General features: G+C 39.7%; 7 protein-coding genes across 12 annotated transcripts; 2 read left to right on the plus strand and 5 right to left on the minus strand.

The window, feature by feature from the left end:
* Window positions 1-3,318: 3,318 nt before the first annotated feature.
* Window positions 3,319-8,949, minus strand: slc5a7a (solute carrier family 5 member 7a). Its single transcript, XM_076077900.1, has 8 exons — window positions 8,730-8,949; window positions 8,311-8,424; window positions 7,794-7,949; window positions 7,532-7,680; window positions 7,060-7,203; window positions 6,530-6,683; window positions 5,601-5,818; window positions 3,319-5,497 (listed from the first exon to the last, which is right to left on the minus strand). Exons 1-8 carry the CDS (start codon window positions 8,911-8,913, stop codon window positions 4,832-4,834), a joined length of 1,785 nt encoding a protein of 594 aa, XP_075934015.1. The 5' UTR covers window positions 8,914-8,949; the 3' UTR covers window positions 3,319-4,831.
* Window positions 8,950-11,634: 2,685 nt separating this feature from the next.
* arl6 (ARF like GTPase 6) lies at window positions 11,635-16,617 on the minus strand. Its single transcript, XM_076077967.1, has 8 exons — window positions 16,470-16,617; window positions 15,520-15,655; window positions 15,306-15,367; window positions 15,057-15,125; window positions 14,871-14,965; window positions 14,520-14,649; window positions 14,371-14,426; window positions 11,635-13,503 (listed from the first exon to the last, which is right to left on the minus strand). Exons 2-8 carry the CDS (start codon window positions 15,637-15,639, stop codon window positions 13,478-13,480), a joined length of 558 nt encoding a protein of 185 aa, XP_075934082.1. The 5' UTR covers window positions 15,640-15,655; window positions 16,470-16,617; the 3' UTR covers window positions 11,635-13,477.
* A 1,316-nt stretch (window positions 16,618-17,933) lies between these two features.
* LOC142933578 (ephrin type-A receptor 6-like) lies at window positions 17,934-68,048 on the minus strand. 3 transcript variants are annotated; one of them, XM_076077716.1, is made up of 20 exons: window positions 67,970-68,048; window positions 61,445-61,509; window positions 50,620-50,748; window positions 49,817-49,966; window positions 49,554-49,715; window positions 49,205-49,433; window positions 39,794-39,949; window positions 38,541-38,891; window positions 29,669-29,793; window positions 28,748-28,910; window positions 27,211-27,316; window positions 23,372-23,442; window positions 21,309-21,434; window positions 20,260-20,445; window positions 20,082-20,143; window positions 19,738-19,947; window positions 19,501-19,650; window positions 19,210-19,403; window positions 18,389-18,538; window positions 17,934-18,048 (listed from the first exon to the last, which is right to left on the minus strand). In XM_076077716.1, the coding sequence occupies exons 1-20, from the start codon at window positions 68,046-68,048 to the stop codon at window positions 17,934-17,936; spliced, it is 2,979 nt and encodes a 992-aa protein (XP_075933831.1). The 3 variants fall into 3 exon arrangements, with proteins under 3 accessions (XP_075933831.1, XP_075933830.1, XP_075933832.1); XM_076077715.1 differs by having other exon boundaries at window positions 23,348-23,442; XM_076077717.1 differs by lacking the exons at window positions 61,445-61,509; window positions 67,970-68,048 and having other exon boundaries at window positions 20,082-20,189; window positions 20,231-20,445; window positions 50,620-50,745.
* Window positions 68,049-90,656: 22,608 nt separating this feature from the next.
* Window positions 90,657-96,211, minus strand: nsun3 (NOP2/Sun RNA methyltransferase 3). The gene is made up of 6 exons (XM_076077926.1): window positions 94,774-96,211; window positions 93,869-93,972; window positions 93,286-93,779; window positions 92,827-92,981; window positions 92,324-92,442; window positions 90,657-91,393 (listed from the first exon to the last, which is right to left on the minus strand). The coding sequence occupies exons 1-6, from the start codon at window positions 94,945-94,947 to the stop codon at window positions 91,057-91,059; spliced, it is 1,383 nt and encodes a 460-aa protein (XP_075934041.1). The 5' UTR covers window positions 94,948-96,211; the 3' UTR covers window positions 90,657-91,056.
* Window positions 96,212-96,343: 132 nt separating this feature from the next.
* On the minus strand, window positions 96,344-99,492 carry LOC142933716 (ATP synthase F(0) complex subunit C3, mitochondrial-like). Of its 4 annotated transcripts, none has more exons than XM_076077929.1 (5): window positions 99,434-99,492; window positions 99,049-99,142; window positions 97,942-98,013; window positions 97,059-97,258; window positions 96,344-96,728 (listed from the first exon to the last, which is right to left on the minus strand). In XM_076077929.1, exons 2-5 carry the CDS (start codon window positions 99,085-99,087, stop codon window positions 96,614-96,616), a joined length of 426 nt encoding a protein of 141 aa, XP_075934044.1. In that variant the 5' UTR covers window positions 99,088-99,142; window positions 99,434-99,492; the 3' UTR covers window positions 96,344-96,613. The 4 variants fall into 4 exon arrangements, with proteins under 4 accessions (XP_075934044.1, XP_075934046.1, XP_075934042.1 ...); XM_076077931.1 differs by having other exon boundaries at window positions 99,049-99,139; window positions 99,434-99,461; XM_076077927.1 differs by having other exon boundaries at window positions 99,399-99,454.
* A 2,804-nt stretch (window positions 99,493-102,296) lies between these two features.
* Window positions 102,297-104,403, plus strand: rrad (Ras-related associated with diabetes). Its single transcript, XM_076078028.1, has 4 exons — window positions 102,297-102,669; window positions 103,333-103,406; window positions 103,516-103,720; window positions 104,126-104,403. The coding sequence occupies exons 1-4, from the start codon at window positions 102,297-102,299 to the stop codon at window positions 104,401-104,403; spliced, it is 930 nt and encodes a 309-aa protein (XP_075934143.1).
* Window positions 104,404-105,957: 1,554 nt separating this feature from the next.
* cdh16 (cadherin 16, KSP-cadherin) lies at window positions 105,958-131,115 on the plus strand. Its single transcript, XM_076077701.1, has 17 exons — window positions 105,958-106,008; window positions 106,123-106,221; window positions 108,132-108,266; window positions 108,557-108,686; window positions 109,476-109,634; window positions 111,137-111,333; window positions 115,210-115,335; window positions 116,163-116,313; window positions 117,283-117,495; window positions 118,517-118,593; window positions 121,313-121,504; window positions 123,740-123,981; window positions 124,065-124,195; window positions 124,602-124,841; window positions 129,035-129,151; window positions 130,747-130,863; window positions 131,015-131,115. Exons 1-17 carry the CDS (start codon window positions 105,973-105,975, stop codon window positions 131,113-131,115), a joined length of 2,463 nt encoding a protein of 820 aa, XP_075933816.1. The 5' UTR covers window positions 105,958-105,972.
* Window positions 131,116-144,179: the final 13,064 nt, after the last annotated feature.

The raw sequence follows: 144,179 nt of genomic DNA on the forward strand, positions 1-144,179 counted from the left end.
CCATACATGCAGGTCCAACGGCACGATTAGATTCCTATTGATCGACTGAAGCTGACGGCTCTCCACCACTTGTAAAAACTCTAGTCTCGGGAAGATCTGAGTAACTGTTTGACTCACAGCTCTAATTCCGTATCAGTGAAGCTGATTCATGGCTCTGACTCATTAAGAATCAGTGTGGTTTGCTGATTGCAGAGCAGTCATCCCACTGCTATGTTGAGCGCCAGGCGGTTCTACCTGCAGTCGGCCCGAGTGGAACAAAGCTGGTTCTATAATTAGGTTCTCCTGGCTGATTCGATTAGAGCAGCCGCTTCATTCATTTCGCTAAAGATGCTCCTCAGCTGCTTGGAGGGACTAATGGAGGAGATGGAGAGATATATGGGAAACAATTAGACATGATATTATGTTTGTGCATGCGTCTGTACGTTTGTATTAACAAAAGCTGCATGTTTGTGCCAGTAAGTTGACAACTGTTTTCCCTCCACATTTACGTTGATGCACAACACACAATACTTTGTTTATCCTTCTCAAACATACATCACTTCTTTTTCTTCTCCATCCCTCACCCTCTTCCGATGTTTCAATTAGCTGCCTTGCAATGAGATTACAGGAGACATTACTTAAGAGGGACATGAATAGTGTCCTGCCTCAGCCACAGATGAGATATGAGCTGCCCGTTGCCACGCCATCTGGACAAGAGACAGTCTGATCCAGAAACCATGTCCTACGCTCTACATCATGTTCAAATGACACAATTATTATAATAAACTCAAAATGTGTTTTCATAATATTACCTCACTTTGGATGTTTGACCTTCTCTGTGCAGAATGATGGCTGTATGGATCTGCAGTTAAACCTTTGAAATGAATAATACATTTTTGTGGAAAAACTGAAAAAAAGACTTTATTCAAAGATAAAACATATATATATATATATATATATATATATATATATATATATATATATATATATATATTATGTCAAGCGTTCTTGGCAATAATAAATATGAACCCCGCTTTCCAGCCTGCGTTTCAGTGTTTTTCACACTGCAACAGTTCTGACAGGATGGTGGTTGCGAGCGGAGGCTGTTTGGAGCTTCTGTCAGATAAAAGCTCTCTGAGGTTGGAGGCACTGCCCCGACTCAAGTGCAGGTTTGTTTTGCACAAAGTTGGGCAACCTGTGAGAGACGGATTCAAAAAAGAAAATCGAAGCAGCAGAAGTTGATGAATCTTGATTTTTATTTGCCGGTATGAGCCAAGCTCCAAAACATTCCTATGCATCTCAGTAGTGTCTTTCATTGGACCATCCCTGTCAGGTACATACCTTTCCCCTCACCCCCCAGTTATACTAGTTAAACTATTAAACTGTTCTCATGAGGAGTAAACTGATCTTCATGTCTAAACTTGGTGGAGTGCCCCTTTAAACTAAAAAATACAACATGAGTTCCTATTTACTCACCTGCTCTGCCGTGATCTGTGTGTCTTGTTGTACTGTGTAGTGCTTATTTAATGAATCCAAATTTTACGTTAATACATGAAGTTGCTGACTCTTGTTACACTGTTGATGCTATTGTGTCCACCTCATTTATGTAAGGTGGTAGCTAGTGATGCTTGTTAAATAAAATTGACCAAACAATATCAGTGGTGAGGCTATTAAGCACAAATCTGGGTCTAATTCCAGGCGTTTCAAAGTTGAACAAATAACATTCAATATCACAAATAACATTTCCAGCCAGCAGTGCGATACCTGGACAGTCTCCTTGCTTTGAGTCCTCTCTTTAAAGTTATGCCTGACTCCAGAGAGCAGATGTCTATCTGAATGCACCGTCTGCTCCCTGTAATCTCATCTCCTCGTGTCCACGTTGAGGGAAAGTGCTCTCTAGTCGGACCTCGATTCCCAGTATTCCCTTTTATCTCTCGCGGTTCGTCTGGGAAAATAAGCCAGACAGCTGCAGCAGATAAAATGAAGGAAGTTAGTAAAAACGGTTCAACTTCACATTCTCAAATATGTTGTGCGTCAAGCGGCCGGAGCCTAAAGTAGCTTCCTCCAGACCAAGACGGAAGGTAATGCAGCTGAACGGTACAAGAGGGTTGTTTCCAGTTTGTGTGACCAGTGGATTAAGTCCCCCTTAAGTTTTTAATAAATGGAACAGCAACAACAACGTCATTCAGAGCTCTTACTGTGTGGGCAAAATGAAGTCAAATAGAGCTTTCATAGAAGAGAAGAGAAGAAAAACAAATGCCTATTGGACATTATGTCAAAAGCAGGACAAAAATATGCCCGGTATAACATCAATGACTCCTGCAAAGACATCATAGGAGGTTCTAAAGATATCCAGTAGTAATGAATAAATCTGTTTTGGTTCACATCCAGATGGACTCTAGAAGAAAGCAAAAAACCATCCCCCAACACTCTCCTACTCGCCCGCAAAGCCTTAAATAAATGGATTGACTTTTGGACAAGCGTCAGTTTTCCTTCATAATTGTTAATTATCATGAGTGCTTTCTGAGGCACTTTCTATGAATGGAGATGGGACACTCTCTCTCTCTCTCTCTCCCCTCCACCCTCTGTTCTATTTTATGTGATTGGCCTTGGTTCTCAAGGACGTCAAAAAGGACGATGGAGGGAGGAAGTGCGGTGGATGGGTGGGGCTCCTGCGTCATTCCTGCGCATCAGAGTTGGTGGATTTTATGGCGACGGGCGCCAGTAAGCTACACCTCCCTCTAACCCCCACCGGAGTCCATCTTCCCCAACTGACCACCAGCAGCCACACCCACCCCCGGGTGGCTCCTCCCCGAGTCCCAGATGAGAGAGAGTACAGCACTTAAGGTAATGTAAATAACCAGAGAGCGAGAGCTATTTTAAGATGCTGTCTTTCACTGTGGCCATGAAGGGGGACAAAGATGCTAGCCAAGCGATTGTAATTTCAGTCACGTTTTGGGACATGTTCTCTTTCTCCGGTCTACCATCCAGCTAGCTGAGGGGCCCGACAGACAAGAAAGAGCCTGGACCGGCTGCAAATTCAACCTGAGCCTTTATCTGAGGGAGGATGTTCTTTAAATTATATTTTAAAGTAACAGACAGAAGCTGTGAAGTCTGAGACACCACAATTAAGCATCATAAACACAAATAGATTAATAAAACAGGAAAGCTGAAAAAGATATATTTCTGCGACACAAAAACTGTTACTTCCATGACTTTTCTGATCCTCAATCTGACCTCTTCAGGCCTCTAAAGTTATTGACATACAACAATCCGACAGTGGAGACTCACTCTTTGGTTGAACCCAAGTCAACATAGCTTTGTTTTAAGAAATCATATGTCCCTGAACCTCGTGGATCATGATATTCTCCACGTTTCAGCATCATCTCCAATAAAGAAAAAAAACACATATACTAAAATCTAATTGCAATATTCTCAAAGTGTATTTTTAGTAGTCAAGAAACAACAAATGTGAAATACCAATTTTATCTTGTTCCAAAAGTAGAATTTATATATTTTCCTGAAATTATTTCTTCTTTTATTTTATGTTTCATCTCTTATGACATCAAAAATAAATAAACATTTAGACAGCATCCTTTCTTTCTTGTGTGAATCATTTGAACCAGCATGATTTGTTTTCTTATATATCATTTGTTTCTCTCCATATTTTATAATTATATTTATATTCATACAAACATACACATCACAGAGAAAATAATCTGCCGTTAACCACAAATAAAAAGAACAGATTTGTGAAGCAGAACCTGCCGCCACATTGTTCTGCAACAGTTACTGTTTGACTTTGCAAAATCACAAACTAAAACAACAACACTAACACCAGTAGAAGTACACTACTTGATATACTTAGATCTTTTTCTAGAGGTTACATTCATATTCAAGTCTTTGTTCGCTGCAGTCTGACCAGAGTCCAGTCACAACTGTTTCATGAGCTTCATTAAGGCAGTTGAATACAAGATCATTTTAAACACTAATTTACACCGATTCCTATGATTAAAACTGCTTCTACACCTGACATTAAAGAGAATATTAGCTAACTACGGTCACTACTGCTTGTATATTTTCTACTCAGCACAGTACATGGATTGTTTCTTTCTTGATTCACAGTCATGATATGTTTACAGTAATAATGAAGAGACATGATTGCCTCTCAAAACTGTGTCAAACTAAATCAGTTTTGGGTGTTGGTTACTATGTCGGATGTATTTCACGTCATGACATTACAGTCCGTTTAACATAAATTGATTGGCTTGTTATGACATATTAAAGTTATATAATATCCTGTTTTCCATAATTTGTCGATCTATTTTTACTTCAACTCTCTCTCACAATCAGCTTTTATAATAGTTGCTGTACAGGTCAACTACCTGCCATCTGTTCATCAAATATTTCACCACTTCTCCCCGGTAGAAACTCTGTGCAGCATCTCTTATCTCCACTCAGCTGTAGTTTGATCTGCTTTTTCTTTAGTGATAAAAAAACAAAATCAATCAAATTAAGACCGTTTTCTTTAACTATATCTCCAAAGCAGTTCAAAAGAGGATGAGTATGCATTACACCCAACTATATATAAGAGCTATATGAGTGAATGGTTGATGTACTTCACAGAAAAGAGAACGTCATGTCCGGACAATCAGCAAGCTGCTACACTATATATTCTGTCATGTGGCCGTTATCCAATCACCACATGCTGGATGTGGTTCTTTTGTAGTCCCATCGGAGGACGTTTGCTTCTTGTCTCGTACTTCTTCTTGGACAATTTGACAGAGTAACCAGTTCTCTGACAGTTCCCTCGCATGTTCAGCGTATTTTTTTTAAACGCATCCTGAGTTTGTCATTCTTCATCATGGTGGGAGGATTCAGAGCTGGACTCCTCCTCCACTGTTTCCTTCGGCAGCGTGTCGCGGCGTGTGAAGGCGGCCGCCAAGGTCACGCTCAGCCGCGGTTTGACGGGCGTCATCTCCGACAGCCCGATGTTGTTGCCACGAGTCACGAGCGTCGTCCTATCCATAATCTCTCCGCTGTGCTTGGACACCACTGCGTCGAGGAAGTCGTATTTGTGTGAAATCCTGCCGCTCTCAAACAGGTACTTTGCCAGGTAGGAGAAAGCGACGTTACCCAGGAAGGAGGCGAGCATGGACATGGTCTTGAAGGGGAACTTCTGGATGACAACTTCCTCCATTTCCCCAGTTATGTGGTGTATCCTCTGCTCGGTGGTCCAGCCAGGGTAGTAAATGAAAGGAGGCAGCTGCAGGTAGGGTTCTCCTCCGCCTATACGCAGCACCATGCCGAACAGGTAGGCGGCCACGGAGCCGTACGTGTTGGTGCCTTTGACAAAGAGCACGCTGATCAGCTGGGGGAAGATGATGACGTAAACCAGGTCTGAGCTCAGGTACCAGAGGCCGTAAACTGTCCCAGTCACCAGCGCCATCAACGTGGCAAGGCCGCCGAATACAAAGATGGTAATACGCATCACCCACACGATCTCACGGTCAGACGCCTGAGGAGACAGAGACGAGCCGGGGACAGGATTGTGACGTGTGCCAAGCAGCCACAAAGAAGCCGGAAAAAAAATATGGATGTTGTATAAACTTTGTACTCACCGACTGTCTAAAGGCGAGCTGGTAGATGTTCCTCGCAAACATGGAGCTGGCTGACAGGATGGAGGAGTCTGCAGACGACATGACAGCTGCAGACACTGCACCCAAGCCGAAGAAAGAGACGAACGGCGGGCAAAGGTGTTGGAGCACGATGGGTAGAATCATGTCCGCTTGGTCCTTCTCTTTAGGAGGAATAGCACCATAACTTGTCTGGTTCCAGTCTGAGTAAGGGAGAGAATGAATGACATAACCAATATGGCCAGTATACTTGAACTGTATCACAATTTGTTTTATAAATAACCTCATGGCCTCCAGAGAAACACAACTTTTCCAAATTCCTCAGAAATGAAGGTAATTTGCAATTAAACATTCATAATACTGAAACTGTATGCCATAGCTTACTCACTATACAGTATGAACATTTCAAAGCTGGAACAAAACATGCATAATCACAACAAAATGAAATATGATAGCATTGCAACATTTGTTTTCCACAATTTTAGGCTCATTAAACCAGAGACTGAAACTGCTGATGATGGGAATAAGCTTAACAAATAAAATATTACTGTCTGCAGAAGTTTTAAAACCATCTTCTCGTTAAACATTTTCAGTGGCAGCTCACGTTTGTTATTTCCATGTTAAAACAAGACAAAACAAAGTTGTGTGTTCAGATGTTCACCAAGGAATCTGACGCCTAAAAATCTGGAGATCAAACCTCTAATTTGGTCCCTTGCCTCCCTCTAATGTAATATTTACACAGCCAGCATGGTTATTAACTGGATTGCTGCTTCATTATGGATGAGGTGAACCAGCTGCTATTTACCAGGCTCTCTCAGATCTATGGGCAACATGGACCCATCCAGAGCCTTTCCCCTGAAAACAAACACACACACAGACTGTACATTTGCAGGCTCATGTGTGAGCTCTCTAACCTGTGGAGGCCCCGATGGCCCCGATGAGAACGGAGGGCACAGCCATGACGAGGCACCCGAAAGCAGCCAGGAAGGAGAGGACCTGGGCGTAGTTGGCCGAGGAGGCAGACAGGACTCTCTGGAAATACACTTGCCAGGGTATTCCTCCAAGCATCTGCAGCACATTTAGAGACCAGTGAATAACATTCGCAGAACTAAAGCCTGACACAGTTATGACAATTGCATTCACTTTGCCTCAAAAGGCTTTATAATCTGTACAGCATGAGACATCCTCTATCCTTAGTGCCTCGATTTGAATAAGGACCATAAGGACAGTTCTGCAGAAAGGTGTAATGAGAGTGCATGAAACTCCTTCACTAAATTATTTGATAACAAGCTGTAGTATTTTCACTTCATAAAGTCTTCAAATAGTCCTGGCATGCTGATATTTTTTCATCAATGAAATCAGTTGTAGACCTTTAGACCCAGTGCTGGTCACAGTGGACTAAATGCTGATGAGGTGAGGGATGGATAAGGCGTGGGGACTGTACCAGCAGGCAGAAGTTGTCGATCCAGACCCAGGTGTCGCCCTTCTGGATGCTGCCTCTCCAGGGCGACTGGTACACCTGCTTCACTGCAGTAACGGTAATGTCCGACACCGCAGGGTTGGTCAAAGCAAACGGGACACTGATCCACTGTAGACGTCCAGAAACAAGTTAAAACAGTTACAAAAAAAACAAATAGGTTTAATGGTTATTATAACTTTAGCAATTTATTATCCCACCTTAGCTTTTCTTATCATTTTTAGACAATGTGTCACAAATAAATCTTTGCAGTAACATTTCATGTCAGTGTGTTCCTTTGGAGCAGCATCTGTGACTATTCATGTGCGTAATTTGTCATATTTTAAGTCAAGGTCAAAGTATGTTTGGTGCGACAAACACAGTAAATCTACTAAAGAGGGTTATTTAATTACACTAGTTGCTATCATCTATCTTTAACTTGTGCTCAACATGAACCTACCAGGCCAATAAAGATACAGAAGAGCTGCACGACATCAGTGTAGGCCACAGAGTAAAGTCCTCCAACCAGGGTGTAAAAGATCGCAATGAGCGCTGAGATAACCACTGACATCTTAATGTTGATGTCCACGATGACACTCAGAGTAGCACCTAAGGTCACGAGCAAATGTTATGGCATACAGATATATATGGAGAAGACCTCACTTTGATCTTATTGGCCACCAGAATAATTTGTTTCGTTGTAGATGGGAACATGAACTCACCAAGGGCGGATAAGATGGCCGCGGACCAGAAGATCTCTCCCATGAGTGCAGGTATGAAGAGGAGGCCACCCATGCGTTTCCCATATATCTGCTGGAACGGGTCCAACATGGTGACGTAACCTCGTGAGCGCATGGGTTTAGCAAAAAAAAGACCCCCTGGGACAAAGAGTAGACACATTGAATTGTGGCACCTTCAAATGTACCTCTATATAAACAAGCATGGTTTAAATCTGCAGTTTTACATTTTTTTACTTGTTCAAATAGACTGATACTTGAACCAACAGGTTTAAGACTTAACAAGGAATTTAAATTTAGAAGGATGAACACAGGACCACTGGAGATGGTTTGATTAGCACCCAAACCATCCATTTCAAGGTATGTGGTCAAAAAGTCAAAAATATGAATGTGTGGGCTGCATTTCACTGTTAATAGGTAGAAACAAGGACACAGAATCCCTACGTTATGCTCCTGATCACACATAATATCAACCTGTATTTTATTGTTTTAATCCACTCACCCACAACAAGACTGAGGGCATATCCAAAGGGAGCTTGAGCCCAAGCCAAGCCATAATCAGGCAGATACACATACTCAGCTGTGCCATTTATATATCCTCCTCCAACCCATGTCGCTAAAAAAATCACACACACACACACACACACACACACATACATACAACATGTTATCACCAGAGGGGGAAAAAACACATTAAACAATTACATCTGGCATTTGTGTTAATAGACAATCTAGAGAAGGTTTTTAAAATATTGGCAGTAAAAAAAGAAAGAAAAAGGACAGGAATTATCTAACTTCAACATGTTAAAAAAGAAAAGATTCAACTTGTCAAAACAGAGCTAAGTGATAATTTAGATGTGTTTTATTGTGATAATAGCTACTAAAAGCCAAGTATTACTGAATAATATAGACAAAATTCACCTGTCATGGTAAATCCACCGACAAATAATCCAATGTCTCTCCCTCCGACCATGATGGTTTCGCTGCGGTCGGTGCCCTCCGCCTCCCCGGAGTGTTTGTTCTTCCATGCCGCCCAGATGCCCACGAACAGGATCAGTAGATAGAAGATCGCGATAGCCACAAGCCCCTCTACATGGATGGTCATTGTCGCACCGGTCTTCCGCTAGGAACGGGAGGGCATGGAGACCTGCTTGGCGCACGGAGGAGCGAGGATCAGATATTAAGTATGAGTATAAAGAACAATAATTTGGCATTTAGTTTTCTGCAACATTTGACCTTTTTGGTTCGTGTGAAATCCATAGAAAGTTTACATTTTTGCAGGTTTTAGTCGGATTAGAGGGTCAACTGAACAAACACGTATTGACTTGTTGAAACAGAATATTAGAATAAGAATAGTTCAAAAGACAGAATTCCCTCTGCTGATTAACTTGATTTCATGGGTGCTTGTGGCCCTGAATGCTGTCTTTTCCAGGAATTTGACTTTCAACGCAGTGTAGGTCATTTGTGGTGCTCGTCAATCTACATCAACACAATAAGTAAAGTAAAAATATATCGTAAAGACTCGATTTTACTCGTTTTCGATTCCTTCAGGCAAAGACTCAAAGACAGTTCAGCTACATTAGATACATCCTATATATATAAATTCACACAAATGTGATATTATTCCCAACATCAATATAAATGGATCAAACAAATATGTGAGAAATGTTGTACAAATAATCACAATGTGTCTTCTATTTCGTGTCTGTGCTTTTGGATCAAACATGTTTTCTCTTCTCCGTCTCCTTCTACCCGGAAACATGCGCGTAAAATTAAAATTACGCACAGCATTCGCTTCAGAAATATAACCAGGCCAAGTTCGAGACAGCCGTATTCAAATTATATTGTAGATAATGATCTGTCACCTAAAGATCCCCACTTTGGCCGTGCTTAAATTAATAAGAAATCGTCATTTTTAAATACTATTTGATAAACAAGCCTAAACAGTTTACAAAAGCTTGAAAAACGCATGCAAAACTTACCTCAAGTATTTCTAGAGTCATGTGATGGGGCACCTGAGGCAGAAAACAGCGAGCAGAACTATTAAGAGCCTCGGAACAGTTAAATGAATCGTTGGTGGAGGACTCCCGGGTGACTTACTGAGGCTTATAAGGGGGCATGTGCCGTCAGACGACTGATACACACGTCAGAGAAACCAAACGTCCCTCTTAATGAGCACCTTGCAATAGAACCACGTCACAGTGTACTGGCCGATCTGACTGGACGAGGGTGGGAGAGATCCCTTTGCTCAATAACAGGGGATTGCTTTTTTTTTTTTTTAAACCACTGAATCACTGAATGGCAAGACATGAATTTTAATGCTGCATTTTTACACATTAAATAATCAATATTTTGTGGATGAGCAGATGGAATGTGCTTCATACTTAATGTGGCTCGTGCTCCTTGAAACTCTGTGCGTAACAGCCGCTTAATTGCGCAGCCATACTTCATGTGGCCTTTTATCCGCTGTCACTCGCTCCTCAGCCGGCATTTTACCTTACAACCGCAATTAACTTTGGTCCACAGGAACAGTTTTTTTTTTTTTGGCGCGACTGAGGATGAGAAACCGCTCTGAAGCCCTCTTTGCTTTGCACAGAAGAAAACTGTGGAGCGGTACATTTATCTAAACAATAATTACTTAAGTAGACTATTCCTGTCACTTTCCCTTCATCAATGAACTGTGTCTACTTAATGGCCGTCTCTGCCTTGAGTCGTTTAATGTGCTGCTCTTGTCAAAACTGACAGACATCCAATTAGGATGGATCCTGAAGAGCAGTAGGAGAGATTTAATGATACAGCGAGTCTCACTTAAAAAAAACTGTGGTGCACGCACGCGCACACATATGCGCGCGCGCGCACGCACACACACACGCACACACACAAAGTAGACTACAGACACGTGCTGACTGAGGTGTTTGCTCATAAAGAGAAAGGGTGACAAGTATATTTGAACTGCTAGACGCACACAGCGACCCCCGTTTCAGCACCATGGACAGAGGCCAAAAAATATGCCTCAGGTGTACATTGCTAGAAAACGTTTGAATTGATGAGACTGCATCAACTGTATGTCCTTATTTCTTTCTATATTCATATCAGTATGATTTCTCTTTATTTCATTAGCTGATGCAATGTTTCATTCCGATGTCTCGTCTGTAAAGAAAAGCAGATTGAATCACTCTGTGAACCAAATCTGCTCGACTAAATAAAGGTTTTTATTCTTTTGTTGCTCGGCCTGGCAGGTGTTTTCCTTTCCGTTCTAATATTGTGTCTTGTAAATTTAGGTAACAATAATGAAAACGTTATTTGATTCAGCTTAAAAGGCTCAAAAGCATTGTAGATTCTTTTGTGGGGCATTCAAACAAACAAATAGCATAACAAATAAAAGCAATTTGTTTTTTAACATTGATTTGAATGTGATTTTGCTTGACGTCTGACAAGTGATTCTGTGCGATACCGGTGCCAAAATCCAAAACTTCCGGAAGACAGCTGGTTTCTAACTGCATGTTTGACAGATGGCTGCCACATGACCGGGACACTCTGGCGTTTGTAGCTCAATGATGCTAAATACATACACGTGTCAACATAAAGATATAACATGACACACAATTTACAACCTGCTGCAAAGAAGCACAACAGAAATCCTCTTGTGTAACTTGTAAAAATGAATGCTTATGTTTTAACCAAATAACTTCTGCAGGGCTCAAGGGCTGGAGGTTTAATGAGCAGCTGTTGCTGGCAGCGCTCAAGATGTTAGTAAGAGAGCACAAGAGAGACACAGAGAAAGGTGCCACCAAAGTGACATTACTTCTAAAATCATGAAACAATATTCATTCTCCAGCATTTATTCTTTAAAAAATAAACGCATACAATGTAATAAACAAAATACACACAGCTCATTTGATAATAATCTACAACATCTCTGATGCTCAATGGGTCTAAATGTTTTAAAATCTTCACTTGTATATTTTGAAATATACAATGTATTTCAAAATCAATGTGTCCTGAAAGCCATCATGAGTAGAATTTGAATATTTTGGACCTTGGCGTCCCCCTGTGGTAGTCTAAACAGGGATACTGATATGTGTGGGCGGGCGGTCGGGGGCGTTTGTAGTTTCTGCAATTTGTGATACTAAAAACAAGGTTTACAGATGAGACAGTTATGGACACGATACCACAGAATATATCAAATAAAATATTATTATTTTAGATCATACATTTTTGTCAGTTGTTCCTTCTTGCATTGAAATGACCCCAAAACAGGGAAACACCTCTCACTTGCTATACACACTCTGATCTGTACAGATTATTTTTGAATGCAAGCTTTCAGTCAGAGACTAAAGAAGAAGATCAAAGGCTTGCCTTAAAAACTGTGTGCAGAGTGAGCAGAGGATCTTTTCTTTTTAGCGGTCTGCCTTTGAATCACTGAAGTACAGAGTCAATTGTAGGACGCAGTTTGTTGGATTACATTTGTTTTCGTTTGAGCACTGAAATAAGGCAAAGATAAAAACACTGGTTATGAAATAGCTTTGTAAAGACTAGTTTTGAGTTTTAAGCAAACTAATTTACTTCATGACAAAAAAAGCTTAGCCACAAGTTACAATATGCCCAACAAAATCTACAGGGTCCTGGAAAACATGTAATCCTAATCATTCAGCAAACATGAGCAGAGAAGCATGAACTATTAGCTGCAGCAAAAATATAGCAAATCTTGATTTTAATGCGACAGTGAGATGGCCCAATATGCAAGTTTGAAAAAGGCGATGTGCACTGGAATGCATGAACATTTTGGTATCGTCGAACTGTTGTGAAACTTCAAACAAAACACAAATAATAATGTATCTACAGAGGCCCTGAGAGACCGAAGGAAAAAAGAAAAGAAATGGAGCATTTGGCATTAACCTTAACATTAACCTTATTTAGGTTGTTTTATATGTAGTAGCCCATTACAAACAGACTGACGTACCGTAACTTATTACGAAAGCATTTTTAGAATGATATCTGATGCATGGAGGCTTGAGGCTGTCACCTGCTCTCAAGCAGTGGCCATAAAATTGCAGATGAGAGCATTTATCCTCCGCTGTAAGTGTGCAGTGGAAACGGATATGATCACAACACACAAGGCCGAACATATCTAACGGTGAGCAAAATACCTCACTGGTATAATGTGGTGCTAGTCTGAACCAATCAGCTGTGAAACATGTTTTCTCTTCAGCGAAGCTGGCATATACCATTTGTCGGACACAGGACAGTTGAGGGGCTAAAACACACAAAATAAAACACCCAACAACACGTCTTTTCTAAAAGACATCCTGAGTATTCATGCTCCCTAAAATGAAGACAGCAACAATCACAATAATTTACATAAATCCAGCTCATGATTCTTGTGAGCCGGTTACACAAAGATATTGAGAAATGGAAGGGATAAATATCAAACATTTTTTAACATTTTACTGCCCCTGTGGACAGCTGTATTTAGCTGTAAGTTACTACTGGTACCAGGAGGAACAACTTATGTACTAGTTTTTCCGAATGAAACCACACTCCACCAGGAACCATCTAAACACCAGAGTAAAAACTATCCCATGGTACCTCTGAAAACAGGGTCCACCCATCTTACATAAAAGACTTCTATGGAGGCTGCTTCTTCCGGCGCGTCCATCCTCATGCCCTCACGTTCTCATTGTTTTGATTTGATCTGGAAAAATGTGAGAAATGCTTTTAATCCGCTAAATAGAGAGCACAATATGTTAAAAAAAAAAAAAAAAAAAAAAAACTATACAAAGTTATTATTTCATTTCAAGTTTTCTATAGATATTGCGATAATATGAACGTGGATTCTTTTGGCCATATTAATAATCATGTAGTGTACTGTTCAGAATAGCCTTGTGGTTCACCCAGCTACTTCAGGACTAAAGTCCTAATAACAAAGTAAATACATTCTAAATACATTCTTTTACAGCTATACAAGGACACAAGAAATAACACAACACTTATAAAACACACAGTACTCACTGCATAATTTGATCTATGGAAGGATTTGAATGAGGGCGTTAAAAATAATAAAAAGAAAAGAAAATAATGTTGAGGTCGTGGAACAGACTACACTTTGCTTCTGATCTTTCAGGCAGATATACATTAAAACAAACTTTACCGTAATGTGGAGTAAAAACAAAGACATATTCAAATGGTACCCATTAGTAGGATTAACTGGTTTGTTACTGCTTGAAATGAGGATGAAAAATAATCAAATTTGTAAAAGGAAACAAAGTAAAAGCTATACAGAACACAATAAAACAAATTTAACATTTTTTGTTTATCTAAAAATGACGCGTACATAAAATATTGTGTACCTTGCCATCATTATATCCAAGTAAAATTCAGATGCTAGCTCAAGAGCTTTGCTCAAGTTATTCTGTTCCTATACACAAAATTCAACATTTCTTATATGGAACTGTTTTTTAATACAAACGGTATATAATGTCGGTAAAAGGTGAGTTGATATACATGTACTCTACAGTTACACGGCCACTCCCACTTTCATTCATATGAACTCTCATCATACCTTGTAACCAGTCCACTCCCTCCTGTAAACCTTCTCCTTTCAGAGCATCGGTGGCACTGAAACATATCAACACATCATATTAAAAAATGCAAAACACCGTGACATCCTGGCATACTAGAATGGAAATAAGTGTGCTTGAATGTTCATACCAGATGTGCCAGGGTTTGTCTTTCATGTTCTCCAAACAGAGCAGCTGCGAGACCTTGACAGAAGACAGAGCATCCCTGACATCCATCTTGTTAGCAAAGAACAGGATGGGGATCCTCCTGTGCTTAATATCTGTAGTGAGCGTGAGAGGGTGATGTAGGAAAGTAGTAAGGTCATTAAGTTCTACTAATGAGGAACAATATTGTGCAACCCAAAAAAACCTTTTCAAAAAGTGGATTTGGCAAAAACTAAATGTTTGCTCATTTAAAAAAAAAAAGAAAAAGACAACAGTAAAACACTATTTAGAATTTAAACGCAAGTTCAAAAATCATCCTAAATGTACATGAACATACCAGAGTGGTTTAGTAATGTGTCCAGTTCTTCCTTGGCTACTACCATCCTCAGTTTGTCTGCACTATCAATGACAAATATGATAGCCTGGCCTTCCCTGAGAAGTACAATGAGATCACAGAAATGAATATGCATAGCATATCAAACGGCAAATAGGACTGGTGCTTTTGTAGCACTGGCACACTCACTTGTAGTAGTGCTCCCAAAGGTTTCTGTATCTGCCTTGACCAGACATGTCAAACACTGTGAAGGAAAGACTACAAAAACAGAAGAGAGAAAACTTTTTTTATAGGGTTTTTAAAAAAACGTCATATATCCGAATAGCGCCAAGATTATATGAATTTACTTTAGACAGACATATGCAACTATTAGAAGATGACTTCACATTTCTTGAGCTGCAGATTGTGTTAACTTAAGTTGTTGATTTGAACAGCTACCTGGATGTCTTGAACTTCTCTATGCTGAAGCCAATGGTTGGGACGATGTCTTGCGCCTGAGCCTGGAGGACGAATGCAGCATGTTGTAAATAAATATACACGAATATCACATGAGTGACAGTGAATAACATTTTTTGTCAAAAACTCACTTATACCGTAGTCCTAAATGTGTAACATCACTATAAAGACGTTGTAAAACATTGGGTAGACTTACATTAGAGGGCTTTAGTTGGTTGATGATTGTGGTTTTTCCACTGTTGTCCAAACCAAGACACAGCACGTTCACCTCCTTCTTCAACCCCAGCCATCCGGCCAACTTGTCAAACAGCCCCATCGGCTGCCTGTCTGATCTACAAGAAAGAGGCCATAAACACTCTAAAAGCTAGATGGTAACAGAATCCTTTGCAGTTCAGTTGTTATCATCGGCAGTTACCAGACGCTGCCCCTCCACACTGATTTTAAGTCTGACTTCTTGCTCTCGGTAAAAGGTGCGTCTGCGCTGACTTCAACCTGGTGTGCAGTTATCAGTGAATTTACTCTTGTTTTGATTGGGAAACGAATTGCCCTTTCTATTGCGTTACCTTTTTTAATGGTAACTAACGTTTTCCCTGAGACCATTTAGCTAGCATAGTTAATTAGCATAACATCGACCCTTCCCTAGCAAAACATTTAACGTAAACTAAATGTTTACGTGAAGAGAAGTTCGTGTTTTTTTAGCTACAGAGCAACGGCTCATTGCACCCATCAACACATAACCTTAGCTAACCGTTAGCTTAAGCTGTTCGTGTTCAGAGGTCTCTAACGTAATTAGTTAACATTCGCTAACAGCTATTTAACTAGTTAATCTCTTGTTGTTACTGTTGCTAGCTAGCCTTAGCTAACGTTTAGCCGCTGGGATAACGTTAATCACTTCAGCTTGCTAGGTTTATATGGGGAGTAACTTTAACTATCTAGCTAACACTGGGCAATTTGTTTGCAGTATGTTGTATCTCCAATTTTACAAGACAGTCCCAACATGATAAAGCATAAAGTAAGCTAACGCGTAACATGTTTGAAACCTAACTTAGCTAGCCTAGCTTGACGTTACAGCGTTAGCTACAGTTGGAGCTAACACGATAGCTTGCATTATCCTTTTCCAAACTGTTTTGTAGTGCAAGATTGTACCTTTTATTTAGCGTTGAGATCTTGCTTTCACGATTAACTTCACGCTCCCTTAAGCTAGCTCATTAAATGACCTGGGTCAAACCAGTATTTCATTAATTTCTCTTCTACTCTCTCATGCTCTCAAGCCAACAGACGCTACACTGAGTTATTTACACTGTGTTGCTGGGAAACCAGTGCGCTGACTCAAGCCTGCCCCCTGCAGGCCAAACAAGAGTGCCTCCTACCTTGTAACGTCACTGTTAAAAAAGCGGAGTTTATGAAATGAAAATAGACTGTTTTTACCCTTTTCTGCTTTCGTTTTATCCCTGCAATTTCATTTACAGTTTATTTATGTGAGTTCCTATAGAGAATTATTGTAAAAAAAGGGACAATAACTTGAAAAACTTATGCCTTTTGTAAAAAAAAGGGGGAAAAAAAGCAGTATAGCATGTCAAATCTAAACAATACACATTTTGCCACTTTCCTTAGCGCTGTAAGGTCTGTATGTCTTTCATTTATAACCTACCATAAGCACCCATTTGACAAACTCACCTGACAATTCTTCATGTCCAGAAAACATGTCAGTTTCTTGAGTGACATTTAAGAGGACACTGTTGCATGCATGTGTTTGAGACAGGGTGCATCCATGGATACGTGTGTGTGTGTGTGTGTGTGTGTGTGTGTGTGTGTATGTGTGTGTGTGTGTGTGTGTGTGTGTGTGTGTGTGTGTTTGTTAATCTGCTCAAGCAATTAACAGGTAGATGTTGAAGCTTGTGCTGGTTAAAGTTTTAAAATAGGGTTGTTTATTAAGGAACAAACATATTGAATAAAACATACAATTTTCACAAGACTTTTTGTACAAGACATACTGCATTATCATGAGGATAGAACATATATTTCTACAAAATCTTTGACATTCAGCGGTCTTCAGTTCAAAAAACATGATTGTATTTACCATTCTGTCAATCTTTATTCCTGGTGAATTGTTTCATTATCCAGCTGGAAAGGTTGTTATTGAAATCGCATACTGTACCATTCATTACCATATACCCTCCATTCTATCCACTTCTTCTCTGGTCATGAGGTAACTGACTTGAGACCATTCAAAGTCAATAGAAACCATTGGATTGTCACTTGGAAAGAGAAGAGGTATTGGTGAACACTTGAATAGACACTAGAGTAAAGAATCTCAGAATTCAAGTGAATGCTAGCAGTTGCTGAAATAATTAAGAGACGGCATTTGGCCAACACTGACAGAGGTTGGTTGTTGTGGAGGCTGTAGTGACGATGATCCATAAGATGATGAGTGTGTATTACCTAGACCACATGTGTGTCTAGCAGCGGCCCGCTCTCACATGAGCAGCGCGTGGTAGCTGTTACACCTAACAGTCTGGTGTTTGTCCGATTAATTGAATGACGATGCCAAGGAAGTCTGGTCTGCTTCCGGCTCAGTGAGAACACACAGTCTGTCTTTGTGTGACAGTCTCATACTTGAAAGCCACTCTGTTGGATGTGGTGAAGCTGCAGGCGAAGTGACTGTATGCTGCTTATGATTCTCCTCTGGTGGCCAATCAAACAGATCCCGATACGCCTGATGTCACTGAAGGGGAGAAGATTGAATAAATAGTTACACAAGAACAGCCAACCTATTTGTACATCATGACAAACATGCAATAAAGTTAATAATCTGCACATTGGGAAAACTTGATAATATGAGCAATAACCATATTTAGAATAGAATGACAAAATACTGTAATACTGGTATTAGCAGTAATAATATAGTTTTACATACAGACGCATACTGTACAGATCATTTCTTGCTTGATGATGGAATCACAAGTACAATTCCACATTTTTTTTCTGCTCCTTTGATGCTTTGTTTCCTTTTAGAGCACTCCTTTCTACTATAGCTGCACTCTGTTTAATTTGGCTTCACTCACTCTATACTCATTGTTGAAATGGAATCCAGTGTTGTGTATCCTGCTGCAAGGAAGTTGTTCTTATACTGGCTCATTTTGATGGAGTCCAGCCAGTCGCCGATAGAGATGAAAAGAGGGTAGTCTGGCATGTCCTCTGGCGAGTCAGGGAAACTGACATGACAAACGGAAAGTTAAGGAATACAAAGAGACAAGTTAACATCTAGTTGAGCTGAATAATAAATATTCTTTAAATTACCATGTCAGTGGTTTAGACCTACAAACTGTGTAGACCCTATATTATCACTTATCATTTCCCAATACATACCTGAACCTGCCTTACAGGTAAGTAATCAGTCACAGTCATTATTACAACTGTATTGATTTTGACCCTGAATTATTATTGTCCGGTGATATCGCTGTACCACATTTACAAAATCCTTTTCAAAATTTCCCCGCTTGCTTGATGTTTGTCCCCTGGGTTTGATATTCTTACAGATAACACGTGAATACGATGCTTTGGGAGCTCTAACATTACATTTTGAAGCATCTCACAAGCACCTGAACGCACCTACAAGTGTTTTTCAGTCTCATATTTGAATTGCATTACCAAGCATTGATAAAATCTAAGCTAAATAAATATTTACCAACCATATGGCAAACAAGTTTTAAGTCTGTGCAAGGTGATTATCATTCCCTACTGAAATTGCACGAAATGAGAATAAAAGAGTACAGTATGCTTAGATATTTTCATAACGTTTACACATCTTATAGTTAGTGGACTAAACAAAGCAAAACCACCAGTATGGTCCTTTCACCAAGTGTCTGTATGTATTGATAGTTACCTCTGCACATCATTCACCAGAGTGAGCAGACCACTGGGATTAACTATGAGTTTGTCCAGAAAAGAGAGCACATTGTTGAAGCGTGGGCGCTGGTTAGACTCCTTCTGCCAGCAGTGCAACATCAGCTGGTGCAGTGTCACAGGGCAGCCCATTGGTGCTGGTAGACGGTAGCCTTCGTCAATTGATAAAATGACCTGTGATGAACATCAATAAGTTAATGACAAGTAGTTTTTTTGTGTGCGTTGATTATGCTTTAGTGGTTATGGAGTTTTAATATGATCGGTAGCTTACATCTTGATTGGACATCTCCCAGTAGGGCCTCTCACCATATGACATCACTTCCCACATGACAATACCGTAGCTCCACACATCGCTGACTGTGGAAAATTTTCCATAAGCGATAGACTCTGGTGCCGTCCAGCGTATTGGTATCTTTCCTCCCTGACACAAAAACAATAACACAGAACAAGCCACTGTAATAAATGTCAGATTGTAATATCCTGCAGTAACTGTTAGATCCACACTCACTGTCGCGGTGTAGGCTGCTTCAGTGTCATCTTCAAGGACTCTGGACATGCCAAAATCAGACACCTTACACACCAAGCTTTCATCCACCAAGATGTTGCGAGCAGCTAGGTCTCTGTGAACGTAACCCATATCTGAAAGATAGGTCATGCCCACTACGATGCCGCGCAGCATGCCGACTAGCTGGAGCACTGTAAACTGCCCATCACGTGTCTGGAGTGGTTGTGAGAGAGAAAGAAAGAAAGAAAGAAAGAAAGAGAAATAGAGAGAGAGGACAAATGTGACGTACGGGGGACAACAATTACTCAGGAAATGTGTGCACATCTGTGACCATGTATTCCTCTCACCCGGAGGAAAGAATCAAGCGCTCCATTTCCCATGTACTCAACGACTATCATTACTGGTCTGCCTGAGGAAAAGGTAAACGACAGGATTTTAGTGACAAAAAGTGAAGACTAAAGTAAAACTGATGCTGAAGAGGAGAACAAAAACACACAGCCAGAGAGATACACATAGAAAGCTTACTCCTAGTGACCACTCCTTCCAGCCTGATGATGTTGGGGTTGTCAAACTGTCCCATGATTGAAGCCTCACGTAAGAAGTCTCGCCTCTGTTGTTCCATATAGCCGCCTTTAAGTGTCTTTATTGCCGCAGCGATGTCCATCCTTCCAGGTATGCGCAACCGACCACAACAGACTTCTCCAAATTCACCTGTCAGAACAACCCAATACATAAAAGGGTGCACTGTCATATATCACAAGACTTTACTGGAACTCAATGAAATAATGAAAACAATACATATATTCAGTAACTGCTTCCCACATAATTTATTATTATTTTGTGTTCTTTGTAAAGTATACATGTATGCTTTTGCTTTCATGGAATCAGGTGAAATAAACATTGTGGTTAACTGATTAAAACTTGTAATTGAAACAAGAGAGAAATGTGGAAACACTAGCAATCAGCAGTTGCTTTTCCATTTACACATCTGTACACACTGCCTCCACCAGATGGGGCCCATGTTACAGAAACTAGACAGATGGAAGGCACCTTCATAATTACTCATGGGCTAAATAGCAGACACAATCTGTTCGATTTAATGAACCATCGAACATTCACAGTCAGCAGCGCTGGCTTTGCTCCCCTAAAGTACAATACTATAAACTACTTTAACATCAGCTTGCTAAGAGTGCCTGTAAAAGTTTTAAATTCAAACTTTATGAGCTTTAACATTTCTTATAAAATAAAAATATTACTCAACATTAAATGTGACCATTTCTCTATTGCAGGTGCTAGTCAACGGTCGTTGAGACATTTTCTTTACAATATTAATATGTAACCCTGAATATGAATCTAAAAAATAACCAGATTAAGATAATGGCACACTCGAAATAACCTTTTTTTCTGGTTACCAGTCATGTATTATACAAATTTATGTTTTCCTCTTGTACACAGTTGACACCTGTGCTGAGCCTGCCAGCAAACACATACAACACACTACAACATATGAGTTAATGCCTGTATACATTTGTGTACGTAGAGTATTATGTGTACCATATATGTATCTGTTTTACCTGCACCAATCACCCTCTCGATGCATATGTATGAGGGGTCGATCTCTTTGGCAAATTCCTCCACAGCCTGAGTGGGGTCTTCATACGTGTCTGGATCCACATAGGTCTTTATTCCAGAGAATGGGACTGGAAGAGGGAAATAAATGACAATTTCAATATTTTTACATTGGAACATGGAACATTGACACACACACACACACACCTCAAATACACTGATAATCTGCAGACATTTCCATGGTGAACACTCACGTTTATAGATGCTTGTTGGCACTATTAGCTCTTCTTACAGTTTAATAGTAATGGAAACATGGTACACATGCAGATCAGACTTGTTGATTTGTGCATCCCTTAGTATATATGAAAGATCAACATAATAACATGAGCACCTGTGCAACCTGATCGTATATAGTAAAACCCCAAACTCTCAATAGTTTTCCACCACAGGTTCCCTCACCAGATATTAAAATACTTTTCTGAAACATGCAGCACCCTTACCCATTATCTTACCCATTCATTTTTTGTGCATTTTGTGAACCACTGTCGTCATTTTCTTAATTTATTTAAAATGTAGAATACATCTTTCATTTGAACATTTAGCCTGCATAAATACCTTTTCTTTGGACTGCAGTATATTCTGATATATTGGAGCATATAATGTAAGTTTTGTTGAGGCTGTGGGAGAGATGTTGACTCTTGTTTCAGCTGTATGAGACCGTCATTAATGGTGTATTCGCTTCTATTATACTGTAATGTTTTTCTGCTATTTCGTCATGGGATGGAGAAAAACATCCCAAAAAAAAAGCGGAAAAAATGCCCCAGAGCAGCATATAAAGACATTGCAGGCAGCCAGGCTTCAGTATCCTCCTCACTAGCTGAGGCTGGGGATATTGCTGCAGTGAGCACTGTGCACGATGACTGGCACAAATGATAACTTGAAGCAGCCCCTGGTACACCTCGAGCAGATGAGCTGGGGACTAAATGTACTTTATAGCTCTGTCAGCTCATATTGTAGATTGTTGAAGGCTTCGTCTGAGAAAGATTCCAGTTTGGCGTCTACACTCTCCTCTGTCTCCAGGGTGTCTAAGCTCAGCTCCGTGGTAGAACAAGCCTTTTCTTACAGTTTGTTGAGGCTGCTGGCTTCCCCTGCCTGGTGATACCTCCGCAGCACACAACAGCAAAGAACAGAACAACAAAACAAGTCTGTGAGAGGCAAGGACTATAACTATTCAAATTATTATCATAATATTTATGTATTGGCAAGGCTGTTATCATTCTTTATCATGTTCTGCAAGTAAAACTAGACGACTGATGATATGCAAAATTAAAATAGCAAAAACGTATAGATAATTCTGCAGCAAAAGTCTGTCCAACTTTCTGCACACTGGAGGAAAAGGAGAAAGCCCGAAGAGACACACAAAAAGTAGTGCACACATAGACAGGCCTTGAGTAAAATTGTGTGTGTGTGTGGGGGGGGGGGGGGGGGGGGGGGGGGGGGGGGATTTGTCAGCTTGTTACAATATTTTCATTCAGAATCCTTCATGTTTTTCTTGGATCGATTACAAATCACCAAATCAGGAGCACAGATGATAGACCGATTGGATTTTTCTAAGGAGCCACATTTGTGTCCCAGCAGGCCTCAGATCGAATCCTACAAGAGCTCTCACTCAACTCTCTTCGTAAATCACAGGACACCATTTCGTTCCCCAAGAACGATATGCCTCCCCCGTGGTGCCAATCAATAACCCTGTTTTTATCTGCAATTGACGAACCACACTGGGGTCAATCCTGTAATTCCTAAAACGGAGCAGCGGTTACCCAGTTTTGTCACAATCCAATAATGGGTGTATGAGATACTGTGAGAGGTGGATCATGATGAAGACTGCAATAAAAGAAATTGCAACTCCGAGGCAAACTGTGATCGCTCTTTGTCTAACTTGTGTCTAAACAAAAGCCCTGGGAGTTGAAGCATACACACTCTGTTGAAGAATACATGCTCACCGATGTGAAAACCCAGACAAGCAATTTTGAAACACACACACAATAAGAAACATTATATACAGTACCATGTCCACCGTGGTAGCGAGTCCTCCTCTTCTCCTCTGACTTCATCCTGGCTTTAATGTACCCCTGACACCTGTACAGGTGAACCAGTCGGCCACAGAGTAAGAATCACCTCGTAAAACATCCCTGTACATCCCATTTTTGTTCCTCACCCTCCTTTCTCTTTTTGCTAGCAAACCCTCTCCGTGTTTTCTATACAACACAGTTCATTATTTGACATTACAGCAGAAGGCACAGGTAACATTGGTTGGTGTATCATTTGGTCACTTAATTTTTCTTTCAGAAATGGGTATTTAAAAACAAACCGTCCTGAGGGTGTTATAAGCAGAGCGAAGTTTGAGGTCATTCATATTTTTTCATGGAGCTGTGTGCCCTCTTCTCCAACATGCCTGTTGATGTGCAGAATAATTAATCGAAACGACAGGTTTGATGTGCACATAAGCACGGAGATTCTGTTATCTTACAAAAGTCCGATGCTGTATGGTACCATCCTCATCGGCGCTCTTTCCTTCTGACCACATCCGGTCTCAGAATATGAAAAAAAACAGGCCTATTTTAATTTCTGTTTGGTGATTTAATTTTTTGTTATACAAAATAGAAAATCAAACTTTCAATTTTGCTCATCCCTTTTTGACCATGAAAAAGACAAACGCCTCGTATTTTAATTTTTGTATTTTGAAATTAAAATCAAATAACTACACATTTTTTAATACCCGTTCCTGAAACGGAAATCAAATGACCAAAAGATACACGGACCGATGTCGAACAGATTCACTGCCCTTGTGACAAAAGGTGGAAAATGAACATTTGTTCAGACAGCAGAATCTGTCAGCAGTCTTTTGGTTTTCCAAGACGTTTCTGGTGGAAAAAAAGAGAGTAATTTTCCTGTTTTCAATAACCCATTCTTTTTGGGCAATTTTTTGTTCTTGCCTTTATGTAGTTCTTTTGATTTTCTTCCATTTCCTAGCTTTTATCCTATTCACAGTCCCACAAATTCAAGGCTTTCAAGGCTCAGTCTCCACAGAGAGGGAGTGTCAGGACAAAAGTAGCAATCAAGCCATAGTAGTCAACAAAAAGAACAATTTGCATCCTCCATGCACAAACCGTAAAATGATCATACCATTTTAATTTTACTGATACTTTGCATCGTCTTACTTTAGAGGAGATTATTTATATGAAAATAGTTGATAAGCCAGATGAAGAAAACAACCTTTAGTGATAGTTGAACCTGCAGGCCAAAGAGAAATTAAGAGATAAAGCAGGTATTGTCAAGTGTCATTCACATGCTGTAGTCTTTGTGGCTCTGTATTGTGGCCCATTCTTGGCACCTGAGAATGTTGAAACAATACACGAAAACCATCCACATCTGTGTAGTACACTTAAATAAGGTTAAGGTCTTTAATGACATACAATTAAACACGGTGGTAGAACTTCAGTTTTAGTACTACTGGATCTCAGTGCTGAATTCGACATGATCAACCACAACATGTAAATAGACCAACTGGAAATCTGGGTGGGAATTTATGACACAGTACTAAACTGGTTTAAATTATACTTAAAGGACAGGGACTACTTTGTGTGTAATTACACATCTGAGCGGACAAATGTGACATGCAGAGTTCCCCAAGGCTCCATTTTGGGGCCTCCTCTGTTTAACATCTATATGCTTCCTCTGGCTCAGATTATCGACACACACTCTAAATTACATAACTATATCACCAGGGGACTATGGTCCAATATAAGGACGAGTTAGTGCACTGGACAAATCAATGATTGGATGTGCCAGAATTGTCTTCCATGAAACAAAGACAACACGAGAATGTTAAAAACCACAAACCAAGCCAGAGATCTTCATGTAGTCGTGAACTCAGAACTGAATTTCAACAGCCACATTAAGACAATTACAAAGTCAAGGATGAAATGACTTATGTCTCAGCAGGATTTGGAAAGAACTTGTCCATGCATTTATCTTCATTAGGTCTCCCTAAAAAATCGATTAGACAGTTGCAACTGATTCAGAACGCTGCTACTCGAGTCCTCACTAAGATCAAGAAAGTGGATCACATCACTCCAGTTCTGAGGTCTTAACATTGGCTTTCTGTCTGTCAAAGAATTGATTTCAAAATGCTAGCATCCAGACCGCTCAGGTTGTTTGGGACGGGTCTGCTTTCTGTCCCCAGAGTCAACACTAAACATGGTGAAGCAGCATTCAGTTTCTATGCTCCATATATCTGACACAAACTCACAGAAAAGTACAGTCCAGCTGCAACACTCACTTCTTTTAAAACAAGGCTGAAGACTCCTGTTTGCCACTGCCTTTTATTATATAATGAATTATTCATTTCCTCTTACTCTGAACTGTAACTGTCATTCTTATTCTCATAGCTTGTTTTAATTTTCTATTCTATTGACTCTTCAATGACTTCTTTCATTTCATTTGAATGTCCTTTTGTGGTGTATTTCTTTTGCACTTTGTCTTGACGCTTTTGATGTTTTATGTAAGCACTTTGAATTGCCTTGTTGCTGAAATGTGCTATATAAATAAATTTGCCTTGCCATAAAGGTTTCTGACAGATATCTGGTCAGCTGTGATGTGGGCAAACGTATATTGGCGTGTATTCGTATCCAATGCTGTACAAATATATTTCAGGACTGTTCAAATTTAGAGGTATATGCTACGGACAAACAAAAGGGCCAGAACCCAGAAGTAGCAGCAGTGGATATCTGAGATTTTCTAAGAAACACAGCCCTTTCCCAAAATGCATTCATTGAACACATTCAACATGTGTTAAAATATGGGCTGCACTTCAGGACACGTCTGTGGAAACTTATCTTATTAGATATCATGCAATACCCACTCATAGGAATCGATTCGTTCTTAAGAGGCACATATTGTAGTGATATCCGATAATTTGTCTCATTCAACAATTTCCCTCTACTTCAATTTTTAGTTTTATGTTGTACAAGTAATGTACAGATAGTCTTCCTTTCCCAACAGAGGAAAAAAACTTGTATTGCTTGAGAATAATTGAAATGCCTTAATCTGAGGGAGACTTTAAATAAGATTGGGAAACATTTCTGTTAATGAACCTCTTTCCTCAAATTGAGCAGAACCTGTATGGCAAGTTAGTGGCATTGATTATGCCCACAAATCCCACAAACAGGCACCTCGTCATCAATGGAAGGCTTCCATCAAGTTGAAACAAGCAGTTTACGACAAGTTTGTGCAGTTGAGAGTTTTATGAATCTGACTTGGAACACTTGTACGAGCAAGCTTTAGGTTTAGGATAAGAATACAAAAATGTTCTTGCATTTGGCCAATTGTCTATCATTTATCGTCTGGGAAGTGCCTGAATCTATTTCTTTCTGGAAAGTGAGACACATTGTGCAGACATTTTCAGCATTTTAAGTTTTCCAATTGTGTGATCTAAGATTATCGCTTCAGCTTGCTTCATAATTAGATAAAAATCCAGACAAATTACCTACAGATTCGGGGCCATTTTTCATTGTTGATTAATAAGTGCCTCTAATGGTAAAACCCTGTGAACCAGAGGCGAAGTGAAGACAACGGTCTGAGCGAACCTGTGGAAGTTAATGGAATGGAGCAAACTGCTGGTACTTGCATTACATGCTGAGTAATTAGGCAGAAAATTGGTTCAGCCATTTGGAAAATAAGAGTGTCTGCTTGGTGGCAAAAAGAGAGTCCATTAACAGACTTCGGGTTGTACCGTCACACTGGAGATCATGAAAAGGGAAGAAGAGAGGTGTCTGCGAGTGTGTGTATGTCTGTGTGTGGTGTTAACAGTAAGCCAGCACCAGAGAGAAACAGGGGGTGTCTTACCGTCCAGTGATGAGGAGGAAGAGGGTGAGGATGACCAGCAGGGAGAAGCCTCCTACAGACGCTGTGACGACCACCAGAACCTGACCTTGATCAGCAATATCAGGATCTGAGGAAAGTGAGAACAAAGCAAAGCAAAGCCAGGCCAGTCAGTACGTGTTACTATAACCAGCTCTCTCCCAGTGTTAAAACCACAGAACTGACACAATACTTGGTGATATGAAGGTGTTGCAATTTAATGAAAACAATGGTAAAAATATATATTTATTTTCTGTGTTGCTTGATTTAAATGGGAATATTCCCTCCTGTCCTCTTTTATTTCCATGGCGGTGTGTCTATTTATTTATATATAACAAAAACTGAGCGGCAGCGTGAGACAGAGGCTGGAAATATTTCCTAATGTTTCCCCAAATGGACTGACATCTCAGTGATACTTGTTGAAATAAACACATTCATTTAGTAATCTAAAGTGCCATTTATTTTACATTTAACTGAGTTTAATTTTTTGACATTGTTGGACTTCTCCAACAGTTAATATGAAACTAAGGTAAGTAGGAAAACAGTCAAGAAACACAAAAATCACTGCACTCTGTGACATAATGCTATGTGAGAGCAAGCATTGCATGGGTTGAATAAGGTGAGAGAGAATACGGCATATTTGTAGAAGCACAATCCGAGTATATAAATGCACTGGCATATGGAAGTATGAGAATATGAAGTTGGACATCTACATATTCATCACCTAAAGTGTGCATTTTGTAGGAGGATGTGAATTCCTGCATATTTCAGGATTAGAATCAGCAGAGCGTAATGTGTGCATCAGGAACTTACAGAGCTTATAAACATTTAAATAAATGGCTCATGCCTGAAGAAGCACTGATGAGTTTCACTGATCCATAGCAGAGAATGACCATAAAACGTATCCCAAGGATTTATAAGGTTGTTGATCAACACCGATGACTTCACATCTCTGGCTTTAAACCTCCTTTCTTCTCCAGTGCATTGTATTAAAACAAAACCTTTATCCATTGGAATTTCAACACAAATCTAACTGACCGGATGACTGAATATCAGTGCTTTTGTCACGGGGCATGATGAGGACTCAGACGCAGACAGTCAGGTGTAGTGCAAAAAGGTTTTTTAATGAACCAAAAAAACAGGGAATCCAGGGACAAGACAAAAGACGAGGGGGAAAATCCGCAGGAAAAGGCAGACTGGAAAACCGGGAACAGGACGAGCAAAACGGGCGGGTTGGACGGGAAACAAACACAATGATCTGGCCGTGAGTGAGTGAAAGACAGGGGTTTAAATAGTGAACTAGGCAGAGTGAACAGGTGAGACTAATGAGCTGATGAGGTGAGTGTGACTGGCAGGTGCACTGAATGAACTGATTAGGTGAGTGAGGAGCTACAGAAAGAAACAAAGACACAGAACACACAGGGCAAAGCCTGATCGTGACAGCCTTTCCTTCCTAGAACACAGCCATTGCAAACACAAACAAAGGCGCAATTCCTACATGCTCTCTCCCCCACAGGCGTACCCTCAGCTGCAGTGGCAAACTCAAAGTTGGGGCTGTACGCTGTGTAGCCAGCAGCAGTGCGGACACGAACATGAAAGACATAGACAGTTGAGGGTCTGAGGCCCGTCACAACCACGCTGGGGGTTTTGGTCCGCGTTGATGAGTAGCTCAGCTGCTCTTGCTCCTAAAAAAAACAAAAAACAGAAACAGATTGCCAGAGATGATAAATAAAAGCAAGTTTTGGCAGGACAGATAAACATGTGTTTGCATAAACCCATTATCACATCAACATTTGAACCAAACACATTTTCATCCTATTAACTATCAGAGCAGATGGTAAAAAAAAAGCAGAGATAGCATTGCATTAAAGATGCTCTGCACTTACACTTTCTGCACGCTCAAAATGATAATTGTTCTGTGAGCATTGATTGTTTGTGTGTTGCGTGATGTGTACTCTATATGTAATCACAATTAGGGTTCATTTGAGTCCAAACCACTGTTAACACAGCAATTAACACATATGTTACATAAACATGGCCTAAAACAAAATAATCTAACTATTTTAGATTAGATTAGAAGACTGTATTAATCCCCAGTGGGGAAACTCATTTGCCACCAAAAACTAATGCAAACAACAATAGACACAGTCCACAGTGCAAAACAGACAAAAACACATTACAAAGAATAACTAACACCAGAAAATGCCATATGAAACATGATTGACATCAGAAAGATGCTAAATCTAAAAACCACATCTACAGGTGTTCATTAAATCAAAACAAAAATCGAACTGCTGCTGGAACGAAAGACATTCTGAGTCATTCAGTAGAACACTGAGGCATCCTGGTTCTCTCACTAAATGAGCTTCTGAGTCCATTAAAAACACAGTGTGATGGATGGCCTTCAAAATAAACAATTATTTAGTACAATCAAAGATTTTACCTTCTCAAAGTATTTAACTTCGTAGTCCACTATGTCTGAGGGCAGCTGTTCCACTTCTGACCAGGAGAGGGCAATGCTGTTTTGAGACGACCAGTCTTTCCTGACTACACCCACCAAAGCAAGACCTGAGGATGCAGTCAGAGTTCAAGGATTTCATCTGTGATTACAAAATAATGAACTTATTAGACTTAGTGACTAACGTATGTACTAAGGATCATGTGCCAAAGAGTAATTGGTATAAGGATTGGGAAAAAACACAAGCAAGACAAATGGCAAGTTTGCAGCAGGACTGAGCCACTCAGTCACCTGTCCAAGAAGCCCAAGGGAATGAAGAAATGAGTGATCTCAGCTATTGCTCGAGCCACTGAAGTAAACTCTAAAGTGAATCCACCGAGCTCAGAGACTCGACTGTAAAACGCATTTTAAAAGTATCTTCAGCAATCACGAAAGAACTATATCAATACTGAACAGAAAAAGTTTCAAAACTCCACACTGGAAAGGAAATCTGAAACACTGCCTGAGAAAAACACATGCTGCATATGTTACTTCTCCAGTTTACAGAAGAAAATCTCAAGAAAAAACACTTTTGAGAAATTAAAAAACCTCATTGCAGTTTGCAAGATAATTGTGTATTACAGGAGTACCCAAAAGGAAAGGAGGGCCAAGGAGCAACTATTTTACTGTCCAGCTTCATTGTGATGTGCGGCCTGAGAGAATCATTTTTGTTAACCAAACCACTGTTTTTCATGTTTGTCATTATTGTTGAATTTGGGGTCATATTTTGCTAAAGGCAGCTGAGGAGACACAAAATAACCCAGCAGAGATTCAAATATTTACCATCAATTATTCATAAAGCCTTCGCTTGAACAGAATATGATCTGGCAAACTAACAGACCCAGTCGCTCTGTTGTGGAGCGTGCTGTTTTAGAGATCATTGTCGGAATACAAATTCAATCCCAAACTGATGTCTTAAACTGTCTTAATTAATGCTCAGAGAAGCAGATGACCGAATAAACACAGAAGGCCAAAGGCTGGATGGGGCACTTCAGAAAGGTGAGTGTCTCAGAAGACTTGAGTGTGACTTTCACATCTTGTCACGAGGCCAAGATTTCTTCGCAGCAGCTCTGTCCAGACACGATGCTTCACAGTCCAGCAGCTCAATGACAACTGTGTCACATTAATCAAAATGTTACACTTCTGCATCACACATGTACCACACATGGACAGGATCCCAATCACTGGACTGTGCTGTCTATTAAACAGTTTGTAGAGTCACATCACACGTCTGCCATGTCAGCCATGCTATTCCAGATAACACGTGTCCTCTCTATCCTGGTGGCAGGTGATGCCTGAGCTGCACAGAGACGCCTGGAGATGTTGTGGGAATATCTCAAGCCTCTGAGTGTGGCCGCCCGCTGCAGTTATTAATAGCAAACAGCAGACACACCAACAAAAATAAACACTGTGTATTGACAGCACACTCGGTGCAAAAGTGCACAGGCAAGGACAAACTCCAGTGAGTTGTGATTGTCATCCATACCATACCTGAATGTTTTAGCTCAATACTGATCAGTTTAGAGTCATTATTACAAAGTGCATTATAATAAACATGAGTTCCTTCAAACAAATCTTTCAACAAGTTGTCAAATGTGAAATATTTTATTTTACTTATATTTATATTTATTTTTTAACATTTTATGTAGTCATATCTATTAATTTGATGTTCTCTGTAATTTTGTAAAATTGTAAAATTGTATAGGTGGAGGCTTCAAATAAGCCCAGTTGGCTTTTTTCCTCTTCCTGCACTGTGATATTAATTTATCTCTGTTATGTTTGTTTATTTTTATTTTATTGTTTGAATTGTGCAAAATAAATAAACTAAACTAAACTAAATATGACAGGTAGCTGGAAGTATTTCAGATTTAGCAATGGATATTTTATTGTTTATATCTGATTGATGTGTGAACACATGGCCAATACAATGTGAACACTGTAATCCTTAACAAAACTAATTACATTTGCACAGTAGGGCTGCATCAAATAATTATTTTCACTGATTCATCTGCTGATTATTTTCTCTGTTAATCGATTATTGTATGGTTTAGAAAATGTCAGATACTGGTAAAAAAAATGATTTGTGTTCTCTATTTAACAGCACAAAGCAGAAACATATTCAACTGACTATCTCATACAGCAAAGATATGGAGCAATAACTCTTTCTCTGTAATATTTAGCTTATTTTACTTAAAGAATTACTAATGAGTAATTGATTTTCAAAATAGAAGGATTAATTGTCCGTCGACCGTTTTAACTATAACTTCAGCTTTAGCACACAGTACTGACAGAAATATCTGTTGTTATCCACTGTAAAAATGGAAGTGTATGCAAGCAAAGGCACGCACAAAACCTGAGGCGAAGTTATCTGAAGAGGAACAGCTACACAATACATATCGCTGTACGACCAGCAGAGATGTCTAAATCTGTCCAAAGTCACGTTTTGTCACTCTTCAGTTTGTAATAAATAAACAAAAGTTCCACATAGATCACAAGTATGTTTGTTATGACTTGCTAGTTTTACAAGCATTTAAAACCATGAAAGGATTCCTTGCATAGAATCCTCAAAATCATGCATTAACTGCATTAAATGCATCATGCATTTAAATCAATAAATGAAAGTGTAACTATATGGGCTTGTGATATTAATTAATCAGTCAAAACATATTAAAGCAAGAATGGTGTGCATGAATTTCATGTTTTAATCGGAAATGGTGATGTTTTTCAGTTGGCACCAGTGAAACCAGATAAATATGCATAACCCACTTATGGGATAAAAATGTCCATGAGAATCACATTACTAGGGATTTCTTTTTGCAGCATATGGTATAATGTTATGTATCTATCACCATGCATGTATGTGTGTGTGTGTGTGTGTGTGTGTGTGTGTGTGTGTGTGTGTGTGTGTGTGTGTGTGTGTGTGCACTTGAGCAGTGGGGTTTTCTGTGCATGGATATTTTTGTGAGAAACTCTCTAAAAACCCTCTGAACTCTTACGCAAGAAGCTATTTTAGGTGCAGGATAAATCAATCTGTTGGTTAGAAACCTAATGCTATGTATGAGCGGCTCAAAGAAATCAATACAGTTTGATCACGATTCACACGTCAAAAGCCGATTGAGAACGAATGAACTCTATAGATGGTTTATTGGCAACATCTGAAAATAGGTTAACCCTCATCTATAGATGAAGAAAGGGGGGAGGGGTAGAAGACAGAAAGAGTTAACAGGGAGAGCTGTAAAGAAATCCCACGAGGTTGCATCCCCCCAGCATCTGAGTATATAAATAGACGTCAGCCTTATTCCCACAGCAAAGGAGATGAAAACGGAAAGGGAATCCACTGGGGGAAAGGGGAAGAGAACAAAGTAAAACAGAGAAAATCTCCTGAATCAGGACACTGCAAAACATTGGGAAATGTTCACACATGGATTCAGCATGTGTGACCTTTGCTTGACTCTTGTTATTGTTTTGTAAAGGAAAAAATGTTGATGAAAAATAGATTAGACTTGAGTATAAACCTCTCCTCAGGACCCTTTTACCCAAATGTTTTAACTTGTCACCAGCCCATAGAAAGACATGCATACAGCACACCAGTCACATTAACATTTACACTATATATGTACATTTAGACATCGTGTTCTAATAGTGTGAAACACTTATACGCTTGTAAGGGTTATAAAAAGCAAATGTTCACGTACAAGAACTATCTAGAAATCCTGGTTCTTAATCTCAAAACATTGCTGAAAGACAAACACGATAAACCAGCCCAACAATGTTATGCACTGTTAAATATAGTAAAAATATGCTCAGAACACACTTTGGGAATCCTCCTGAAAGGTTGCAACTGTCGGTCTTGGCCTTGTACTGGCATTGACGGCTTGTGGTTTCTAGATTGTTGTATAAGAAGAAAGATGAGGGTAATCCATTAGGAAAACAGCCCTAATTGATTGACAGTGCCAACAGTGCCAGACAGCGCAAAAACACACATTTATGCCATGGAGAGGCATAGATGTTAAAAGAAAGTGCCAACAGCATGCTCTAAGGTGCTCTACCGTTTGACAATCCTAAAATGATGTCATGGTGATGAAGTCACTGTTCATGTGAAGCTGTAATCAAACTATGTACCACAGGAGAAATGCACACACATAAACGTGAAGTGACAACTCACTGATCGTTCAAACCTTTGCTATTGTCAAATATTACCAACAATGAGTCAGCTGTTTTTTACTATTACTAATAACTCGATCTGATTTTAAAGACTAGTATGATCTGTAGTAGCAGTAGCAGAGCAATAGAGCCTCGAATTAACTGGAAGACAATGAGCACAACTCCGTAGAGATTTCACCATTTAAACCGGCAGCTATTCGATTTAGATTATCTCAGAATCAATGCATCATTAAATCATTTTGCGAATGATTTGATTCGATGTAATTCAATTAATTTAGATTCTTCCAGGCTTCACAAATATAAAACGTGTGCCACAACCAAAACACATGAAAACTCCACAAGTGTAATCTTTTTTTTCCAAACTTTCAAAGGCTCAACAGCGGAATTTTCAGCCTCTACTAGTCTAGGACCCAATCTTTTATCGTACATGAGCATTACTTTTAACACGGAGTGAGTCTATCTTTGTGGTCGTCTCTCTGCTCCTGTCACAGGAGCACATTGTTCCTCTGTGCAGCAAACACCTCAGACATGTTTGCACAAATTTCTCTCTGCCTCGTCACAGAATGCTGCAGTGAACTTTGTGGGAGGAATCGTCGGTGAGAAACGCTCCGCTGAGCAATAACTACAGTGTTTTTGAGTGGAGTGCAGTTCGCTGTTCGTAAACACAGCGATCATCCTGCTCACACTGCTCTGCTTTGCTGCCTTGAGAGGCTTTAGGACAACAGCTGCTGACCTTCATCAGCTTCAACAAGCCTCCTGCTTTACAGAGTGAAATAAAGTGTGGAGGAGAGTGCTCACAAAGAGGCATGCCAGATGATTAAATGTGTCTTCTGAGAATCTGTGACTAAATACATATTGCTCAGCTCTCACTGCTACGAAACTGAATGATAACTCCAGTGTATCATATCGTCAACAAAGGCAATAAACACTCCACTCTGTTCAAAGATAGAGCGATCATACATATTGCTAAACTGGGCATTATAACTTATCAAGGTTAGACAAGCACACAGGCATTAGGGAAGAGAAGGTTTAGCATAATTAAAAGAATAATGAGACATTAATATGCAATTTACAAACAGATAGCATGCCAACAGAAAATAAATGGTGCCCCCTCCTTCACACACACAAAAAAAAATCTGTTAATTGCTATTTCTGCTTTTGATTGGTTATCATTCCATCATTGACATAATATCACAATCAATTACGTGAATCATCTTTCAGCAACTGCGTTAATTGGCAATGAGCCTGTCCATCCAAAGTCCATCCAAACAAAAGTTTAGACAGATTTACAACAAGCCTCTGTCCCAGCTCAACGAGCATCTACCTCATCTGAACTTATAGTACGTTTTTGAGTGCTTGACGAATGCTTTGCATTTAACAACCATCTAATATTGGTCTGTTATTACATGGCCTTATCAAGAGGCTTCTTGAAAGATTTTCCTCTATGTACAGCTAAAATATATATACATTTTAAATACCACATGCATGCTACCTGTTCAATTACATGTGTGGGAGATAAGCACGTGTGATGCTGTGAATTACCGGTGGACTTATGTAAACATTTCAGTCCAATGAACTACAAAAAAATGATCCCTGTGTGTGGGAGAAAGAAAAACGAGAGTGAGCACAGGGAAGAGCTGGGAATGACTAACAGACCATGTGCAAGGCTGTAGGTGGTACACATGGGTGAAGCAAATGTGTGTGCGAATGTCATATGTGTATGGATTTGTTTGCCTGCTTGTTTGCATGCTTGGCTGTGTGTGCATTCAGTGTGTCTACCTAGGAGAGGCAGTTTGACAAGTTAATCCATTCTAAACGTCCTAATGAAAACATCCCCACAGGGTTCTTCTCATCCTCGAGAGAGATTATTTTGCATTACAACTTCCTCTCATCAGTCGAGCTGCTTTTGCCAGAGAGATGCGTGTGAAGTGACACAAACACACCTGGCATCCATGGTATGATGACAGCCTATCAGCAAAACATTTCTAAAAATCAAACTTTGAATATTGATTCGTTTTCACTGTATACTATACAGCCACAATAAATGACTGTTGAAGTAAATTGACTGAATTGTTGAATTAACTTCTCTTGAATGACGGCGATATAATCATGAAGACCTTAGCAACCATACACTCCATATTACCTGAGAAACTGAGAGGAGCAGAAACCCAAATATACTAAATCCTGCAAAGAAGAGCCAATAAACACAAAAGGGTTGATAACTTGATAGAAAGAAAATGGTTGTATTTTTTTATTTAACAAAGTCTGGTGCTGGTCCACCACTTTGGTCCAGACTGAAATATAACTACTCAATTGACTGCCATGACATTTGGTATGTCCATTCATGTCACCCCTCAGGATGAATCTTACCCACTTTGGTGATCCCCTGACTTTTCCTCTAACGCCGCCATCAGGTCAACATTTTATTTTGGCCAATAATTCTATTTACTTCTAAATAACTGCAAACTAAAAACTGCAAAACATTCAACCATAGCTATATTTTATGCATTGCGCTAATTAGCAAAAGTTAGCATGCTAACATGCTAAACTAAAATAGTGAACATGGTTATTAAAATTAAACTTGCTAAATACCAGAATGCATCGACAGAACTCCAAGTCTTGTTTAAATAGCACACAGCACCATTCTGATCAAGGTACCACAAAACTGAGACTGAGAATTCAGACCAGATGAGACTTTGTTCCTGCCATCTATTGTACACCTAATTGGACAAACAGCCATCTGTAAGCCTACAGATTGGCTGTAATTGTAGACTAAACTTTCAGCTTGTTGTCTCAGAAACACAAATAGTGGAAAATAAGATAAACTGTTGTATGATATGTATGTTTTTTTGCACTTCCTTTCAGTCTGCAGAACACAAATGACAAACTGCAACAATCTTACTGCTACAATCATGGCAGCCTATTATCACACACAAAGACGATTTTTTAGTCTGTCTTGTTATCATCAGAAATAGAAAATGTGCACATACATCCCAGTACAATTTATTAATCCACTCCCTTTCCTTCTTTCATTTCAACCTTCTCCATCAATCATGCCATCAATATTCTTGCCCTTAAAATATCAGGTTCAGGATCCAGCCGTCACTAGAACATTCAGGTCTCTTATTTTTCCCAATTCAAGCCAAAGAAAGTGCTTCCTTGAGGACATCTATCAGTAGTTGATCTCAGGTCAGCCGGATATTGCTAATTAGGACTATAGGTTCAGGTCATAATGGCTCCGTCAGCTATTCAAGGGTCAGAGTTGTGCTTCACTTTTTGACACATTAAGCTGGACGGAAAGACAAAGACTGTGGAAAAAGACACAGGGTTTTCAGGAGGGGGAAAGGCAAATCTAGCTGCAGAATAAATAAACGTTCCTGCTACTACAGCATAAATATCTCAATCTGCTCCCATGCAAACACAGTATTTATGAGCTAAAAATCTGATATTATGTAACTACAGCATCTGCATATACAGTATGTCAAGCATAAGCATGCATATTTAACCTATATTAATATTTTAGAGCAAAATATGGCTAGTTGAATGTTAACTCTCAACAATCTGTCCACCAGAAGGTCAACAAATGGAATACATAAACTGCAGATGTCTTGTAAACAAAACATTTCATTTTTTAGGAACAATTAAGTCAATAGCGTTCTATAGCTACTATGCACCAAAGTTGCTGAATTCAACTCAAAGCCTTGAGATACAGTTTAATTGATCAAACACAGAGGACAGTCATATTACCAGTAATCACAAGTAAGAGACTAAGCATTCAACCTAAACTAGCCCCACACATCCAGTCCACATTTAATCCGACAAATGCCCAAAAAGGTAAAATGTGGACTATTTTTCCACATCCTGTTATAAATCAATTTAGTATTTTTGGGCAACACCTTGTTAATGCTCATGTGAGTTAGGTAGTTAGGTGTACCAGGTATTTTTGTATTGCAGCAAGATAAACCTGTGAAGAAGTAACCTGCTCGTTTGTAAACTATTTTTTATCGGTTTTGCTTGGCTCCCTGCCATCCCACCGGCTGAATGGTCCACTGGGAAAATTCCCACCTTTCCAGACGGCCATTTTGCCCGTGCCAGCAGGATTAACATGATGAATGTGTCGCAATCTTTTGTAGCCTACCATGTACTATTTCAGCCCTGCAAACTGTTTTTAAATCGATTTCAATTATTAAAGAATTCATGGCCACAACTAACAACTGTTTTCATTATTAGTCTTTTAAATATGTTTTAAAGTTATACTTGAATCAGAAAATAATGTTAAAATAAGACCGTGGAGCCCATTGTGAGGTCTCTGATTTGCTGTTTTGCGCTACCACCGGTCCAGAACCCAAGGTGTTTCAATCACAGTGATGAGAAACAGAAATGCTTGGCATTATTGCTTAGTAAATGACTGTCTAAAATGTTTGCAATTAATCGTCTGTTGATGGATTAATCCATTAATTAGCTCTCTGTATAATCTGTTTACTCATGAAATCAGTAATAAATTGTAAATCTTATCCAAGTCAAGAATATCAACATAATTTAATTCTGTGTGAGGTACATTTGCTTGTCATCATTGCCACCGCTGGATTTGAAGACAGTGCATCAAACAGAACTGCAAAGTAGCACTGAAGTGAACAAAAGCTCTGCAACTCACCAGCTTGGTGTGTATTGACGGTAACATTCGCCAGCGAGCGTGCAGACACCCCCAGCCCAGAAACGCCGTTTGCCGCCTCTACATGGAAGGTGTAGTTAGCGTGCGTCGCAAAATCTAGTATTGCCACAGAGGTACCAGTCAGACTAAGCGGCCGTGGGATGAACCGCAGGTCTGGCTCACATGGCTCACACTGTGTCACACCACTGTCGCCGTCTCTTCCATCACAGCGCTGGCACAGGATGTTGTATGTGATGTCCTTCCTGCCTCCTGTGTCGCTGGGAGGCATCCACTGCAAGAAGAGAGCCGTGTCATTGATCAATGAGACCAGGTTCCTGGGAGCCGAAGGAGGCCCTGGAGGGAAAGAAAAGGCAATCAGAGAGAGATTACGCATTGATAACGCACTGATCACTTTATCAGGTATTGTGCAAATATAGCATAACGCATGTAGAGGGGTTTGGTTATTGCCTGATTGAATAGAGTCAATCAAAACACATGATCTATGATCAATGGTGCCATTTTAGATTCTTTAGACCTCTTGGGAGATCCACTAAGTGTGTCTACGGTTTAACAAAGAATTATGAAATAAGCAGCAATAACACCGTACTTGTGGAATACTACTGTGCAAAAATGCAGGTTTGTATGCAAGAGTCAGTATTAAGTATAACAGCAAATACACCACTCATCCGACCTAAAGTGAATGAAGCTTAATTGGGCACATGATCACCAAAATCTGTCAATTAAAGGACCTTAAGCAGCAAGAATGTGAATCTGTCATGTGATGTGTGTGCGATGTGCGTATAAGTGTGTGTGGGTAGATGGTTGGTTTTCAACCTATTTTGCAGTATTTTATTCTAACAGCCTGTGTATCAATTTCTTGGATAGTACACAGATCTGATGTTTTTCCAATTTTCAAAACTCTGCAATGTCTGGTTTGGCAAAGTGACCAGAACTGAAGTTTGTTCGAGTGAGTGAGTGAGTGTGTCTTTAGTGTTTAATTCCAGCATGCTACTTGTCAATTACATGGATGCTACTCTCAGAATGTTTTACGTCTATAAATGAGGTACATCATAATTGATTTTTTTCAAAATTTAAATATGGAGGCTTATAGTTCTAAATTTAGCTCAATCATCTTGCTAACATAAAAAAGTACAAATGGATTGGGGAGGGATGGGATGACCAAAATAAATTACAGACAAACAGGAACTAAGAATGACCGAGCTGAAAAAGAGAGTTTTAGTAACTGCTTTACTGACTTGTACAAGCCATGGTGGAGGAGTCTTTGATAGCTCTGTAGAAGCCTTTGTCGCAGTGACAGATGGTGGCGGCCTGGTCATGGCTGGAGCTATGTGGAGGACACTTGGAGCATTCAGTGTTCCCAGCATATGCTTTGAAGAAGCCAGGCTTACAAGCTGGAGAAAAAGAGAGGGGCAGGAAGACGCCAGTCACACAAGTTCAATGTTCATCTTGCAATTGCATTTGCATCAACACACACACATTTAATTACATGTCCAGCTGCTTCTCTCCTCACCTGTGGTCTGACATACTATTGGAGATGCACCGATACTGATATCGGTCCATTCAAATAGCTTGATTGGGTATCGGTGACAATGGGCCGATCTAGTATCGGATACCATTATTTTGATAAATAACAATTCAGTTAATTTCGATCTATATGTTTACTTGTGACATTGTGTTTCACAAAGTTAGGAAAGCTTTGTTTAAGTCAAGCCTGATGCCTGTTGCTGTACACATAAAACAATGATCCCTGTCACTTCAACACAGTGGAATTATTAATTAAACACTGGTATCGGATCACAGTATCGGCCAATAGCCAAAGCCCGGGTATCGTTATCGGGACTGAAACATTTAGATCAGTGGATCTAGGTACAATGGATCACTGTTATCTTATCCGCCCCATGCTTAAGGTGCTGTTCATTGTCCAGTCTAACAAACGGCAAACCCCTGTAAGGCCCCATTTCTCCCACAGCACCGCATCTTCTTTATTTTTCCATTGTGGTCTAGGCATTTCCGTTAACGTTAGGTGTTTTAGTTGTTGTATAAAAATAGGCTGAACAGGAAAAGGTTGCTTATGTCAGGCTCCCTGTTACGATCCAAAAGTCGTCAAGAATGTCAGAAACATTACCTAAAAAAAGTGTCCAGTGAAAGGCAATGGACTAGAGCTGGTGACAATACTACGAAAGGCCCGTCCTCGCCTCAGCCTCCAGATACTGTATTCACCAAGTTGTGGAAAATACTCTGGAGCCCCACAAAGGAAAGTTGGTATTGTTTGTCTGGCATGTTTAAAAAAAGCTATTAACATACAAATAATGTATTATGAAAATGCAATTATAGTCTGCTTTCAGACTAAAACCTCCATCCACTTAACTGGTCCATTCTACTGACCTAAGTATTCTGCAGTTTTCTGCCCTTACCCCGGTTTACTTTCCGACCTCATTACTTCCTCCAGTTCTGTCCTGTTTGACCTTGCCATTTATTTTTTTCCCATCTATTCAACCAACTCTCCTTTCCTTATCTCTCCAATTTTCTTTAACTGTTTTGCTCTGCCACACATCTCACCCTTTCTTGATTTTTTTATTTCCATTTTTCTTCCAATATTTTTCCTTTTCCCATCCATCCTCCTGCTGTCCTCTGCTTCACTCTTTCCCTCAAGGCTTATCAGAAGATGACAAAACCATTGCAGATTGCCTCCTTCTCCCCAGACTTATCTCAGCAGACACAAATAAAACACTAACAGTGTGATTATATAATATTCTGGGAATCTGGAGATCATTTTTGCAGAGTGATTTGTATGAGAATATATGTGTGGGTAGGGTAACAATTTCAAAATGATCAAATAAATATGCCAGATATAAGACGGTGTAATGAAATTCAATCAAGACTTCATGGCAGACAGCCAGAGGGATTTTATAATTTCAGCATTCTAATAATTTCCCCACAATACCTACAAGTAGGGAGCCACATTTGTTTACTTTCTTCCTCACATCATCAGAGACAAAGACCATATAACATAAGTCTGTTGTTGTATGATGCATTATCACCACGATAATCCTTCTGTTGATACAAGCGCTTTCTATTATACAGAGATAAGTTTCATACTATACGTCGCATGAGCGATGTCCAGGCGCTACCCAGTATCTGGGTACTCCTTGTAAGAAATGATTGTTCTTGCATTGACTATCCTGGTAAATTGAAAGTAAATTAAATGAAATTGCTCCTTCTACTTATATTCATGTAGTAATGGAGATTAAAATTCAGTAGTTTTAGGTACACTAAATCCCTCAGATTATAAAGCGGACCAACTGATGCAGTATCTCTAGCATCTACATGTTTGTCAGCTTGGGAGACCTGTGGGAGAGTACAGGTTGAATGAGGATAAGACTTCCTACCTCAGGCTAGACTGTTGTTACGTGAGTCTACCCGAGGCTAGAAACTTGTTAGAGTGCCATCACCAGCTCAGTTGTTCATTCAGTAGATAATACAATTCACTCCCAATTCACTGTGTAGAGACCACCTGTAGAAGAGCAGCCTGTCACACCAGCCTGGAATATACTATGTTGAGAAAAGACAAGTCTTGAATACGTCTCCCCTTCTTCCCCATCAGAGGTCCATCAGAGATTGATCTTGTTGAGCTTTGACCATCAAAATATTTCACCAATGATGCATAGTGAGTGGAATGAATCTCATCTCTTAGCAATCTAAAACTATATCATGTTATCGCTGTCAATATAACTGTAACCCCTCGACTGTCCATGGAAAATACCATGTTTTGATTGGCTTTCACGTGTTCATGAATTATAAAGATACCTGAAGCTAAAAAAATATGTAAAAATTGCCATCCTCTTTTCTTTTTGTTTGACAGAAAGATTTATGAATGCTTCTTTATGAATGCTTCTTTTCACCGCAGTACACCAGTAAGTTTAACCACCAATTCTGGCTTCACCTCACCACCAGATTTAGAGCTACAACTAAAAATTATCTGTTGTAGATGAATCTGTTGATAATTATTTGTATTCATTTGGTGTATGAAATGTTAAGTTCTGAATGCCTGAGCTGCTGACATCTTAAAATTGCCCATTTGGTCCAACAAACAGTACAAAACTAAAAAAAATATTCAACTTAAATCAAGCAAATCCACACATTTGAGAGGATGACACCAGCAAATATTTGACATTTTTGATTGTAACATTTCAACAATTATTGGATTATCAAAGTAATTTCCAATTGATTTTCTGTTGCATGACTAATCGATTAATGGACTAATTGTTGATCCATTTGAATTTGCTTTCTTTACAGCTAATTTGTAGTCTGTCTATTTTACATATATATCTTAAAACTTGGTGGAAAAAGGTCATTACAGTATTAAATCAAGCAAAGTTCAGTGGTTTTGACTGAGAGGACGAATGAGAGATGACAAGCAAGGTAGAGTGAAAATGAAATAGGCAAGAAGTAAAGAGATACAAGGAAAAAACAATCTGCATAAACAGGTGGACATAATTGAGTATAAATATATGTAAAATGGATGAGATGAAATACTGACACACAGACAGATATCCTCGCCAAAATCGCATTGCTGCTTAGCTCCTAATGGGAAGAGTAATGTGTCACCCAGCTTCCAATTTTTGAGGCACCTCAGTCACTTGGATATTACTTTCCTCCTATGTTGAGCTCCTGCCAAAGGCAACAAACACACAAGATTCATTTGAATTTCCAGCTGCTCCATGCTCTACGGTGTTCGCTGGCAAGATCACCACCAAAAAGCAATTACAATACTCATAGCACTATTTCTATCAAAAAGTTTGAAAACACCCCCCCCCCCCCCCCAACATGTGTGCACACACACCGGCACATAATGAGATCCAATTTGTACCCTATCAGCTGTTTGGCTTTTCGTCATGGAACACATTCTTATTCAAGGAGCAATATTGGCACAAAATAGGTATTCCTACTCAGAGCAAATACTGCTGTCGACAGATAACATACAACAATGAAGCAGACAGAGGTACGTTTTCACCAGTTAATAGCGTCAGGGCCGAAACCAATGATTCTTTTTTTTAATTATCAATTATTCTGCAAATTATTTTGTTGATTAATCAATTAATCATTTGGAGTATTACATGTCAGAAAATAGTAAAACATGTACATTTTAATTTTTACACTGCCCGAGGAGATGTCGTTTTTCATTTATTCATTTATTCAACAGTCCAAAAATTCCAAAGATGTTAAATTTACTTTCGTATAAAGACAAAGAAAATCAGCAAAGCCTCACATTTGAAAAGCAGGGAAAAGTGAATGTTTGGCACTTTTGCTTGAAACATTACTAAAATGATTAATGGAATTAATAAAGACATGTTTTTCGTTTTAAATGAATCAACTAATTGACTAGTTGTAGCTGCTTTAAATAACTTCATTGTCTTTTTTTGACGAGATTGATGTTGCCAGTCTTGATGATACATGATAACTTTTTTTACATTAAGATATGAGATAAGATATACTTTATTGTCCTGCAAGGAAATTTGTCTTGGGCTCCAATGTGAAAACCTGAGTCACATTCCATGTATTCGTACCCATACATGGCCAATAAAGCTGATTCTGATTCTGATTCTGAAGCCGCTGCATCACACAAAACACTTGCCAGCATCACAATCCACATGCACGCATACCACACAGATCCAAAAATACACTCATGCATAAACATGCTTAAATACACATACCGTCAATAGTTACTTTAACTTGCAATTATTATTTTGCCCACTTGGAGGCAGTGCAACAAGCTCTACGTTATATTATCAACTCTACACACAGCTCTGTATTGGTCTCCACCAACTAGACTACTAAGGGGAGTATGTGGCTCTTTAGCTGCTAAATGCTCCGCTACTTTTACCAGTCCGCTAACTTTGTCTGAGTGGTGATGGCAGTATATAGTGGGTTTCTAGAGTGTTTTCGCCTAAAGCAGCTGTCTGCCTGCTAAAAACATTGCTAATAAGAGCAGTGAGTGAATCAGAACAGTAAAGTTGCAGACTGGAAAACAAAAACAATGACCTACAAGATGCTGTGAAGCTTTGTCGAGCTAAGGCGGAACTGCAGAGTAATTCTCTCTGGGTTCATCACAACAGGTGATCGCTTTTAAATTGCACAGTATTTTGATCCTTAAAATTTTTTGATCAGAGCAGCTTAAAAAATACCCTTTTCTAAACACCTTGCAGTGATTAAACTTTGGCATATAGGTCAACAGTAGCACTTAAGAATGTGAGAAATTTGAGTTTAAATAGATATCCTACAGGGGGCAAAGGAAGTTCACCAACTGCACATTTGCAGGAATTAAAGACATGCCAACCAAGAGATTTTGAGTTGTTTGGGTGTGTAGAATTGGAAGTTTTCTCTTGGCTTTACGTTGTCAGAAACAGATGGAGCCAGAGACTATGTTTACCCTGGACTCTCAGCTTTGATATGCAGATGGGAAGTTCACAGAGAATGAGTGATGCTCTAGTCTGGCTGAGCTGCGTTAGAGGCGAGAGTAAACACAGTCCTTACTGGACAGAGGAGGAGCAGTGGCTCAGATACAGCTAAGAGAATGTATTGATTTCATCATTTCCTATTCCACTTTACCTGAATTCAAGGTCACTAGGTTGTACTTTCCCTGCCTGATTAATCCTGTGTCTTGAGACAGCAGAGGTCATCAGTGAGCAAGCTACGTTTTGGCGATTTCTGACACGGATGGGTGAAAAGGACAAAGAGAAAAGGGAAAACACTAATGGACTTTGTAGTGTGTGATTCTGAAAATCATTCATCTTTACAGTAAGAAGAGAAACTGATATGTGTTTATATTGACTTCATAAAAAGTACAGGAGGTGTTAGCTGCCAAACTGATCAACTAAAAAGGTTTTGCTCAAACCAAAATATTTGAATATAGAAGATGTTTTAGTTATTGCATAATGAGTTAGCTTAGTGGTAGGTTTTTGGTTTTGTCTACATATTCATTCTGATTCAAATGAAATTCAAAAAGACGTCTCTATTAGCTTCCCCCACAATTCACTGCCTCCTGTTGAATATAATTGTGTGATGAAAGGACGTGGAACAAATAGCGTTAGCACCATGATGTTGTCTTATCTAGGTCATGATATAACCAGCCTATCTCTGAGTAATCCTCTTGTGGCTGAGACTGAATGAAAGGAATAGAATAATAAAACACTCGATTGAGATGTCAAAACAGTCTGGCAGAATGCTATTGGGGTGGAAAGCAGGGTTTGATAAGCGCTGATGCCTTTGTTTAGGCAGCTGGGAGGGAAAGATGGACGTGTTCGCGCAGAGCTCTGCTTATATTTGAGAGCGCTGGGGTTTTCCCTATTCTCTCTCACACTCTCTCGCTCTCTCTCTCCCTCTTTTGCTCTTTCCCCATGCTGCCTCTCAGACAGCTTTGATCACAGTACCCTTTGAAGCAGTGTTCCAAAATGAAAACGAGGAGAAAGCAGAAGTCACCGCAAGTTCATGCCTAAACTTCCTGAACTACTTGCAAAGTGCACATCTTCATTACAGCACAAGCTCTGCAGGAACTATGCAAAATATTCATTCAAGCCATAAATCATTAATTGCAAGGCCATAATGCTTTGCTACTATCGATCACCTCTTCTAAGCTAATGCTAATGAGTTCAAAGATGCAGTTTGAGAATGGCACAGCAGATCAAACTCTATAGAACCCGACTGTAACCAATAGAGCAGTATCTCTGGCTTCCTTTACCCAAGCACAGTATTTCAGAGAAGGGTGAATCGAAAAAGGAACAACCATTTTGGGAAATATGCTTGTTTTCTTTTTAGACATAGTGAGACAATAAGTTCATGTCCAGTGCAGAGATAACTTTGGGAAATGTTTAGCAGACTCAAAGACTGGACCGCAGAGGAAACTGCTGGTCTAGCTTCGTCAAAATTGAATACTGTTGGCCTCATAACAGTTTTTATGTGTTATTTACTTGTTGTATTTTGCAGATATGCTGTACATGCAGTAAGTATATGTGTAAGTGAGTAATGCATTACCATAACAGAGACTGTAATGTAGTGACTGGCTACATCAATCACATAGGTAATTGTGTACAACTCACTAATTCATCTTAATTAATACCAGTATGGCCGTTGCATGTGATGACATGCCCTCTGAACTAAACTTTAGGTGCATTTACTCAGGTCAGCTCATGGTGTCTGCCGAAACTGATTTCTAAACCACACATTATATATCTGTATAACTCACCTCATTAAAATCATTTTCATGTAAGTAAACTTGAGGCCAGGGATTGCCTGCCTTGACTGAATAAATATACAGTATATGGATGCGGAAACACAGACGTCATGGACGATACCTGATCAATAAAGTCAGTATCACCGTAGATACTGATCCGGCATATTGGATCGAGCATCCCTAGTATGTACTGTACGTATATTCACATACAGTATTATTGTGTAGCATTAAATTCTTGGGATTATATTACAATTATTTTACTGCTGACAAAACAAATTGTGTGACTGATGACTGTGATAGGAGCTGTGTACTGTTAGTCATTATAAATTATCCAGCTAGCTTTACGAGGTTAAAATCAAGACTAGAGTGGCAATACTACTTGCCGTCTTGGAGATAACGAATACCAAGAGTATTTGTGAAAAATATTTGTGTTGGACAATCATCCTCAAATCTCCTTGAAATCAGTTCCAGTTGGGCAACAGGATGATATATGCTGTGAGACGATAACGATCTGTCAACTGTCGGACTTTTTGCTGTAGCGTTATTACTTTGATAGCTGTCCTTTATATCTCTGGTTGTATTCGACCATTGTGGACTGTGTTGCAAATCAACAGCAGAACTGGTTTATTGGCAATATTAGATCTGTACATGAGTTTTAAACAAACGTTACTATCTGGTTGTTTAATCCATGAGCAGTCTCTAAATAGGTTTTAATTAATATATATATATATATATATATATATATATATTTCAATATTGCAACATAAAATCTCCTACAGTCAACTTGAGGTGTCTGACAACTTAGCTTTGTCAGTTCAAAGAACGTGCAGTACATATGAGTGAATAAATAGACAAGCATACATTGTTTTCCAAGTGTCCAGTGGGATCCTGCTACATGAGTTACCGAGCCGTTCATTGTAGCGGCTGTCAAGATCCCCTAGAGTCTAGGGGATAGACACTGTTGCAGCTACAGTACAATCGAAAGCAACTACTGTCAAAGGGGAGGAACAGGGAGAATATAGATGCAGGACATATACGAGGGACACCATGAGAGTGCTGCTCCTAAGCTGCCGTCTCATCAGTAATCTCTCCTGACAGGCTTCTGTGTTGTTTAACTACATCTCTGAGATGATTGAGAACAAGCGAGACAAAGGATAAATATGAAGCACGGAAAAGAGCAGGAGAATTACCCCCCGCAGAGCGAATGAAGGAGATACAACAGCCTGCCCTACATATCAACTGTGCTAATGACTGTTGGAGTTCTCGCTGTAATAACCTGAGTAACCATATCACCACAGGGGTACATGAATTTCACCCCAACCAGCTGAGACTTCTGTAAGTCGGCAAAATGTAGCAAGTAACAGGAGGTGCACTTAAATTGTAATCATGGAGTGTGGCTCCATTTACCTGCCTTAATTACAACAGCAAGTCTGAGCTTCGTAAATTAAAGAGCGGGTTGGGGGAGTTTAAAAAAAGACTATAGGTGCAAGCTAAATTAGCTGTGAAACTAACAAATGAAGGCAATTAGCCAGCTAGCCCCCAGTCTGTCTGCACAGTCTAATTGGGAAACCAGGCCAAAGACTATCTGGAACAACTCAACAGTTTCTTTAACATTTTCTTAATCCGTTTTGCTGACGAAAGGCCATATTTTGATAATGCTGATACAACTAATTAGAGAAGAGGCATCCTAAAAAAAGCCTTTCACATAAACTTTGTGGTATTTATCAAAGTTGTTAGATTGTTAGAGTGTTTATGTAAATGCTATGTGGGTGAATGTTTGCATTTATCTACCACACCATGATATGTATCAAGACAACAACTGACATATAAACAGCAGAAAGCCAAAACAGCTTTATATTTAAAAAAAAGACTTTCCCATTTGTACCAAATAATTGAAATAGTCCAGAAGGTTCCTCGTGAGAGCCATTTTGAAATGTCAAATGAAAATACTCGGTGACATACACTAATCTCTTCTTATCCACATTGTTTAGGGTCTCATAGCAGAAAAGGATGGTGATGAGACACAGCAGCAAGAGTGAGAATTAAAAGGGAGAAATGAAAACAGAGCAAATAAAAGGACACGGAGGGAGAAAGGAGGGCATGTAAGTGAAGCAAAACAGAGTGGACAAGAGAGGAGAGAAAATGATGAGAGGCAGGGGGTGGAGCTGTGAAGAGATGACGAACGATTGAGAGGATCAGACAAGGATGCAGGATCTTAAAATGAGAGGAGGGAATAGCAGTTATGTAAACTCAAACTGCTGCAGATGACTGGGGAGGCCCTGGAGATCTGTTTTTGCGATGCCTTCTCATCTCGTCTCCCCATTTTCTCTCTCACCATTTGATTCCTTCTCTGTATTTCCAGCTTTAGTTCACTGTTGTGCTCTAAAATGAGTAGAAACCCAAACACACTCCTTACCCCGGCAGTGGCCATCCATCTCCTCGTGGCCAATACTACAGACACAGCGGCCCAGGGGTACCAGCCAGTCTCCATCAGCACCACAGTACAATTTGGGTGTGTCCCTCTCTTCTGCATTCTCCACACATGCGCCCCTTACTTCCACCAGAGAGGATGAGTCCATATGTGGCACCGTGTCAGGAAATGCTGCCAGGTTCCTTAAAGTCGACGGGCAGCGTTTGTAGAACACCTTATAAGAAAGGGAAAAACAGGAAGTTGAAGTACTGCCAGTCTTGTGAAAGAAATAGAATTGACAAGTTCATAACTGCATTTCATGCAAACATAAGTTGCACCGCCTCTGTTCACTGACCTTGACAGACACGAGGGCAATACAAGCTCCCACATCCTGGAAGGCCAAGTAGAAGCCCCTCCGTGTCACCGGTCCCACCTCCCTGACCTCGGTATTGAGGCGGAGAACCCGATCTCCAAGATCTGTCTGTGTAAAACTCTCATCTGCTGCTATGGTGTCCACCTTGAAGCCAACAACAAACACCTTATTAGCAAAGTTGTTACTGAATCATACCAGTAGCACAACGGGGAACTTTTTTCCATGATGCGGCTCCCATAACCAACCTTGGCATAGTCAGTAGGCCTGAACCGTGTCCCTGCAGAGAGCGGTTCTTCTGTCTGCAGGTAAAAGAGGTTGAAGGTTTCCTTACAGGTGCCAGACACCCAAGGAATGGAGTTGCAGTCTCTCAGTGTGAAACGCAGCTCCACATATACCTGAGTTAAAATATAGATTAATTAATAAATCATCCCAAGCTCATTTAACATCTCAAATATAGGCCTATTAAACATTTTGCCGTCAGCTCTACCTATTGCTTGACCAATGGTAGGCTTTTTGTTTACATGTTAGACAAAAATCAGTTCGGTGCAAGCATCAGAACAATTAATGAATCAATAGAAAGTAATTAAAATAGTAAAAAAAAAGACAGCACAAAACTACAAACAAGTAATAGTAAAAAGAGTAAAATACAACCCACGAAAAAATGTATTAGTCAATCAAAAATCTCACAAGACAACAGTAGCACAACCAGGCTACTGCTGTCTTGTCTTGTCACTTGTCTTCTCACTAACAGTAGTTAGTGATACAGCTCAGTTTCAGACATAATGAGTGACAATCCAGTCGATGTGCAAAGAAGAAATACTCCATCTTTGATCTATCATGCACTGTTCTGTATTGACTTCAATGGAATCTTCTCTATCAGAGTGAAATCATGTGTTTTTTTTATTTTTACATCTGTCTGCCATTTTTCCCCTGACACTTTGCGGTTGGAGACAATGTCACAATCAGGCTCTGAATCAAGACTACTTCATTGGATTCAAATTTCTTGCCAAGTAAAATGTGTCTTAGGGAAGTGATATGTGGTCCAGACCTTCTGTGCAACCTGCCGCTGGATCCATCCAGACCGTAGCCAGTTGTTCTGGTTTGGTTCCATTACGTGGCAAACCTGGAAGGTGTGAATGGCTCTGTTCTGCTCATCCATCTCTGTGATAGCATCCCACTGTAACAATACAGGAAGCAAATATTAATACATTTTTTAAAAAGTATTTAGTGAGTAACATTATTGCGCACAATCTGAAAAATTGATAGATGCCATTATCATGTGTCATTTGGGTGAACTGATCCTAAGATAACTGTAATCTGTTGATTGGTGTGAGTGACTACAATTGGCTGTTATTCTGTATGTATTATATTAGTTTGTAAAGGGCTCAAGATTAGTAGAAAATGTATTAGTATTGACCCTACTGTATGTTTGGAGCTTACAATTCATGCACCATGAATGACCTGCTTTTAGATCCGTTCCATAAGAAACCACCTATTGCATGTAGTGAAACTTAATTTCTATGAAAACATGACGTTTGAAAGACACCGAGTTGGTTCCACCAATGTTTTCAAGCTGTTGCATCAGCCAGACGCTCTCATTTGTCTGCTCCGCTTTAACGGTGTGATGATCGGAGCTTCAAAAGCCCTCACGTGTATTGACAGAACTTCTTTCTCACAACTCCTGTGGCAACAACTGGGCAGCTGAGATTGTGTCAGTTACACAGCTGGACATAATTATATCTGAAGAGCATGAGATCCATGGGAGACCTTGTGTGCGCTTTCAATTTGTTAACATGCTGTAATTTTTCCTTGTTTCCCAGGAAACCAAGGGGAATTAATTTCCTAAGCTATGGTTGAACCAACCATTGCAACATTTCAAATCAGTGCTTGTTTTGGTTATGTCTCTACAGTATTTACAGTAATATTAATAGAACACTCACTCTCGCTCACTCTTTACATTGTAATCAGGTCAGCTGCAGTGACAAGTTTGAAACCATCACTATCATCACTTATCAGAGACTGGATTCTCCAAAGGATGCAGCGCAGGGGGGGGGGGTCCTTTTTCCTCTCCTCTTAGTTAACAAGGTCACTCAAACGCTCCATTGAACAAGTGATGGTGCACAATGTATCATGGTATACTGAGGGTTGTAAGGCCACATGAGTGAGCAAAAGAAGGCTCTTGACCACATTTGGAGAAATCCTCACTATGGGGCATCATGTCAGCCTATCACAATGGTTTTGGTCTGGAAATGCTGCCTTTCCAGGATCCATCCCCTAAATTTGGACAGAGCTACTGAATAGATTTTACATTAAAGGGGTGTCACTATCCAGTAAAAGACTTCCGCATAGGATGTGACCTTTGCTTTTACAAAAACAATTCCTGCTAGATATACTGAAATAACAAAAAAGTAAAAATTGAATTAGATTATAATGTTGACATGTATCAAGACTACTTCTTTTTATTCTAGCGTATATTTAGTCATATTTTAGTGAGGGATCTACTAGAGTTTCAAATGTCTATCTTTAATTAAAATCTACTATTTTTTAGATTTACATATTACTTACTTGATTTGGAATCTACTTTGTTTTTCCAAATGTTCCAAATTCTAAGCACTTTTGCACATTTTTTTCACTGCCTATGCAGCCCTGTGATGTATCAAATAGAAACTTTCAAAATCAAAACCCTGGTTTGTCTCTCTTTTTGGTTATCTTTCTGCGAGTCTAATACTTTTTCCCTGCAACCCCAAAAGAGAAGACATATTTTTTAAGGCACAGCTCAGCCCTTGTGAACCACAAAGTTACACAACCGCAGCATCCGACGTATACTTGGACGTGGGCATTCAGATTCTAGATCTCACCAACCAGTCTCACCAAGGCGCAAAAGACCACATCACAGGAAAGGTTTAAAACTCAGTTTATTATCATATAAATACGCTGAAAATCCAAAGGTGAAATATCTGTGCTCGTAGTGGTTAAGGCGGGAGGGAAACAATCCGTGTTATAGAGGCTGGGAAGAAGAGAGAGCAGTCCAAGGCCAAAGGTCAGCTGTGCTGCAGGTTGCTTGCTTACTCAGAGTCCATTGTCAACTTTACACCTCACTCGGTCGTTCTCACTGAGCCACCACCATGGACAAGCCTGGCAACACTTCAGCCTTATGGAAGCGCAACTCTGCATTCACACTGCACCTTGAGGGGACCCTGGCATGCACACAGAGAAACATAGAAGAATATGAGCCACTTTTGATATTCAAATATTCACTTAGACCTCACATACATACCATGCCAGTAGCTACACAGAGAAAAACGTTTTGCTGCATGTGGAATAAGTATACTCTGTCTATCAAGCAAATTGTAGGCTGTGCACTTCGATGTCCCTTGGTCTCTAACCTAGGGTAGGTCACTCTCTATCCACTTGCTAACTTCAGCTTCAAATTACATTACAGACACTAGTTTGTAGCCACATGCTATAGCTAGTTTCAAATTACAGCAGAAGCAACTATCTTGAAGCTAACTACTTGCTAATGGTAGCTTCAAAAACACAAAAAGCAACTATTTTATTGACAGAATAGCTTCAAATTACACTACAGGCAAATATTTTAAAGCCACTTGCTAACGTTACCTTCAATCTAAACTAGAAGAAACTATATTATAACCATTTGCTCGTTAATTGTTAGCTTTAAATTACAATACGAAAACTGGAAAGACTACAATATTTAACCAACTACTTAATTTTATATTCTTACCTTGAAGTTCAGTCTGTACATTCCTCTTCGTTTGACATGCAGAGAGGGTTCAGAAAGTAACGGTCAAGGAAGCTCATGCTAGAGGCTCGTGTTAGTTTATACATACTCCTCCCCAACAGAGTACATTTTGAAAAGTTCATTGTTTTGTTGGGTGGGTGCATGTTGCCTAAAAAGACGGGCTCGGATTGCATAAATACAAGAAATGTACAATGTCAAGTGTTTTGAACAAATGCAGGTTAATTCAAAACTAAATATAGACTATACATATAAAGAGAGAAATTATATTTTTATTGTTAATATCACAGATTATGTGATTCAACTTTTGCATTTACTCATATTTTTTTGTCCTATTCTTCTCCAAGATAAAGATGACCGAAGCCTTCTCCAAGATTTAAGACGGACTTTCACTTGCCACTACGCTGATACCTACATTGTGAAATTCTGTATTCGTGATTTCTACAAAACGGGATGTTCAATAGGAGAAAATCATCCAAAGCTTCTGTGTTGAATGTGATATGTATACTTTTTCATATTAGAACACACCAACCAACACACACACACACACACACACACACACACACAGAAACACACACCTACAGACACACTGCACAGTCCTCAATTATGTTATATCTTAAAGGTGTTGCACAAAGAGAGACCCAAGGAAGGCAGATGACAGGCAGAGTTGCGTTGTAAAGGAAATTAAAACAATTGAGGTAGAGTGTTTTCAAATATAAATTATTCAATAACACCTTAACCTTGACTTGAGCGTACAGTGCAAAAGCAATTAATCTAATATTAATTAAGCTATCTAAATTAGCTCTATAGACACCCAGTGGCTAATGATTAATCAATCATAATCACTTCCTCTTTCATTCGGAACTCCAGCCAGACAATAATACTGTGCCCGTGCCTTTATGATAAGTGGACTCTGAGGTAGTAATCATGCATATATCATTGCTGTTGGAACTGGAGGAGCAACTTCTTGGTATTTGATCATGATATATTTAATTATATAATCAACATTTAATTCAACTAATTTGTTTTATGGTCACAGCAAGCAGAAACTGTTCTAATGTTCGTATGGGCCAAAAATGTGAACGTATCTTTTTCAGCGCTGTGGTGGTGCTTCGAGCTAAATGCTCATATTAGCATGCTAACATGCTTACAATAATAATGCTAGCATGTTAGTGTGTACTATCTTAGTTTAGCTTGTTAGCATGCTAACATTTTCTAATTAGCAAATTACAGCTGAGGCTGATGGGAATGTCTATAGTTTTTCAGGTATTTGGTCATAAACCAAAGTATTGGATCGGCTGAAACTTTGACCTGATGATGGACCGACATGAAAGGTCAGCGGTTCAATGTTTTTACATATCCTCATCTGGCCGACTGTGCTAGAGGTCAGAAGATCGCCAGAGTCATTAGAATGTATTCTCAAGGGAACTTGGATATTCACAGGTAATCCCATGGCTAAATCAGAAAGCTGTTGAAATATTTCCAGCGGGACCAAAGTGGTTGACCGACTGACAGACCGACATTGCCATCACAGCCGCTAGCATGGCTGAAAATTCAAACGCTCATCTGTGTTCACCAAAGTGAGGATCAGTCTTGTGTTGTACCGTGAGGGCTGTGCAGTGAATTGTCACATGCCAGTCAGCCTGTTATTTCTGAGGTTTTCTGCTAGTGTGTGAAAGAGGAAATGCTTTAGAAGTCACAAGTCACAGAAAGGAATTTGACTTTAAGCTTTAAGACTCACACACTCGAGAGGAGTTTCTTCAACATATGCACTCTATATTTAGTCATTTCAGTGCCCTCCTTACAGTGCAGAAACAGAAACGTTGCATCTTTACAGAAAACAGGCTTTCTGGTTTGCATAAGATCAGCATTAAGTAATTGAAGTTCCATTATGCATACAAACAAGAGAAAATGGTAATTTGTCACTCTGTGTGCCTCTGTGTTCTAAAATGCCCCCTTGGGATGTGGCATGGTTCAGAGCAGAGAAAACAAATGCAAACCCAGAGTTTGAAAGATGAGCTGCAGCCCACGCTCTCTGAGGCGATCAGATATGCACCTACTAATCACTCTGCCTATTAGCCCCGAGCTTAGCAGACTGTAGCAGACAGATACCAGGTTTTGAGTACAAGGTGTGGAACTAATTAATGTATTAAACTAACATTAATATTGCAATATGGGAGTGCAATACCAGGTTCTCTGAAACTGACCTGCTCACTGTTACTTAGTGTGGAGGCGTCCCCTGTGATGAAATACTGAAAACCTTGATTAATGCAAAAAACAATTTTGGGTCTAATTTGTTAGTTTGGCATCGTGACCCTTGAGTTTGTTAAAATGTCCCCACTTGATCCAAAAAGCAATTAAGACACCTCATATTAACACAACGGCACTTACACTACAATTAGACCTGCCCCATATGAAGTGTCCTCTTGACTTTTGCTTGTTTAGGACTCCACGTCCAAAGAGATTTTAACAAAGTTTGCAACACAGAAATAAATGACGACGTTGTCTGCATACAGACGATGATTTAGAAGAGAGAGTGGGAGAATCATGGAAGATCATTATTCGATCTGTGTGTTGTCGCCTGTCTGTCTGTCTTGAATTTGCCATTCGACCCTCATCTACCTGCATGCATGTATTTTATTGTTGTTTAGCTGTGTCTGACTGATTTATATATTTCACATACTCTGCATGCTTTTATGTTTTGTGCCTCTGACATGGATTTTTTTTAGTGTCTAACATATATCTATTTTTACATAGTTATCCCTCATTTTATTTGCTTTATGTGTGTTGACTTTGAGGGCGTCTGTGTTGCATGTCTTGTTAGTACTTGACAATGTATAAGAGTCTCCTGAATGATGATACTACGTATATTAATATTCTCACTTTTTTCATTGTTTGTGCACGCATTGTAAAGCGTCAATATTGTATAACCTTTCAAATGTAATCTTATAATCTGTTTTTAGCTTTATTTTGTAACATCTGCCTCTTGGGACTACAGATGAAAAATAGCCTTTTGGCTAACTCTGGCGCATTTACAGAAATGTTTTTATTAATGTGCACTGTCCCTATCAAACTATCAACTGTCCCACTGTACTATCAAATAAACCAATAAAATAAAATTCCTTCATCGATGATCATTTACTTGAAGAGTTTCAGTCCATCTTCAGACGTAAAGTGGAAAGACACATAGCAGCTGCTCAGTTCCATACGGCAGCTGTGTTAATATAGTGGAGCGGTGCTGAGTGGATTAGCACTTGTGGCTGCAGTGATAGGTCTTATACGTTAAGAGTGGAAGATGCTAATCATGTATGCATGTAGAAAAACATAGAGTTCTCTTGTGTAGCTGATTTAATTTTTTTACACTTGTACTAATGTAACTATATTTTTCTTTCTGATTTGAACATGCATGGTGACAGAAGGTTCTATGAACCGATCAGCTTGTTTGATGCAGGACTGCACAACATATTGCGATTTGTGTTTCAGCTGCTCTTTGAGCCTCTGCAACCTCATTTGCATGCGCTGTGCAAATTTAACACTAATAAAAAATTAAATCCTTTTTGAATCCCTTTTGTCATGTTACCACAGGAGACACACTGTATGGCCATATTAAATGTGATGATCAGCCGACAGTGCCTCTAACTTAATTGACTTAATTGAATATCTCCTACAAATCTAAAAATAAGTTTTCAATGTAGGATTATGATGTCACTTTACTTTGACTATCATTTGCCTTTTGAAAATTGGTCATGAAATGGAAATACCACTATAATTAATCTGTGTTTCTGTTACTTATTTTTAGTTGATTTATTTGTGCCTGTGACGGCTTAAACACAATTGATTAAAAACCAGTATAAAAAATGACGATGCACAATGTTTGACCTGGATGCTGTTGAACACAGTGCAGCCTGCTTTCTCTCATTTCTCCTCTGCGTACAGTTTTTGTCCCCAGGACTCAATGCTGGACAGAACGGCTGAAACCTGTGCATGTAAGTCCCAATATGCCGTTTCCACCTCCCGTTGTGGCTTCAGGGAGGATTCCTACCTCTCAAGAAAAGTAGCATTCTGCATCCTGCTTTGAAAATTGATGATAACAGCTTGTATCAGCCCCCTCATTGACTTCACAGAGACACAAACGAGCCTTCTTCATGTCATTCAGAAGCAGTTGTCAAGCCCTATCATTGTGTAGAGATATTCAGACATTAAAAACTTGTGGTGAATTTCTAACTGTACGTGTTACGATGTGTTTTTTTGGACCATGGCTCCTGGCAGCTTAAGGTCTGCACTCAGCTCCTGACAGAAAACTTTGACAGCCACTGAAGTCGGTCAATGTAAAGTTGTGCTGCAGGTTGTTCATCACTGAAAAGAGGCTTAGATGAAACATGTTCCTCACAGATAAATAGATCGTCTTCTAAATCAGTGATATAGAGACCAGGCTAACTAACAGAAGCCTGTCCCTTCACTAGCGGTGAGGTCACGTGGATCAACCGACTTCAATCAACTTCATTAATAATGAAACAGAAAGAAATTGAATGTAAGTGTCAGTTTATAAAGCCAATATTCAATTAGGTGGTTAAGTTTTTCATTTAGCGTCATCGTGAAATATGTCTTGACCGTTTATTTCTCTGAGAACTTTGCTGGAAGTAGCGCTATAGAAAGTGTGACCAGAACTTTAGATTTATTTCTAAGTTCAACACAAGTCTGCTGTAGTACGTTTTACTTTTGCCTCACACAACGACTGCTCTTCCCACCTTTAGTTGCCTTTCCTCGCCTACTCATGGCTTGTGTGTGTTATTGAACGACACTGTGAATGTTGGCAGTGGGTGAACTGTGAGAAAAGAGAGAGCAAGAGAAAGGGAGCAAAAGAGGTGCCATTTAAAGTGAAGATGTAATGCTAATTCAGTGCTTTAAATGCCGAACAATACTTAGACCCTTCAGTGGAGCTTTTGCATTTGGCCTCAACCTATAAACTACAGTATAGGATCATTTTAATAATTCATACTCACATACTGACACTGGCCAATTACTTTTCGCAATATCACAGAATATGTGAGAAACAGGTTGTGAATACCAACCAAAAATAATACATACATCTGATCATTTATCATCATTATGTGTGGATTTGGATCATCAGTGTTTAAGCTCTAATCACAAAAGCAGTGGACCAAGTTTGTAAAGATGGAAACCCCTAATATTGCCTGTCTCATAGTCAAAAGGACACATTCATCCTTTAAGGCCATATGATTGAAGAAAAGCCCTTAAAGTTCTAATCTTTTTAGTGAAGATGGGTTTATTGACCTTTAATATTTTAAAATTGTATTTGTACAGCCCAATATCATACATTTGCCTCAGCGGACTTTACAATCTCTGCAACATACGACATCTTCTTTCCTTGGACCCTCGCATGGGTCATATACAAATTATAGAGCATGACTTTTCGTGGGTAGAGCTACAAACAGTGCATGAGAACAGCCCGGAGAGAGCTGTCTGGGCAGACACATTGACCATCACTGTCACATCAGCCACTTTTAGCTTGCACAGAAAGCTAAATCTCTCAGTAAACTTTTACCTTGGAAGGAGTTCTCATGGTTACCTGGTTAAACCAATACTACAAAAGCTAGTGTTTCCTCAGCTTAGGATATGATTGACCAGTGAGTCACTTAAAGCCACTTTCAGATGAACTCACTACCAAAAATATTATGGTATTAGTAAAAAGAAAAGAAATCCCATTTTAGGTGAAATTCTACTGTGAGAATCATCGTTTCATAAGTGTTAAAAAAGACATCAGGATGTTACACACACACACACACACCTGTACCTACATTGCACACAGATACTGTCGTGTTACCAACAATGGTGGAGGCTGAGAGGTATGAGGTTTAGATTAAAATAAGACAATTTGTCATTGTCAGACTAAGGGGAAAAGACACAGAGAGGTCTTATGAAAATATCATTAAATCTCTGTAGTAGTAATGAATTATTGATTCGATGTGAATCTGGGTGGTGGCGTCGTGTTTGTGTTCAACCAATTAATGACATTGTTGCTCCCCATAGCAAAAACCTGTGTAGGCAATGTGCAAGGGAGGAGAAGCTGTTGCAATATTGATATTTGGCCCTGAAAATATCTCAGTATTTTGTTACTGGTTTTGCTCCAAAGGATTTATTACACTTTTAATAATAGCCTGAAAGCACAAACAGTCTCGCCACCACCTCGTGTCCCAAATTAGACACAACATCATGGACAAATTATTGTTGTTGCTGGTGGTTGCAGTCGCAGCTGAAATATTTGTAAGAATGAAATCTACAGCATTTTCCCTTCAGGCTTAGCCATGTAAGACTGATATGCTACAATTAAATTAGTTTAATATCTAGACGTTCTAAAGGCTTGATCAACTCTGTATTCATTGCATATAAACATTGTTGTGTGTGTTTAATAAAAAACACCAGCGGAGAAACCCAGAGACTATTAAATCAAGATGTTTGTGTTTTAGGAGATTTATTCTGCCTTTGCGTTTCAGAAATGGTCTCTAAAAGTCTAGTTTGTGTATTCTTATATATATTTTAATTGTGCATTGTTTGTGAAAAGAGTTGATGTAAGGGGGAGCACAGGAAAAATAACTTGATGTTTAAATAGCAATATCCTACCAGTAACATTATGCCAGTATTGTTTAAATTGCTGAACCCATCTGCATTAATAATCATGTTAAAAGCTGTAATAAGGCAGGACCTGCTACGTGCTGTCTGAAGGGTTCATGATGTCAAGCTCAAACTGGTTGTCACTAAAAACATCACAAGAAACTTGTGGAAATCCCGCCTTTTAGGTCTGGAGTGTTTACATGCACACAGTTGATATAAATCCATTTTGTCCTTAATCATATGCAGGATATGATGTTTGTATTGGACATAGAGTAACCCAGTTTTCCATGTCCCTGATCATGCCTTAGTAACTTTATACAAGTGTCTAATCACTCTCTACCGTCTACGGAGGATTTGGAAAAACCGCCTCCGGAAATGGCAGCTCCATTTGCTTTCACTGTTAAATTAAATTAAATATCCATCTACAAACTCGGATACAAATCTTGCAGTATATTAGTGCAGTAAAGTCTCATTCATCCGGTCGTTTGCTCACTTCTTTCCAAACACATACATCTACTCTAAAACCTTATTATTTAGAACACTTCTGCATAAACGGTCTCAGACTTGCGCAGGCGTGCTACTTGTACTCGGAAGTCCAAAGTGTATTAAATAGTGAAGTGCTGAGCTAGCTTTGCTGTTGTTGAACTGGCCATCTACTTCGATTCATCACAAATTTTCTCAGTTTTTTGATCGTTCGTTCACCATGGAGGCATGCGAGAAAAACAAGAATTCATGGAAACACAGGGTGAGTAATTGATATGCAAATGCTCATTTTGGGAGAGAAGCATTCCTTTAAACAGCTTTTCATTCAAATGAAGCAAAGCTTAAGTCTTTCAGCTCTCTGCTGTGTTATGCTTGGTGCTTCCTTGTGTCGGTGAGGTCAGGGCCTAGACGGCAAACATCAATGCTAATCTACGGTCACATAATAATCCATTCCACGTGCCTCGGCTGATTGAGATGATGCCCATGTTGAAGGAAAGCATTAAAAGACTGTTGAAACATTTAATTGAAACTCGGACATCTTCAAAATAGTTCACTTTTCAACCACATGGTTTTAACCATATAGACATTTTTGACCAACAAATCACCAAATGGATGGCACATTGGTCTGATTACTGTCAGGAAGGTTGCCATGTAAAATATGTAACCAGCTGGTTATGTTTTTAATGAGACCCAAGGTCCTTTCTTCTGCTTGTATCTGACTTAAGCACAACATTTTAACAACATTGACTACTCAGGCTGAAGGGCTCAGTTTTGGAAAGAAAGGGTTGTAGATCCGGTTAGGACAGTTTGGAAGTTCAGGTCTAAAATATTCTCAACTTAATGAGTACATTTGGTACATCAAACCTTTTCATTTAATTTGTGTGTAAATTATTCAATTTGCTAACTTGTTTTACTGGTTATATTCAAGTTTGTATCGATGTATATAGAGTAAGTTTGTTCAAAAGCCCCAAACTGCTTAAGAAATGCTAATGTCACTCACCCCATTGACAGGATAGGTCTTCCAGTCCAGCTCTCCTAGCACTGTCGTAGTGTCCAACAGAACCACTAGAGAGAGAGAGAGAGAGAGAGAGAGAGAGCGGGGCAAAATAAAGTCATGTAAAATGGTGATGAAAAGTTGGAAGAACGACAGTTTAAGCACAAAGAGTGACAGGAGAGAGCAGAGAGGGGAAGAGAGAGAGAGCGAGAGAGGTTGGACAGTGAATTTGAAAAAGAAGAGAAATGGAGGTGACAAAATGGGAAGAGAGCAGACAATAGTTATCAAGCTGTCAATGAGGAGCTGACAGAGCAGTAAAGCCCTTATCAGATCCAACCACCTATGAACAACAGCTCTTAGGAAAGTCCAGGACAACACCAACACTAACACAGATCCGCCCTCCATCTGGAAGTCTGGGTGATTAGTACTCTGCCTCTCAGAGGTCAGGAGTGTTCTGTCTTCATGACATCAAAGATAAGTCAGAGATGAATAAAGGGAAAGATAAAGGACAAATACAGCAAACCTTTATGAACAGTATCATATTCTTCAGAGAACTGAAGTTCCCGCTTGAGCCAATTGATATCATCCTGTCACGTGATATAACAGCCCGAGATTGTGTAATTTTGAATCATAAAGCTTCTCTTGGCGGCAACTGCCCTGTGTAGCTGGTTGAGATTAGACGTTAGGGTCAGGATGGCTCATTCTTCGGGGCATAGTACTTGAACAAATCGGGATTCCGGTACCTTGCACGAGCATAAAAGCCTGGCCAATCGTAGCATTTGAATGCTACGCAGGGTTTATCTTGCCAAGATAAGAAGGGGGTTTCATAATTATGCCCTAAAAAGTACGCCCATATTGGATGATTCCTCACAATTTAGGTCCAGTTCCAATTATCAGTGCCAATGCTGGAAGTAGTGTAGGCTATATACAGCAAGGCAATAAAGCACAGTGTGGAGGTGAATGGACGTATGGCAAGTCTTTCATTCAGGAGACCAGAGGGGTTTTTTTTCCGTCACAGACCTTCATTTAGCATTTGATGTTTTATTAATTGTTATGATCGTGCCCTAAACTAAACCACGTGGCAGAAGGTAAAACAAGACAAGACATATATTATAATAAGGCACGCTCACGCTCACTTCAACCATACTTGCATTTTGGGTTAAGCGTGTGTTCACACCAGTCTGCCTTATGTCGACTTTAGACTGAACAATATCCGCCCAACAATGGCAGACTTGGGGTATCGCTTATTTTATCCAGTGAATGTGCATTAGTGGAAAATAAAAGACTCGGCGACTGGGACACTTCCAACCAAAAGGCCTAGTTTTGCAACTTATACGACGTCACCTCTGATTGGTCCAGGTCCAACGTTTACGTCCGATATGTCTTGAATGTATCGCTCTGATAGCCAATCTGAATTTTAAAAACTATAATCTAATCTCAGCATCAGTGTTTGGTGGTGTTTTTGTTTGATCATGTTAACAACTTTGTTTCTTTGCGTGCAACCGTGAGCACATTGTCCACATACAAGTGTGACAATCTAGAGCTGTCTGCACTCTGGTCACGGCTCAGGCATGAGGAGAGCCATTATCTGGCCCTTGCTGAACCCCCTGAGCCAATTTCATATGATGAATGTGCAATTTCCTTTGTCTCCACACAGCCAGTTAATTACAATCTCTATCGATAAAGTGCGTCCCACTTCAGCGGTCGACACTACAGACCAAAGAGTCACATCTTCAGACGACCTGTCACTCCCGACATTGCCAAATCTGGATTAATTCAATGCCGTTGCACTGTTTTAAGAACAAGTCAGCTCACCAGAGAAGACACAATTTGATGAGACTAAATGAACCCCTTCAGTATTTACAGAGACTTCATTAAGCCTTGATCCCCTGCTGGTAATTAAGGGCAGAAGTATAATAAGATGGCCTCGTTTCTGTTTAAAAGGAGGACGTGGAGAGAGGGAGGGAGACAGACTGCAAGACAGACAAAGAAAGAGAGATATTGATTTCTGACAAAATTACAAAAACAATCTTTCATAATCATGAGAAATGTTCCATAGCATGTTTGACAGTGGCAAACTTTTCCCACCAACTCCCTTCACTGTCTGTCCGTCCCTCTCATACACACACCCAAACACAAGGTAATGTAGTCATAACATAATTGAATTCCTGCAACTGTAGGAGCCAGGAAATAATAGATGACCCAAGACCATAGTGCTGAATTTGATACACATATTTTCTCACTCAAAGCGCACACACACACACACACACACGTATGCCGACGAGTATTTATCAGGAGGACAAATCACATTACTCTTGTCTGGGTATTGTGTCTGGAAGCATAATAATCCGCAACCTTTCTATAGGACCATAGGAAGAGTCACATTTTTGAATATGGGCACAAATAATCTATATAGCAGTAAATCGCAACAGTTTCTCTTTTGATATCTCGTCGATATCTACGCTTGCTGAGTGAGGTGTTCAGTACAAATGAATCCTAAAGATGAGCTGAGTGTATTCAGTTGCTAAAAGCTCACTGAAAACCACCACAATCACAACGTGGTAACTCTCCTGTAGGTGGTTGTTGAGCTATTAATCTTAATAACTTGCATAGGCCTAGTTTTGAACCAAACTGAACAAAAAAATGTGTACCAGAAACAGACTAAACATACGTAGTACCTGACACTGAACAGAAACAAAGTCACTGTTAACGTCACAATGACTCCAGTGTCCCTACAGAAAACCACAACTTGACTCTTTTAAGATTTATTTTTGTGTGCAGATTAAACAAACAAGATATGATATGATTATTAGTGAGCTTTAGAGGGGCTGGTGGCCAGATGTTTTAGCTACTGAGAGAATCAGCTGTTTACCCCTTCTTCCAGTTTTTATGCTAAGCTAAGATAACATCTCTTGGCTGCAGCTTCATATTTACCATATGACATCAATTTTCTCAGTTAACTCTCAGTATAACAAACAAATAAATGTTGTTCCTTAAGTGTCAAACTATTCCTTTAAGGAAGGGTTTCATCTTCTTTGTTTGGTCTATTATTTTACCTTCACATTGTGGTAGATTTCTTTGACTTATGATTCCCACCACTCTTAGTAAATACAAACATTTTGTTGTGCAGTGGCACTACATGTGTGATTTCTCTATAAAAACAAGCCTCACCACCTGTACATTCAGATCTCTTCACTACACAGCCTTTATTGAGCAGTTGTTTTCTGAAAATTGCTGCGTGTGTCTGTGGGTGACATCTGACTAAAGTTGGGAAAAGTTTCCTATATATCTTCCCTGCAAGTGGCTCATGAAGACTCAAGAACTAGGCATTAAGTTAGAATCCTAAATTATTGAAGTATTTGGCTGAGGATATTCAAGCAGACAAGCACTTGGCTGAGATCCCTCAGAGAGACAGACATTTCTATATTTTTTTCAGTTTCCAGGATGTGGTTTCAGAAAGCCATTGGGAGAGCAAGAATCATTATTTTCTATATGAGATGGTAATAAAAGTCGACAGCAGCATCTAATTCAGATGATGCTGCATGCATCCTTGTATTTAAAGAGGAAGACATCAATGCTACTGATGTGTCGGGATGAACTGTTGCAGTGATGCCAGAAATACATACTACATAACAAAGAAATGTTTAAGTGTTTAGTCGATAAGTGATTAGCTGTTTAGCAAAAATGGCAGTTTAGGTAATGGATTCATGTGTGAGCCATTTATCGAGAGAAAATACCAAGTATTTGCTGTTGACAGCCTCTACAGATTTGCTTGTGAACTGAATGCCTTTCAGACAAACTCCTCCCCCAAACAGCAGGTGTCCAATCATAGCTCAGGAACTGTAACTAGGAGTTTACACTCCAATCAACGAGATAGCCTTGTGCCAGACACAGTGATTACTGTAATATACAGTGATTACTGTAATATACTGCAATATGACCAATAAATACCTTGTTATATAAAAACATCTCATTTCTGTCACTTTCTCACAGTCTGAGGGGACATACACAAACAAGATTTTCTTTTTTTAAATTAGAGTCATCATATACACATACATGAAATTTAACTTCTGCATTTAACCCATCCCTAGCTTATTGGGAGCAGTGGGCTACTGAGAAGCGCCTGGGGTTCAGTGTCTTGCTCAGGGACACTTCGGCACAGGACATGTAGCAGCCAAGGATGGAACCGCCGACCATGCGGTTCCATCCAGACAACCCTCTCTACCCATTGAGCCAAGTGGTTGACATTCATTAACAAACTCACACACACATACACACACACGTATACATTTGATTTCACTATATTTTAAACTCCTCACGTTGCCGTTTTTTTAAAGTTTCCCCTGTGTGCATCCCCTCCCCTTCAAGCCTGTCACCACCACAGGCAGACAGGCATCCTGTTGGGAAAACTGAGCACACACACACACACACACACACACACACATGCACACTCACACCAAACACACACAGGCACAAGACACAGAAAAATTAAGTGAAGGAGACTTTGACATTTGGCTAGTGAAAGGGTTCCTGTTGTCTTTGAAAATGTGTATCCTAAACATTAAACATTCAGGAAGGAATATTAAACTGACCTCTGCAAATGTGCAAAGTGGAAGATGTCAAGAACAGATTCCATTATGATAATGTATGATATGAGTACGGCTGAGGGGAAATGAAATGATTATGTCCTGTTTCTCATATACATGCAACTGCACACTGCCCATGTGACAGAAATCTGTTATATTTTCATCCAAGAATGTATGGACCCATAGGAGACAGAGCGGCAGAAATAGGCAACTCATAAGCATCAGTATAGCTGGCAGAGTATGCCAGAGGCTGACATTTACAGTCTGTGGTGCCTATAGCAATGTTTCTGTGCATTCAGACTTTGCAGGTGAAGTATAATGTCAGAGCCTCATCCATAATTTGGCTGATTTAGCTCAGAGTCTGTAACAGCTCACAGAACCTATAGGTCTGATTTATTTTGCTTTTTGATGCTGTAAATGTGTTTCTCAGTGTGTGTTCATTGGAATCCAAAGCAATTGATTACATTTTTAAGATGAGGTTTGATTCGGTTGAAAACCTTCTGAAACATGAGTTCCACTGACATGTTTAGACTTTTAATATGTGCTCTAAATTTCACAGTATCGGTAGGACTGCAGATATAGCCACTGAAAAAGGCCACGGAATTCACACACACATAAATGGGTTTTAAATGGGTTTTTTTGTATAAAATACAGCAAAGTTAATATATTTTCAGATCGAATGGCTTGAAAAACTTGCAAGAGAACATCGATATGTTCAGTGTTTTAAAGATTTGTGTCGTATGACACACGGTATCAATGATTGGATTAGATTAGATCTAGAACCAAGACTGCCATCTTGGTTAAGGCAACACATTTAGAGGCTGAACAATGTATAAATGTGTTGTTGTTTTTTTGACACATTCAAAATAAGATTGATATATTTTGAGAGAAAAGTAACTACCACATGATAATCACTGGCTAAAATGTGTGTTGTAATCTATATATTATCAATGAGTTGGAGTAGAGACAGATCAACTGAGCTCTTGCTAAAAACAAGCGACTGACATATTTTAGTTAATGTTCATGTCTAGGCTGTACATCTTTAGATGTGCAGTATTTGTAAAATCCAGAGTCAAATGAATCTATTTTGAGACAGACTAACTGTACAGTATTAATACTGCCATGTTAAGTCTTTCAGAGATGTGTGTTGTAGCCAACACAGTATCAGTGATCAGGACAACAGTTCAATTTACTGAAACCAAGACTGACATCTTTTGGTTTAGCCAACATTAGGAAGCTCTGCATGAATACATGTGTTTTTGATACATTCAGAGCCAGACTGATATATTTTAAGAGACATTATCATTACTGCCATGTTCAGTCCTTCAAAGCGGTGTTGTGTAAGCTATCAGTGGTTAGGGCAGATGAGTCTACTTAAACAAAGGCTGGCATATTGGTTCAGCTCAGAAAGGTCCATTTAGATTGTCATGCTGTGCATGCATGTTTCAATGTGTTTTCTGTTGTTGTTGTTGTTGTTGTTGTTGTTGTTGTTGTTGTTGTCTGACATTTAAAGCTAAAACTAAGGGACTTACTCAGTTTGGTTCAACCAACAAATTGACATTGGAGGGATATAGAAAAACACCTGAAGAAAAACACATTAGTCAGTCAGGTGTCATTTTATTATCTAATGTACAAAATAGAATCACCTGTGAAAAGATTACACCACTACTCTTCATGGCACCAAAGACCAGTGAAGGTATGTCAAATATGCTTAGTGTGTTGAAAGTATTTAACAAGTGAGACAAATGTTCTGGTTGCAGACAGTTTTAAGAAAGCATTGCAAAACATCAAGTTACTTTGGGTTTTGCGGGTGAACGTGCGTGTGTGAGCAGAGGATCCGTTCTGTTTGGGCAAAAAAAAAAAAATGCTTTAAAATGGTTCAAATATTTAAATTGGTGCATCCACGCTTGCTCCAAGTCTGTGGTTCGACGCTCTTTGTACTCACCTTGGTTTGTGGTTCCCGGGTCCGACAGGATACTTCTAAACAAGAACAAAAACACAAAGTATTTCCCACCGGAGCACATCGTTGAGTCAGACACAAATGCGCTCTGAACTAAAACGCTGCACAGACTCCTAAATAGATCCCCAAGATGAAGAGGGAAGGAGGTTTCATGTAAGAGGCAACTGAAATCTCCCCGCGGTATCCAGACTCGGAAGGTGACTCTCGGATCCACACGAGTTCTTATTTAATTATTTGTCAGCCATCCCGAACCCCTCCATGTGGACGCAAGCGACCAGACGACAAAAACAGCCAGCCATACCGTACGAAAAACCCGACGGCTTGAGCTGTTGCAAGTTAATACAATACATAGAAGAGTATTTGTCTGGAAACACGGGCAGGTCGGCAGGTGCAGACTATCCCAAACTGTCCAAAAGCGAACTTCCTGCATGTGCGTTTGTGGTAAAGTCAGTCAGTTTGTCTTTAATGCCTTGAATTTCATGTTTTTATCCCAAAACGAGAGAGAGAGACGGGGAGAGAAAAGGGGAAAATCCCGGACTTCCTGCCGCACTTTCAGCCAGTGCGCACTCAGTGTCTCTGTAACACTGCGTGCATATCTCTCTCTCTCTCTCTCTCTCTCTCTCTCTCTCTCTCTCTGTCTTCTAGAGGACGAATGCTCTTGCGCAAGCCAATTTTTTTTTACCTCAAGTCCGTGCATGCAAATCTAACTTGGTCTTTGTGGTATTTCTCACTTGACAGACGCTGAGGAGATGGGAGGAAATATGAAGCCATTATTGAAGTCGGTGTATCCCATCTGTGCCATGATGTAGGTTACCTGCATTGGACTATGTTGTAGGAATAGTAATGTGTCTAGGCCAGTTTCTATTTATGGTGGCAGGGGAGGAAGGCGAGCAGACAAATAGAGTACAAGTTGATATGGGACCTGGTGGGTTGAAGGCGCACACACCTACACACAAACACACACACACACACACACCTACACACACATACATTCATTCATTTACATGGTCCTGCAAGTCACTTCATTGTTGTTAGTGAAAATTTAAAGCAATAATCTGCTGCCCGTTCATGTAGCGTAACGTAATGTTCCTAATGCTCGCCAACATGAATTGGTGCAGCACAACAGTGGTTCATTAATATTATGCCGTTTCTGAAGACTGTCATATTACTTTTATATTGCTGTTGTTTTTTTGCAGGAATATATTGCACACAAAGTGATGAATAATACACAGGATTCCCATTTTAATCCTTTAAAGTGCTGACATTACGTATTGCGTTATGGTTGATACTTCTCGAGGGTACCTGCTCATTATGACGAACCTTGACATTGTAATTGAGCTTTAGTAAAAGCATGTCCTGAAGATTTTCATCTTTGCTTCAACCTATCCTGACTAATGGCCTGTGAGCTTTAATCTGTAACACAATAGTGAAGATGATTGTTAATAGTCCACAGGGAGAAGGTGTAATGACCCTTTTGCTTTCAGAATCACAGCTCTGCTCTTGGAGGAAAAAGGTGCTGCTCGGACTGATGGGTTAAATCAGTCACTCTTTAACTGTTTGAGTGATATTCATATTGACAATGGAATTGCAGCATTTAGGTAGGGCAAACAATTCAACAATGTTAAGCATGAGGTTGCTGACTAGAAATGCTATCTCCTGTATGTTGTTTATGGGCTTGAACAGAAAAGAAATGTTGCAGATACTGTACACAGCGAGTGTGGATGTCTGGGTTGCTTGCCCTGTGCAGACACCAAGTGAGTTACCAAGATGATTGCTAAACCTAACTTTGTTTCCTTTTTGGGCTGCAACAGTTTTAACGTTAATGTCATAGTGAACCATTTCCTGGAGGCCAAACTAGCATGTCTACCAAGTTGGTGCTGGCCTTCGGAAATGGGCAAAGTAGCCATTTTAACTTCTGAGTTGGCTTAATTTCTCAGCAACGGAGGTTGCCACTTGCCTTTAACCCAGGTTGTGAAAAATATAGTCATCTTTGAGTATATCGCAAATGTTAATTTTCAAAAATGACTTTTCATTGCCTCCCTGAGTAAAGTTTTCTCAGACAGTCTTTTTTGGAAGCTTGGAAACCTGTCTGTTTGTTGATACAATGTAAAATAAGATAACAGTGTACACTCCTCAGTGTACACTGAGAATACCACCGCATTTCAGCACCATGGACAGCAGAGGAGTTTGCCTCTGGGATATTGTTTTTTGATGGGCTTGGTTGAAAAAATAAAGTCTTAGTCTGTTCAGACATTCACCTACATTATAAGTACTTGTTTGCAATCTGCTTAGCACAGACGTATTAGTCAACTAGAAATGTGTTTTCCCCTACTTCCAAATATTTAATTTGATCTAAATTAAAGTGTTCTGCTTTTGCTGCTTCAGGTTCCGGGGCAGTTTCCATTCCCCATCAATCTTTCCACTCTGCTAAAATTGGCAGGATATGATGAAGACAAAAAGTGGGAATAGATTTTGGAATGTATCCTTACAGCATTATTTTGTTTAAAATTCCCAGTACAAGACCATATAACAACTGAAAATGACCATATTTTACCCATTTATTTGGTTGGAAAACTTTTGGAACGATTGACTGTACTCACTATAAGCTGACCACAAGTCCCCCCTTGTTTTATGTATTTACGTTTTCATAAATGTTCCTCTCCGCTGTCTCTCTTAGACCTACAGTTTTTGATTTTACCTCGTGTCTGTGTCAGCTACTGAGTCTCTGTTTATTAACCCTAAACACACATTTGGCTCCTTCTGCCTTTTGTATTAGCGGTGTTGTTTAGCGTTTAGCTTTCACAAAGTGAACATACAGCCATTACACTTATAGACAAAATGGGCTGCAGTACATTCAACTTTTACAATATGGCTCTGGACAAAAGCTTCTGTCAAATGAATGAATGCAAGTAAATAACATGTAGCTCTTGGCTGCAGAGTAGGTCATTTCCGAACATCCAGTAATGGTCAGTACTGGAAAATGTGTTTTTAGAAATGCAAATCCTCTTGGAAGGCCGTTGTCTATACTCTAATGTATCCATCTAAGATCTATAATGCAAACGGGTGTCTTTGGATCCCTGCTGAGGGGAGAAGGTTAACAGGGATAGTGCTCAGCAGCTGCATTATGTGTGGACTACCCACCAATTCGTTTAATGACTAATGGTGAGTAAAGGGCTTCAGCTTTCAATCAAGGTCTAGAATTACAGTATATTTGTCATGTCAAAGAGCTGTGGCAATAGAAAAACATAAAGGTGAAAAATGAATACGGGAATCATTTCATGAATTAAACTTTGTTTGAATCTTCTAATTTTATAATTAAGTTTATTTTACTCGAATTTTCCTGTTTGTGTCAATAAATACAGTTGCCACAATACATTACAGTAAAGGAGCAGACAACAATAAACTATAATGAATAGCTGCATGCTGTGGGCTTGAATAGATTATTTGCATGAACAGGAAAAATTTCATTTGAGAATATAAACTTGTAGGCCAAGTCATAATCGTTAGATTTGATTATATAATTTATCAAAATGTGTTTGTACATTATTTGTGAGATAAACTGTACACAGTTAAATCTTTACGCTGCAGTCATTTATACATGTAACTACAAATCAATTTAATGTACAGACTGCAAAGGCTCGTGCCCTGATCACAACCTGCAATGTCTCAGCACTGCTGGATACATTTTTCCCCCTCCTCTCGTACACCTATGAACTGAATGACTGACACATCTTGTTACTCCAAATGTTGAAACACAGATTCTGCCTTGCGTAATGATGATTCGAGACTGATTCATCGTTTACACTTTACAGAGTTTACACAAGCCATTACAGATGCCACTGTTGTTCTAACTCTTCACTTTAGATGGAAATAATCACAACATTTCCCACGTACACAAGTGTGTGAAAAGTAATAGGTTTCTATATGCAGCATGGAGCATCAGGAGAACAAAACTGTAGGCAGAGGTATGCAAACTAACAGCAGGGCGTCCGACCACGTCTGAGAGTATAAGTGTTTAGCTGTTCCAAATGGCCTCAATCAAAGGTGGGGCGAAAAGCCTGCTGTCATGGAGAGGGACAAGACATGATAAGTCAAACAAGGAAAACAGTGCACATTTACTCCTTCCTGGAGAATTCATGATGCTGCACATTGTCAGTTTTCCGAAAGTTACAGAAATTGTTTGAGGATGATGCAAGCAGAAAGATCAGTATGTTAAGATACCATTAAAAACCTTTTACAATTCAGTCTGTGGGAAACATGATATTTGTACCAAATCGTCAAGATATTTCACTCTGGATCAAAGTGATGGACCAGGTTTCAGACCGACATTGCCATCCATAGCAATGCTGCTAGCACGGCTACAAACTGAGCATAGCACAGTGAATACAATTGCAGATAAAACAGAAAGCTTTTAAGGGTAAAGCTGGGCTTTGGAACTGTTGTTTAAGTAGAATTAGCTCAACGTAAACTTCACTCAAGCATCAGAAAAGAGAGAAAATATTGAAACCGTGTAATGAACCTTTAACGTCGCAAAGTGAGCAGAGTGGAAGTGAACAGAGAATATCTACTAGTGAGAAGTCTTTAAAGATGTTGGGACAGAATGACCTGTGAAGGAATAAACCCTCATTATGTTCTGGATAGGGATTATCACTCTTCAGCTGCAGACTGAAATTCCTGCAATCCATCTACTCTTATACATCTCCTCTGCTGCACCACACATTGTGCTGCCTGATTATTCCTGATCTGGTGTGCCTGTCAGTCGACGTCTTTATTTGTCCTCTACATTTAGAGCAACCATACCTCATCTCCCACTCTGCGCCTTTTGCCTTCTTTTTGTCCTGTCACACTCTTAAACCTCTCTCCTATCTGTGTGTCTTTCTCTCTCTCCTCAGCCTTCAACCTTGTTGTTCATTATTTCGGCCTCCCCCAACACCTCTTCTGTTTTTTCGTCCCTCTCTCCTCTTCCTCTCCACCAACAACCCATTCCTCTCCTTCAGATCTTCTGTTGTAGCATCAAGCCACCTACCCACGCACCATTTTCACTCCGTCCATCTCACTCTGGTATGTGTGACCTCTCTCTCTCTCTCGTCGTTCTCTCTTCCCTCCCCCCATCTCTCTCTTTGTGAATATTTCATGATTTGGTGGCACAGTGCTGAGGTGAGGAGCTTTCTCTGCATGAGCTTTCACAGCACAAATATTTACTCTCTGAGTTGGGTTTAGTTCAGTGTTAGGACAGACTAACTGTGTGTGTGTGCCTGTGTGCCTGTGTGTGTGTGCCTGTGTGCCTGTGTGTGTGTGTGTGTGTGTGTGTGTGTGTGTGTGTGTGTGTGTGTGTGTGTGTGTGTGTGTGTGTGTGTGTGTGTGTGTGTGTGTGTTTGCCTTATAAGTAACAGTGATTACTTGTGGCATGGGCCCCAGAGGGGAAAGGAGGTCTTTGGTCTCTTCCTACATTGATGTTACTGCTCCATTGCACACTCTCTGAAGTCTTCTTGGATAGACAGACAGATAGATAGACAGATAGATAGATAGATAGATAGATAGATAGATAGATAGATAGATAGATAGATAGATAGATAGATAGATAGATAGATAGATAGATAGATAGATAAGTAAGACAAACGAGATGAAATGGAGGGCAACCACACAGAAAATGTGGGAAAGAGAGCGGGAGATCTCACGGTTCCTGTGCATTGACAAATGTCTGTTCTGTTTTGGCTGGCGAGAATGGAGCTCGATTGCAGGTCTGGAAGAACATCAAAACACAATTAAGGGCTGACATGGAACTGGTCATGCAGAAGAGTGAGGACAGGGAAGAAGAAGAAGAAGAAGCAGCAGCAGCAGCGAAGAGGAAGGAGGAGGAGAGCTCGGTAAAGAGAGAAGGATGAGGAAGTGAGATATTCGGGAAGCAGACAGAGAAAGACAGAGACACATAATTGTATTTTATTGACTATGATTAGAGAAAAAGTGGGAAGGGAATTGATAGAAAATCAGAAAGACGGTACAGTCATTTAAAAGGTGTGTATGTGTGTGTGAATGGGAGGGAATAGGTTCAGTTAAGCTTGTTGCTGACTGTCCCTGTTCATCACATGAATAATCATTTCTTGTGTACAGGAATTATAACGCATTTAGAGAGGCTAATATCATTTTCAATAAGTGATTCTGAAATGTACAACGCATGAATTTGTATGAAGTGTGCAGGCATGGACTCCTTTATGTATATCAAAGTGTGTGTTATTGTTGGTATTTCTTGCTACCTTTCTTCAATTCCAGCCAAAGTAATAAAATATACACTTTCCCTTCCTTTGTTTTGAATATATATCATTTTAGGGTGTAATCTCCATTTTATTGTGACTCAACAGTATCTGAGAGATTTCCATAGGCATTCATTCTTCCCAGAATGCATCATAATTGATATGCTTGAAAGATCTGGATTTGAACTTTCAAGTAGCTGTATTGTAAAACTCAGAGCCTTATCTATCTAAAGGCACAACAGCCTTACAAGCTGTGAAGTCAGCAGGAAGAATCCTAACGCTAACATTACAGTCCAGTGGACTAAGCCCACCTCTACTGTGGCTATTAACCACAACGTCACTGCTATTAAATGGAACAGTGAGCATTGAACGAGAAAATGGGCCTTATGAAAATGAAGTTGTGTGTATGTTAAGTTTAACATCCATTCTAGGCTCGTTCTGCCCTTTTGCAAGCGTGTAGTGTTTGATTGATCAACTTTATTTCCCTCAGGGAGAAATTTCCTTTTAGTCAAAATCAAAAAAGGTCACAATTAACATTTTGGTAATGTGTTTTTTTCTTATTCCCCAGGAGTAATTGCTATAACTGTGAAAATAAATAAAGGGTACCAAATAGATACACACAAATACAGATAACATTAAAATCTCTTCCAAGACATGCAAAACAGGGCGCTCTGCATGAGTCACCATCATCATCACATTGCCCAAAAATAAATTTCACAAAGTCTGAGCTTAAAGGTGTAAACGAGGTTTGTCATACTTTGAGTTTGACCTTACTAATATAGTCATTGTAAAGAGTATCACCTGTCCACATAGCAGTAAATCCTCTCTGTCTTCCTTCAAGTCAAAGGACGTTTTGGGTATTCAACCCTACATCTCCAGTGCAAAGAGAAGGTGACATATCAAACATCTAGAGGACATCACATACACCGCGGCCCTCCCCCGCCCGCTGCCCACTGAGCTGAATTCCTTTGTTCTAGAGCTGAGAAAGGCTTTCAGCCGATGCGTGACCACATTTGAACACCTGTGAACACCTGTTGTTATAAGATCGATCTCAATGGCAGGAGGGGAAGCCCATATTTGTGGTTTAGGAATTGGACTGAAGCTGTGTCTAAGAGGCCCAGTGGGATGTTGGATCCTCTGAGTGATTAAGGGATGTAAGAGGCTTCATGCCCTTCAAAAGTGTTTTATAACTACATGCCTGCACACAATGTTATTTGAGAGAACTAATGATAATGCTGTATGAATCCACAATAACATACATGATAATGATTTTAACAAAACTGCATTCAAACCCATGAAAGTAGTGGTCTATGTTGAATTGTTGTATCAAATGCAGTTTTCTTGGATCAGCAGCCTGTACAACGATGCACGTCTGTTTATTCAAGCCCAAAGCTCACCGGGAAAAACAATATAAAACTTTGACAGTTCCCATACCAGCTCTTTTTTTTCTCTTTTTCAGCAACGTGACCTGATGAGGATTAAGCTCAGGCCCAGTTTGATAAGATGAGTCAGTGACACCCAAGTATCACTCCTCCAGGAGGGATTTAAAAGAGGTGGCACCAGGCTGCTGCCCTCTCGCTCACCACAAAGACAGCCAGCACAGCAAACTCTCAGGAAGCTAGATCTTCCCACGAAGTGTTCAAGCTAGGGACTTTACAACTTAATAACATAAATATTGTTCTCAGACTTTGTGATGCAAGCCTGATAATGCATGATTGGTATTTGTATGTTGCATTTATTAAGCTTTGTTTATACAGACAATCATTGTCTCCAGAGGATGAACCTTACCCTTATGACTTACTTTTACTGTTGCTAGTGCCATCATGAGGTTGACATTTGTGATTTTTATTGAAATATCTTGACAACCATTGTATGTTGCCATGAAAATTAGCATAGACATTCACATCCACCTCAAGCTCATCGGTAAAACTTTAGTGATCCCTAAATGTTTCCTTTTAAGGAATCATCAGGTCAAAATTCTAATTTGTCCAATACTTTAGTTTATAACTAAATACCTGCAAAATTAATGATATTTACATCAGCTGCACTTTGTGTTTACTGCTAATTACCAAATGGTAGCATGCTAACAAGCACATGTAAAGACGGTGAACATTATACCTGCAACATCTGCATGTTAGCATGCAGCTAGCATTAGCATTTAGTTCAAAGCACCGCTGTGCCAAAGTATATTCTCACGGAGGCTCTTACACTTGTTCCTTATAAAACACGTTTTACTCACTTTCATCACATTCTCTTCATTTCTGTCCGTTTGCACTTCACTTAATCTTCGAACTTATGGCTCATTGATCGCATTAAATGTTGGAGGCTCATTTGACCCACTGTGTCTTCCTACTTCCTGCCAGCTACTTCATCTCCACTAGATCTTCCACCTCATTACCTTTCAGTTAACATTATTAACCTTACTTGTCCTTAAATTGTCTTCAACAAGTGCCGCACGTGTCTGAATGAGAATCTTTATCAAAATTATAAAGACATTTAATCATATTCAATCGTTTATTTAGTATGTTAACCACTGGATGCCATTAACTTCAATTCTGCATTTTAAAAAAAAGTCCTCTTTTACATTCTCTCTTTATTTTGAAGACTTTGATCTTTTCATCTTGGATTCATTTTAAATCTGTCTGGTATATCTATTAATTGCCTGAAATGTAAACGTAAGATAACAAATTAAGTTATCATATTAAATGCTAATACGCATTGTATTTGACTAATTACAGTATATATGGTAATGCACAAACTACAGCTAAAATTGGTTCAGCTTTGTTTTTGCCGCAAAGTAAATCTTTGGTAATTTTTTGGTCACACCAGATTTCTCATTCCCTTTTAGTCTGAGGGGCTTTCCCTGCCTTTTACCAAATGCATGCTGGGAAAGGCTCCATTACACCCCCGACACTGAATGCACTAAGCAGGTACGATAAGAAAAATGGATGTATGGATGATGTGGAATGCTGAAGTGAATCTATTAAAGCTTAATTTGGATCTTAAAGCCCATTCATAATTGAAATGGCCTCTAATTTCCTTGGACAGGCAAGTGGACGAAACATGACTGGGGAAAAGGGGTGAAGGAAGCTGAAGTGTTATGGAGAAGAATTGAGTTGACCTTTTAATTAAGAGAGGAACAGATGGTAAAGGAAATACGATAATTTGTCACAAGTGGATATGTGAGTTTTTTGTATTGTTTACACAAGCTGATGACTCAGTTTCATCACACTTTGTTACATTTTGTTCCTGAGCTCATTTGAGCTACTTCTGACTGTAAACAACTCAAGATGCATCCGCTGCCTTCAGTTGAGTAAATGCCATCAGTTGCCTTGAACAAGTGTGATTTTATTCATCCTTGTGAAATTGTTTCACTCTGCCTGGTGTTTTTGTGATTGGTGGGTTTTGTTGAAGAAGAGTTTTTTGACATACAGGACTGGCAAAGTGATTGTGCACAGCCTCACTGTCAAAATCTCCAAGCACCTTTTAATAATACATTCATAATTCATGATGATAATTGAACTACTTCTGTAGAACCATTTAGTCACCTGCATTATTCATTTAAACTAGCTCTGCATAATGAATGTGGCACAACAGCAACAACACAAAAGACTGTCTGTTTATGTTTTCACACTTAGACCTACAGTGTGTTTTTGTCCCCAAGGCTTTGACATTCATGATTCTTTGCTTGTTGGCATTCCAACTACCATTAATCGAAAAACAATCTCACATTTATTTATATGTATCACTTTAGGAAGTAATACAAAAGGATTTTAACTAAAATGCAAAAGAAAAATTAGCAATGGTTTGTCAATGTCTGAATGAGAGAGAGTGTGTGTGTGTGTGTGTGTGTGTGTGTGTGTGTGTGTGTACCATGAAATTAGACACAACAGTTCAAAGAAAAAGACCCTCTGAGACATGAAAGAATTAAACATTAACTTCTGGTTCACAGTGTGTGGTTCAGTTAATGTTCAGCCATGATTCTCCTTATTGCATGTTAACAATAAAACAAGTGCACATGGAGGACATCAACGATTTTGTTGCATTTCCAATCTCACACAATCTATTCTACAGTTTGATTTACATATGCACATGTACAGTGTTAATAGCTTTATTGAATTCCCAAAGAATTCATTAAAGTAGCTCTATTACAAGATTTAATAAATATAACTTCTGTATATTGGATTCCCAAAGCCTTATTCCTCAAATATAGTGCTTATTGATTTCAGGGACAAGAAAAAAAGACCTCATTCAGTCCAGCTTTGATATTCTTGCTAATAGCCACCTGTCACATCGCTGTGATTCACCTCCAGGAAAGAGAAATATGAAAACACACAAACACCACCTCTCTCTCTTTTCTCAGCATCAATTGCACCATAGTGGACAACTTTGGAAGATACTCGATTGGTTTGACCAGCTCGGTCTGCTGAAGCCTAAAATTAGATTCAGCTAAACTTTAGAAGTCATTTTTACACAGAACAAGAAGTGTGGATTTGTCCCACATTTCTTAAATTGAAATTGCTTCATCATCCGTGTGGACAGAAGAGACATCACAGTGACTTATGTCCCTTGTAACATACTACACATATGGGATAGACCTGAAATATGTGAACCTATCCTTTAAATGAGGGTAACCTTTTCACTTATATTTTGACATTTTGACATGTAGGAAAGACTTTCCATTTAGTTTCATGTTCCTGCTATTGTCCATGCTGGCTCACTGTCAAGCTGTCATGATTTACTAGGAGACTTAGAATAGCCATTGTTAATGTTGTAAGTGACACCTGTGTTTTGGGTAAGTCTAAATGTCTAAACCAAGAACATTCTTGAAAACTTAGTTTCAGCCTGTACAGCTCTTTTTTTGAACAAAATGTTTATGTACATCTGAATGCAGCAAGGCCTTCTCTGCTGGTCTAGACAGAATCACAAAGTTATAGCTTATTTAATATTTAATATTTTTTCATAAATTCACTACATGTATTGTAAATATTTTTTCCCATTAGCTTATTATCTCATTGCACAGCTACTGTCTTCCTCAGTTGCTCTGTTTCCAGCCTGCAGCGCTGCTTCCAGTGCAGCTTGTTTTAAGTAGAGCTTTTATCCAATCAGATTTTGCCCCTAAGCTGTCTCTAAGTAAAGAAATCTGCCCGGAGGCCTTCAGAATTCCAAGTGAACACACACCCTTTGTAGTTTAAGTGAATGGGGACGATATTGTTGATTGTCATAGTCTTCAACCAATCAGATCTTTAGTTTGACATGTTGGGCGTATTCTTTGGCGTGCCAGAGCCTGCTAGCTGTCAGTACGTCAGCATTAACGTGTGGCTTGATTGGTCAGTGGGCTAGCATGACTGTTGTGAAACTAGCTGGCAAAATGTTGTAGTAGTAAGAGTTAAAGTTTAAAGATATGCAAGAAGTTTTTACGTGACATTACATTTTTAATGTTTTGGCATGTTTGGCAGTGACAATCCCAATATCTACTGCCTCTGTCGAGCGGACATTTTCAGCACTCAAACGCATTAAAGCGTATTTAAGAAATACAACTGGGGAGGCTCGACTGTCACTGGATTCATGGATTTACAAATGCATCCAAGTCGATATACAGGATGTTTTTTTTGCCCTCACATGTAATGCAATGCAGGGTTTTGTGTGCATAATATGCCGCCACTGTCACGGGGCATGATGAGGACTCAAGCGCAGACAGTCAGAGTAGGGGGAAAAAAGGTCTTTAATAGCTCACAAACAAAAACAGGTAATCCAAGGACAAGACAAAAGACGAGGGGAAAAATCCGGCAGGACAAGGCAGGGCAGACAGACTGGGAAACCGGGAACAGGATGAGCAAAACGGGCGGGTAGGTAGGAAACAAACACAATGATCTGGCAGTGAGTGAGTGAAAGACAGGGGTTTAAATAGTGAACTAGACAGAGTGAACAGGTGAGACTAATAAGCTGATGAGGTGAGTGTGACTGGCAGGTGCACTGAATAAACTGATTAGGTGAGTGAGGAGCTACAGAAAGAAACAAAGACACAGAACACACAGGGCAAAGCCTGATCGTGACAGCCACGAGTGTGTACACTGTACTGACAGCGGTAATAGTAAATAATCTTCCTTTCTCCTCCGTCTCTTTTCCTCTGGGTGAACGGTCTCGAAAATGTATGTTATGGGTCTTGAGTGCTGAGTGCACTTGTAAGCTTCACAAGAACATCAAAACACAATCAAGTCGTGTGGATCCCCGAGGTTTGGGGCTGTGAGCTACCACTTAGGGAAAGAGAGGATTAAGGGGGGGTGGGGGACTTCAGAAACGGGGAACGGACACAGAGGAAGGATGTGCAGCTGAAAAATAGATGCATGAAAAATGACTTTCCATCATTTCATATAGCTGAAACTACCTGATAAGATATTTTAATACAAAACGTAGATGACATGATACTGCTTTGTTCACATCAGTTTTTTACTGGAAGCAGAGTTTATGACTAATTGATTCCCTACATTCAGTAGTTTTTACCCTCCTCTGTTGTTAAGTACTGAGTTCACTGAATCGTTCTAAAGCTCAGCTGCAGTCCAGAAACCCCTTATATTACAGGTGTCTCAACTTATACTGAGCACACATGTAGAGGATGACATTAAGTGAGTTTTAAGGCTCACATCTCTTTTAGGTGCAAATGTGCGTCGCACTAGTTGTAGGAGACAACAATAGATCGTTTTTTGTGACCTGCTACACTAACCTGTGTAGTTCTGTGTTGGAATACAAGAGTACAAATTAAATGTTGAAGTCCTAAAATGGCATTCAGGACAAAATAAATTATAGATATATAGATGATAATTTTTACCAGGGTCCCTGTTCTTCAGGACTGGTGTCAGGCAAGTAAACTGGAAATGAATGTGGCCAAAACAAAAGACCTTATAATACAAACCAGTACATCCTACCTAGGGCGACTGTGGCTAAGTGGAGAGCAGGGTCGTCCTTCAATCAGAGGATCGGCGGTTCGCTAGTCGCATGCCGTGTGTCCTTGAGCAAGACACTTAACCAAAATTGCTCCCGTAGCTGTGCCTACGGTGTATGGATGTGAATAGCCTGATAGGCAGGTGGCACATAGCCCCTGTCATCAGTGTGTGATTGGGTCAATGGTGACAAGTAGTGTGCAAGCGCTTTGAGTGGTCGGAAAGACTAGAAAAGCGCTGTACAAGTACAGTTTAACATTACCATTTACCCGTCACATAAATAACCTGCCTGTAGGAAAAGTAAACTATCTTGGAGTACTTTGGCACAATCATTAATCAGACCCCAACTTTTAATGATACTAATTCAGAGAGTAACTTTAATCAGGAAGCTGACGAGCTGCTTTGGCATGAGCCAACACTTATCATACAGAAGCCTGGTTGAAATCATTGGAGCATTTAACGTTACAGCATGGTATGACAACTTGAGTGCAAAGAGCAAAAAAAGCTCAAACTTAAGATTGTTGATAATGTTCTTTAGTAGTATAGCAGGGAAGGTGATTGGCAAGTCATAGAAACAACTTTGCTATATGTTTTTGACAGAGCTGGACAAAGGAAGGCACCATCCCATCGCTTACTTCAAAGTCTTCAAAACTTAAAAAAACAGCTTACTTTGGTTTGGAAGTTTGAAGCTATTGCTGGTCTTAAATCCAGTGCACCTTCATAAGGATCACTGTAAATAATGAAACCCATGAAACTCTTACTTTAAAAGATTTTCTTTTTTTTTACCACGGTCAAGAAATCCTGCTCCCTTTTTGCTCCCTTTTGAAGCCCGACGGTGAGGAATGGTAATAGAGCCATCACTCTGGGCAAGAGAGAAAGATGAATAGACAGAGAGGAAGGAGGCGAGGAAGAGTGACGTGAGACTGGTTCACAGAGAGAGATGAGAACAAGGCAAGCATATACCGTACCTTCTCTGAATTTTGTTCACTTGCAACTATATTTATACTAGCAAAAAATAATTTTGAGATAACACAATGATGCTCAGATTATTTATTAATAAGTGTGTCTGAAAAATGTTAAGGCTAACTGCTTTTTAAAATGAGTTATTTGTTAGCTCATCGTGGAGCGTGGCTGATGTTACTAATTCACTTGGTCAAGCTTCGGGAAGATTGTGGTCATGATTAAATGATAAAAATGCTGGTTGGGTATTGTTGATTGAAAATAGTTATATGTAGGTAAATTCTTTCAGATGGTTAAGTTTGGGTGTAGAAGTTGGAAATTGTTATGTTTAGAGTAGATTAGCAACAGGTTCTCGATTGGACATGGTTGGGGGTTTCAATTATTGTGCGTTTAGGAGTTCAAGAGTTTTATTGTGATTAAATATGAAGAACTGACTTCAGTCTCTGCCCATGACGGCTGTGGGGTCTGTAAAAAATGCCTCCTCTTCTGATTCATTGCTTGTGTTTGAAGAATTAAAACCATATTCAAAGATGGGTTGTTGTTTTTTTTGGTGACGGGTAAACAGTGTGGCTGAGAACCATAGCTGTTTCAGTAAATCTCTAACTGTGAGGATTGTGCTCTCTTGATATCATTATTTTTGTGTGACACAGGAAAAGCAATCTTGGCACCCAGCACAATGGATATTTATCTTAATTTACCAGTTTACTTTATTGCCAGAGACATTATATTTTTGTTCCATTCTCCTGGAATGATTAATGATTCAGAATTTAGGACCACATAATGAGGCCTTAATGATGCGAAGTCTAGGATGAAACATACAGACTTCACTCTGAGATTTTTCTGATACCTTCATATATTAATTTATGCAGTAATACAATGGCTTAGGTGATGGTCTTGTTGTTTGAAGTTATAATAAGTCCCTCAACATTTTTTCATTTCAGTCTCATTTTATTGTATATCTCATTTATCTATGTCATGCCACACAATGATTATTTGCATCAGATCACAACAGGCCAGTGTGTGCTGTGTAATATGGAAACAAACAGCGGGCAACATTTGGGTGCGTTTGTCAGAAGGACACTGAGGCGCTATTGCTGTCACCACATTTATTTCAGCTTGTATGGATTTTAAACCTGCTCCTCACTTTCTCACACATCTGAATTTACCTTATTCCTCAGACACACACACACACACACACACACATACAGTATGATTGTGATTAAGGATGTCCAGGCCATGTGGTGTGTGGAAATGATGTCTCGGTAGGCCTCCTGCAAAAGGCAGAGCAAGAGTTAAGACATTAATAGGCAGAGAAAAGCTATACAGCATCACTGTCTACCTGTGTGCTAGAGCTGTAAAGATCAAAGGCAGCCTCTGAGTGTGTGTGAGTGTGAGAGAGAGAGAGAGAGAGAGAGAGAGAGAGAGAGAGAGAGAGAGAGAGAGAGAGAGAGACAGCCAGATAGACACAGAGGAAAAAGTCATCCAGCGACAAGGAAACCGAGAGAATAGCAAGTTGTGATGGCACAGAGGAGACAGGGAGGCAGGTAAAGACAGAATCAACAGGGAGGATAATTAGGAGACATTTCCCTTCTGCCACCTGCCTTATTGCTGACTTCAGATTATGCGCTGCATTGGCCTCGGTGTCACCTCCTGTAATCCTTGTGAAACCCTTGGAACAAGGCAGGCATTCAACCTGTCTGGTCAGCACACTGACTACTGAGTCATTTTAATTGGAAATAAGTCTGCAGTATGAAGCAGCATCCTCTTTGCACCAATGACCACAGCATGGCTCTATCAGTGGCAATGGCAGTCGGTTGGTCGGTCTGTCTTTCCAGTACTTTGGCCCGGACTGAAATATCTCATTAGATGAATTGTCATTTACGTCCCTCTGCGGGATAAACTCTAAAAACTTAGGTGATCCTCTGACAATTCATCTGGTGCCACCAAGAGACCAACATTTCAATCTGTCCAACACCCGAAAAACGTAAGACATTTCCCTCAGCCTAATTAGCAAATGTTAGCATGCTAACGCGCTAGACTAAGATCGTGTACATGGTAGATACTAACTCAAGGCAGCAGTGGGACTCAGTGCAGCCACTCCTGTTTCCTAACATGCCAGATACAACTTTTTGGATAGTCTGAAGCAATTTATATGGTTTTGTATTAAAACAAATACCAAACTGTATCGCTGTGATAGATCAACCTGGCCAAAGTAGCAGAATTAGTTTATTACTGTAGCACAAGTATTCAGTGTCATTCTATCAGTGCTCGCTTTCAAAGGCAAGCAGTTCTAGTTCTTATCAAACTAGGAAATAAATGGTGTGAAAAAAAATTGAGAGTAGAGAGATGGCATCCTGCAACGCCTAACAGCAACTACGACCTGCTGAATATGAATAATACATGTATTATTTAAGTGCTTAAGCGCCAACATAAAATGTGATGAATAGCATTTTAAAGGTAGGCTCCGGGGGAGCGCCATTATTTCTAAATTACCTTGTTATTTCTGTAATACTGCTCTGAGAACATGTTCTTAATTTGAGGAACTGCTGTTCATTTGATCGCTTGAATAACACCCCACTAATATTTTTTTATGAAGTTTTAAACTGAAAGCATTGGTGTGAAATCAGTTTTAATCAGCCCCTTCATACCTCTCCCCCTCTGACTTCCGTTTCCCCTTTTTTTTTTTTTTTTATCCCCTTTGGGTGAAGAATCTATTATTCATGCTTCTCCTTCACTCTGGGAGTGTCCACTTCAACAAGGTTTGAAGTTGGGAAGTTTAATAGAAGTGAAGTGAAAATTGAGATGAGGCAACTCAATCTGGGTGCACCTTTATTGGACGAACATTTTATTCTTGGAGAGCACGTACCACCGGGATCCATGCAGAGGTCAAAATAAGTGTTAACACGGGGCTTCAGTGTGTATGTTCCTTTAAGGCAGGATCAAATGCAACTGAACTGCAACGGTGGAGCGGGTTCACATAAGAAGTACTGGAATGAGAGAAATATTTTCTAAAATGATGTCAAACTGATAACGAAGCAGGAGTCCAGGCTCAGAGAGCGGTTGATGTGATTATCACATGTTAAGACGCAGAATCTTGTATTGGGTGGAAAATGATTTCAACAAATTGTATTACTTTCCATTTAAATAGTAATCTGCCTTTTGTTGTGAGGGCAGATAAAAGTTTTCAAGTCTTGTGACATAATTTTCTTTGATTAAAGTCTGATTCTCTTGTGTTATTTTATCATGTATTATTATTGTTTAATACATTTAAATGTGTTATAGTAGTGTTGTCATTCTGTAAAGAACACTAGAGGTCAGTACCTCAAATATCTCAACAAGATTATTTTGGGCAGGCCGTGTTATATTTTATGATGTGGAAAGCCGTACTGTAACTCTGTATGTCATGCTTACTTCTCATTGCTTTCCTTTTGTAATACAGAGTGGTCTTAAGTTGCTTTTGCAGTGGTCACAAGTGGAAAAGATAGTGAACCACTGTTAGAATAGAACTCACATTCTAAATTGCCTTAATCGCTCCAAGTTATACTGATCTGCTGTTCAAATTTGCATTTCATTTGTGGAAAAGTGATGACTTTCTTAAAACTGAAAAAAAAAAGACCTGGTAGTCTTTCTCTCAAATCCCATTTCGCTGCAAGACAGTCCAAGGCTTTTATATAGTTTTTATATCTCACGATCAATTCTGTCTTTTACTCAAAGGATAAATGAATGTTCGGTCCAGTGTAATCTGTCCTGCCTTCAGTCTGTTGAGCCTGTGCTTTGTCTTCTTGTGCAGCTGTTATGGATGTCTCCCTCCTCGCAGCTGCCAAGGCTCATGTAGGAACAACCACACACATCTGTTCTTGGTGTAGTTCATCAGGGACCCCACTGCTGTTAGTCCTGAGGTGCTCTTGATGCTCGAGTGCTTTTTCTTTTGCCCATGAGTCCCCTTTGAATTAAAAGAAGTTTGCAGTAAAAGACATTTAAACAAAAATATAACAAACAAATATTAACCAGCCTGTGTGGCTTTTAACAACACTAAATATTATCCAACTAGAATACAACCACAATGGTTTTATTAAAGTGTTGTTGTTCTGTTGCACTATAAGAAATAAACATGTTTATTTCTCTTTGCAGTTTCTTTTGCATTTGCAGTCGGTGTATTCCAGACAGATAAAAGGAGGGAAATATATGTTTATCTTGAAGCTGTTTCAGTTACCCTCTCACTTTTCCTCAAATTTATTTTCCTCTGTCATGAAATGTTCTTTTAGTCTCTCCTCACATAAAAACATTAAAAAAAACATTCTCTGTTATGTATTGCATTTGTATTACACAGAAACTTACAGTTAAGTTGTACTGTGTTTCTCTGGAGTGTCACAGGTGTTGGTTCACATGGCTGCTATAGTTCATCTTAATAATATCAAGCCAGAAGTGGCAAGATGACGACCTGAGAAGCTATTTTCTGGGGGGATTGCATCGCAGGTGTAGTTTGTAGACCCACTCCTAGTCCATAATGCACTGGCGGACGGGGGTTGCGATGGGCCCCGAGTGTGCGCTATTATGACGGGCCCTATAGTTACTTACTGTCTTGAGCCGATGTGCTCAGTTTGCCAGTCTTGACAGATTATGCACCTAAACTACAGCTACCTTATAGATTATTGTCTAATCACATGATCAACTTGACATTGGACAATATCAACATAACTGTTATCCAGCAATCATCATTGCATATCTGTACATATCAAAAATACCAAAGGAAATAAGAAATTATTAATTTCATTGAAATTTCTTCTTTTTTAAAAAGTTAATTTAGTTAATGTAGAATAAACAGTATATACTTTCGATATATATTGTAAATTAGTTTTTTCCCCAAAAACTGAAAACCTTGATGGAGATGGGTTTGCCTTTTGAGGGCAAGTGTAGCAAATTAATTGGCACCATTATGAATTTGTTACAGTTCTTCTTTGAACACAGGCGTGTTCCTGAGATGGCAAGGTAAATTGTTCACATCGGCCTTCTCTGTCTATGGGCCCCCTCATCCCACGGGCCCCGGTGCAACCACACGGCCTGCACTGTCCATATTTACACTTTGACTTGACCTCTGTAAGTATTCATTCATTGCAGACTTTATTTCCCCCCCCCCAGAGATTAGTAGTTGTGTGACAATCAATCAAGAGCAGCAATCCAGGTCTCTCACTTCCACTAATGGAATATTGACAAATGATGACATTTGAAATGAGTGATGGATGCCCCAAAATGTACTAAATCTATAGACCCACTTGTTAACTGTCTGGCACATTGAGTGTCAAACGCTTCAAGTCAAACATTTGTCACAAGGAGGGAAATGTCAGATTGACGGGGTGATTGTTGTGGGTTAGAGCCCACAAATAATCCATTTCCTAAAGCTGTGATGTTCTCTAGAGTGTCCTGTATAAGAATGGATCATAATGTGTATATTATTGTACCCAAAAAGTCGCCACCTTTGTCAGTCTGCTGCTTGGTGGTAAGCCGCTAGAGTGCAGTGGGTTTTAAGAGCTTTTTGTTGTTGCTGCTGAAAACAAAACGGGGTTAATAAGAGCAGTGAGACTGAGCTGTGCAGTACATTTACAGGCTGAGTGGAGCTTTAAAGCCTACACAAATGACTTTCAGTATATGGCTGACATATATAGCTGCCTAAATACCTGTTCTCCTGATGTGTTGTCATCACTGTGTACACCACTAAAATAGTAATGAAACATGCAGCATAAACAGACAGAGCTGAGCGTTACCAGACTGAAAAAAACATTCTGGTTCAGCAGAGCTAACGCCAGATTAGCCTGTTTAGCGATACTGTCCTCTGGCATTCAGGACTCCATATCTCTTTCTCTATATTCTGTTCTACAAATCCAACCTCCATTTCCTCCTCCTCATCCCTTTATTGTCAATGACTAGAGTTTTAATGATTACATCTGGCGGTGCCACAAATTAATTCCTGCCTCTCTGGCAAAAAGCTGTTCTCCACCTGATTATGCAAAGCAGGCCTACATTCTCCCCCTTTGAAGTAGAGGAGAAGCTGCTTAGAGATTCTCCCCTTGGGGAAACACTGCAATATGGGGAACATCAACAAACTGGAGTTCACACAAAGGTCAGCAACATGGTTAACCTCGATGAAGGCCCACTTCATCTCCACATCTCGCTACTTTAAAGCTGTGTTGAAGTCCTGGTGTTGTAATGATGCCCTCGTGTCAGAGACCGAAGCTACTTCGACACACGGAAGTGGAGATAAAGTAGGACAGCCAAACAAAATACAGTAGCCATAGAAATGCACTAGAAAATGCTTGCGTCTATGGCCATGGCGGTAGAAACCAGTGCAAGGCACCTTTCCTATTCCAGCAATCACATCCGAGACAGTGTCTCAAAGGCTGGCTCGCTCACCACCACCAGCCTTATGTATCTGGGAAGACATAATAAGGGCTTATACCTCGCACAACTGCCTTTGCAACAGCATGCCTTTGTCAGTGTGGGACGCTCAAAAGGGTAATGTATGAATTCTTATGTGTTATAGTCGACCTCTGTTTTCAAAACACCTTTCTGCTTCTGGTCTGAGCAATCACAGCCCGGTGAAAAGCTACAGCACTGCGATGAAATAGTCTAGTTTTCGCTCGAGCCTGACACAAGAAGAGTCCACTCGGGTAATGAGCCACTGAGATGAAATCACTCTGACGGGAGGTATGACGACAGATGAAAGACTGCTGCTAGTGAGACTTGAAGCATGTGTTAATTCAGAGTAGGACAATGCAGGAGGTAATAACAGGGATGAAGGAAGAGACTCGGTGTTAATGATACCATTACTGCTCTTCCTGGTTATTAAACTAATCTTCCTGACATGAAACGTTCAGCCTCCTGTCGAGTATGCATTATGTAATGTCCATGTGTTGACATTTGCAATAGTGTTATGGCACTTGGATGTTTAAAAACAAACACAAGCCAATAAACATTCGTCATAAGTGTTCAGAGAGACACTTTTAAAAGATGTAATGGTGACTCAATTTAAGATGCAATCAACATTTTATGAATGCAACCTGATTTAGTGACAAGGCTTGGAAGAAGGAGATTCACAGTCTTTTAATGTCATCTCTTGTTTTCTAACTAGAAACTTAAACTTACACCATAAGCACTCACTCCTAATAGAAAACACTGAATTCATTTTGAATATTACAATCTCACATCGGCTTATAGAATGATCAATTATATTATACAACGTGGACAGTTATTAATGTGAAGCACTCAAAAAACATGTTTGGTCGATTTCATCTAATTGTACATCTGCAGTGTCAGTAGTTTCCACAGAAGCCATCAACAATAAATCATCATACCTGCAAACTCTGAAACCCGAAACCTGTCGTGTGTTTGTGTGTTGGGGGGGGGGGGGGGGGCATGAGCTTTAAAAGCAGTCTGAATAAGTGAATTTATTATTCAGTTATTAATCAGTATTTCAGCTCTATTGTTATTAACCTTTATTTAGACAAAATCCATTGAGACCGAGGTCTCATTTTCAAAAGTTTTAGTCATAAAAACAAAGATAGCAAGAGTAGCGGGAACCATCGTCTGTACAAAATAAAGTGATTAGTTTTCATCGAACCCTGTTACTGTAAAGCTGTTAGAATTGTGGCCTATCTTCTATTTGCAATTAATATGCATTCAATCCAGTTCAATTATTTAAATGAAAATGATAATCTACTCTGGCTAAGGTATCTTATCAAGAGTAAAATAATAGCTGTGATCTATACACACCTCTGCATTAGCAACCCGCTGAAATGAAGGTACAGGCACCATAACCCTCTCTCCGGTCCGTGTTGTAACGGTAAAACGGACTTTCAAAACGTACACGGACCCTCTTCTTCCTTAAACTCTTTGACCTCATCATCTCATCAGTATCCGGGCCTCATTTTTCATGTTCATAAAAGTTATCACCACGAAATCACCTCATTCTACTTTGAGTTAAAAAAAACAACCTGCAACCATCCACCTGTGTTCCGGTTTAATGTTAATGAGTGACTGCGTGAACTGAACACTTATAAGCCACTTATAATATAATAATAATATACTATTATAATACAATCATTTCTATAACTTCAACGACTGCACTTCTCAGCGGGAGGCTTTCTTTCATAAACTGTTAACCACGAATGGCCAGGCCAGAAACGGAACACTCTCAATACGTCCTACTGTGCAAATGATTGCTTGCAGGCTTTCTGATAATTCATGTTACGTTTTTTTTCCTAAATTGCGATAATAACGAAAGTTAACAGTCGACAAAGTTCCGCATGCAGTGTACGTTATCCTTAACCCAGCAAGTCTGAACTGTAACGGTACAGAACGTAACTTAAACTTTAACGGAGGGAAATGAAGACGCTGTAGACATCTGAACGCTGATTGGCCAAGACTCAACACGTCAACGATGTTCTATTGCGAAGATCACGACATCACCTTTTCTCCTCGTCTCACTCCAATCTGAGAAACGCTGGCTGGCCAGTTGACCCCCCCCCCCCCCCCCCCCCCCAAAAAAAAAAATCTCTACGGATCTACATGATTCACATGGATGATATATTTTGAATCAAAACGCCGAATTTCGCTGAAAAGCGACAAGTTTGCAGGTATGAATCATAATCATAAATCATAATAAATAAAAAGAGGGTGGACTGCAAAAGCTAAAAGAAAACAATTAAACCTGCAATTACTGATTGTTTTGGCCATTTGGGGGCAGCAGAAAAAGCTGTGAACACAAGATCTCCATATCAAATTAGTATGTTTGTCAGTTTGTGTGATTGAGTTACAAACCAGTTCCAGGAGGTACTTTAAACCTACTGGTAACAAAAGTCGCACAAAGGAAATGTGTGTTTAGCCATTTGATTCCACATATCTTTTCTGCACAGGAGGATGCACACTATTTCCTTCTTCTAATCCGAGACAAAAACATGGGTCCCCAGGTCTTGCCCGGCTGAGGAATTACTAAAATGCCGAGTCTGTGGTGATAAGAGGACGAGGGGCCATCCTGTGGCTGCAGGGAAGGCTTGTGAGGCGTCTGTCCATGACCAGGGTGAGCGCTCCTAAATGTAAAGTATTTTGATAAAGGAATGCCAATCTCCTCCCACAGGTCTTCGGGTTCAGCCTCAGGACAGTCATTCAGCACTGTCTCAACCACGGCAAAGTTCTCAAAGCTGGACAGAGTGCAGGTTGAATAGACCACAACACCCCCTGGACGCACGGCTGACAGCGCAGACCTGTAAACAGTAGACAAATACTGCACTTGATGACAAGGGAATTCAAAAGAGAACTCCGCCTATTTTACACATCAAAGTCTCCTTTCAGGACTTGAGGACTTTTTGTGGGAGCTGTGCAGAGTCTGATAAACTACCTCGAGGGAGGTCACTTGAGTCAACGTCAGTATGTGAAAACTACAAGTTTGAAAATGAAAAAAACAAAACTGGTGATATGATCAGACCTCTGTAGTCTGCTCCTGATCTCTGGTTGAGGCTGGCGGCTACATTAATCCCTAATGACTTTACAAATCCAAATCTCTTACTAAACTGTAGAGTTGCATTGTGGGTAATGAAGGAGTCAGGTTTTGAAAAGGAAGTAAGAAAGAAGAATGCGTGGAACTAAAAAAAAAAAAAAAAAAAAGAAGAACATAACTCCAGTTCTGTACTCTTCTGAGAATCTCAATTAACATTTCAAAATATTCTACAAAGCTGGCTAAAATGAAGTTGCAACCCTCAATAGACTGTATATGTCAGGTTTCTCCTCCCACAGCAAATCATTTTAATATCTTTTGACTAATATATTTGCAATTTGACCACATACACATCAGCCTCCAGGGAACTCTTGTTTTCCGTTGCTTGGACATTCATATGTTAAAGTACTGAATTGACACTGCAAACCATGCCCTGCAACCTAATGTAATTTCACTCCACAGCACTGTTTGTAATTACATTTTCTAAATGGTGGTTTACTGTGTGTGCAACTGTACAGTGCATGGAAATGATTCACAACAGCTCATCTGAACTAAAACAATGTTATGTTTCAGTCCACCCTCAGACATTAACGGTAATATCCTATATTCTAAGTAATAATGTGTAGGAAGATAGAAGGGTGCCACAACGGTAACACAATAGCAGACACTTTTCTATGTTGGGGATTGGTTGGGGATTTACCTAAGCAGTTGAGCCTGGAGCGCGGGCAGCCTGGCCCTTTCCTTCAGTCTGTGTTCCCCCTGCTGACTGCCACAATACAACCAGCTCCTGTCATTAGAACATGGAGCATCGACTAAAACCTGCAACACATAGAGGAAGAAATGTGAGCAGTTCAGAGTCGGAGAGCTCAACAGCGCAATGGCAGCGAGAGACAGAAAGGATCAAAGAAGAAAAGCAAAAGGCAAGTAGTAAGAAAATGTAACCTTTTCATTCTGCGCCTTCCTTTTTTTTCAATATATTTAAGTCAATTATCAGTCACTTTGAGTCCTTTGAACTTCCGGCCATTTGTCTGCCTCTTCATGACTCATATTTTTATTGCACAGTTTTCTTCTCTTCCGCTGGGCTTATTAGCTTCTATTCAAAGGCTTGCTGTTCTCATTCATTTCTAACCACCTCCATGTGTTCAACACTGAAGCAAAAATCAGCCGCATGCTGACATAAACATGACCCTCACTGGGCCCCACCTTGTCATATGTTCCTGCCTCACTGTTCACAAAAGATCGTCCATCCTGTGCAGACACAATCACTCTGCTGGTGAGCGACTGAGACAAGAAAGACTCAAGGGTTTTGGCCAGCCAGTCCCGTCTGTGAGGGTCTGGTTCATTGCAGCAGAGAAGTGCTGGAACACAAGCAAGGCAGCATTACTTGTAAACTGTAATCAAGACAAGTAGGCTATTCACAGCAGGCAAAAATGATATTTAGATTCAACTGCGGCAACTTACATGCAAAGTACACAATATATATCTAAGAGCAAAGCTTAACAAACTTCAACAAGATGTTTTAGCGAAAAGCTCTTGTTGCCAAACAATTTAGATGAACTTTATTTTATCTTCAACTGCACTAAATCTTTCTTATACCTCTTTGTATGATGAAAGTAAAATCAAATAAAAGTTTGCAAAGTCCTGTTAAAGTGCTCGTTTTACCTGGGGTGGCACATTGCATTATGGCTACGGCTTTGCCCCCAGGGGCAGAGCAAAGATCCAAAACCTTCTCCCCGTCTCTGACTTTCAAAGCCAGCACTGGCAGCAGGGAGGCAGCATTCAGGAGGTAGTACTGCTTCAGCTGGCCAGGCCGGTGAGCCTGAGAGGGAAACCGCAGTGGACATGGATGGATGTAACACTGTAGTGTAGGACGGGACGAACTGAGCGAAGGCTCTGATTGAAGGTCTTGACCGAGCGCACGAGAGGTGCCGTCAGGTTGGAGGTGGGAGTCATTAGGAGGGCACTTGGAGATGTGGTCAGGTGGCAACAGAGAGTCTTTTCCTGCTTGGTATTTTGAATGTGACAGTGTTGAGGGGCCGTTACAAAGCAACATGGAAAAGCCCTGTGATTGTAGGATCTGCGTGATGCCGGTCACAGTGCTGAAGCGGTTGAGCATGACCCCATACTGCCAAGAGCGAGGGTCCAGGAGCACTGCTCTGCAAGAGAAAAGCAATCCCGATGAAGGATTGGTACAAACCCTGTCTGTGTGTATGCTGCAATAATTATTTCGGAAAGAAATCTATACCTCGCAGATGCCCACAGGTCTCCAAGCTCCTGACTGTACTGCTGGTCAAAACAGTCCAGTACTGGCTGACATGAAGATCTTGCTCTTTTGTGTCTTTTTGTTACCTGTTACAGAAAGACTGCAGTGAAAATGTTATCTGGAGATAAATCCTAGAGCAGCACGGAAGTAGGCAGCATCCTTAAAGTGAACTCTGACAGCACAACACAGTTTCAATGGGACATTTTCAGAATCAAAACTGTCAAAGTCCTAATCGTGTAAAAAACTAACCTGGACCTAAATATCAAGAGTACACATCAAATGACAAGATATGCCCTGTTGGAATAAATAATTCAAGTCTTGATATTCTACTTTACATTGTAACGGTCTTACTGTTACAAAACCACTGGAAGAGCTAAAATGTGCATTCTATTTCAAGGTGGACTTTCCCTTCATGTTCTTGAACACATGGCTGAAAAAAGCTGCTGTCTTTTGTCTTGTTCACTCGCTACCCCTGGTGGACATAAAGTGTAAAATATGTCCCGTTAGTAAGGATTACAGACATGTTATTGGCTAAATGTACATGGGGGCTCCATAATCCATACAGGATTAGTTAACATTTGTATCAGGTCCAAAAAGAAAGGCAGTTGACCATAGTTTTCATAAAATACAGCATCGTAGAAAGAAATCTAAAATATAAACAACAAAATGATCAATACTGTGAACAACTTAGCTGAATATTATCCAAAATTTTCATCATAAATTCAGCAAATACATTTTGAGTTAAAATTACTAAACAACATAACTAAGTTCCCAATAAACACTTAACCTGTGCAATGTGACAGGAGCTGGGACAGGAAGTGGCTGCTGTCAGAACCAGACACGGAGACACTAAATCATTTTTATCATACTAATAAAAGTATGTTTACCTGGTTATTGAGTGCTCCTTGTCGCTCGTTCGGTTGTAAAACAACCTCGGGACCAGAGTGACAGTTAACCGACCACAAACACCACGGAGCTGACGGCGTCAGCTTCTTAGTTTTTAAACTAGTTATCCTCCACGTACTGGAAGACTGGTGTATTGAGAACATATATTTAGACATTCGGTTATCTTTTTTTGTTACTGGCTAATTGACATGTCCGAACTGTTGTTGCTCTCTTAACACATCGATGCATAAACCTCGGGCACACATGCGTACGCTTCTCAAAACCGTCCTCCCTCAACTCTGTCTGTCGTTCTGTAGTTCCACCTGACTAACAGCTGGTTTTTGTTGTCGTCTCCGTGATTTGTTTAGGTAGGTTGTGCTGGTTGGTGTATAATACACCCACGCTTCGTAAATGCCTCTTTAAATCACTGACTTCAAGAGGTGCTTAATGGGAAAAAGAAATGTCGCTGTTTGTGTAATAAATGTTTTTTTTTTTCCTTTTGTCTAATTTGTGTTATTTTGTCACGTTATTCAGTTCTTCAAAACATTGTGGTGGTCCCCCAGATACTCAAAAATGTAATTAAGACATGGAGGCAGTTTGTATCCGACCACTGGTGACCTTTCATGTTTCCAGTTTGAGTTTTTGCCTCACCATTATAATCACGTATATCTTTGCCTGAATTGCATTTTTGTTCAGATAAACATGAAATTTCACCAACTATGTTTGTCTCCAGGCTTAAAGGTAGAAAACTTGTTAACTTTGACAACGTCTGCAGAATTCTTTTAACCCAAACCACCAACGTTTAATTGTAATGTCATGACTGTCATTTGTTGGACCTCATTTGAGAAAACAAGTGCTTCTATTTCTTCTATTTTGACTGACAGCGACCTTAGGAAAGAGAATGTAGAAGACAGAATTAACAGTTATGTGGCACGCTATCACTTTAGCTAACCGAAAGCTAGGATGCTAGTTTACATGCATTTTCACCTGAAACCCTCACTTCCTGAGGGTGTTTGATAATAGTTCGCTCACAAAACAAGTTTTGAATTTAGTATTGCTGTTCTTCCACTCTTAAGCCAGTTTGTAAGCAGCTTTCTAGTGGTGGTGGTAAGCCTATAAACTACAGCCATAGACATCCTCCTTACTACTTTTCTGCATATGGTGCCTGTTCTGAAGAGGAAGCAGACACACGTTTACTCCTGCATGTGTCAGATGTTGTTCAGAAAGGTTGCAAGAAGGTGCAATAACTTCTCGTACTGTAAACACCGACATTGTTCTGGCTGTGGCCACATTTACATTTGCTGTTGATACAGGTGGCAGCTTCAGATACACTGGGGCTCATAATGTGGTCAACGAGCTGGATCCAAGCACCTGTGCTGATTGCGGCTGTGTGAAGGAATACAACATTCTTCAGTCAAATTGAACACTTCAAATCTACATAACTGACATATACCGCAATCATGGCTGCAAAAGGTAAATATTGTTCTTAAATTTGACAGCTGCCCCTGTCTGCAAATCTTAAACATAAAAAATAACCCCACGACTGTTTACAAATGTACAAAAACAAACATGATGAATTAAACATTTTACTTATGTTATTGGTTGCATGTTTAATTAACAAAACATTTGATGAAATATACAATAGAATGGCAAAACTATCATTTGCACTGATTTGTGTCTGCCAGAGCTTCTTACATCAACAATCTTTAGCTTTAAGAAACACCAACAAACACGCATGAGCAACACGATAAGCTGACATTATCGTACCATTCAAGGGCATCTCAAACAGCTAATTTTTATTAACATTGTGATGTATCCCTTTGCAGCAAATGCCTCACTGGTTTACATGGCGAACAGGATAAGGAATGCAACCATCAGACAGAAAAGACCCATAGCTTCAGAGAGAGCGAAGCCCAAGATGGCGTAAGAGAACAGCTGCTGCTTCAGAGAGGGGTTCCTGTTGAGAGAGAGAGAGGCAGCTGAGACACATTGGAGGTACACAATGTTAAAAATACATCTGCCACGACATTTCAGGCAGCTGACAATCCCAGTGTCTTCCAAGGTTCCCCATGAAGGCCCCGATACATGTTACAAAATAATTCTATCAATGATCCTCGACAATGTTGAACATATTTTTACACTTAAAATTTAAATCAAATAAATTTTTTGACCATGTAAACATTTGGAATCAAGTGTACCTCTGATAGTTTCATAAATATTACTATAAACAAACCATTCAATGTCAGTCAGTGAAGATGTCCTAAGATAGCAGATGTGTTTAATTTACCTGGCATATCCGATAATAAGGCTGCCGAACACCGTTCCAATTCCAGCTCCAGATCCAGCCACTCCCACTGTGGCAGCTCCTGCTCCAATGAACTTTGCAGCAGTGTCGATGTCACGGCTCACAGCACTAGTCTGGAAACCCCGCACTGCCACCTGCTGCTGGGAGGCTACAGTGCTCTGTGGTGCCAGGAGTGAAGCAGACTGAAACACACAAAAATAAGTGAGGTTAGAACAAAACAGTAGAGGATCAGAGAGCAGCACTAAACTTTTTCTTTTCTCAAATATGTAAAAGCTCACTGATATTTTCCTGCCAAGAAAATAACTATAAAATATCAGCAAGGGTTTGCAAGTGTTGCTGCTCAATGTCAGTCACTTTTGTTACCTCATTAGCTGCTGAGGTTTCCAGGTCGGATCGGCTTTATTTATCTGGAATACTAAACATGCTCAGCCAAACTTTGACTGAATCCGTCTCTACTATGTACTTGATTAAAGTAAACACACGTGAACATAGGTGCAGCTTTAAAAAAAAAGGTAAAGGAAATGTTGCATAGTGATGCAGAATTGCCATTGAATTTATATTTAGCTCGTGTTAGCCACAACGGATAGCTAGCTAAAGTTGACTTTTGATGCAAATGTCAGCATTTCTTTTGCCGACAAGAAAGCATATAATAGTTTTCTTCAATAGGAAACATGTTAAATCAACCTGCACTTAAATGCATGTTTTTTTATTATTTGTTTCGTCACTGTATGTGTAAGGTAACGGGACTAGCTAAGGAGACCGATGGAGTTGTGATAGCTTCGGAGAGCTTCACAGAGTGCCCTTCCTCTGTGAACACTCAAAGTCAATGAATCAGTTATAATTCCCAGCACAAATAGCTGCTTACCTCGGCTTTCCTGCCATCTGAGCCGACTGCTGCTGAGAGTGGTCTGTACAGTACCCGAGTTCCAGCACGGATCTGTATGAAGAGGGGGGGAAAAAAAGACATTTAGTTGACAGTCGTGCACTGGTAAGATGCTCTACCAGCATGTTGTATTGACATCAGTCTGTATAGCTTTAAACTTGCCAAGAACACTCTGCTCAAGACAGAATTAAAAGCATGTGTATTCATCTACAATACATTCGACTTGTACTAAATATGGTCAGAGGTGGAAGAATTGTGAGCAATACATTATAAAAACACTCCATTACAAGTAAAAGCCCTGCATTCAAATGTTTATTAAAGTATACTCATAATGTTGAGCTGCTACTGTCAGTGTTATATTATTGGATCATTATTATTGACATATTTATGTGTAAGCAGTCGTTAAATGTTGGTTTTGGTCAAGGTGGAGTTCATTTTAACTTACTTAGTTTAATCTGCCACAATGGGTCATAGTTTGTAAATGACAATGTATTGTACGTAAAATCTTGATTTGAAAAGTAACAGCTCTTGAATAAATTAAATGAAGTACAATATTTCGCTCTGAAATATAGTGAAGTAGGAAAAGAAGTAGCATAAAATGGAAATACTCAAGTGAAGTTCAGTATCTTAAAATGTTTACTAAAGTACAGGACGGTTACCTGAGGAACAGCATTAACACAACTGATTATGGTAAACGCCAACAGTGACCCATTGTGGTGCGTTTTTAACTGGAGTATGGCTGCTTCTCAATTAACAAAATAATGTCCTTTGATACTCTACTGATTCAGATTAGCGTCAAACGCTGTTAAGGTGTTTCTCACGAGGATACCGCGAGGCTGAGCTTTGCCTTGATGGCGTTCAAAACAAGGACGTCCTTGCAAGGTGTGATCACGGACTGTTAGCTGACTTTAGCAGAGGGTCAAAGACGGCTACGTAGCTTCATGCTAGCGTTAGCGAGACGAATTAAAGCTGCTGGTAGTTTGCCCTGAATGCCACCGACTGGCAGCTTTTTGCACACTTTCACGATTATGCACAAAGGCAGAATACATGAACGCGTTTACCTCCATTCATTCAGGCAGACTCACTCACCAGAGAGGGCGTGGAGACGAACTTAGCACAGGCATACATGACGACGGGACGTAGTGGTCAGGTCAACCAAAGGAGCTGGCGTTGATTCAGTCTGCTGTCGATAGAAAGAGAAACATTAAAACGATTCAGTCGGTTGCCTCTGTAACTAGTGTGCTAAGTAAGAAGGAACAAAGTGTACAAAGTTACGTGGACACACACATAATTAAGGTCAAGATTAGCTGCAAATCGAACAATGTCGCTCAAAAGCAGGCTAGTTTAAAAAAAGCAGACGAGCTGAGCAGTGCTGCGGTTGGTAGAGCTACAAAAACACCGAGTTAAACACAAGCGGCGCGTTTAAATGTTTAACTCACACACACAGATCGTGACAGAGGAGGTTAGCTCTCACCGGTTTGTAGTAGAGGTCGAAGACACGAGAAACATGCGCATGCGTAATGTCACGTTAGAGGGGTTGGCTTCCGGTTCCCTGATCTTATACCGTGGATGTATTATAGGAACATACACAATCAGTCCGCATGGACCATCGTCGTAGTGCAGCATGTTTAAATGCCTTTTCAATGAAGTAAAACAGGACTGTCCACAGCACACAGATATATTTTACTGGCACTGCCTGCAAAGAGAATATATTATTCACCAGCAGATTACCAGAAAAAGCTACTTGTTATTTACTACCCCCTAGAGACCATTTGAGCAAGCATATGTGTGGTATATATACCCTCAAATGATGCAATTAAATCCAATATACCACAACTAGAAATTAAGGCTTACCCAATTTACCCAAATGTTGAGTCAATACGTTTGGCAAAGTCCCAACAAATAATGTGTGAAAGCTTTACGAAGGTAATTTTCTCTATACTGTCCTATTTGTCCCGCAGAAAGGGTCAGTAATTACTTCAGACTATTCAATTAAATATGAATATAAACATTTCGAAAATGACCAAATGTAAATGTTTATCTTAGTGTAGTTTGTTATCTATATTAGAGGCTGACGTATTGACCAATATTAGCCTATTGCAAATACATTAGTGTATGGCTGATAAATAACACGAAATTTCAATACGCGACAGAAATTTCAAACTATAGGCTGAAGGTAATTTAGAAACAGTGTCAGCTTGACATACTTTTTCCATCAGAGAGCAATGTTGATTTTTCAACTGTAAAAAACACTACCACATATTGATATCAATATCGGCCTGAAAAATCGGTCGGACTATAATTTATACTCATTGTGTTGATCATGGCCATTGGGTGGTGACATCATTTCCTTTTTAAGAATAATTTACACAGCAAAGGCAATCCACATTAGCAGTGATCAGTCAACTGCAACCACACTGAATAATCCCCTTAAAATAATATGATAATTGCCTGGAGGTGTGTGGTCACAATCCTCACACTATGTACAGCAGCATTTCTACAAGCTGTCACCTGGAATATTTGAAGAAAGCAAAACATGTCCAGACAATCATTCAATTTGCTTTTTTTTACATGGGTACAAATCTAAATCAATATCTGGACACCCAGGAAAAAACAGTATGTGGAAGCTATCCAAATACAGAATAAAATAACACACAGACAGATAATCGAAACATTTCATTTAAATTAAATTCAATGACGTCAAAGACATAAAAAAGCAAAAATGCCTCATCAATTTGCACTCAATGCAGATTTGCATGGTGGATTTTGGAGGAAAAACAAGTACAAATCTAAGACAGCTTCTGAAAAATATTTACAAGGATAAATAATTAAAAAGGAAATGCAATAGCATTCATATTTATATCAAAATTACTTATTTGTTTGTTTTTGTTCTCTATTTACATTTCTCAAAGGAACAATGCAGAAAATACATGAATTTAAAAAGAATTTAAAAAGATTCAACTGTAGTATAATACCTAGAGCCACAAGAGGGCAGCAACACACCATGCAGAGTCTTTAAAACAGAAAATACAATAATAGTCTGCAGGAAAATATATGAAAAAATATGATGGATACAAAATATATGCAGCAGTAAAAACAAAAAAAGAAACTGATCTGGAGTGATTTGAGCTCCTTTAGGACAGCATAACGAGATTTGCCTCGATCAATGTGTTACACAGCTTTGATGTTTTAAATTGAAAGCATATTTGCATTATTCCCATAAGGCATGGATCAGCAAAACCAAGCGTTGCTGGTATAGAGCAGGCCCATCAGCTCTGAATAATTACAACTGCACGTGCACAGAATCATGGTTATGTGGCAGCCATTCATTTCATTTCATATTTCAGACAGCAAGGTGGTGAATGGAAAGATAGGTATGAATGATAAATACATGCCGTGTGTAGAATGTGTCCGTGCTCATTGCATTTTCATGCCAAATTATTTCTTTTTTTTTGCTTCTATGCACAAAAATGAATTCAGGTGTGATGTTAGCCTAAGGGTGCCACGGAATCAATGCCAAATATTAAAATGAAATTCCCATGATACTGTATAGTTATGGCATTGACCTCCACCTTGCAGCGACCATGAGGCTCTGAAACAGATAAACACTGAACAAAACAAGACATTCCATTTCCGCAAAAACCTCATTACGCTGTACACATTAACATCTTGCATCATGTGGATATCCTTCCACCGTCTCTAAATGTATCTCCCAAATTAACATTAAATATTCATATCACTCTAGCTTTAAGTGGGCTTTTCCGCTTCGAGGATTCATCTCTGTCCGCCCCCTCAGAGGTAGCTCTCCATTTGGCGATGCGGAAGGGAGATTCCTCAGCTCTTTCAGTCATACACCCCCTCCTCTGTATGATGGTGCCGTTACGCACCACTATAATAAACGGAGACGTGCTTTTCTGGGGCGAATCCCTGCCGACGTCACTCCCAGACCAATATAAATATCCCGAGCAGCGCCTCTGATCAGACTCAAACAAAACCGCTTTTTCGGCTACAACTCTTCAAACCAAGGATTATTGGATTTCCCTCGTTGGATTCGGTATTTCCAGTAAGTATCTTTAATACCTAAATTTAAGCTTTAGTTGTAGGCGTTTTATGTTGAGTCGAGAAATTTCGGAAATAGAAGATGTAATATTTTCTTAGGCTACATAGACAAATAGATGTTTACATTTTACAACATGACTTAGGCGTGTGGTATTATCCTTCACTATATCTCTATATCGACTTTTACTGCTTTTCCCTGTGTTTTTCCCATGTGATTAAACATAAGGGCACAGATTTACGCATGTCACACTTATCCACAGATCCTCCGTACAAGCACGATGACTTTGAACAAGGGTGACCAATTGCGGAACATGGGCAGGAGAAGAGGAAGCGTGCCGTTCCCCATGAATCTACCAAACCTACACAGGAGAAGCATGCCCGTGGACGACCGGGACCTGCGCGCCACGATGCCACAGACTGGGCAGACGGACGAGCTTTCCAACCTCCTGCGCTGCACGTCCTACTCCCCGAACGAGCAGCACCGAGACAGCTGCGCGTCGGACTCCTCCGACTCCGTCATCTCCACCGGCAGCGAAGCGGAATCCCCGGTGTACAAGGTGGTTCTCCTCGGGGAGCACGGCGTTGGCAAGTCCAGCCTGGCGCGCGTCTTCGGAGGGGTTGAGGAGGCTGGTCACGACTGGGATGAAGCAGGTAAACGGTGATGCTGAGAATGAGTCATCAACCATAGCAACCCCACCACCACCACCACCACACCCCCTATTGTCCATGGAGATACATGTAATAATTAGTCAACAAAATACTGAACAACACACGATGCAATTACTCATGCTTGGAGATGTAATGTTTAATGAATGAATGTTCATGATATTAAGCATCAAAACTTTGGAGGCCACTTTCTACTTTTTGAATTATTTTACCCATAATCTCAAAAGAAGCAACACCACTTTAGTATGAAGATGTATGAAGATTTTTTTGAGAATAATATAAAATCCCTATAAACTCTCTAAATCAGAATTATGTATGAGAACAAGTTTAGTTGATGGATTAAAAAAAAAACAGAACTTTTTGCATGAGTGTACATGTATTGATTATTGCTATTTCCATCTACAACGAGGCACCAGCCCCGCCCTCAGTAGTACAGCTGTCTGAATCACATCCAATAGCATAATGTGAAGGAAAAATATCAAAGCTAGTGGCTTGATCACAGGCTGTGATCAAGTTTCTGCATCAAAGACTACAAAAGAAAAAAAGTGCTAAAATCAGTGTGAAGAAAAGTAGCAACAAACATGTCTGTTGAGATGTGTTTTCCCTTCTCTGTCAGTGTGTATAATATTTCATTGTTTCTTTCCTCAGGGAACACTTATGACAGATCTATCGTGGTGGATGAAGAAGAGGCATCCATTGTGTTGTATGACATCTGGGAACAGGTGAGTTATATATTATTTATGCTCCATTTATATTGATTTATGGATATTACATTCGGAAAAGATGGGATTAGCCATGTTTGATGCTAAACCTGGTGTTTCTCTCCTGAAGGATAACAGCCTGTGGCTGCAGGATCAGTGCATGAGGATGGGAGACGCCTACATCATCGTGTATTCAGTGACAGACAAATCAAGCTTTGAGAAGGCGTCAGAGCTGCGTATTCAGTTGCGCCGGGCCAGGCAGTCAGAGAACATTCCCATAATCCTTGTGGGCAACAAGAGTGACCTGGTGCGGTCCAGAGAGGTGTCTGTAGATGGTAGGTCACAATGATTAACTAACCTTTGAACCTAACATGTGCCACAGATGATCGATTTGTTAAGATAATATAACTTTTAAGCTCAGGGGAAGTGGTTTAGGACGTTTGGTTGCTTAAATAAAAGTCTAATATTTATCATTTGAAGCTAAAAAGCTATTCTTGAGGTTTTTTCATGATTAAATCTGACAGTGCTGGTCGGGCTTGACTGGCTTTGGGACAGCAGGCCACATATTTCCCTTGACTGCTCAGGTTCAGGCCAGGCCTATATTTCAAATACCCATGAAACTATTAACAACAATGATCACTATAGGGTTACCATTTTCATCTTTAAGCCTTAATCTACTTGAGCTCCCACTCTAATGTGCATCTACTCAAAGTTGTTTCTCCATATGTTCTTTATCGCAGAGGGAAGCGCCTGTGCAGTGGTATTTGACTGCAAGTTCATCGAGACATCTGCGTCCCTTCACCACAATGTGCATGACCTATTCGAGGGCATCGTCAGACAGATCCGCTTGAGGAAAGACAGCAAGGAGGAGAACGCACGACGCATGGCCAACTGCAGGCGCAGAGAGAGCATCGGCAAGAAGGCCAAGCGGTTTCTGGGCCGCATGGTTGCACGCAAGAACAAGAAGATGGCTTTTAGGCAGAAGTCAAAGTCCTGCCATGACCTAACAGTTCTCTGAGAAGCAGACGGGACAGACGGACATTTTTTCTTTGGCCTCTGAAGACCAGACGCTGTGTGTGTTTTAACACTAACCCTAAAGGACTAATAGAGCTGTACAGAAATATATTTTTACTTTTTAGACACCAACGAAATGCAAAGAGCCGACTTAATTAATAAAAACGACCCTATTCAAGTCATATCATGATAATGGTGATAACCTGCATGAAGCTTTGCAAACGTTTATTTTATTTTGTTATTATTTTTGTCTGCCTTAGTAAACATGTTGCTGTCATACTATGCTGTGTATGTATGAAAAATCCACAAAGGCTTGTTATTTGTCATGAGTTGCACTGATTGCCTAGCTGTTGGGTTTTTGTTGCGCTCCTTAATTGGAGGAGATTGATGTAAATACTAAAACATGAATGATGCGAAATGCAACTTTCATCTCAGTATCCTAAAAGACATGGTAAAGAATTACAATACTTGGTCATCTGGAGTCATATTTACTTGAAATGTGGTACGCAGGTTCGTGCCTCGGCCAAGTTATTGCCGACTAGTCAAAGATATGAGAAAACTGTTTTTCTATGTTGTTCCATAACATTGAATTCAGGAAGTGAATGTATGAGTAAAGCAATAAGTTATGTAAGTCTTGTGAACCTCAACATTGTTTGGAAATTCTTTGTTTATGTTGATTTCCTTTTTCAATAAAATAAAAAAAATCATCATAAGATAAAATCTTCTGCGCCATTATTCCTGAATCAAAGTGTTCCGCAGAATGCAACAGAAAAGAGGGAGATGTTGTTCAGGCGATTTACATCCTGATAAATATTCATTCGATCGTATCAGTGGAGTGGAACCTCACTGGCCATTGGTTTTACAGGAAGGAAACAAGGTAGTTAAGCATGTCTATCTGAAGGTGTTAACCATTAATCCACCGAAGGAATACAAGTGTGCACTTTTTCCACCCAATTTAAACTCCTCTCACACCTCTCAGAGGGAACACACATATCATTTGGACAAGGTAAGACACAGAACCTTTTGTTTCAAATGGGAAGAGAATTTTATACATTTCGCTACTTACTGTTATTTTTGCCACCTTAATCATTTTCATCACCTTCGGTTGTTGAGCTACAGCGTATCCAAAGTTTGTTGTTATACTTTAGAGGCTTGAATTTGCGATAATGGAGGAAATAGGGCATCACTGTCACTTGTACACTGTGACGTATCTATGATTTGGTATTGCTAAAAACAGCAAATCTTAAAGATATTTGTCATACATTAAGGTTCCAGTGAAATTACATAATCTTTTCAGCCAACTTGATATTGTTTTTACGGACAAATGTTTTACTTCCAAATCAAAGGCGGCTCTATTGGTCTTCTGTGCTATGTAATAGCGGCAGCTCTAAATGGCTAGGTGGTTGTAGGCTACATTTAAATGCAAGCCCTCTGACATGTAAAAACTGTTAAATCGGTGTGTATGAAAGATAACCGTGGTGGTGAATCAGTAACAAGACATAAATTGTATTGATTGTTGGGCCGAGGCCATGTGGTTTGAAACGCTGTGAATGTGCCACATTTACAGGGACCCATGGCTGACAGAGGAGCTACGACAATGCTTATCATAGTAAGATGTTGTTTTATTTTAAATCACTCTTAACTGGAATGCTTTATTCATTTACTAGAATAAGTTACTGCATGAACAATGTCACTAAGGCACACTCGATATCTTGTTTTGCAGTTTGTGGTACTTTACACGTTTGCACCATGCTCTGGGGCAAATGTTAAAATTGGTGTCCCTGAAAACTACGATGGTATTTTCCCATGGTATCTGTCCAAGGTAAGGCATTTCAGTTCACTTGATGAAGATGAAGAGAGTGATCTTTCAATATTTAATTAGATTTAATGTTAAAGTCCACTGTCCTCAACATTGCATGACTACATTTTCTCCTGCCAGCCGTTTGAGTTTGATCATCTTTTAGTGCTGAGCAACGTGGTGAAAAGACCACAGAATTAGGCAGAAGGTGAAGGTATAGTTAGCCATAATTGCGTCAGCCTCTTTTGTCCAACTGCACTTATGCTTGAAGATGTATGAACACGCTGCCGTCATACTATAATTGGAGTGTTCACTGTGCTGTTCAGGCATCAGCCTCTGCATTCAGTCCAGCTGCGTGGCAGGCGGAGTGCTTTGTTCATACATGTCACTCAGACATCCTCTGGATGAGTATCTGGCACTTTGATTGGTTGTATCGTGACGTCACCACATCTTGTGTGGAACATGATTAATAATTGCTCTCTTTGCGTCGGACTGAGAGTCATTAACACTCTTCAAATAGCATGTCAAATGGTCACGATGGAGGAGTTGGATAACCGCTTTTTGTTATAAATGGAAAGGACATAATAATTGCTCCTGATTAGTTCAAAGTAAAAGCTCTTCATTATGGTTTGCTCATTAGAGACGGCTACACTTGTCAGTTCTCCTATTTGAACTGCTTGAACGATTTAGCAAACCTTGTAATGGACAACAATGCAGCATTAATCATCTTCGAGGTTACTGTGAATGACCAGCCCCCAAACACACCACCCACTCTAAATGTAGACATTTGTATCCTGAGATATTTTTTGCTTTGAAAGGACCTTCATTTAGGAAATTCAAAACATCTGAACCTTATGCTTACAGGTGTTGAGGCTGAGCCTTCTTCAAAGTATTACACATTTGTACAATTTTTATAACAACAATTTGGTCATCAGGCCAATTTAGTGGCAGGATGCTGGCAAAATGAAAATGTAAAGGATGATGGGCATTATTCTATATTTGTTGTATTGTCAACAAATCCCTTAAAAAGTGTTTGTCCATCTCTTAATACACTGGCACTCATTCCCGAACCCGCTGAAGAGATAAAGCTTTAAAAACTATTTAAACAAACTATATGGTTTAATTCATAAAGAGCTCAGTAATTCCATAAAACATCTGTGCACTGTAATTTTTTGCAAACATTTAAACAGCAGTAATTGATGAATTTGTTGTAGTCAGCAGCGGATAAATACACATTTAGTGCGCTATAGAGTATTTAAAGCAGCGAGATGGTGTATGTGGAACTGACTCAAATTAAACTACAGTGGCCATGTTTTTTGTGCCTGGTAATTAGGGAACATGTCCCCAAATGCAATGGTGTGGCTCATTAATGTGTTTTTAATCATTTTAGACAGCAATAGTGGTCTGTGGAACAGATGAATAAGTTAGTTGGATCAATTCATGGTTGGTTTTGGTCTTTTAACGGATTTATTGACCGTAAGAAATATATAAATTATCCCCAGACGTATCCTTTAAGGCATGTGGGACAAGTCTAGATCAGCTGAAACTAGCATAGGAGCTGTATTATTGTGTCTCAACATTTCACCACAACAGGTTCATTGTCCCTGAACATGTCACTTTTCACCAGAAAAACAACAAAATAGGTACCCCTAAAGCAAAATGTGAAACAGTCTCAGTTTTTGAACAAATTGTTATCAATGTGTTTCTCACCTTCCCTTTATTTTATGTTTTAATCCTGCTTCATGAGCTGCAATTAATCAACGTCTCAACCGAACATCCTGTTCAAATACAGTTAATAATGAAATCACTGATGACTGCAGTTACTTCCTTGCTGCTCCTCCTCCTCCTACACTTTATTGTCCCTGCATATGGCTTACTTTTAAACAGGAACACTAACTGATGTTGATGTTTTCATTTTGTTCTGCTGTGTACAGCTCCATAGCCTGCCAGGTAATTACAGCGACCTGGTGGTAACAGGGAATGATGAGGGGATATTCGGAGTTGACGCTCAGTTTCTCTTCGCTCTGAGACCACTGGACAGAGAGAAACAGCCGTCTTACTCGCTGCAGGTAGCATATCATCATTGTGTCATATCAGACAGAAGTGATAGCAGGTTTCTATACATAGATAATTAATAGTTGTTACAAATTCATTAATTCAAGATGCATCAAATTCACATAACAAATATAATGAGTTTTTTTCATATTCTTGTTCATCGTATGAGGTTCAAATGCTTATGTCCAATAATTATCATATTAATTAATTTAGAATGAATTTCTCTTAGATCATCAGATTCTCACCAGAGAGCGTTAATCAAAGATACCTACAGACTGTGCGCGTGTGTGTTTGTTTAATGCAGGTGTCCTTCAGGACGTCAGAGCACCGCCAGAGCTTCACTGTTGAAGTGTGTGTCATCGACAAGAACGACAACGTGCCCACTTTCATTGTGGAGAGCATGAGAGGCAGCGTGCAGCTCGGGCTTCTCAAAGGTACGAGAACCTTGAGCTCCAAGGGCACCGCGTTGCACAACCTTTTTCAGTCTGGGTCGCATGCATCAGTACCGCTACATGAAATACAATAACTCATTCAATAACTCCCAACAATGGATAAATGTGTTGAACGTGTCCCTGAAAAATGCAATTTAGACCTCAACCGTCTCTATTTATAGAATCAATGACGTGGCATACTGGATAAGTCAAATTTGGATTACACTAAAAAAGACTTGACTTCAGACTGTCCCATGGCTAGCAATCGCATCGGCTCAGATACAATACCACACATTTGTTTTATCCAAATTCCTTTATTTCCTTTGTACCTTGAAAGATGGAGAATAACCCCCCTAAAAAACACTTTAAAGCTCATTTTCAAAAGAGAACTATCATCTGACTTGCAGATGAGTTGCTATTGTACTGTTTGCTTGTTGAAGCTGTTTTTATTGCCACTTATCACTTAGAAATACAAGGGCACATGTACCTACAGGGTCAGTTCCTCCAGTAATGGCTTAAGATATTATTGGATCACGTTGTCTCATTTGCAAATCAGGTATTTCGTTGTAACATCTTTTAACTTGGTATCAATATACTTTTTTTATATATATAAAATCACAACAAAAAAAAAACATACATAAAATGCTTGTATGTGTTTGGTTTGGTGCCTGCTGATTGGAAACAATCCATGTTCTATCCTAAGAGACTGAATGTGCTTTGAATTTGTGGCGGGAGAGAGATGCGTAAAAAAGAAAGTAATATTTTTGACCCTGCACCACCTGTGTCTCTCAGGAATCCCATTCATGCAGGTGGACGCACTGGATCGTGATGACCGCAACACCGCCCACGCCGAGCTGCGGTTCAGGCTCATGGAACAGACACCCAGGATTCCCTCCAGCCAAATGTTCTTCATCAACTCCATCACCGGAGAAGTTTCCCTCACCGAGGAAGGTCAGTCCCACCTAGTGTCTGTAGGATAGTATCTAGTGACACGTTGTTTGTCTCCAACGGGAAGTTTTTATACAAATGTTGTTTTTTTGTTTTGCTCACGATGCAGGGATACAAGAACTCACAATGTGCTCCAGTTTAGGGTTAACTTCCTGCAACTTCAGAGGCCTCTTCTGTTCATACAGAATGCTTTTTATTGCATGTTAGCAATTTGAACAAGACACTTAGTTATGAAACCATTAGTCTTGTTTTGTTATTCCATTAGTTTTAACTAACATTTCCACGAATAATAAACACATTCCATTAACATTTAGCAGATAATAACAAGAAATGGCAGCAGAGAAATGTTTAGTACCAGTCTCGCCATTCCATAGTTTGACGACAAGTTTATTTTTAAAATGTGAAATACCGATGTTGGTATTAATGTTGGTTACATTAAAAGAAATGAAGGGATTCAAATAAAAAATAAAAAAGTTTGTTGATGTGTTTACTCTAAAACAAAAGTGAACATCAGCCGTTATGTTTATCAGCCTAAAAACAAACAGTGTTGGTCGGGCTCTAGAAAAATATGTAGTGCTGATTTGGAAACAAGCTCTGCATTGAATGAAATTTTGAAATGATGGTCTCCAAGAGAAGCTACACAGAGATGTGACCCCTCTCCTTAAAAGGTCTTATTCTTGTTAATTATACTCATTGACGTTTTTGAAATATGATGAACATGAGAGAAAAGCTTAAATGTATGAAAAGTAAAAGGGTTCACAGTTACATCATTTAAAAGCCAAACATGACACATTTCAAAGAAAAACAATTTTTTTGTTAGGGTTCGAGTCACTTGACATTCAGTCTTACTGCATTCTATATGTGAAATAAAATACAAATTAAGATGTGTATAATAAGGATGCAATTATGTTGGCCAATAATACTTCTTAATAATACTGTAATTACACTAGATGCAGTAAAGTCCTGTATGCTGGTGCTATTTCTGTAGCTCCGGTATTGCCCTTTGTCACAGCTTGGCAGGAGCTGGATGACTTTCACGCTCGCTGGTCCCTTCCGTCCGGCCCACACTGCTGCGGCTGGTTTCCACAGAGCTTCAGCAGTGAACATTTTAAATCACCTTCCTAATTTTCTACTTTATTTTCAGGTTAGCTGTAACTGATGGCTATGATTACCTCCCCAGTGGGTTGGTATTTATTCTCCATTTTAGAAGGAAATTGAAAATTAAGTGATGAGCACTTTGTGTAATGTCTCCATAACCGAAGGGAAAATATAGTCTGTTATAGATTCTGTGGTTTATAAACCATCGCATAATCAAATGATGTTTGTCGGTATTTGTTTCCTTTTTTGTGTCTCCTTAAATTAGTTAATTCCCTTTGATTCCTCGTATACGTTGCAAACATCGTGGCGTTAATCACTGCACAATGTATTCTGTAGATCTTTGTAAAATGAAAATGAAAGAATCATTTAAGGGGCTCTTGTATCACCTGTCCCACTGTGACCACCAGGAGCCTCTACTCTTGACCCGGAGATGTGCGGCCGTTACAAGCTCTCAGTGATGGTGAAGGACATGGCGGGGAGGGTGAATGCTTTCTTCACCAGCGGCATCGTTACCGTCGAGGTGACGGGAAACACCTGGGCATCGCCCGACCCTGTACGACTCCAGGAGAACCTCCCAGGCCCCTACCCGATCCCCATCTCACAGGTGGGACAGCCACACTCCGATCAACATGTGTTCACTCTGAAACACACATCCACAACTTTAGCACGTAGAGTGTTTTCACCCAATCTCCATTAAAACCACTTTGACTTATTTGATCTTTACCATAAATCATGCAAAACAACATGGGAGTAAGTGCTGACTTTATTGTTTATGCAGCTCCAAGTGTTATATTATGTTACAATAAAACAAACTCTGTCAATAGCCTGGGCCGGGTGAAGTGGCATGATATAACCAGTTGCTGGTTTTAGTGGCTCTTGGGTCCTCCTAAGTGACCAAATACTGAATTATTGATGCTGTTCAAATGCCATGGATCCTTTCAGGCTACCTCCTGACTGAGTCCCTTTAACTCCCATAATCACTCACTCTCCCACCCACCAACCAACCACCACCACCACTCTGAGAGGTATTATACAAAACCTAACAGATTAACGGCAGAATCCACCCTAAAATATTCTTCACATACTTGTTGTTTTAATCATATTGTATTAATATTTTAGTATTTCAAGCAATCTAGAAAAAAAACTGGACCAACTCCATAGACAGTAATTATTTATTTTTGTTGGCATACATACTTAATATCTGAACTACTTTGTAACCTTAAAGTCTGCTTTGGCAAAGTCATTGTTTTAACAGAACATTACTCAGCAGCTATTTTGATAATCAATCAATCTTATTTTTAAAGCAAAGATGGCAAACACTCTCTGGTTCCAGCCTCTCAGTCGTGAGGATCTGTTGCTTTTCTACATCATATACATCATTGTAAAGTTGATTTTTTAACATCATTGTAACGTGAATATTTTGGAGTTTTGGACTGTTTGTTGGATGAAACAAGATATATGAAGACATCATCTAGGACTGTCTGAAAACTGTGATGAGCATTTTGCTATTTTCTGGTAGTTTATAAACCAACAGAATAATCCACGAATCGAGAAAATACTACACCAGATTCCTTGAGGATGAAAATGATTGTTGGTTGCAGCCAATAAAGTTTGTTGAAATGAAAATGTGGAACTGAATAACGGAACAGCTACAGAAGTAACCATGGTGATTTTAGAGAATATAGGCACATTTTCAGATCTAAAGATGGAAATCCAAAATACATCAAAATACATTTTGGATGTAGTCTCTCCCTTAAAACAGTCAAAGCCCCAAGAGTCATTATTGTGGACCAGCTCCAAAAGTTGTCACTGAGTTCAGGTTAAAATAGATTTAAAGCACTGCTCTACATTAATGCAGTGCCGTAACGTGAATTCTGTTTAAAGGTTTCCCTCAGGTTCTCCTGTGTCTGTCCCGGGTCTTGTCTAACCTTTTGGTTGTTATAATATTAGCCATATCAGCTACATGTCTATAAATAACTCAAAAGCCCTCGGAGGTTTTCAAACACATGGAAACAAAAATCAGCCAGCAGTGGCAGTGAGGAAATTTTACAAATATGCGCCTGAACTATAAAAAACAAAACTTTATTCATTCATTACTGATAACTGTGATAACAAATAGGCTGGTAGAGCTGATACTGGTGCTGAATTGTGACGCATTGTGCAGGTTGTGAGAGTCGCTGTGGCCAGTAGGTACATCACAGTACCTCCCCCTCCTCCTGTTTTCTCCCACCTCCCCCACACTCGCCCTCAGCCTCTCATCTCTCCTGTTCTAACAGCCCCTTCCACCCACAGAAAACGTGTGGTTTCACAAGTGTAGGCACATTTTATTTTTTTATTTTATTCATAAAGGCCAGTTCAAATCTACAATAGTAATCTATCTTTTTGTTTCTTAGGTGTAAACTATAATTGCCGATGCTATTACACACAGCTTGGTGACTTTGAAATGATAATTCATTTTCATAATTTTTATATCAACGAACAGCATCTGTGCCTCTTTATGTAAATGAGCCTATGTGAAAATATTTCACTGAGCAGATTCCCTCAGTGTATCCGCTTTAATTTCTAATCAAAAAAATGTGTCAAGAGAGTGAGAAATGAAGCCTCTATTGTTCCATCACTGAAGCGGCGTCTACTTGAAAACTATTTCGTTACATCCAGAATCTAAAGCACACAAAACTGGATTAGTTTGACACGGATGTTTACTTGGGGGAAGCCTCGTTTTGCCCACGCTGAGTGATTGTCCTGCTGTGCTCAGTAGGTGGTGGGACTAACCGCTGTTATGACACATGCAGAGATGAATCTCACCTCCCCTACGGTCTCAGATAAATGGAGCAGTGACGTTCTCATCCACTCATCTGTAACAAATGTTGTTTTTTTCTTGTCTAGCGTACTACTTTATGCATTTCTGCCATCATATTTCTCTGTGTAAAACTCAGTTATAAAACTAGATTGCTGTTGTGATTAATTTGACTTATTCTGCAATCAGATGAAAATAAGCTCTGGCTGTAATTTTAAATATGAAATCCAGGCATTTGTTATCGGTACTTTTGCGTCACTAGGGCTAGGGAGGTTAATTTCAATCTGGTATGTATTGCATGTTTCTGATTGTCTGTCTAAAACTTTGATTACATAATGCAATCAGTGTAGAACTACTTGAACTCTGTAATGCAATCTGTTGAGACGTTGGAGTGGAAGAGAGGCCTCGGAGCCTGTGAATGAATGAGTCAAGGCTCTCAACTGCATTGAATTGTCAGTTTTCATAGTCAAATTAAATCGGATTATTTGTTGCAGAATTAGTTTGAGCCACACTAGACCTTCGTCGTGGCCCCTTAATCACTGTTCAATATTACAAATGATAGTTGTATGAAGGTGATGCTTTAGCTAACATTAGTCATCACAGGCGATCTCATGTTGGTATAAATAACGCTAACAATAAAGCTGCTGTGACCAAAATATAATTTTAACAATTGATCACATTAAATGCTAATGTTGCTCAGTATCTGCTGTAAATAGGCAACTGTTTGCTAATTTAGTCGCCATCTTAGTCGCTAAATGAGGTCATAATATGTCAGTGTTCTGTTTACAACTTGTTTTTGTTGCTGCCAAGTAGCCAAGATGTTCTTTTTTTATTATTAATCTGTTATTGCTGGTTTAATGTTTCCAACCGCAAAAACAAAACAACTCTGTTCTGCCCTCCAGCTTTTGAACTGTATTTCAGCAGCTGATTACTCTTCAGTCCACAGTGTCTTGGATGAAAGCACACGTAGACACGAGTCACTCTTGACGTAACACAAGCAAGCGGGCAGACAAAAAACGTGCTCTGCAAACTCAAACACTGACGGAGGCAAAACAGATGACTTCATAGATGTTTTGTATAGACCTTTATATCGAGCAGTTGGTGATCATCAATCAGCTCTTTAAACCTATGTCTTTAAAGTTCTGAGGTCTAGAAACACACCATACCGCTGAGAGGCAGCCAGCTGTGTAAAGCCGCTTTGTGTATATAGAAGCATAGTGTTTGGGCAGCCATCTCCAAAACAAGGGAGGAGTGTGTGACAGTGAGTTGAGGAGATACACATGCCCTGGGTGTCCGTCAGCTGTGCTGTGAACGGGCTCCTCTCCTTCTTGGGTGCTGTTTGACGGCTACTAGGGCCCTTTCAGCCCCACTGCACAGCCCTTGACAGAGGGCTGTAAAGCAGAGTGGAAAATCCCCTTCAGCCTGCATAGTTAGTTTTGGCTGTGCTCTCTGTTCCACATCATTGTCAGTGCATTTGGTTTGCTCCTTATCATGTAAACAAATGTAGCTTAGCTTTATACTTATACATCATGCAGGCCCGTGCTGAATAGCTCTTTAGGATTATACTGCGTGGTACATTTACATACGCTTTATAGATCCTTATTGTAGAATTACTGTCTTGAAAAATTGTACTCAGATTTTTGTTGTTGTTGTGTGTGTGTGCTTACGTGTGTGTTTATGTAGGTCAAATGGAGTGGAAGCCAGGTAGAGTACAGTCTGGAGGGGGAGTTTCCAGAGATGCTCTTCACCATCAGCAGAGAAGGAGTCATTTATCTCAACGCCCCTCTGGACAGAGAGACACAAGACCAGGTCTGTATAACTGCAAGCTAAACATATCCAGCATAATAATACATGTCAGTTTATGATTACTGGTTAAAGCGTCAAAACATTAGGGCTGCAGGTGCTACACTGTTCCTTTAAGAGAGACAGAAGCAGGTTCATTGAACTCTGTCACATTGTGTTGGTCTCACGTGTGACAATAAATCTGTGTGTTTATACTATAATCTTAATATAAAGTTAGCTCTGAATTAAAAGCTCATTATTTTCTGGCTCTCACAATATCCTCTCTATGAAAACCAACAGAATCACATGTTCGTACTTATTTTCAGCAACTGTAGTGAATTCAAAATGCTGAAGAAGAACAATATGGAGTTACAGATTTGATGGCACTAAACTATTTATCATGTTGTTCCCTAAAAGATAACTCCTTTTCTCTACCCCTAGTGACGGAAAGCTTGCAGATGCATGCTTACCATCACTCCAAAATATGATTGATAATCTGTGGAGGCATTAAAGAGCCACTACATGCCAAACGTCACTTTTCTAAATACAGCTCCATCACTCAGTATCCTTCATGAGTGATGGTGTTGATGGAAACTTTGTATCGTAAGCCGCCCGCTGCCAGAGGTGCAGAATGATGAACGTAGAGGTGCCTATTCACAGAGGTTGTTTCTCACTTTTATTTATTTTATTTTGTTCACCAGATTTCCCCCATTGCAGGATCCTATCCCATTATGCAGTGGGGATGGGAGCACCCTGCACTGCTTAACAGTCTGCCACATCCGTTGACCAGATATGTCTAACCACTCTGTGTCTTTGATACGCTACAGACATTGTGTCTCTTTTTGCCTTGTCAGTTCCAGATCAGCATTGTGGTTGAGCGTCCAGATGGCAGAGAGATTGCCAAACCTGTGGAATTGAGGGTGATGGTGGGCGACGCCAATGATAACAGACCCACCTTTCCACAGGCACAGTACCATACTGTGGTCAAGGAACTGGCTGCTCGAGGTAACAGATATGTATACGTTTTCATATTTATATTTTACTACAAGCTCTCAGTTTTTTTTACTACAGATGAAAAATAGCCTTTTGGCTAACTCTGGCGCATTTGCAGAAATGTTTTTATTAATGTGCACTGTCCCGTTCCAATAAACCAATAAATAAATAATTTTCTCTATGACAACATGTGCTACAGGTGGATATTTATGTATTGCATAACAGAGGTGATCAAGCTAAAAGCCAACGCAAAACTAACATGTCAATAGTCACAATGTTTCCTTGAAGAAATACTTTGGTCAACCGTATATACTCAGTACATAATACTACTCAACAAAGTTTCACTAGCTTTTTTGTTATATTTCTAAGTCCTGATGAAGTGAGGGATCATTATAAAACAACACAATGAGACCTCTGAATAATACTTTGTCACATTTACTCCATAATGGGAATCTTGTTTCACAACAAGGCAGAGGAAACACTGGCTGGAAGGGACGTTGCAGTGATGAAAGAGCTGAGAGTGCCAGATACCTTTTATGAAAGCAGATTGGGATTTTTGCCAGGACAGCGAGGAAAGCACCCTCGCTCATAAAAGGCACATGGTGTGTTGTGACATATCAGGCTCCGGCATAAAAGCTTTTTTGTTGATGCTTTAATACGCTGGATTCTGGGAAATGAATTAGACAGGACAATCTGTTAATCTAAATGGAATTACTGAGTGAGGATTAAATGAGAACGCTATTGTTATATCCTTCCCCTCCTTATTCCCATTCAGTGTGCTCTGTGACCGTAACTTATTGCAGAGAGAAAAACGTTTTTATTCTTTGGCTGTATTACAGAAACTACGAGAGGCTAAAGTCTAGTGTAGTAGATAATTAGATTACAACATTTAAAAGAAAACTGTGTGTTATGATTGCGTCTAAAGAGATCTTAAGACACTCGTCTTTCAGGACTGTTCTTTACTGGTGTATGTTTCCCCAGGGACAGAAATCCTGACAGTGCAGGCAGCTGATAACGACGATCCCAAGACGGACAATGTGCGGATATTCTATCGTTTAGTTGGTCAAATTCCAGAGAGTCCTCGCGCCCTCTTCCGAGTGGACCGTGACTCAGGGGTCATCTCCGTCCAAGCAGACAGTATGGAGGGAACAGCACCTCAATACACCCTCACCATCACTGCTGAGGATGCCAAAGGTGACTTTGCATCAATGTAAAATACAGCCTTCCTCATGTTGTGATTCTTCCTTTTGCAACCCTTACTAAATCTCACAAAAAGGCATAAATACCATTTCAACTGTGACTTTCCTGTTATTGAGGTATTATGTTGGGGGGATTACAGAGCCAGGTTTCCAATCCCAATCCCTTTTATTAATTGATGGTGTAGACTACATGGCCAATCACATTGTCCTTTAAATAAGAAAGATAAGAAGAGATAAGATAAGATAAAAAAGATAATAAATACTTGCCAATCTAGCTGCAAGCTATTACAGAGGACATTACGTTTAAAGTCAAGATGAATTTAAAAGTGCCTCTTTGACCATTTTAGATCATTTTGTGCACCTATTTAACTATATATATATATATATATATATATATATATATATATATACAGTATATACTGTAATATCATGTGCTAAATGTGCTTATTTTAGTTAATCCCTCCCAATTATATTATGACATCCATCAATCATTCGTCACCTTTTAATGATAAGGGAGTTGTGTGTGGAGCAATCAGATGCAAAGGGTTTAATTTAAATCCCTCTTGTAAATGTACAACGCTCAAATATTCTGTTTCACTGGGAAAAATGTCGCAGTCCAGAAGCTAAAGACGCTCTAACTCTGTGCCGATGGGACTTTGCGGTGACAGTTAAGAGTAGGCAGAGAAAACAAAGCAGTGATAAAAAAACTTCTAAATCAGTCACTGTGGGGAGTAACATAATGTTCGGATATGTAAAACACTGCAGCTTCCATCACGACTGTTACAAACAAAAGGCTGTTGGCGTTATAATCTAATAAGTAGCTTCATTGACACTATGACATCCAGAGATGCATGTAGTATAGCCTCTGGGGTGACAGATGTTGTTTGCATGACTCACGCGTCAGGTCGTGATGGAGACAAGATGAGGTACTTGCTGTTCCTTCAGCATTTTCAATTAATTTGTGTGATGGGCTGACCCTGAGTCACTAACAGAAGCTGTGATGATGTTCCTGGCAGGTCTGAACAGTTCGTGCACTGTGGTTGTGACGGTGCAGGATGAGAACAACAACCCACCAGTCTTCTCCCAACACGAGGTACGAGAGCACATGTTCAGACAGAAACTCTTCTGGTGCAACAGTCTGCTCAGGACATGATGAACAATACTTTTTAAACAAAGGCAGGCCAAACATCACAGGCCATCGTAAGTGGCTATTGGACTGGTGACTGTGAATCCGCTCTGCAGGTCACTGATCTAATTTTCCTGGCGGGGAACTAGATATGCCCTCTAATCTCAGGCTTATAGCGATGGCACCATCATGTTATTGGAGGAGTTTTATTCAGTTCTTTGTCCTCAAAGTGGACTGTGTTCTGAGTTTAATCTGATTAAGATTTCTTTGGAGAGTAGTTTCCACTCATTTGTTTACAATATAGTCAAATCTACATCATGACGACACTATACTGCTACTAAATGCCATTAACGTGTTAGAAATGATGTCAGAATCACAGCTATTTCAGCAGCTTACTGCTTTGAATCTACACAAGAGAGTACTTAACGTGGCCAAAATATTTTCATATATTAAACAGACACTTTCTGCTTAAAGGTGACTGTAAAAAATATTTTTTTATCAGAAGAACGGCAGCTGTGGTCACGGTGTATTCATGTTAGTTACAACACTTTCCAATGCTGATAGGTTTTCACAGCGGACAAAGGCAAAAAAAAAAATTCAATAGAAGCTTCTTTGTGTTGAAAATAAGAAATCAAAATTCAAATCCACAGAAAATTCTCCAACCATTCTCAGCATAATCTACTTCTCCCACTTCTTGTTTACAGCCACCTTTGAAGCCTTCCTGAGTTGAGTCTATACCCCCGCCCACATTGACTTTGGGTGTTTAAGATAAGCAATAGTGGGGTCCTTGGGTGGCGTAGAGGTTAAGGCGCCGACTACAGCCCAACATCCCTTGTTCACTTCTGGACAGGGACTCCATGTCGTTTCCTATCTCTCTCTCTCTCTCTCTCTCTGCCCTCATTTCCTATTTCTCTCTACATTCAGTTGTCTAATAAAGCCATAACATGCGAAAAATAATAACAAAAGAAAGATAAGCAATTATGTCAATCCAACAATTAATTACTTTGATTTTGTACTGCATCCATTTATATTTCATTCATATATTTGCAATAGTTTATCATCTTTGGAAATTACGCCAATACCGTTGCTGCATGCCCAGCATGAAATGTGACAGTGGTTTCCCTCATTTTGACGTAGCTGCTGGAATAAAAGAGAAATTATCTAAAGATAGGAAGTTACAGGAAATCCCCTCACTTTTCACCCAAATGTGCCCTATAATAGAAGAGAGAAAAGTGACCAGGGCTGGGAGTTACGTGGGAGAGCCATCATGCTGTGATAATGGGGAACCCGCCTCTGGCTGTTCTCTCTGTCAGACCACATTGACATGAAAGGCTGCACAGACATTGTGAGCTGTGAAGGAACATTTTATTTTGAGCAGGGAGAGAAGGTACCGCCTTTAAATTTAAAAGTGGAAATTGGCCGTAGAGCTTTGCCATGAATATACAGTTCAATCACAGGAGACGGTATTGTTGAATACAGACTTGACACAAAATTGGGCAGTATATATATATATATATATATATATAAATATATATTTCTATACAACATCTGTTTGGTATTCTTTACACTTTAGGATTCAACCAAAAATCGTTCAAGCATGGCTGAAAGCTCATTTCAAGCTGTTACAAACAAATGTGTGCACTTGCTGAGATAATGGCCACTACATGCACACACACACACACACACACACACACACACACACACACACACACACACACACACATATACACAGAGGTGGAAAAAATGCTCTTGAGCAGGTCACGCCTGAGAAGTGCAGCTTTTTCCATGGCAATGTGAAGGCAGCACTATAGGGGGGGATGTGGGAGGCGAGTGGTGACAGGGCTGGGTTCAGCGACCCTGTAGATGGGGCGGCCAGATCAGAGGAATGGCTGCTTCACTAGAGGACATCTGTGAGTGGCAGATTAAACGGCTGTCTAAACACACATAGGTGTGTGAATATAGGTTAGCTAACACCAGGAGGGCAAGAGGGGGCAAGCATACACTCACATGTATAGTCACATATATTGTCACGACAGCACGGCATATTGATAAGCAGATAGTCAGTCAGCTGTGACTTTTATTGGCGACCACAACACCATCAATGGAATTATCAAATATTTAATGCAGCTGTTAATGCAGAGTCAGTTGAGAATAATATGTGTATTGTTCAACTTTAAATTATCCCGCCTCCAGTATGTATCTGAGATAACTACATTTCGGAGATCTTTGTGTGTTTATGGATTAGAAAAGAACATTATTTTATATTCTCTCATCATTTCTTTTAAATTCATCATATCTAGATCAATATTGTGCAATTCAGTATAAGTCAGTTGCAATAAACAATTAAGTTATGTTTTATAATAAGGAGTAAAGTAGATGATTACAACAAACATCAATCAGTATTGTGAATAGTGATGATAATGCAAGTTTGTGATTTGCTTTATTAACGTGATCATGAAATGGTCCTGTTTCCTTACCTTGTTTTTTTCCATAACATTTTCCTTGAGGGGTTTCCTCTCAGTGAGGTTTGGTTTGAGTTTACATGTGTAAAGAAAATTGCTGATTTGATTAAATTTTATTATAGATCATTACTATATATTTGTCCTCTTTTAAGTGCATTTTAACAGTGTCACAAATGAATGGTTTCTGCTGGGTAAGCATATATTTCCTGTCTCCTTCCCATCAGTATGGGCCCTTTCACATTCCAGAGGACGCTGCAGTAGGCACCACAGTAACAGCTGTGCTGGCAGGGGATGCAGATGTTCGAGGAGGAGACAGCTGGCAGGTGGACTACCATTTAGAGTCTGGAAACGAGGAGGAGGTCTTTACATTAGTGACAGACAAGCAGACCAATGAGGTCTCCCTCATCCTTTCAAAGGTAATCAACACAAACCACACGGTGACCTCTAAACACACACATATGACCACCTTATTAATTATTTAACACATATACAAAGATCAGCTCAAGACTCCTGTCAAGTCCAAATTAAACAGATATGTTAATTGGTTTCTTTATCCTGTTTAGGACGTGAGAAGGTACAAACAAATTTCTCCTTTGTCTGTGTAGTCCTAAGAGATCATTTTTACAAGGACATGGTTTTAATATCACAGTGTGCACGTGTGAGGCACCGATGAAAGGTTGGAAAAGAATATTCCAATGCGTCAATACTGACGCATTGACATGCCTCAAAAAAAAATGAGTCCAGATGACAATGGAATGTTTTAGCCCAATAATCTCTCCTGTCCTTCGGGGTGAATCACCCTTAGCCTGCCCCGCATAATCCCGCAGGATGTTTTAGGGATGCATGAGGGAACGGGTGTGTGTGTGTGTGTGTGTGTGTGTGTGTGTGTGTGTGTGTGTGTGTGTGTGTGTGTGTACTTATGGTCTGCTCTCTGTAAGTGGGCCAGGCAGGAGACAGTCTATTATTTTCAACCCCTCTGTGGGAGTTGACGAACGTGATTGAACTGTGAGCTGCACACGCTCTGCTGAGATAAAGCAGGAGGTATCTAAAAGCTAAAAATGGGTCACGTTTTTATTTCAGATTAACACAAGAGGACTTCTGTTTTTTAGAAATGATATCAGGCAGATTCAACTGTCATCTCTTTGAGCAGCTGTGTTTAAAGCTCTTGTATTGGCCTTGTGAGTTATCACAACTAACTTTGTATTAAGGGATACTGTTGTTTATTTAGCTTTCTTTAGAAAAAAAGAAGTTTAAATATTTCACAAAAAAAACCCAGTGGATTAAAATGCACTTGAGCAAATGTTTTAATTCATCGTGTTACAGCGTGAAGTCAGCGCCAGAAGGCAGACATATTTAATTATTACGAATCACACACTGTTTACAGCCCAAGTGAATAATTGGACTGTGAGTTGACACTAATGGCAGTTTACCACACAGGCTAGAGGCTGCCGATTGCGGTAAATGTATAACGAACTGGTGGAAGAGAAGGGAATCTAATCAGGATGAAGACGAGGAGAACAGCACCTTACGTCAAACACAAAACCATTTTGTTAAAGAAAAAAATGAAATAAGAATTAATTTGAAGTTTAAATGAATTGGAGCTCGTTGTAGCGGTTCAATTAATCATGTTAATGTATTATTTTATACCATTAATTAAGTAATTCAAAGTTATTACTATAAAAATCCTAACACATATTTATCCATTACTAACTAAAGGTGTGAGTCATCAGTTTAAAGTGAAATCTTGAACTGTAACCTAAGAAAACTATGAGAATGACGTAACCTGATATTTTCTGAAAATATTGGATGCAGTGCAGGTGAGGGAAGGTTGATAAAAGCGGTCCACAGTATTTCAGCGTACAATATGAACAAATCAAAAGTAGTATCATCATGTGAAGACGTTGAGTAATACAGTGGTTCAGATATAGCCTCGAGTGAGTCCACGCACATGTTCTGGTACAATGAGTAGTTTGATGCATCATTTCCAGTCAACGGTAGTACTCATGCACCCTCCAAGGTCTGCGTTTCTTCTCCCTGGCAACAGAGACGCACTCCTGCCTGAGCAGCATGATGTCAGGCAGCGCTGGTTTGATAACGTCTTGTTTCATGGGCAGACAGAACACATTTAAGGCTAAAACCTCACAGCAAATACAAGCTGCAATATTAAAAAGATTGCATTAATGATTAATGATCCCTTAAAGTATTAAAATCACTGACTGCAATGTAAACACTATTATAACGCAGTTCATCTTTCTATGCCTCAAATATTGTTGAGAAGTCTAACTTTTTTATTGTGATTCATTTGTTTGTATGTGCTTTGCATTCTCTTTTACAATCAATAATGTATATATCGAATACCGTGCATTGTACATTCAAATCTTTTTAACAGTGTATTGAGCTCAAACAGTGGAATTTATTTCTTTGTCCCATACAGGAGCAGTTGTTCTAAGTCCATCGTCATGGAAAATGTTTCATTAGTGACACAGTGAATTAATTGGCTCATCTCCCTGTGACCATTTTTGTTGGCTCTTATTGGAAATACAGCAAAAAACAGTAAAAACTGTTTACACTGTTGGCGCCGGTGTGTGTGTGTGTGTGTGTGTGTGTGTGTGTGTGTGTGTGTGTGTGTGTGTGTACATGTGGTTCGACAGGTCTTGGACTTTGAGCGTGAGAGTGAATATATCCTCGTGATCAGTGCTCAGAACCCAGTGGCTCTGGTCCGGGGCCGTTACGGACCTGCATCCACAGCAACAGTCTCCATCTATGTCGACGATGTGAATGAAGGTCCTATCTTGTCTCAAAGCCATTATGAGGTGACTGTCAGAGAGGGCGAGGAACCAGGACGGGTTATCGCCACCATCAGAGGTTACGACCCTGATTCTCACCCCATCAGGTAAACCTCAACTGATGAATGCTGTCGGAATAATTATCTACTTTCAGAGTTAATTTGACAGAGTTGCACACATTTTTCTGCAGATATTCTCTTCAAGGGGACACCAAGAAGTATTTTTCAATAGGGAAGTATTCTGGTGAACTGAAGACTGTGCAGGCCTTGGACAGAGAGGAGAACAGCACGTACACCATGGAGGTCATTGCAGTGGATGGCCGTGAGTTCGCTTTCATGATTATAAATGCCACACAAGTAGTTGATGAATCCATCACTTCTAATTAATTAATAATTCACCTAAATGTTATTCAAGGTGTGAACATGAATAATATTATTTGATTTATGGTTTTCTAAACATATTCTCTTAAATGTGAAAAAGCCATATAGTCACAAGTTATTTTTTTCTATTGAATAATCTTAAAGTGTTTAGAATATAGATGTAGAGCAAGAGACAGAGTTGCAGAAGAGTGAGATCAAGAGAAAGCACTATGAGTGCAAGAGAACAGAAAACAACCCAAACAACCAGCAAGGAAAGTTAGAATGTACTGAGCTGGTGTACTATGATCCAACCTCATATATATTTGTTGGGGCTCAAATCTTTTCCACATCTCTCGTGTTCCTCTTAGGAAACTCTTCCTTATCTGCGTCCACCCTGGTGACGGTCCAAATCCTGGATGTGAACGACAACAGTCCAGTGCTGGTCGGAGACTATTCCTGGAAGTACCTGTGTACGCCTCGCTGGGAGGACCAAGCTCTGGTGCTGGCCTCACGGGACAGCGACGGGCCACAGCATGGAGGACGACTCAACTTCTCCCTGCGCAGCGATGCCACAGTCCGTCGTAACTGGAAGCTTACACCTATTAATGGTGAGGTGAATGCAGACTTGTTGAACCTGGTCGACCCACAGCATGCAGTGTTAGTCTTATGATTCACAGTGAAAAGAGAAGACAAGTAAGGTCACATTGTTAGAAGAGACTATCCTAAGCTAATTTTCAACATTGATTTTGTCGGCTAAACAAGCTGAGATGTATTTGAAGCCATTATTCGAAGTATTTTTATAATAATATGTTTCAATTATCATTTGGGTGTTTCAAGTATCAGTTATGCCCAAGTACTCTGTCTGATTTTGGGTGCCAATATGGTCTCAAAGCCAGCCATCTTTAAGCCTGCTGTTGATGTAAGTATTAGCCCAAATTCTAAAATCTATCACAATTACTACATCAAATCATTTGATTACTAATCTGAAAAATGTTATATATTATCCTGTAGTTTAAGATTGTTTAAGATGTATATGTTAAAGTTGTGTCTTCTGGTATGGTTCAAGTAAACTGCCATGTCCGCTTTGCTAATAATAGGCCTGCTTTTTAAAAAATTTAGAGAGTGAGGAAGATAATTTATTGGAGGACAGGTTGATGTCATACAGCCACAAGGCCTTTGGACCTTGAGTTTGCCACAGTGTGCTAAATAGTTTGAGTTACTCTGACTTGAAAATAGGCGATGTAGCGTCTATGAGGACGGATAGTCAAAGAAACAGAGTGATCTGGCCCTGAAGATGTGCAAATTGCTCTGTTCTATTTTCTTCCTGCATAATTTCGTCGGTCCTGTCTGGGAAGGAAGGTGTAATATAATCATCCTTTTTTTGCCGTTGTAAAGTACTTGCTGGGTTAACTTAAATGCCAACTATTTACTGCAATGACGTCTGTCATTAAGTCATTCATACAGCTCAGCCTCTTCCCTCTCAGGTTTTTTTTTAATCTCCCTCTTTCACTCCCTGTTCCTGTTGGTATTGATTGAGCCGAGCTGTAATTATATCTTCTGTGTAATTTCTTTGCCGTCACCGCTGGGTTCCTGCCAGCTAATGGAGGCTAAAAGAGGAATCTCCCAGAATGCTTTGCACCTAGTCGCAGCCAGTAATGGTCGTACCAATAAACTGTGTACTTGTGCAGGTGTAATGTCTGCTGTAGAGTTGTACGGTTTGCGCGACACAACCACAACCTCTCATGCAGAGAAGAACACGTGTGTGTATGCATGCTTGTGTGTGTGTGTGTGTGTGTGTGTGTGTGTGTGTGTGTGTGTGTGTTTACTTGGACTATATATCTTTGTGGGGACCAATTTGAGTTTTAAACCTTCAGAGTGAGGACATTTTGGAAAGTGAGGACATTCTGGCCGGTCCTCACTTTGGGACAGAACTTTAAAGGTCTGTTTTTAAGGGCTCAGATTGGTTTCATGGTTCAGGTAAAACTAGGTTTTGGTTCGGGTAATGCTTGGGGTCAGGCATTTAATTGTGATGGTTAAGGTTAAGGTAAGGGGCTAGGGAATGCATTATGTCAATAGAATGCTGAAGGGATGACATATTTTTGTAGGCCAACCCGAGGTTTAACATCGCACTGGCTCCCTCAACAATAAGGCAATGGTATTTTTCCTTTGGATGTTGGATTATTGCAGAAAATAAGCTCTGTAGCAAAGACAATTTAATGATAACTACACGTTTTGTTCAGCGAGATAATGTTCACAAATGAACACCAATCTAATGATTTTTGAAGCATGAATGCAATCACCAGAAGTTCAAAGCCAACGTTAGGCTATAAATTAACTCCACTATGGTCGCATGACTTCACATCAACACTTCTAAACTAAAGGTGGACTTGTGTATGGCAGGATGACGTTTAGTAGTCTCATTCAGCCAGTAGTTGGCAACCGCCTTCTTAAAGACACTTCAAAATGAACGAGAGGGCTACGTATTTAATGTAAAAAAAAAAAAAATCTCTTAAAAGTGTGTTTACCACAGACCTTATTTCAGGCAAAAAACATTGACTTGGATGCGAGTGCCAAAATGCAACCTAATTTATGTTTAGAAGTAATTTCTGCAGCACTCTATGAGTGACTTTGTTCACATGCACATCGATATTACACTATCATTTTGAATATGACAGTATTTCAAATTTGATATGGGTCATGTAAATGAAATTTTCCGTTTGGATATTACGAAATAGGTCTTATCCCGAATTAAGCTTTTTCCGATTAAGACATGTGGGATATGCCGATAATATTCAGTTTTCTGGGAACATTCTTTAGACAGCGCATTCGTAATATGAGTCTTAAAGGTTGTTGTTGTTTTTGCTCTGTGTGTTGTACAATAGTTATACACAAACAGTTTTGATATGCACACATGTAAAAAAAATACCAACCTTTTTTAAGAAGGTGGTTGAAGGAATGAAAGAGAGAGGCTGCTTGCACGGTCGAACATTCTGCCACCGTTTACGTTATGGAGTATGCACAGCTGCATGTAAACGGGAAGATTGCTAGAATATTCATTTTCATTAGCCATGTCAGCTAAGTAGCAATATTGTCTTTTTCGGAATACGGACAAAAAAAAGAATATTTGGTGGATGTAAACGTAGTCAGTGTCCTCACAAAGATAGAAGTACAAGGTTGTGTGTGTGTGTGTGTGTGTGTGTGTGTGTGTGTGTGTGTGTGTGTGTGTGTGTGTGTGTGTGTGTGTGTGTGTGTGTGTGTGTGTGAGTATGTGAGTGTGTCATGGCCATTCATCTCAAGTCTTTCAGAGACTCTCAAATGTACCATGTCTAGAATAATTGGCAGTTCTTTTCAATGCAGTATTCAGTTGATGAAGCAGCACACTTTTATTCCACTTACCTCCACTCTTAATAGCTGTTCACAGCAGTAAGGAGAGAAATGTGAGATATACAGTCTTAATGTAATGCATTTGATAGCACTATAATGTAAAAATTACTTTTTGGTATCACTATCATTCAAAATAGTTCTAGGTAGGTAGGTGGTCACAGATCCAACCTGTGAAAATGTCAGATCAGAGGAGAAGCAGTGCAGATAGAGGATCAATTACCAGCCTGCACAGCTCAATTTTCCCTGACTGACAAATGGAACATGAAGGAGAACGATGGTGAGGTGCGAGCATGTAGTTTAGGACCCTCAGATAAGGGTTCAAACAACTTGATAAAACATTTCTCTTTAAGGAACAGGGCTTTTACGTCATGCAGCCAGGCGTGTATTTTAGACTGATTTACAGAGATAAGATAAAGAGTCACGCACTCCAGACCACTCCACAGCTCCATCAGTCTCTCTTATTCAGTGTGTTGTGTAGTTATGCAGTTGTATGCATGCTGTTTTGCTTGGTTTTGGTTCCTTTGCTAGTAGAAAATGGTCAAATATTGTTGTATACATATCGGATATAACTAAGCATTTAGCTTAACTTTTCTGGTCTGTGATGTACAGAACTGGTACTAAATTGTATTGCTGCACAGGAAGGGATGCTTTGTTGTCGTTATGTGCAGAAAATATGAAAACAATATTGTTACTATAGTGCAGGGTTCTTCAACGTTTTTCAGGCCAAGGACCCCCAAACTGATAGAGAGATGGAGCAGGGACCCCCGACTATATACATTGTATAAAATTGTGTTTTATATTAAATGGGCCTAGTACCGTGTATACCTCTTTATTGTGCATTCAATACTAAGCTATTCAAATAATACACAGGTTCATATGTTTTTATTTCAAACATGTGCAAGGTACAGTGAGTAGGGTGGCTGTGCCACTGCCATTTATAAACATACCTTGTCAGCTGATACCAAGTTTTTTTTTTTTGTTTTTTTTATTGTCTAATCAACCAAAGATTTCGCAGACCCCCTGCAGTACCCCTAGGGGGTCCGCGGACCCCCTGTTGAAGACCTCTGCTATAGTGCATGTGTTTCTCAATCCACCAAATACAAATACCAGGGGGCATGCACTTATTTATTTCTCCAACATTATCAAAAGTACAACAATTTGCAGTTGTGAATTTGGACCTTTGTTTACAGTTCTGCTATTGTGCCAAGTTTAGATTGAGTTTGATAAGTACATTTGATGATAAGTAAATGTAATCAAAATGTAATAAGAAAAACAAAAATAAGCAGTCTTAGCCTTTGACAACCTTTACCTCCTCATTGAAGAAAAATTGGACAATGTTATATGTGTAACTTCTTTAAATACAAAATTGCAATTAACATCCCATTGTTATGTGTCATTTTTGTGTTTTGTCTTTCAGATACTCACACCAACCTGTCGTTAAACATCCCGTACCTGGCTCCTGAGGTCTACACTGTGCCCTTCACCATCTCTGACAGCAGCTCTCCTCCCAGGAGCACCTTCATAAACTTGCCAGGTAATGTCGACTCTCCTGCTGATAAGCTAAAGCAAATACAGGGAGGTTATGGGACAAGAGTGTAGGAACAATCAATACAAATCAACCCCTGTGTGTGCCAGCTTGTGCTAGCACTGTTGTTGTTTAATAATGATGCAATGGAGCTTTACAAATGATTTTTCCAGGCTTGTGATTACACAGCTCTCTTAAGACTGTGCTCTGCCCAGTACAGCCTGCTGACACCTTATACACATAGCACAAAACAACACATAACGTCTCATTCACAGGTTAGAATAAACTATATGGTTCAGGGAATAATGGGTATAAGTGTGCAGAGTAATGTCCTTTAGATTTCCTTTAGTTTTGCTTGCTGTTTTGCAGTTAAATTCAGTTTGTGTTGTCACTCACCCTCAATATGAAATCATATAAGCTGCAAGCAGCAATGAACCTCTGTGCACATACGTAGAGAGTAATTGCAGGGTGCTCGTTAACGTAACCTTGCATTTTCGTGACCCTCGGACACTAAGCACACAACTTTGATGTTATTTCCTGCGTGGCGTTGGAAATGATGTACTGCAAATCACTTCCTGTGTCCGCTATTTCACATAAGGCTGACTTCCTGTTGTCAGTAGATGGGCATGTCTTCAGGCCTCCAGCATGTGAAATTTGGGGCAGACTGGACAATGTAAAGTCAAGTTACATAAGCTTCCTGTGTCATGGCCAAACATACAAATTGCCTGCCTCACACACAAAAGCTTACCTGTAAAGTGCCAAAAAATGGCGTATTGTCACAGGATCTATGGCAGGGGTCACTAATAGGGGGACTGCGGTCCGAGTCCGGACACAGACGCCGTTGTATCCAGACCCGGATTTATAACCGATTGATAATTGAGAATTACTTAATTTTGACAGAGCGCTTCTATTATAACAGGCGCAGCTTTTCCAGCCTAGCACTCGTTCAGCGGTCCAGGAAACACACAGACTCCTAACACATTCATTCACTGCCCAACAGTGATGTTATAACTGAGAGGGGAATAGAGCTGAAACAAGTGGTTTCAATAACCACAGATAAAGTCCATGCACACAATTTTCTCTTTTTACAAAATGAGAAGAAAGGGCTTTTGTTTTCGAAAAGAGTTCGAAAAGAGTTCGAAAAGAGTTCGAAAAGGTTTGTATAAAATATAAATTTTGCAAACAAAATTGAAAATGTCCGACTTCCGGTTAGGCGGAACTGAGGAAAGCCAAGTGAAATATGTCCGAAATGATGAGAGCAATATGGGTACCAAATTCTGTGAATATCGGAGCAACTATGTCCCAACTAAGGCCTTCCACCCATTAGGGGGCACTAGGGACCGTTGGGCCTCTGGCACTGAAAGTACTTTGGCCCTAACAATACATATACGTATGGGCAGGTAAACATTTAACACATTTCACCTGTCTACTGCACAGTGTATATGAATAATTCTCAGAATTCTCAAATAAATCATAAGTAAAATTGTTTATAACTTCTGTGCCGAACATCAACCCTAAATATAATACAGAAAGTATTTCAATGAGTCGTATTTCCTCTTTTCCTGTTTAGTCACAACTAATCTCCCTTGCTCCTCACCTGTTAGTGACAGTGTGTCCCTGCAACGTTAGAGGGAACTGCAAAATGGCTGCAAAGCAGTTGCAGGGCATGCCAACTATTCAGTCTGCAGTGGGGATTCTGCTTGGCACCTTTGCAGTCATCGGTAAGCAGAGAGAATGACAAACAGTTTTACTGCCACTATAACATATCATAAATGTGTGTGCAGTAGTATGTGGTAGTCTCTACAGGGCCATTGTACAATAACTGTGCAATGCTGTTGATTGTCTCTGTGGTTTTTTGTTTTTCAATTCCAGGGACTATTCTCATTGTTGTGTTTGTGAGACTCTCCTACCAGAACCCCAAACGGCCGAGCAAAACTAACCAGGAGCGAGTTCCCCTGAAGATTTCAATCTAACGATCAGCCAACTGGACCCATGTAACAGTGTTGCTTTCAGGGCACTGAATTCATCAACTGACTGTGAATTTCTGAAAATGAATGTATGTTTCAGTTATTGGATCAAAGTTTAGTTGTACACTCACCTGAAAGCAAAATTACAAGATATTTTAGATTATTAGAATGTATGTTCCGTGCTTAGGCCTGTGCCTGGGACAGGAAGTTTGACTTTTTTATTGCTGTAGACCTGTTATTTTGTTTCAAAATGCTGCCTTTTCACTACAACAGAGTAGTAGGATGATGGTTTAGAAAAACAATTGACTAATTGTGAGAATAAAGGCATAATATTACAGGAAAGAAAGTTGATATATTTAGACAATCAAGTTGTATTTTTTGTGAAAAAAAGTTGTGACATTTTGAGTTTAAAAACAGAATGAGTAGGATTTCTCAGTTGTGGTTTGTAAACACAACATTCAAAGTTGGCCCCTCCTCCTCAACGAGGGTAACAGTGATCGCCGGCGGGTGAAAGCCAACTCCAGATTCACACTCGTTTTGGCACAAGCTTTGTCTTCTTGGTGCTTCACCTTGCTATATATGCGTTATTTTGGCACTGTGTCCATCATTTTTATTGCTTCCTCTTGGATACATGCTTACGATCTGGCACCTGGTTGCTACATTTTTATAAAGGTTGAAGCCCAAACACAACAAAATAAGAAAGTACAGGCAGAGGGCAGGATCTCTGCAGACATAAACACAGCTACACACTTATATTTGGTCATAAGTGATGATTGACACATATTATTTGAGTGAGTTTGAATGAATCAGTGCATTTTTTTTCAGGAAAGTCCTACTCATTCTGCTTTTAAAATCATAATTTGAAATGTGTGATATTTCTATTTTTAACTTCAAGTGAAGTTAAATATTTTGACTTTATTCTCAAAATCACAATTTCTTTAACCTCGGTCCAAATACAAATACATAATTTACACTCCATGTTTCTGTTATTCCTATTTGCGAAACACATCTGGTCAGTGATGTCCCAATGGATCCACTCATTCACTTATCTTTTTCTACCCGCTAGCTTCCACAATACAAAACAAAACATTTTTAATCTTATGAGACAGTCTGAAATCGTCCTGTGTTTGTAACTGCATTAGTAGAGCGTTCCAGTCTCTGTGATTAAGGCTTTATAATTGCTGACCCAGACGACCTCACTGACAAGCAAAGCTATATTCAGACCAAAGTGTTGCTATAAATACGACCCAGCAGTGTCCAATGAACTAATCCCCTCTCATTCACAATAGACAAAGCTTTACAAATTGAATAGATGCTACATACTCATCCATTAGCCTGCAGTTCATTTTAAATAATTGCTCATACTCGACAAAATGTTCCTCTCACAGACACCATATTTGAGACTGATGAAAAGAGAACAACTTTGCAGTTCTCTTTTGCAGTGCCTTAAAATGAATCAAGGTAGCTCTAAGTGCTTTGTTATAGTTTGTTTCCAGGTTAATTTTGAAAGTCCTCTCCTCTTGTGTCTTTACTTCCTGTCTTTGTCTTTGTCACCTGTCTGTTTTCCTCCACACCTGTGTTCCATTAGTTAATTAGTTCCTTGTGTGTTTAGTTTGTGTGTTTTCTTTGTCTCAGTGTCAGCTTGTCAGAGTCCGACCCAGTAAGCAACGTTCTCGTTTGAAGTTCTCCCAGTGCTTTCTACTTCTATAGTTTATGCCCATGCTGCCAGTCTTTTGGATTTCCCTGTTTTCCTGCCTGCTACCCACTAGCTGTTGCTTGACTGCCATTATCTACCTACCTGTAGACTTCCAGCTTGTTAACCATATTCTTTAATAAATCACCCAAATCATCCTGCGGCCTCCCCTTCTGTCTACGTTTGGTCCAGTTCCTGTTGCTCTCAGTTAACGACTACAACAAATGCTAACTCTGACACTGACTGCAATTTAATCCTAATCCCAGCCTAAAAGAAATAGAGCCATTATTCACATCATAAATTGCGACACAGTAGGAAAAGCACAGGTAATACTAATGACATTAACGATGGCTCTGCTGTATTCAAGTGTCCCAGTAAGGCAAGACAGTGTGACAGTCAACATGACGAATACCAGGACCCTGAAACTGGACCCTGAAACTCATTTTATTATTTACACATGTGCTTGTCCTACTGTAACATATCAAGGTGCAGTATTCCATGAAAAAGGCCTATTAACCCAAATTGAATATCTACAGACAACTATATTAATGTTATGATATTTGCCATCACCTATACAAATTTTTATGTACACATTGTACTGTAGCGTCAGCAATAGATGAGCCAAAACATGGTCATACTCATCGGTATGATCCAATGTTCAGGTATTTCTTTTTTCTTTTACAGTAAAGAATCACAGAATTGAATAGATGATTACGTACACAGCAGCAGGCCTCATCTGTATGAAAGTTAGCAGCTGCATCTTTTTTTTTATCTCCTAGGTTTGTAGACTGTTGTGGAGTAAACTAGCAAACAACCATATTTGTAGCTGCTTATAGTCTGTTTATAATGGAGCTGAAATGAGGAGCCAAATCTAAAAATAACCACATTTACATATTCACTGATACAAATACATGTGTGTCAAGGCTAGATGCTCACTCCACTGGACATTTTAATGTGCAGTGACTCGCTAAATAGACAGACAATGCTGATGATAGCCAACGCAACCTCTGCCCATTTATATAAGGCTATTTATATCTGCGGCTAGCTGTTCCAATCAAAGCAACACAGCTCCAAGTAACAGAAAAGCACACAGAGGAGGACGCAGAGGGAGATGAGAGAGCAGAAGGGATTAGCTTGTGACATGGGGTCAAGCGTTACGTTTGGAAGCTAATGAACCTCCAACTTTAACCTTGATATGTTCCAACAGATCCTCCAAGGACAGAGATAGTTCAGATGACCGACTTGGGGTGCAGGGCCATAGAGAGACACGGGGGAGAGATTCCAATCACTCCAAGTAGCTTTGGAAATGAGAGATAATTCACCAGATATAGTCGGACGCTCAGGGACAGGAACAGTGAAGCAGTGGACGGTTTTCCCCAAGCGACTGGCCGGTTTTCCATTGCTCGGTTACCGGCACAGACAAGTATTTTTCCTAATCCCTCCTCCCTCTTTTCTGAGTTTCCCCACGGCTTCGGCTATTTTTAGCTTGTTTTAAGATCGTGTAGTTTCACTTTGGCTCCAAAGTTGACAGTTTTCCCATTTGCCGCTGTCAGAGGCTTGCTGTGTATCAGGACTGCTGCAGGACATTTTATTATAAATATGACATATAGGGACGTTCACACATGCGGGAGTGCAGGCGAGTGACCATCGCCTGTGGGGCGACATTAGCGCTGAAAGTTCACCAAATGTTAACTCCTTATGAATGCGAAGATGCAGATTTGCTTCGCCACCGGAAGTAAATGTTTTTTCGCCCCTTCACTCGCAGATGGGCTCACATGGACTCCAACTGACTGCTAAATGTTAATATCTGCTGGATATGTAAATTGCCAATTGTTAGCGAACAAGTTAGTTTCAAAAGGTGTTGATATTTCAGTCTCGTGTTTACAGATTTTTTTCAAGCATGTGAAAAATGTATTTGCTGTCACGTCGAGAGTTGATGAGAAGATTTATACCACTCTTCCATCAGCATGGTAAATATGAAGCTAACGCCAGCAGCGAGTTAGCTTAGCACAAAGATTGTAAAGAAGGGGAAACAGCTAGCCCGTTGTTTCCAAATGGGAGAAGATCCATACCCCATACCAGCACATCTAATTCTCCCTAATTAACGTGTTATATTTTGTTTGGTTAATCATTGTTTATTCCTCCTGTTTTTTTTGCGCTGTGCAATATTTTTGGCCGGGAGCAGAAACTTCAGTTTCCACTATGGATCTTAATGCTAAGAAATGTTAATACCTTGAAAGAGCTTTACCATCCATAATCACCTGATACAAGCGACAATTGACAATGCTTAAAAGCTGCAACAACTTAACCCCTCTTTGTTTTTTTCCCTATGTTCATCAGGCAGAGGTCAACTGCAGGTTAGACAACAAAAAACTGTCCCGGTCTGATGCATATTTAATCAGGTTGAGCATCTCCATCTCTTGTGGGTTTGAGAGAGTTTCGGCGCAAAATCCAATTTGTATTTGTCGCGATACAAATCTACTCTGACTGAGAACAACGTCTCTGTGAGAGACCTGCTCAATGTTTGTCAGAGAGTGATTTGTCGTACATGCCAAACATAACAGAGGTACATAGAATAAATATAGATCCATATACAGTGCTCATTGGAATTTTGATTGCAACATCTTTGATCACAATTCATTTGGAGGCAATCATCTTTTTATCATCTCATTTATCACTGATTGCGTTATGAGCATACATTATTCAAGTTTTCACTTGAATAATTGTGGAATAAAAACTCCCACCAGCAGCGGCAGAGGAGCACTTAGGACATCTGCTTCCTGTTAACATTTTACTAAAATCTTAAAAGGTTAAAATCATGGACATTCCCCCTTTGTAATGACCTCAAGAAATGTTGAAATAAATTACCCGCAGTGTGTCTAAACTTGCTCTTAGTTGTTCCAGCATCTCCTGCTCTTTCAGTAAATTATGTTTGGCTAATATAAATTGCCTGCAATTACTGGCAGTTGAGAAAGTACTGGGGCTGTTAGGGCTTTCCATTTGTACGATAAACTGATTCACTGACAGGTATGGCGCTGCAAAACATTGACACAGGTCAGGCATGCGTTATGTTGCATCATTGTGACTGATGTGCTCCAGCTGTCCACTTTTACGGTAACTGTTATTTTAACAGTCAATCTGGCAGAAACTTTGAGATTCACTCAACATGCTTTGCATTGTAAAGGGAATCATGAATGAAAATACTGTGCAGTCTTCCTTCAACTTTAAAATAAGGTTGACGATGTCACAGGCATCATGAGAAGCTAGTAATCCTGTTTGCTAGTAGGACTAAGTATTTTTACTCAAGTTCTGTACTTAAGTACAAATGTTAGGTGATTGTACTTGACATGTGTACTTTTCATTTACAAATCTACTTGACTACAACTCAGTGCGAAGTATTGTACTTTTTACTCTAAAACATTTATTTGACATAGGAACCAGTTACAAAACACATGATGACTTTTATAAAATATGATGCATCGTTATAGATTAAACTATCTAACACTATATGTGATAGTTACCCACTAGCTACAAAGTAATGCAACCAGTAACAATAATAATAATCCAATAATATGATATATAATGTTCACACTCACAGTGGGTGATTGAGGCATTTTATGAGGATTTTTACTTTTGAAGCCTGAAGGACTTTTAGCTGTCTATTCTTACATACTGTTTCCTAAGTTACATTTGCAATACGGGTATTTCTATATTGTTTGTTTCCATTTTACAGACCCGGAGCCATGTATGACCACACACGGAATGGACAGCTATAGGGGACCGTGAAGAAATATTAGCAGAATTTGACAAAATGTTTATTGTATGGCAATCCCAGACTGCACCTTTAAGTAAAATATCTGAATACTTTCTTTATACAAACGCAGATCCGTAACTCATTTATATTCTCTTAACATGTTAAACTCTTGCAAGATGATATGCTCTATTATAGCAGTGTCCCATGTCAAAATATTAATTATGTTTAGCATTACAACGACCAAATAAAGAGGGATTTTGTGTGCAGCAAAATTGCTGGTTTGGACACATGAGAATTGAAATGTCTCGAGATAAAGCCCTTAAAAAACAAAGGGTCACAGTTCTGTCTCTTATTTTCTATAATTCGTTCAATGCAGTAATTTGATATCCTGAACAGGAAAAGAGTTTAAACTGCCTGTCACATGAAATGGACATTTGATAGAGTATTTGCGTCATTTTTTTCTATTTATGGCATTTCAGAGACTGTAATCACTTTTACATTTCAGGCCATCAAGGCAGGAAGCTGGAAATCAACAATTTTCAGAAGCAGCTGGAATATACGCACATGAAAGCAAACCAGACTCTGTCACACTGCACTGTGAAAATGCTGCTCTCGCCCTCTAATATGTGGGGTTTCAGAAGTGCTCAGTGGTAGATCAGCAGTACAGTCATCATTAGCAGAATTATTATTCATGCTTCATTACATTTCTTAGAATTTTTCATAAATTCATGAGGACTTAGGTGTTCACACAAACAGTTTATAGATGATTATTTCGTTACGATGTATATTTAGATTAATCAGATTTGTTCCAAACCATTTCTTCTAAAATATGTAATTTTTAACATCTTTAACTAAGGATATTATATTAATCGATTACTGACTAAAAAACATAACATCAGCAACATTTACTGTGGGACATCATCATAATTTCTAATCTGTGACTCTCGACTCTTTTTAAAAGTATACCTGTATATTTGTCTACACTTTGAGTTTGACCATAATATGAATATAAAGGTGCTTAGAGGATATATTGGCAATATTCTATACTTTTGTTATTCTTCTAAAAATGAATCATCAATATATACTTTTATTTTTAGTTCCTAAAATAGCTGGGTACTGTAGTTTTTAGCAAACTTCTCTCAAGCAGGAGTAATAAAGGGGACTATTTGCTCAGGATTTGGTGCTCTAGTGAGTATTTACAGCAATACTGAGATTCTAAGCATTGGCCCAAAATAATATATATATAAAACTTCATGGATAGCGCCTTTCTAGTCTTCAGACCACTCAAAGCACACACACATTCATACACCGACTGCACAGCCTCTCAGTTTGGAAAACAGTATCTTGCACCATGCAGGACACATCAACTGGAGGATCAAACCGACGATTTTCCGATTAATGGATGAGCCGCTCTCCCTCCTGAGCCACAGCCGCCCATAAAGAAGCTCCCTCAAGCAGACTTTGGCTACTCGGGTCATACTGGTTAGTTGGATCAATTATTTTTTCGTTTTATACATGTCATGTGTTTTGGTGACAATAAGAAAAATATAACATATCACCCGACTTGTCCTAATTAATTTATTACAACTCTATTCATCAAACAGAACAAAGGCATCATGTATGAGTAGTGCTTTAATATATTCCGCACTTGTGAAAAAGCCATGTGAAAGTGATGGAGGCACGGAACAGTTAAAGAGTCTGACATGAAAAGGAAACAAAGGAGACGAACATTTGCTTTCTTATCGTCATCCGCTGATATATAATTGTATTATTGTAGATGTTCAAATTTTCATTTTCTTCCAAGCTCTTCTCGTCCATGTTGTCTGTTCATTCTTGACATTGGAAACTGAGTCTCACCTCAAGATCCATTTAGTCCATTTTGTAGTTATTTTAACGTTTAGGAGGAAATGGTCATCATCATATCAAAAGACTTGTAATAAAGAGGAAAGCCACCACAGATCATCCACAGACCCACATCCCCTGATAGTGACAGCAGCAGAAACTGCTAACTAGCAGCAAAACAACTACATCAAAACATTTTCCAATCACTCATCCCACACATATCATCTACCAGCTCTGACACATCTCCATCTTGGAACAAGCATTTGCATGATTGCGTTCCTCAGACTCAACACAGATACAATGCCATGTTCAATAGGAGATTATAAATAGAAACAATGACCAGCGTTTTACCGCATGGGTTAAAATAATCATTTCACGGAGACGCTGAAAGAGCAACAGGCACTCGTACATTAAAACATGCAGCCCCCACAATTGGAAGCTCCGAGGCTTTTAGTGTAACAATGCTGTGGTCTTGTGAAGAGAGTAAGAAGCAAACGCACACAGACAAAAGACACACACACACACACACAGTCCACCTACACCGTCTCTGTTCACTCTGAATGTGGCCTCGGCCATCAGTCATGAACTAAAGCTTGAGTGGGATGAGACCTTGCTGTCCTTGTGTGGGCAAACTCTGCTCTGAAATATTCTCGCCAAAAACACATGAGCGAGGGGTTAGGAGGAGAGAAGAAGAAGAGGAAAGGTTGAGGACGAGTAGTGACGAACACAGTCTTCCTCAGAGTTTCCTTTATTAATGTGAGGTGCACAGAGCTGACGGATCCCAGACTCCCAAAAGAGTTTTAGCAGTTTTAAGCATTGCTGTTTGATATACTGTCACTCTATACTGTGTCTCCTTATACAGTGTGTTTAAAGGTGCACCTTAATGATGTGTTTGTCCAGCATGTTTTGGGGAAGATATTAATCTTTAGTTGTAGTTTATCTTTTATTCTCCTCTCTGAATGTAAAACATTTGTAGGAGCTAGCACCACGATTACATCGCATTGTACTCTTTAATATTTTAATGAAATGGCATTTGTCAGTCTCTATTGAACATCAGGACATTTCTGTCATGTTGTCTAGGTCACAACTCTAAAAGCAAGCTGCAAAGCTGTCACACCTCGACACTGTTGGCAGTTTGTTTTTTGCTCGGAGCTGCAGGCTTAGTGTGGGGTGTTTATTACAATTACATATGTGTTACTTTGTGGCATTGAGTTGTACATTTTAATAGATTTATAACTTGTCCAGTGTATTTTGCTGCCTTTCATCCACTGCAGTCGTTATATTTGTCATTTTCACAGGTAATTCGAGCCTATCCCAGCATGCATTGGGTGAGGGGGGAGATACACCAACACCAGGAAACAATAAAGGCACTGAATTGACAAAAAATTAAGAAATTGAATCAGTGAGCCAGACCATAGTCACATTTCCTGCAAATACATTCAATCTTTAATCTGCACAGTCAGAAGAACTGAAATACAATAAATGACTCATCTACTTGTTTAACATTTGGAATAGATTTGTTCTATTCACTTAAACTGCAGGGCCAAACATGATTGTCTACCTTAGGTCCTTTGTTCTCGCCCTAGATTCATCTGTATTTTCATTTTTGTCTGTATTGATCCTCTATTCACCCATTCCTCTTTTCATATCTTATTTTGTGTAAACTAAGCTTTCTGATAATGCTGTCTGCTTTTTTGAACTCCTGAATAAGACGTTATCCCCATGACTGATTGAGGCTCTCAATGGAAGACCCGGGAATGAGTTTGTATGCAATGAATAAAAGAGACAAGCAAGACGGTGACATTAGTCAAAGAAAGCCACAGTTATGGGTCCTTCTATTTTTGCAGCCATCATCTAACAATAGTTTTTGTCATGTGACATAAAGCTAATCATCATTTCACAATAGTGGACATGCTTATCTGTCATCAGATGAGAGCTCCATAAACACTAAGTGGATGGAAAGAATCTGAGGGCAAGAATCATCAAGCCGTTAACTCAACAGCTGTTAGGCGGTTTGTTTCTGTAAGGGACGCAGGCTGGCCGGCACTGTAGGCCCACTGATTACCGTTTTTACTCCACGGTGCTTTCCAACATTGGGCCGTGGGCTCGGCATACATGTGACCTGTTGAACGGTGACTGGAAAGCTTTGCAAGTGGCGCTGTCAACACCAGGACATAAATAAAGCTAAAGATAGGGTGACGTGGCTTCAGCCCAGGTTTCTGGTCAGCCAAAGGCTTTTTATAGAAACACTCTGATTTATAAAAGGCTAACAGGGACTATTTTTGACCCAGTGGACTTGGGGATAGGGATCTTGGAAACTTGGGACGCTTCTGGGTGCATGACTGACCCCTTTGACTTGAATGTGTCGGCGGTGGTTGGTTGTGGGAGTTGTAGCAGATAGCAGATGCGGGATGGATCAAACCTGACAAAGGCCTGTGATGTTTTTGGAGACAATCCAGAGAGACAGACAGAGAAATGATCACATGGGTCTATCCCAGTCAGACCCATTCATTTGTCAGATCACTCTTTAATTAGTCTGTCTGGGCAGGACATTTAAATAAAGCTTTGGACATGTTTATTTAAACCGCTTCACTTGCATTGAAATTAAATCAATTACTTGTTCTGAAGTTCACGGACCAAATACATTCATTCATCTTTACCATCTATTATATTTCAACAGAAATACACAAGCTCTCACATTAAACCAATGTGTCGTTTTCTACTTTCTTTGTTATATTGTAATAGTGTTTGCAGAATTTAAACATTTACCATCAGCCAAGCTAGCAGTATGGCTCTATGAATCACAATGTTGGTCTGTCTCTCAGTTTTGCTCCAGACTGAAATACCTCAAATGGATGGCCACATTTTGTAAAGACATAAATGGTCCTCAGAAGATATATCTTACTGACTTGGGTAATGAAGTTTATATGATGTGTCAGCTTGATGGTACACCATTAAAAAAACTAAAAATGGTGCCAAAAAGGATGCCTTTAAAATGTATCATGTCAATACTCAGTACTGGAAACGGTTTGTCAAGCAACAGGCTAGCTAATCAATTTTAACTCATGTATATCTGTGACCATTGGTTTATATCAACTCTCATCAACCTGGATGTAAATATCTGATTCTTAAGTCTACTGCAGTAAGTCTTATGTATCTATGCAGCAAGCCAAATGTGTCCGACACTGATTTTAAACAGGGTTGTATGAAATAAACAGAGGTTGACTGAGCTGTGATGCAGCGCTGACTGTGTGTGTTGCCATAGACACCCTGTGCAAACAGTGAGATCTTGGATTGACTCAATGGGCTTTAAGGGTCACCGTGTAAAGTCAGACGAGTTCCCTGAACACCATGTAGGTGTCTGTTGCCTACTCGGAATATGTCATGACTTAATGCTGGGTAAGCCCACACTGTGAAGATCACATGTCAGGGTGTGACTGTACCTCACAAACTGAGTGCCAGGGTCTCAGTCAACATTTACAGTATAGGTAAGGCCAAAAACCAAATACCAAGGCCAGAGGGAGCTAACAGATATTATCTGAAATATAGTCCATAGATCAAAGCCTTTATGGCATATGAGTTGACGGCCAAGTATAGAATTACAGATCAGGACCCCTCTCCCATGGCCGAGAGGCTCTGTTTTCTTTAAGTATCATAACAGACCACCAACAGAGTGCCCAAGAGAAGGAACCTCATCTCTTCTCCTCTGCTGAGATTTATAATCCACTCCGTGAACCAAGGCCACTGCCTGACACCCTTAATGGTATTTGGTGTATATACACGACTCATAAAAGGTGTATATAATTTTTACAGTTGAACCTTAAAACCCCGACCATGAACCTGGGTGAAGGCAAAACATCAGCATCCAGGATAGACAGGTGGTGTGTGTGTCTGTGAGTGTCTGTGAGTCACAGGCCTGTTCACTGAAAAATAGATAACCTGCTGCTAAATGAAGCTCCCTAATGAATACAGTAACACACGTGTCACCAGAGAGGTGTTTAGGGGGGGAAAAGGGTCAGATATTTTTGTAGTATGGTTTTATTCTCTGACAGGGTGGTGGCGATGGATCACCGGCTCGTAGACAAGTAGGGAGATATGAGCCGGCCAACAATTGTTGTGTTGTGCTACATGTGCTGTTTGTATCCATGGCAACTGCACCGTTGGTCTTGTCCCCTGATTGCCAGATAGTCTATGTCCTTGGCAATATTGGAAAACTTAAAAGGACTTAGGAGTAGAGAGTCCCGTTTTTGGCTTTACTGCTAAAACAGAAGAAGTGACTGAGTCTGTGAGGACTGTGGCATCTTAAAACTGTGAGAGTAGAAGGTTAGATACAGTAGTCTGCTTCAGATGAGGCAGGGACTGTGGTATTAGCCTTTTCAGCTTCATGACTGTCAAAAAAATCAAATCAGAATTTACCGTCACTTAAAGGGACTCTATCCCACCACAAGGTCAGGGTCAACACACTGCAGCAGAGGGCAAGATTTTTTACTTACTTACTTAATGTGGACTGAGCTCTAAAACACTGGATCCTACACTTCCCATAATGCAAATGAGTAGCATGTTATGTTCATCTCCTTCTGTCCTGTAAATGCCTTCATCTTTCAAACTCCATGCCCTCCGCTCTGGTGGAATGTAACATTAACTGAAGGAGTGCTCCTAAACAATTTTTAGGTATTTTGTACTGAAAGCACCAGTGAATAAGTTCACTCTGAATCTCAATGCAGTAATTTATCTATCGTCATTTAAACAAACACATTGATCATCCAGCCATTCTCTCATGAACTGAATTCTTCTGTCTGACCAGCATCTTTTTCTGCTGCTCGTTTGTCCTGCAGGTTTGTATTTCATAGTTGCTCAGATGTTGCTGTGTCTGGGAAAAATCACTACAACAAGCAAGTAGATATCCTGATGCTAAAAATATGTGTGACTGACTCTATTTCTGAGGCCTGACTGTGATATTATATTACATGGCACATCGATTGTGGCCGAGGATGATGTGCCCGCTCAGGTATTCTCAGTCTCCATAAAGCTCCCTGATGCTATTTTGGAAGGATTATTTGAAAATATGTGTTGAATATACTTCACTCACACCCACTTTCATTCTTTATTCATTAACCTGAAACAGTTTTTTTTCCACAGCCATCAGCAATACGATGGAAATGAAACCAGACGGGGTAATGCAACCTCTTGATTCAAACAATACTTACATAGTGGCATGAAGGCACAAAGGCAAGGTCGAGTGTTACTGATAGCAAATATTATGCTGTCTCTTTGGATGTAAGATATGTGTCACTGTTGTAGTCAGCCATTTTCTATGAAACACATCATTTTCACTTGAAGCCATTTCCGTGCATCCAAGATGCCTGTGGTTTATTTTTACTTTTTTAAATTAAATCCTTGTGTCTGGTAAAAGACAGACCAGAGTTCTCGCTGCATGTGGTACAACAGAGTAGATGCTGCCCCCTACAGGAAGACCTATACAAGTTGAATTCATTGTGCACAACACAATGTGGTGTCAATAAACTCAACTGTTTTCTAATTAAATGTGTTCGAACTGTAATTGAATCAATGGTGTGTTATGTTTTCTGTACAAGTCTGTATTCTGTGGTTTCCTTGTGTTACATCCGGCCACAATTTTTTTTAAACTCAGACTAGTTCAAATTGATACTAATAGAATTTAGTTTCATCACAATCCAGCCTTTGACAGACCTTGCTAAACATTTCAATCCATTTCAGTTTCAATATCTTCTTACAATTATCATTAAAATACCAGGATACAGA

The sequence above is a fragment of the Anarhichas minor genome, unplaced genomic scaffold (assembly GCF_050575085.1).
Source record: "Anarhichas minor isolate MPS153535 unplaced genomic scaffold, ASM5057508v1 ptg000062l, whole genome shotgun sequence".
Classification (NCBI taxonomy): Eukaryota; Metazoa; Chordata; class Actinopteri; order Perciformes; family Anarhichadidae; genus Anarhichas; species Anarhichas minor.

Coding starts and splice junctions, on each gene's coding strand:
- slc5a7a (XM_076077900.1), bottom strand. CDS start 8,913: ATGACCATCCATGTAGAGGGGCTTGTGGCTATCGCGATCTTCTATCTA. Junction 7,204..7,531: donor TCTGTATCTTTATTGGCCTG/GTAGGTTCATGT, acceptor GGACGTCTACAG/TGGATCAGTGTCCCGTTTGC. Junction 5,819..6,529: donor GGCCATCGGGGCCTCCACAG/GTTAGAGAGCTC, acceptor TCCCTTACTCAG/ACTGGAACCAGACAAGTTAT.
- arl6 (XM_076077967.1), bottom strand. CDS start 15,639: ATGGGGCTGTTTGACAAGTTGGCCGGATGGCTGGGGTTGAAGAAGGAG. Junction 15,126..15,305: donor GAGAAGTTCAAGACATCCAG/GTAGCTGTTCAA, acceptor CTGTTTTTGTAG/TCTTTCCTTCACAGTGTTTG. Junction 14,650..14,870: donor CACATTACTAAACCACTCTG/GTATGTTCATGT, acceptor CGCTCACTACAG/ATATTAAGCACAGGAGGATC.
- LOC142933578 (XM_076077715.1), bottom strand. CDS start 68,048: ATGTGCTCCGGTGGGAAATACTTTGTGTTTTTGTTCTTGTTTAGAAGT. Junction 61,510..67,969: donor CCCGGGAACCACAAACCAAG/GTGAGTACAAAG, acceptor CTCTCTCTCTAG/TGGTTCTGTTGGACACTACG. Junction 49,967..50,619: donor AGCGGCAGGTTGCACAGAAG/GTCTGGACCACA, acceptor ATTTTAACTCAG/GTATATGTGGAGCTGCGTTT.
- nsun3 (XM_076077926.1), bottom strand. CDS start 94,947: ATGTCTAAATATATGTTCTCAATACACCAGTCTTCCAGTACGTGGAGG. Junction 93,780..93,868: donor GACCTGTGGGCATCTGCGAG/GTATAGATTTCT, acceptor TTTCTCTTGCAG/AGCAGTGCTCCTGGACCCTC. Junction 91,394..92,323: donor CTCCAGGCTCAACTGCTTAG/GTAAATCCCCAA, acceptor TACTGTTTACAG/GTCTGCGCTGTCAGCCGTGC.
- LOC142933716 (XM_076077929.1), bottom strand. CDS start 99,087: ATGTATGCCTGTGCTAAGTTCGTCTCCACGCCCTCTCTG. Junction 97,259..97,941: donor CAGATGGCAGGAAAGCCGAG/GTAAGCAGCTAT, acceptor TGTGTGTTTCAG/TCTGCTTCACTCCTGGCACC. Junction 96,729..97,058: donor CTTATTATCGGATATGCCAG/GTAAATTAAACA, acceptor CTCTCTCAACAG/GAACCCCTCTCTGAAGCAGC.
- rrad (XM_076078028.1), top strand. CDS start 102,297: ATGACTTTGAACAAGGGTGACCAATTGCGGAACATGGGCAGGAGAAGA. Junction 102,670..103,332: donor TCACGACTGGGATGAAGCAG/GTAAACGGTGAT, acceptor TTCTTTCCTCAG/GGAACACTTATGACAGATCT. Junction 103,407..103,515: donor TGTATGACATCTGGGAACAG/GTGAGTTATATA, acceptor TCTCTCCTGAAG/GATAACAGCCTGTGGCTGCA.
- cdh16 (XM_076077701.1), top strand. CDS start 105,973: ATGGCTGACAGAGGAGCTACGACAATGCTTATCATA. Junction 108,687..109,475: donor GCAGCTCGGGCTTCTCAAAG/GTACGAGAACCT, acceptor TGTGTCTCTCAG/GAATCCCATTCATGCAGGTG. Junction 117,496..118,516: donor CACTGCTGAGGATGCCAAAG/GTGACTTTGCAT, acceptor TGTTCCTGGCAG/GTCTGAACAGTTCGTGCACT.